This window comes from Sturnira hondurensis, unplaced genomic scaffold, assembly GCF_014824575.4.
Source record: "Sturnira hondurensis isolate 20B ecotype Veracruz unplaced genomic scaffold, ASM1482457v3 Scaffold0008196, whole genome shotgun sequence".
NCBI classification, from domain to species: Eukaryota; Metazoa; Chordata; class Mammalia; order Chiroptera; family Phyllostomidae; genus Sturnira; species Sturnira hondurensis.
In genome coordinates, this window is record NW_028080827.1 from 13120240 (window position 1) to 13264418 (window position 144179).

Here is a 144179-nt window from a genome sequence, read left to right on the forward strand (position 1 = left end):
GGCTTCTTAGTGGTCCAGTGCCTTTATCCTAGCTTTCTAAAGCAAAGTTTCTTGAAACTAATATATGATGAGATATACTAACTTCCTTCACTTGAAAGTATCAACATCACTTCTGTGTGGAAATACTTTTTCCTCATGATGTTTACTCCTTTTTTTGGCACAGTAAACATTATTTCAGAAATCCCCATAACCATATGACTAAGTAATAGTCTTCCTGTTATGTATATTAGGAAGCTGAAGCTCAGACAAGTTCTTTTCCCAGAAACTGATTACATTAGATGCCATGTTGGGTGGGGGACATTGCACGGGAAGGGCTTGAACAGGACCTGAAGGAGAGCTATGCTGTGGACAGAAATGGAGAAGTGCCACCCTCATTGATGCAGGAGGCAATAGTCTGCCTTGGTGGGGAAGAATTCCCGCAGCGTAGTGGGAGGTGGCGTCTGGGTAGGTGTTTTCATAATTTATTGTTTGATCAGGAGATGACTACTCATTCAGTTCTTTCTTTTTGAGAAAACTGATGGACATAAAATCTATTCATGTATTTGCTCAAGGCTGTTCAGTGTAACACCTTAGTTTGCCTTCAACTCTCAGCCAGGCCAAGCCCACGGCAGCTTAAACAAAGAGTTGTCTCAGAAACCTAGAAGACAAAACAAATAGAAAATTGCAATCTTTGAATAATCAGACAGAGTTTTCCTGATGGTTGATTTTTACTGCTTTAACACAAATGAAATTTAAGACAAGTAGTCAGCCTTGCCATAGCTTTGCAGTGTAGTTTGTGGTTGGGATGTGCGATGCCTCCTCAGCGTTCTTTGCAAGGCTGCTTTAACTCTTTAGGGTCTTTTTGGGTTCCAAAGAAACTTTAGGATTGTTTGTTCTATTTCTATAAAAAACACTGGAATTTCAACAGGGAGTACATTGAATCTGTAGATTGCTTTGGGTTGTTTGGTCACTTTAACAGTATTTACTCTTTCAGTCCATGAGCATGAAATAGCTTTTCCTTTATTTCTCTGTTATTTATTTATTTTTAAAAAAGATTTTATTTATTTATTTATTTTTAGAGGGGAAGGAGAGAGGGAGAGAAACATCAATGTATGGTTGCCTTTTGTGCATCCCCTGCTGGTAGTTAGCCTGCAAGGAACCGGTTTGCAACCCAGGCATGTGCCCTGACTGGGAATCGAACCGCGATCGTCTGGTTCGCAGGCCCGTATTTCTCTGTTATTTTTATCATCAAGATCTTATAGTCTTCAGTGTGCAGGTCTTTCACTTCCTTGGTTAAATTTATTTCTAGGTATTTAATTCTTTTTGACATAATTGTAAACAGTATGGTTTTTTTACATATTTTATTAAAAATTTAATTACAGCAGACATACAATATTATATTAGTTTCAGGTACACAACATAGTAATTAGATATTTATGTTACTTACAAAGTGATCATCCCAATAAGTGTAATACCCATCTGATAGTTTGTTAATAGTGTATAGAGATGTGTCAGACTTTTATATATTGATTTTGTATCCTGCAACTTTAATGAACTTATTTATTAGTCTAACAGTTTTGTTTGCTTGTTATTTTTTTGACGGCATGTTTTCCATATATTATATGATGTATCTGAAAATAGTGATAGTTTGATTTCTTTTCTAATTTGAATGCCTTTTATTTATTTTCTTGCTTAATTGCTTTGGCCAGGACTTCCAAATACTATGTTGAATGTAAGTTGTGAGAGTGAACATTCTGATCTTGTTCCTGATTTTAGAGAACAGGCTTTCAGCTTTTTACCATTGAGGAGGTTATTAGCTGTAACTTACCATATGTGGGCTTTATTATGTTGAGCTATGTTTTCCTCTCTACCCACTTTGTTGAGAGTTTTTATCATATATGAATGTTGGATTTTGAAAAATGCTTTTTAGGCATCAATTGAGATAATCATATGATTTTTAGTCTTCATTTTTGTTCATTTCTTAAAAGCAAAGGATTGTTTTATGTAATCACTGTACAATAATCAAAATCTGAAAATTAGCAGCTGATACAGTACCTAATTACATTCCTTATCCAATTGTCCCTATAATGTGCTTTATAGAGAAAAGAAATCCAAGATCATGCATAACATTTAGTTATTATTCTGTAATCATCTTTACTCTGGAAGTTTCTGAGTTTTCTTTAATATTGCATTTCATTTCTTAAAATTTTATTTTAGTTTTGATTTTTTAGAACAAGGGAAAGGGAGAGAGAAAGAGAGGGAGAGAAACATCACTGTGAAAGAGAAACCTTGCTTTTGAACTTGCAACCCAGCTGTGTTCTCTGACTGGTGTTTGAACTGGCAACCTTTAAGTTTGTGGGATGACACCTAACCCACTGAGCGACGAGGGCCAGGCTTAGAACAAGAATGGAGTCTTTTCTCATGCCTCAACCTTCATGTCACTAATTTTGCAGTTTGGTTAAAATGACTCCATTTTATATATTCCCTATCTTCACTCATTTTTCAGATAGATCCAACTCCTGGGAAGTTAGTTCATTGGATACACAAGAAAAAACAAACTAATAAGAAAACAAAATATACAATAGTAGCCAATATTAAAGTGAAAGAAAGTGCTGCATGGGGCCTTGCTGCTGAACAAAGCTCAGATTTGTGTCAGCTGAGCTTCAGCTTTCAGCCTCAAAGCCACGTAGAAAAGGGAAAATTATTCAGGGGCAACAGAAAGTCCATCAGAGACCTCTGGTCACCCCCAAAGTAGTCAATGTGGGGGACCAGAGGGTAGAGTGTTAAAGAGTTTTTTCGTTTTGTGCATCAGTATCATCAGCTTCCTGAAGAACTTCTACCAAAATGGATTGACTGTGGGGGTGACTAATTTAGGGATGTGTCTCTGGTCTTGGTTTTGATGCAGAGTAGAAGAGCATGTTTGGTTGATGCAGGGCCCACAGCTCCCTGTGGGACAATCACACATAGCTGTACCCGATCCAGACACACAGGAGGTTATTCCCGAGGGAACAGCGAGCCTTGTGCACTGGATAAAAGCCACTGTCAGGTCTGTTTACCCTGAGGAGGGAAACATGTTTGTCCCCTCCTATGAATGCCAAGTGGAACACCGCAGATAAAGCAGCTGACATGCTTTGTATGCAGGCTTTGTGGGACAGGACTGTAGTATGATGTTCACCTGTGGAACATGCCAGGTTATGGTAAACAGTGATTAAAGCCACCCCTGTTGCATGTAACTTTATTGCTACAAAATAGAAGTTAGAGAAGAGAACATATTTGCTATTTCAGCTTCCACTCCTTGGTCTTAGAGATGCTAATAAAAGCATTAGGTTAATTCACAAGAGAATGGGAAGAGGCAGAGGAGAGAGTTGAGAGGTTCTTCCCAACAAGGTGGAAAATTTTAAAAAGTTTAAGAAGTAAGAATAAAGCAAATATTGATAGAAACAAAAAAGAGGAAACAGCAATTGAGTCACAGGACTCATCCCAGCAGGGTGGATTAAGAAATGGGATTTTGCCTTGGCTGGTGAGGGTCAGTGGATTGAGCACTGGTCTGCAAACCAAAGGGTCACCAGTTTGATTCCCAATTACAGCACATGCCTGGGTTGTGGGCCAGGTCCCCAGTAGTGGGCACGAGAGAGGCAACCACATATTGATGTTTCTCTCCTTCTCATTCTCCTTCCATTCCCCTCTCTCTAAAAATAAATAAATAATATATTTAAAGAAAAAGAAATGGGCCATGGCTGGTGTATTGGATTGAGTGGATTGAGTGCGGGCCTGTGAAGCAAAGGGTCCCGGGTTCGATTCCCAGTCAGGGCACATGCCTGGGTTGCAGGCCAGGTTCCCAGTGGGGGATCCATGAGAGGCAACCACACATTGATGTTTCTCTCCCACTCCTTCTCCTTTCTGTCCCCTCTCTTTAAAAATAAATAAATGAAATATTTTTTAAAAAGAAAAAGAAATGGTATTTCACTCATGTGGAGTCTAACAAACAATCTGAACTAATAAGCAAAACAGAGACAGATTCATAGAGAGCAAGCTAACAGCTGGGGGCATGTGGATGGAGGAAATAAACAAAAAACAAAAAGAACTCATGGACAGGGACAACAATGTGGTGACCACAGGGGGAGAAGGGCAGTGGGTGGAGATGGAAGAGGAGGGTATACGTGTTACCTTCAATGTGGGCCTTTGGTTCAGCAACCTTAGTTCTTGAATTTGGCAAACAAAGAATTTAGAGCCAAGAACTCTAGCTTAAGAGGAAGCTTAGTTAGCACGCAAAATGCAAGTGCACTCAAAGAGAAGACATGAGTGGCTGGTCAGAAAGCTGTCTTGGACTTTTAGAAAAGAGTCACAGAGGCAGGAAAAGTGAGCCAGCTGGGCTGCAGGGACTCAGGAGACAAGTTACCAAGGCAAAAGAAGCGCCGGTGGGTAAAGAAAGCAAAGACACACACACCCTAGGGAAAAAGGCGGGGAAGGCTCAGGCATGCTGTAGAGCAGGGGTGTCAAACTCATTTTTCCCGGGGACCACACCAGCCTCGAAGTTGCCCTCAGAGGTTTCAGTGTGATTTCAACTCCTTAACAGTTAAGGAGCAGTTACATTTATACAGTCCTAAAATTATATTCAGTCCTTTGAAGGCAAATGCAAGGCTGATGTGGCCCCAGTGAAAATGAGTTTGACACCCCTGCTCTAGAGAGAGAGAGAGAAGAGAGGGGAGAGCGTGTGTGCACTGGGTCCTTTGCCTTACGGGTTTTTATCTGTTTTCTAAAGGCAGGCATTTTAGGACAGGTCTCAGGGGAGGATCTCAATAACCGCCTCACCAGCTTTCCAGGTGTGTCCTTTCACAGCCCTGGTCTCTGCTGATTGGTTGGCCCTAGGGTAAGATCCTGGAACATTGCTTCTGGTCCTGATGCCAGCCGTGGTGTTGCTTCATCTGGTTTTGCTGTTTTTTTTCTGGGCCTGGAGCTGAAACACAACTGAGATCTAGTTGTTATCTCTAGTTTGTGGTCAAAAACTCTGTGGTCAATAAACCCAAGGCTTTGTATTTTGGATTATTTGATGCTGATCAGAACTCCACTCTCCTGAGGGCTTAATACTTTAGGGAGTGGTCATGCAAGGGAGGAGGCTAGTTTGAATCAGCTGTCTGTTCAGGTTCCCCATTCTACTTGTCAAGGAATTTTCCTAGGTTCTTACTGTTCCGCCTCACAGAAACTTGTGTCTGGGAATAAAAACATCAAGTGGCCAGCCAGGCAGCCACGTTAAGACTAGGTGCGTGGTCAGAAGGAGTGCCAGATAAGCTGACCTCAGGAAGGTTGCCACACCTCCACTTTCTACTCAGAAACACAGAGAGGCAAACTGATTTCATCTCCCTTCTAACTGAGTGATTAAACTGCTAACTCTCACTTGCAGTTGAGCAAGGTCTGACTGCCATATGCCCTTCTAGGGTGGTGGTAGTCTGTCATCTTGCCTCGGCAGGTGCAACATTGTTACTAGGCAACACAGCTGGAAAAAGAAGTCACTGGACCCTGCGATGGAAAATACCCCAAGCCCACCTTTTCAAAAAGCCACCTTTGTCCTCAGCTTACAAAAGCAGAGCCAGCCCTTGAGGCAGTTCAGAGGACCTTCCATTCCTCTGTGCTGCCTCCATTGTGCTCCAGCACAAGCTTCATAAATCTGGGGATTTCTCTGGAGTTTCCTCTCGATTTCTATCTTGGGGAACCCAAGAACCCTAACACCCATAACAAAACCAAAACCTGTTGATTAAGCCATGATTGAGGCAATAGTTACTAGCACTAACATAAGAGCATTAACTCTTATGTTAATGCTAGTAAGGTAGAAGTTTGTAGACAAATTGGTATTATGTGAAATGGTTGCATCTGCTTTACCTGACTGTGTAGGGTGATTGAGGCTTTATCCGACTGGGGACCATTTCCCCCACCTAGTATTGTAAAACAGAAGGCAGGTAAATCTGCCCTGCAAACCATATTGCTTAGACTTGGTGAATGAGGACCAGTAAGAGTGCCTGAGCCCACACCGTATTGTATAGAAGTTGGAGGGCTGGTGGGGGAGAGCCTTCTTGCCATAGCCCTTTCCGGTGCACAGACTGGGGCTGATGGTGAGAGCCCGTGAGGACCTCCCAGAGACTCTATGGGGACTTTGGACTAGAGACTTCAACCATCTAATGGGGATGGCGGTGCCCAGAAGTGTTCCATAATAAAATGCAAATGGCTTATATGGGACCATGCTGCCCGGGGAAGGCAAGGAGGAGACACAGTGAGGCTCGGAGCCCCTTCTCCTAGCCTGACTCTGGAACTGCGTGAGGGTGCTGGGTCCTCCTGTCACTTGTACAGTGCCCTGTGTACAGCTTGTGGCTGACCCAACAAAATGTTGTTTGGTTTGTGGACGGCAGTTCCGAGGTGAATGGATGACCTCTTGTTTGGAAAGCTGCTGTATTAAGGCCATAGAGATGGAAAGATTCTGTCTGAGTAAGGAAGGAAAAAACAGGTCTGCTCATTTGGGCTGAAATACATGACCTTTTCCCTAAAGCACTGAAGAGTGGTAAAAAGCCCCTATGTTTCAGTTTTGACTGATTCATGGGCAGTGGCCACTGGCCTGCCTATATGGTCAGATGGGAGTGCAGTGGGAACCAGGCCTGTTAAAGGGATGCCCTTGTGGGGTATGGCCCTACGGGAAGCTAAGAGGTACCTCAAAATCGAATATGGTAATATTCGATTTTGGTAACATTCCACCAGAACTCCCTTACAGGTTTGGAAGGTGACTGGAATCAACAAGCAGATAACCCTTGTGTGCTCACTTGATGAGGGGCCACCTGGGTCCCTGCAGTGAGTGGACACGTGTGCACTGCAGCCAGGCAGGGATGGGCTTAGTTCAGACTCAGCCCTCTTGCCTCTTCAGGCACAAAATGCCAACAAGACCTGCTGTGTCTGCCTGCAAAAGAGACAGACTACAGATGGCTCTGTGGCAGATTCCCTGGGCGGGCGGCCCTGGAGGTAGCTGCAAGTGAGGCAGCGGCAGGGAGCCCTGGGGGACTCCCGGTGGGTCTCGGCAGCAGTGGCCACCGATTCTGGCCTGAGTTCTGCTCCCCTTGTGGTAGATGCAAGCACGCTGAGAATTGTGAAAGGACCCGGACAGGAGATATGGTGCCAGTGAGAATGACTGAGTGTGATTTCTTCAGACCAAGGAACGCACTTGATGACGCACAACGTCCAACAATGAGCAGAGAGATCTCCTCCTTGGAGCGGCAGTTTGAACAGAGAGCTGGAATGTGCAAATTAAACACTGGCCATCCAACATGGGGGAGATAAAAGACAGAGGGGCTGGCTTACACACCTTCATGGGTGTGTGCGCTCTCTCAGCACAAACACAGGGAGGAGACCGGAAAGGAATGCTCCCACTAGGCAGCGTTCTGTTTTTCTAGTTCATCTGGGGAAGAATGCTGGTTTCATTCTTTCCCACATAGCCTAAAGAAATTTTTTTTTTCTTACTTTGTCACTGGTCAAAGGACCAGGGCTGAAAGTACAAGGGCTATAACCAGGGATGATTCCTAGGCAAGAAACTAACTGCATTCTTTTTTAAACCTTTGTATCACAATTCCTAAGGGTTTAGTGAGACAGGATGTGCCTTCAACCCATCCAACAAAATTGGGATTATTGTGAATTCAGCTACATTGTCTGACAGGAAACAGAGCCCATCGGTTTGCACCTGTGGAATCTCACTCACCCAGTCCGAACAGGAATGGCCAGAGGGGGTGGCGCTTGCTGGCCCAGAGTTGCTGCCTGCCGTCTAGACCTGGCCACTGAGGAATCCAAAATCCTTTCCAAAGTGGGAAAGTTTGGATAGAAATAGAAAAAGAAAAATAGTAACTATGGGTAAAAGGATGAATCATGTGTTATGTAATGAGAAAAACGTAATATTAATTTGACATCTTGAAAAAAGGCTCAGAGCGAGAGAGTGATCGCGTCTGAAAGGGCACAGCCATGTGTTATTGCTGAGGCCATGCCTGCTCTTGGAGCCTGGCAGGTTGAATGGAAGCCTGCAAACCGGAGTGGCCTTGCCCTGGGAGATGATTTTGTAGATGACGAGGAACTGGACAGTTAGTGACTAAGATTCCAGGTACATGCCAGTACCTTTTGACTTTTGTGATTGTTTTGTTGCAAGGAATCTGTGCTCAAAGACCAGGGGGTGGGCTGCAATATTGTGACCTATAAGAAAGAAATATTTGGTCTTTGTCCACAATTCCTGGCTCGCAGCTCTTGGAATTCTTGGAATTTCCTAAGTGTGGAGAGTGAAAAAGGAGTCTTTTGTGATGTTAATGAGCTGACTTTTGGAAAGGACTTGTGGATCGGGCCAGGTTGCCAGTGGAAACAGCCCAGTGATTGGAGGGAACCTTTGGTCCCACTCACCTGATGCTCCAGGGAAGGGAGAGGAGGTTGGATCTCCAAAGGCAGGTTAATCAATCTTGAGTATGTAATGCAGTCTCCATAAGAACCCAGAGAATGGGCTTCCCGGTGTTGGTGAACTCCTGGGGATGTGTGGAGAGTGGTGCCCCTGGATCAGGCATGGAAGCTTGGGACTGCTTCCCCCTACCCTTCCCTACGCATCTCTTCCATCTGGCCGTTCCTGAGTCACATCTTCTTACAGTAAACCAGTGACCTAGTAAGTAACACATTTCTCTAGCCATTCCAGCAAACTAGTTGAACCCAAGAAGACTGTGGGAACCTGGGGTTTAGAGCCAGTCAGAAGTGCAGGTAAGAAAGACCCCTGGACTTGCAGTCGGCTTTCTGAGTTGGAGGGGGTCCTTGGAACCTCCAGTCTGTGGCCAGTTGGTAGGAAGCACAGGGAGCCTGGCCTTGCATCTGAAGTGCAGTGTGTTTGGGGAGAGGGGAGAAGGAGCAGTCTTGTAGGACTGGATCCTTTAACCCACACAATCTGGTGTTATTTTGAGGTAGATAGTATCAGAATTGAATTGAATTCTCAGGCATTGCTGCTGTTTGAAAATTGTTTTTTTTTTAAGATTTTATTTATTTATCTTTAGAGGGGAAGGAGAGAGGGAGAGAAATATCAATGTATGGTTGCCTTTTGTGTGTCCCTTGCTGGGAAATGGCCTGCAGGGAATTGGCCTGCAACCCAGGCATGTGCCCTGACTGGGAATTGAACCGAGATCCTCTGGTTCGCAGGCTTGTGCTCTGAAAATTGTTTGATGGTGTGACAAACCCTGCCTTCCACAATGGAATTTGGTCTGGGAACTCAAGTTACTTTTAAATGTTAAAAAGTAACAACATTTATTTTTGAAATGATAAAACAATGGCCTGGCTGGTGTGGCTCAGTGGATTGTACTCCAGCCTGCGAGCCGAAAGGCCACTGGTTTGATTCCTAGTCAGGGTATATGCTGGGGTCACAGACTGGGTCCCCAGTTGCGAGCATCTGTGAGGCAAATGATTGATGTATCTCTCACACATTGATGTTTCTCTCTCTCTCCTTCTCCCTTCCCTTGTCTCTAAAAGTAAATACATAAAATCTTTAAAAAAAGAAAACTACAATGAAAAACTTATTAAAATATGTCACAGAAGACATGCTGTGGATTATCATAAATTGTCTTCTCATACTAGAAACACTTATTTTGGAGCTTAGCCTTTATATGTTCCTCTAATTTGTGGCTAAAATCAACCAGATCTGTGAGCACCCTGATCACCAGTATTTTGAACTATGCATCTGAGAGGTTCACTGTTTCTTTTTCGCTTAGAGTTATTGGCCCTGGGGCTTTGAGTTCTTCTTGAGCCATATTTTGGTCTGTTTGCACCAGTTATGTATGAGGAGCAGAGCCCTAGGTGTTCACCAGGGCGGGGCAACTCAGTCACTGGGTTGTGACGCTGTATGTGGGGGTGGGGTCAAAGGAAAGCATTGGCGGTCCCCTCTGCTGCCTCCCGCCACCGCTTCGGCCTGCACGGTCTGTCCCACTGCGCTCGAATGTGCGACCGTGGTCAGCCCAAAGCCTCTGGGTTTGCTGCTGGGGCCTGTGTGGTCCATCTCACTGCTCACTCCTCTGCTGGTTCATCTGCACGCAAATGTGTGACCACAGCCAGCCTGCCACCCTGAGCCCTCACTGGGTCTGCCTGATGCGGGGCTGTCTGGGTGCCTGGGGTCGCGGGATCTTTCCTGCCCAACCCTGCTCCGCTGCTGGCTCCGCCCCTCTTACCCGTCTGGTTGAATGGTTGGTTGTTATTGGACTTCTGTATAGTTCAATTTTCTGTTCTTTGGCTGCTTCTTTGTTCACCAAACCTTTGTTGTATTCAAACTTGGTTGTGGGAGAAGGCACAGTGTTTCCACCTACGCCTCCATCTTGGCGGAAGTCCCCTAAGATATCTTTTTAAAAAAATAAAAAGTATATAATGCATAGGAGTTTTAGATCAATCATAAAATTGAGACAAAAAGGGGAAACTGAAAACCAGGAGTCGTCACACCCCTGAGTACTGTGGTTGTTTCATTGCCTTTCCTTTTCAGACTTCCCCCTGAAATGTGTTCCTAAATAAGGAAAAGCCGGCATTGGTGGTGGGGAGAAAGGGCAGGTGAGCCCCTGGGCGTCCTCTGCAGGCTTTTGGGTAGCTTCTCTTCACTGCCCTGAGACATGAGCCTTTCTTGTACCTGCGACTCTTAATGTCCCGGAATCAGGAAATAGCTTCTGTGTGAGTTACAAATTTGTGGGTGGTGCTCATGTCAGAGACCTGAAAAAGCAGTGGCCAAATAGGATAGAAATGTATTTCTGCCTCAAAAAGATGGAGCCCAGGAGCAGACTGTCCGGGACTGGTGAAGTGGCTCCACGGTGTTACTCGTCTTTTATTTCTTGACTCTCATTCTCAGTGCTGCTTCCAGGTCCTAGATTGTGCCGGAGCTCCAGCTATTACATCTGCATTCATGAGAACGAACGGAAGAACGAAGGAAAGCCCTGGCTGGTGTGGCTCAGTGGATTGAGCAACAGTTGTTACAAGGAATGAATGCACAGTATGCTGCCTTGTTACATTCCGTTTAGAAGTCTGCTTCCTAATGATGCAATAATCACTTTATTAACAGGCCTCCAGATCCTTTGTGAGTTTCCCAAAAGAAATTATCCCCTTAAGTGTTGCTTGGATTTCAATTGGCTTCAACTCTGTGACATTGTATTTTAGTGCATAGCTTATACCTTAGGGAGCCTCTCTATGCATTTATTGTGGTAAATATTAGTGAGCTATATAGTTCCAAGACTCCAGGACTTAGAGGACCCTCCCTGGAATGCTGAAGAAGCTGTTGTTTCAGGAAACATTCATGGTGACTACCACCTCCGAGCTCTCATCCGGCTGTGGGATGGACATAAAGCTGAGTCAGGGATGGTCTTTGCCCCCATGATACCACAGTGAGGACAAGGACATGTGAGGGGGCACAAAACACATGGCTGTTCTTGCCCCCTCCCTCTGCAGAGCCAGTTGCATTATTTCATCTGAGAAGATCATTGTCTTGCCTACTTTCAGAATTTTCCTTTTTAATAATTCCTTATTACAGCGACTTAGTGATTATTGAGGTCTGTGGGGTTTCCTTCTCGAATATCTGCTCTTTTACTCCAGTGTGTCCAAGGGGAGGGAGAGCACAGGGTGCACAGAGCCAGCGGAGCTTGAAGGAGGGAGTGAAGAGTGCCTCTGCCTGCCAGGAAAGTACAGCTGAGCGCGAGCTTCCTTGTACACCCCAGACAGGAAACACACTTGGTCACACGGGATCATTTAACCACTTCTCATAGCCCCATCTTTGCTCAGAGCCCAATGACATGGAACATTAAAAAAGGTTAGGGCTCAAAGGACCCCCACTCCCGCCTTCCTCTTCAGTCCTGCAAACTCCAGCTCAGCCCATCTAGTAACACTACCCTTGTTTGTGCATTCTTAATCTATTTTCACTTCTTGTCTCTTTGAGTCATGGTCTGTTCTCTGGTCCCTATACGATGTTGGGGGCCGCGTAAACAGTTGTTGTAGGAAGAAGGCAACACTGTCTCCGTCATTACATTACGCCACTGTCTTCAGAGGAAGGTCACCCTCTTGGACTGGGTTTATGTTTCGCTGGCAGCCGCCTACTCGGCTCTGCCAGCAGGGGGCGCTGGAGGGAGAGGGTGAAGCCGGAGGCGGGAGGCGGGGCTTCCGTTTGATTCCTCTCTACCTCCTGCCTCTGCGTCACCATGCCTACGCTTTGGAGTGTGGTTCGCTTTGGAGTGTGGTTCGTTTCAGGTGGCTGCATTGAGCCCAGTTTAGGGCAAAAGTCAACGCAGACACCAGCCACCCATAAGAGGTCTGGATCCTAGCCTAGGGGGCCTTCCGCTGAGCTCAGAGCACTCAGTGGTAACTAAGTAGTGTGTCCATCACAGATCTTAGTTTCAGCTTGCTGGCACCTGTCTTCCCAAACTCTAAGTTTAGTAATTCACATTTTTCTTTATTCCTGTAGGGTAGGGGTGGTAGTTGCTTTCAGCAATCACTGCTTCCCTAGTTATTCAGTATTGTCTACCTCTTTCCACCTCACACACCTTTTCAATTATTTACTTATCAACTGTATATCTAGTTAAGTTCTTTATATTAAATTTGCTCTTTCAAATATTTGACCAGGATGCTGCACGTTTGGAGGGGTGGGGTGGGGGTGAGGGAGGGAGGCAAACTGACCAACAATGCCGGTGGCTTTGGAGAAGGCCTTTTCCACCCTCTATTGTCAAGACCAGCCCAAGGGGCTCTCATGGAAGTCTAGCTGCTCATAATGTTACTCATTCTTCAGACTGCGGGGACCCCCAGGCTCACAGGTATTACTAAGGGAGGTCCACAGTCTGGAGCCCTGTGGACACCTCTACAACGTACAGATTATCAACAGTCCCGGAAAGACAGGCAGATGGATTTTTTGTAGTAGTTGCCATTTGAAGAACAAAGTCTGGTTTTCGTGGACTGTTAAAAAAATAAACAAAAGAAACAATTCTGTATTTTTATTGCTTCACTCTTGTCATTCAGGGAACATAAGAGGGGTGACACTTGGACCCCCGGCCGGCTGAAGGCAGGGTGCACACCCGTGTGTCTGTGATTCTTTGTGAAGGGGGCCAGGGGGGAAAGCTTTCAGGTTCTTCCGTGAGCATGGAGAGGTTTTTATGAATTGTTTTATGGCAGGAGAGCATCAGCATAAACTGGGCTGTCCTGCTTGAAAGAGCTGCTTGCCTTCTCAGATCGGGGAGGTTGTACTACCCCGATCACCTCCCCGAATGACTCATTCTCGAGAATATGTTCCTGAATAGTGTATCTGGGCTTGTTCTCCTACCTGAGAGCAGGAAGCTGAAAGGTGAGTGATAAAGCCACTTGCTGCTCTCTGCTTCACAGAAATTAAGGAGGAGCCTGAGACAGTTTCTTGGACGCCCCACGACTATCAGAAACTACATTTTGGAGGAGCTAAAAGAAGACCAAGGGATATGGGGTTTACATATGCTTCCATGGAACCCAAACAATCTTCCCTTGGAAATAGAAACAGACTGTGGCAAGACATCTACCCAAACTAGGAAAGACGCTATTGAAGGTGAGGATTTTCTTAATTTTTCATTTTTTTCTTCCTCTTGGATTCCTATAAAATATTACTGAAGTGGATACAAATCTTAGAGAATGCAGAAAGGAAGATAATCATTGCTGGGTGTGTCACAGGTTTCTCTCTCTCTCCTTTTAGGGATTTCTACCTACAGTATCTGGTATGCTTTGATGGTATTGGGCACCCTGTATTGTTCTGAAAGTTAGCTGTGGTTTGGTTGAACGAGCGGTAGGCTTATAGGGAAAAAACAAGGGGGGAGGAAGAGTGAAGGGTCCCAGATTTGCTTCTTACAACATGTGATATTTGGCAAGTTATTTAGCTCCCGTTTTCCTATGTATAAATGTCCTAATAGAGCCATATTTTAGGTATATTGTGAAGATTAAGTGGGAAAATGTAAAGAAATATTTCTGGTTCATAGGAAACACTCATTTAATATTGTATATGCATAGCTCCGTGTGTGTCTTATGTAAACGTACTTTAAATTTGGATAGACTAAGGGTTATGTATATGAATGATTAAATGCATTTTGGGATTATATCTACTCTTTAAGAATATTTTTAAGAAAGGGTGGTTAGATTTATGCTTTTCCAATGAACATGTGAAAAACATTCTAATATATAAATTGCCAAATAAGCACAAGAAATGTGCTTATTCTTTTAAAAGGACTTTTGAATTTCTAGAACCAAAACTGAGAGTCTGGATTGCATGGATAATGTTTCTGGATCAATCAGAATTTCTACCCCTAGATAAGAATAGCTCTTATTCTTATTCTTATTCTTATTCTAGTTCGAAACAGGGCGGTAAAGGGTGGGGAAAAGAATGTGGCATGAAGGGTGGGAACTTGGTCTTATTAATTCCACTTTTACGGTAGCAGATGCTTAGTTCTGCTTCCTTTTGTCTCTCCTGGGCTGGAGGTGGAGCGAGGTCCTAAATGCAGCATGATCATATAATTGTAGGGTCAGAGTATAGACCTCTGTCAGCAAGCCAAGTGGGAAGTTCCTAGGCAGGCAGGTCTCAATTGAGGGTATCTGTCTAGAGAAGAAAATTTTTTTTTGCCATTAGTTTGGAGTTGGATTTGATGTTCCTGGGAACACATTCAGGTTAGTGTGTAACTGAAGGCATTTTGTTCTGTCCAAGGATTCCATCTGCCTCCTCCTTCCCTGTGCCCAAACTCTACTGACCTCCCATGCCGAGAAGATGGTTCGGTGGAAGAAGAAATGCTGCGGGCAGCGTTACCTGTGGGCCCTGGGCTGCTATTTGCTGCTGGCCATTGTTGCTCTGAAACTTTCTCTCAGATTGAAATGTGACTTTGATTCCCTGGATCTGGAGTCCAGGGACTTTCAAAGCAGGCACTGCAGGGATGTCTTGTACAGGTCCCTGAGGTTGCCAGCAAAGAGGTCCATCAATTGTTCTAGAATCATCCGAGGGGACAAGGAAGCAGTGATTGAGGCCCTCCTGGATAAGCTGGAGGTCAAGAACAAACGGGAGCCTCTCACAGACAGCGACTACCTCAACATGACCAGAGACTGTGAGCACTTTAAGGCCGACAGGAAGTTCATACAGCACCCACTCAGCAGAGAAGAGTTAGACTTCCCTATTGCATACTCTATGGTGGTCCATGAGAAGATCGAAAACTTTGAAAGGCTGCTGAGAGCTGTGTATGCCCCTCAGAACATATATTGTGTTCACGTGGATGAGAAATCCCCAGAAACTTTCAGAGAGGCGGTCAAGTCAATTATTTCATGCTTCACAAATGTCTTCCTGGCCAGTAAGTCGGTCCGGGTGGTTTATGCCTCCTGGTCCAGGGTGCAGGCTGACCTGAACTGTATGGAAGACTTGCTTCAGAGCTCAGTGCCATGGAAATACTTCCTAAACACGTGCGGAACAGACTTTCCTATCAAGACCAATGCCGAGATGGTCCTGGCCCTCAAGATGTTGAATGGGAAGAACAGTATGGAGTCAGAGGTACCTACTGAGACCAAACAATCTCGCTGGAAATATCACTATGAGGTGGGCGACACAATATACATGACCAGCAAGTTGAAGGACCCTCCCCCTTATAATTTACCTATGTTCACGGGGAATGCCTACATTGTGGCTTCTCGAGGCTTTGTCCAGCAGGTCTTAGAGAACCCCAAGTCCCAACAACTGATCGAATGGGCAAAAGATACCTACAGCCCTGACGAGCACCTCTGGGCCACCCTGCAGCGTGCTCCGTGGATGCCTGGCTCCGTGCCCTACCACCCCAAGTTTCACATGTCAGACATGGCTTCCATCGCCAGGCTGGTGAAGTGGCAGGGCCACGAGGGAGACGTCGGTATGGGGGCACCTTATCCACCTTGCTCAGGCACCCACCAGCGGTCTGTCTGCATTTATGGGGCTGGGGACCTTCACTGGATTCTTCAGAACCATCACCTGTTGGCCAACAAATTTGACCCAAAGGTGGACGATAATGTTCTTCAGTGCTTGGAAGAATACTTACGTTTTAAGGCCATCTACAGGACTGAACTTTGAGATGTGCTGAGACTGTTGCTGCCTGTGGGGCAAGAGCATGTGCAGACAGGCCCAGAGTGTGCTGGGACAGTGCGGGGTGGGAGCCAGGGACCCATGGCATCCCCGGGGGGGGGGAGGGGCTGCAACTGGAGTGTGGGTACGTGGATCTGCTGCGTCGCAAAGGCCTGCCCCGGATGGACACTGACTCACCTCATCCCACTGCCAAAGCCCCTCCACTGACCTTCTGCCAGAGTGCGCATGCGAGCCAGTTATTTGGGAGGGTCAGGGAGGCAAGTATATGGCATGGCCCCTGGATTTTAGCTGAATGCTCAGTGTCCTGCTTTTCCATTCTGTGGAGATACCTTCCTAATGGTAGTGGGGATTGGGGGGGGGGCGGAGTTTGATGGAAAGAGGGCCTTCTCTTTTGTACCATGAATTTTAAAATAAATAGGTCCTGATTCGAAGCCACACCTCTTTTTTTTTGTTTGATAAGCCAGAAATAAGACAAAAGTGTGAGACTTTTTTCATTACTGTTGGTGCTGTTTAAACCCCTGAGAGCTGGCAGGAGACCCCCCCTTGTTCCATAATGGTCATGGCAGGCGGGGTAAGCAGCAAACTGAGAAGGGTGAAGAGCAGCAGAGCTGATGCCGTCGTCACCAGAGCCCTTCTCATGCCGTGCCCATTGCCGGGTCTGGGACTCTTCTGTGTGGGAGAGGGCAGGGTGACTTAACCAATCTGCCCACTGAATCCACGTGCAGAAATGAACAGCCCTAATTTTGCCAGCTTCACAGCCAAACCCTAATGTTCCATAACAAAGCTAATAACTATTTCAGGGAAGGTCACCATATAATTTTTTTGTCCAAACTGGAACACATTTTAAGGGGAGGGGGGTGCATGGCTGCACTATTAAACTTACGTTGGAAAAGGAGAATAAACTAGGACTGTACAGCTGCCCCAGGAGGTCTGGTTATTTCACACTCAGGCCTCAGTTTGGGTGGTGTGAATGAGGTTCCCATTGACAGCCATGATATGGTGGTTTCCTCATTTCTGATTATGGCTCGGTCAAATTTTGCTCTCATAACCAACTTAGTATGTAACTTATGCAACGACTTACACACAACTACTGTGCTCTGAGCAGTTGTACCTGTGTCTGACATGGTGCATTTTCTATTTATAAGCTAGTGACTGCTTTTTATGAGGCTGTATTCCTTTGGTAATGGGCATCGCCACCACCAACCTGCTTGCATCCTAACGTTGAGTCCTCTTCCCCGCACTCCCGGCCCCACCACGGAGATGACTGATGAGCAGTCAGGCTCAGCAGGGCCCCCGGGAGGCCTGGTCCCAGCCGTGGGGATCACAGGCTTCTCACTGCTGCTGTGGCAAGTGGGCAGAAAAGCTTTTGCAGAAGACACCTATTCTGAGAAAAGAACTCAGCTCTTTGGCCTCACAGTCAACTTCCTCTGCAAGTTTTCATGTGAAATAAATTATAATTTCTTATATAAATAAACTGTGAACTTGTTACTTTAGGGGAATACGTTGCTGAAATTTTCCAAGCATTGACATTTTTTTCTAGAAATACATTTATGTGAATAGGAAGTGCTCTTTATTGAATAAGGTCTTCATACCAAGAAGGGTCAAATTTTGTCCCAGCTGGGGTGACTCACAGAATTGAGTGCCATCCTGCAAACCAAAGTGTTGCTGGTTCGATTCCCAGTCAGGGCACACGCCTGGGTTGTGGGCCGGATTCCCAGTAGTGGGTGCATGGGAGGCAATCACACATGGATGTTTCTCCCCCTCTCCTTCTCCCTCTCTTCCCCCCTCTCTCTCTTCACTCACACAGACACACACACACACACACACACACAAAGAAGGGTCAAATTTCTGCCTCATTGTGTAGTTTACTTTAGAAATCATATGATTAAACCAACACACTAAATCGGCCCTGAGTCACATTTGTTTCTTTAACCTTTGTCTGGAAAGGAAAAATTGTGTAAATGAATCGAGCAATTATTCTCATATTACCTGTCAGGGTTTGAATTCCCTGTTTAGTTTTGCTTTGTGGGCTATTGGTAAGCATTGTTTTAATAACTATATTTTGATGTACACTCTGCCCATTATAATCTTTGTTCTCTTGAGGGAACTTTTTTTTTAAGCAAGGAAGAAAAGGGAGTTGATAATCTTGTTTGGGAACAGAAGACATAACATATTTGGGGAGATCACATATTTGCAGTAAAAATAGAAAGAGCCATTAAATCCATTGTCAAAGGGTTTTTCAGGCAGGCAAGGGGGATTTCCAAATGTATGAACGTACAGGGATGTGCAGGGAACTGAATGCAGCTCCTTGTGAGGTGGGCTGGTGAAGAGGAGCCTGGGAGGCGACCGGATGGCAGAAAACCGGGTGTTTGATGCTGTCAAGGAGTTTGAATTTTATCTGTAAGCAGTGAGGGTCTGTATAAGATATCTATAGTTAAACAGATTTTATTTATTGATTTTAGAGAGGAAGGGAGAGGGAGAGAGAGAGAGAAACACACATGAATTTTGTTCTACTTTTTACACACTCATCAGTTGCTTCTTGTATGTGTCTGACTGGGGATCAAACCTACAACCTCGGGGTATCAGGACAATGCTCTAACCAACTGAGCCACCCAGCCAGGACTTTAGAAGATATTTTTAAAAGAAACCTTCAATATACAAATCTTCAGTCAACCAAAGGTAGAGAGAATGAAACTTTGTGCCCACCACCCAGCTTCAGTTATCAGGTGCTGCCCAATCTTGTTTTAGCTCTACTCTCACTAACTTTCCAAACCAAACCAGGCTATTTTGAAGTAAATCCCAAATGTCATATTATTGCATTCATTAATTCTGTGGTATCTTTCAACTAAGAGAGGTAATGAAATTTTATAGACACAACTAACTAAATCACATCTAAAATGGTACCAGTAATTCCTTAGTCATATGACAAAGAAGTTTTTTTAAAAAATATTTTATTTATTTATCTTTAGAGGGGAAGGGAAGGAGAGAGGGAGAGAAACATCAATGTACGGTTGCCTCCCATGCATCCCCCGCTGGGACCTGGCCTGCAACCCAGGCATGTGCCCTGACTGGGAATCGAACCGCGATCCTGTGGTTCGCAGGCCTGTGCTCAATCCACTGAGCTACACCAGCCAGGGTGACAAAGGAGTTTTACATTTCCCTCCCTGTGTCATGTCACAACTGTTCTGATTTAGTTATCTGAATCAGGACCTCCTGGGTTGATAGCCCTCTCAGAGTTCTGTTGATTATAGAGCCGCCACCGTTTTTGTTCTGTCAATTTATTTGTTGAGTAAGTGAGGTCTCTTTCCTCGACAGTGTCCCATGTTTGGGGTTGACAGGGTCCCAGTAGCACCATCTAAGTCAGTCCTTTGTCCCCGGTATTTCTTGTAAACTGTTCCGTAGATTTAGAAGCTTGATCAGGCTCGGGTTAGAGTTTTGTCCAGAATAGTTAGTATTTTATACTGTAGCACATCAGGAGGTGCACGGGGCTGCTTTCACCTTTAGTGAATGCTGCTGTGAATATGGGCGCACACAGACTTCTTCAAGTCTCTGCTATCAGTTCTTTCGGCTATATTCCAGAAACGGAATTGCTGAATCCTGCGGTAGGCTTTTTTAAATTTGTATTCCCACCAGCAGTGTACAAGGCTTCACTTCTCTCTGCACCCTCACCAACACTTACTTCTTTTCATAACAGCCATTCTAACCTGCTTCTTTATGTCATCTTTGGAAAAATGTTCAGACCCTCTGTCCGTATTTTTGTTTTTACTATTGAGTGGTACATACACATATGCTATGTAAGAGTTCTTTATATTTTGTATTACCGACCTCTTTTCAGATGCCTCCCAAGTAGCCCCCCCCCATTCCGTGGGCTGCCTTTGCTGTGCAGCTTTTCAGTTGGATGTAGTCTCACTTGTTTGGTTTTGCTTTGGTCGTCAAATTGAAAAATCATTGCTAAATCCGATGCGAGGGAGCTTACCCCATTTCCTTCGGGAGTTTCACGGTGTCAGGCCCGTGTTCGAGCCTTTAATCTGAGCTGAGGTAACTTTGTGTGTGGTGTGAGGCAGTGATGCTTTCACCCAGCCACGGCATGTCCGGTTTTCCCAGCACCGTTTTTTGAAGACTATCCTTCCCCCATTACATACTCTTGGCCTCTGTGTCATAAATTTGTCATAAATGGACCATGTATGTGTGGTCTGTGTTCTGTTCCATTAACCTATGTGTCTATCTTTATGTCAGTACAGTAAGGTTTCGATTACTATAGCTTTGTACATAGTTTGAACTTAGGAAATATGATGCCTCTGCTTTGTGCCTTCTTTTCTGAGTGCCTTGGCTATCTGGGGTCTTTTGTGGTTCACCTTGGGGCAGAACACAGAGCATGTTTCAGTCCTCAGTTCAGTCAAAGGGTCAGGGCTGTCCACACACCTCCAGAAATGGAAAAAACCCCCAGTTCTCTGCCCAGGGCCAAAAGAACCAGTTCTGAAGCCAGTTTCTCTTGTAACAGAACTTCAGGAAGTACACAATCGAAATAAGAGGACATTCAAAAGAAAATACTGTTGATAATCTTTCTGCAAAACACTCTTGATTACCTTTGCTGCATGTTGCCAAGTTCCTGTACCTCTTATGAGGTGAAACGCCTTGCTCCGACATGCAGGCAAAGCCTGCCTACCTCGGCGCTAGGAAAGGAAAAGGTTACTATGGCACATACAAATCAGCTGGGTGAACGTCCACCAGATTAGAGCGTGGTTTTAGAATGGACCCAAAAGGCAGGGGCTGCAAACCTTCTGTTTGCACTTTCACTTACCACCCATTTTATTAAGTCCAAATTTCATAACTGTGCTACAAAGTGCTTCCCCAGTTGAAATGTGTATATTTAAATATAGTTTTTAAACCTCAAAATTTTACTATTGGTAGCAGTTGACTTGTAAGTGATGGCAGCACACTTTATGACACTGTGACTTATGTTGGCCAAGAAACAAAAAGAGCTGAAGGTAGCTCACAGTAAACATGCCTAACAACATCCAGCCTGATACTAGACCCCCAAAGGCTATTTTTTTGCCCACTATTTGGGTATTAAAATAGCACTTAGTAATGTGTGTGGGAAGGACAGAAGCCCAACTTTTGCTTTAGTCCTGACAGTACACAAATCATGGATTTTCTCCTCTACACTCACAGGCAAGTAAGCTCCTCATCGCTGGGGCAGAGCCTGTGGCGGGCGGGAGAGCACAACCTGGTGTGAGCTCCTGCCGTCTCTCCTCTGTATCTCTCGTGCGTACTCAGTACCACGAGTGCCACTGTGGGAAGCTTACAACAGCAACACCACAACGCAGGTGTCAGCTGTAGGATGTGTTTACAAGTCATCCGAGCTGACGGGAGAAAATGTCAGGCCATGACTTCTGCGCTGCCCCCAGCAAAAAGCAGAGGTGGGGATGGCTGCCAGCCTAGGTCTGAGAGCTGGTGTGCCCTGATGGAATGCAGGGTAAACCCTAACAGTTTGTTACGTACCAGGTTTCTGGATGAGCACCGGAGTGAGTACTGGAACCAACCCCAATTCTTCTGCCCTTCGTTGTGCTTTTGCGTGTAGATAGTTCCTTTGTATGAGGTCAGCAGGAGGAAGATTCAAAACTTCAAAACTGGGTTTAAGTTCTGAACCAGGGGTGGGATTCTGATTCCGAAAGGGGAAGGCATGAGAAATGAAGGAGGCTGCAGAGCCAAAGACAAAGGAGAAACTCAGATCTGACTTAGGTCAAGCCAGGCAACAAGAAATTCCTCACCCAGGGTCAGCATGTTTCCTCCCCAGTTAAAAGATCGTGTACAGAATTTTAAATTCCCAAACAGGTATACCACTCCAGCCCTGTGTACGATTTCAGTGACTGCTAACAGGAAAAAAGTTTAAGTCCAACTTACTCCTTAAGAAAAACTTCTACAACCACTGTAACTTCAGAATCAACATACCTGTCTCCTAACCATGATGATAAAGTTCCAAAGTAAAAGACCTTGATTTTTGACTAATTGCAATTAAGAGAATCCTAATTATGTAACCGTTTGTAATTTGTAATTTAGGCAAACTTTCAATCACTAAATCTGTAAAAAGCTCTTTCAGGGTTGTTGTGAGGGTTATCTGGGAGAACACTTGTAAGACATACAGCCTTCGTCTCACCCAAATAAAGCAATGTCGGCTCTTACCGTAGTCTCATTTCTGTGCTAAGTGGATCATATTTGGACAGATTGTTTAAAAATAACTACTATATAACATGCTTCTGCAACTGAAAAAGGGAAACTGTATCTAATATAAAAACTTTTTAATAGGTTTATGAAAAGCTGTTTTGTGGAAGACTGCCGCCAGCTCCATTACTGCACGGCAGGATTCGGAAAGCGACTTCTGTCCCTGTGGCAGCCTCAGTGCACGGAGGGCTGGCAGAGCTGGGTCTCACAACAGGACGGGCAGTCAGGAGCCTCCTCTAGGTGGTAAACAGGGCCAGGTCCTTGTTAAGCACAGTGGTCTCAATTCACCTGCCAAGTCCCAGTTGCTCAGCTACCTTGTGCCTGGCGTTCTCCCTCCGATACTTCAGAAATGCCACGTTCTTCATTATATACTGAGATTGACAAACAAGGGCAGCTTTCCCCTTCAAGTACACAAGATAATGGCACACAGTAAGCCTTTTTATTAAAAGTCTGATAACTGACAAAATGTAGATGACTTAAAAACGTATAAAACTCCGTCAGTAACGGCCAGTTCTGGATATAATTTAAATGATGTGTGGGGACTATTTTATGTTTGAAAATAGTTTTTATTATTTTGTTTTGGCTATGGAAGCTATCTAAAGATTGTCTTTTCCTAATTCACTTGTAGTAACTGTTTTTTACACTGATGGTTACCTGGTTTTGTACTTTTATTTTTTTAAAGATATTTATTTTTAGAGGGAGGGGTAAGGAGGGAGAAAGGGAGAGAAACATCGATTGGCTGCCTCTCCCAGGCCCCCAACTGGGGACCTGGCCCCCAGCCCAGGCCAGTGCCCTGGCTGGAAGTCGAACCAGTGACCCTCTGGTTTGTGGGCAGGTGCTCAATCCATTGAGCCACACCAGCCAGGGCAGTTTTGTATTTTTAAAAAAGGGATTCTCTAAGTAAAATGCCAATCCAGAATGTGGTTTTACTCTTGTTGATGCTTTTATAATGTTACAATCGACAAAACTAACCTGACTTTACGGAAATGAATGCATTTTCTAATTTTCTTTGCAAGAAACATGATGCTCTTTCAAAATACTTATATATTTTCATATTGCTAGCTTAATAGCTCTACCAGTTATTACCCACATTGAGTTTTTTAAGATTTATTTATCTTTAGAGGGGAAGGGAAGGAGAGAGGGAGAGAAATATCAGTGTACGGTTGCCTCTCATGCGTCCCCCGCTGGGACCTGGCCTGCAACCTAGGCATGTAACCCAGGCATGTACCCTGACTGGGAATCGAACCGCAATCTTTTGGTTCTCAGGCCCACGCTCAATCCACTGAGTCACACCAGCCAGGGCCATATTGAGTTTTAAAACAAGTTTATTAGAAGAATGCTATTAGGAAGGCAATGATGTTTGATTTGTCATTAAAAAAAAGTTCTGTTTCTTCATGTTGTATAATCAAGCTGATGTAAGAGGCTACAGAGTTATAACCTTCTTTCTACTGGATTCTCTGGTAGTACAGCACAGTGTAGTCATTTCTGTAATGCTAGAATAAATAAAAAGTCTCTTCTAGGCTTCTCTTTAAAAAGTGATGAACGGTAACAGAAGACGACATACGAAAAACCATTGTGCTATTCATTCTGTAGTATTGGAGCCAGTATCTAGGAAACAGGAGAAAAAGAGTAAATTCAAGGAGAAATTTTATTTTATATTAATTTTAATAACATCTTAAAACAGGATCTAATGGTGGTGGTGGTGGTGGTGGTGGTGGTGTGAGGGGTGGGGAAGAAGACCGAAGCTGATCATGGAAACACCTTGAGGACTTTCCTCTTAAGGCAGAGGTCAAAACACAATGCTTAGTTCTCCGTGTTATGCTAGAGAAAAATCAAGTTATGCTACATTTGGTTTACATGATTGCTAACAACCTTATTTTTTTTCAGATTCTCTACTGTCCCCAAATTTTACACCACAAAGGCCATAATATATAATCAGAAGAGAATTGTACTTAATTCCTGGTGAGAAACAGATCAAAATTCTAGCCACTATCACTTTTTCTCTGCTATTCTATCAGGACTTTATTTCAGAAAGCTGACTTTTAGGAAAAATGCACTATTTCACAGTAGCTCCACATATATCTGATTCTGAGGAATGGTATTTTCTTAATTACTTAACCACTTATGTTTTAATTTTGGAAAAACTCTGTAAGATTGTATTCTTTTCTGCTGACACAGTGCATGGTACACAATCTAAGCTTCTCTGGAATACTCAACAATTGTTTCTTTGAAGATTACTACAGTGTGTTGTAAGTAGGGCAAGCTCCCGGGAAGCCCAGCAACAGGTAAGGCTGTTCTACTTTTTATCCACGAAAGTTTGAAAAAACAGATAACCTGTATCTCTAAGACCACCAGAAAGGAGCTCCTGTAAGTAAACCACATGTTTGGACTCTGACATTATTAAGTTTACTCAGCGGCCTTCTTGGCTGACTTTCTGGTTCTCAGCAATGTTTCCAGTGGTTTAAAATGACCCTCTACTAGTTTGTTTCCAGTGGTTTAAAATGACCCTCTACTAGTTTATCTGTGCTGTACAATATGGCAGCTGCTGGTAGCCACAGGGCAGCTATTCAAATTAATTCAAGTTAACTAATAAAATTCGATAAAAATTAAAGCATTACATTTGTTGGTTGCCCTAACACACTTCAAATGCTTACTAGCCTTACGTGGCTACTAGAAATTGCAGATGACAAACATTTCCCTCAGTACAAAAGTTTTACTGAACAGTACTGGCCTATATCATTAACTCACTTTGATAGGTCTAGGAGTTAAAGCCCAGAAATTAATGCCCAATCTAATAAAAACTCAAAAACCTAAAGGTTATAAAGATGCTATTGGCCTACATTATTAAAAAATATGAACAAAAGTATGCATTATTTGAACTATAGACATGTTACTTTGTGACTCAGTAAGTATAAAGTAACATTGTTCTTTGTTACACTGACCCCCTACCCCACCCCCACAATCAAACATGTTTGGTGACTATATTAAAAAGTCATATGCTTTTAAGATTCTTAGAAGGATCAGCTAACTGTCTGAAAGGTACAAGTCATTGTAACATTGTTGGTTTCAGAGGCTTTCTGACACCTGGAAGAGACTTTTCTTAAAAAGGGCTGAAGGTATAATTTCATGTAGCCATTAAAAAACAGGCTGAGGGGAAGAGTTCACAACATGTTTGATAATGGTGTATTTGCAAATGTGTATACATACATATATGTATCACTATAAAAATGACTAGGTTATATAATAAACCTTAAGATTTATTAATATTAATAATAAATCTTAAGATAACATAACATATGGATAACATATCTTTCATTTGAAAGATTTCATATATAACAATCTTAAGATTTATTATATATGTTATAAATTAAGAGTGATATGTTATCTTCAGATGTTGTTACAAAGGCTTTTCTTCTGTGTGCTTTTGTTGTCTCTACATTTTTTTTCAGTGATTACTTCTTTCCAAACCCGAAGTATACAGAAAACCCCCAACCCCGTAACCTGAGAAATGGAGGGCATTACTTTCTATGTTTCTCTTTCCCTTGCTTTTCAAAACTCCCCTCCCGGGACAGCGATAGTCTTCTCTATTTAATTTCAGGAACAGCTGCTTTAAGCACAAATGGGTCAGAGTACAAAAGAAAAGTTAAATATACGTTCAAAACAGAATTAGCAAAAAGGAACAGATCATGGAACAGAAAGCAGAGATGTGTGGTTTTGAAACATTTGAGGACCTGAACAAGTTCCTCGGTCTGTTGTGGAAAATACACCTGCACAGAGGCCATACTGGATTACAGGAATGGATACCCACTATCACAACTTTTTAAATATAAAATGTGTAGGTACTCAGCAACAGAGAAACCACAGGATAAATTGTCAAAACCAAACATTTCCTTAAAGAAAAAGGAGGCTGTGAAAAAGCCTGGAAACACCTCAAATTTGCAGCTAAAATCCACCCCCCGCCCCCACACAACTTCAACCCAAAAGCAGTCTACGTGTCAGAGGCCTGCCTGGGATCTGGAACTCAGAACCCGGCTGAGTCTGCGGCTCCACTGCCCTGGCTGTGCCCGATCTGCTCAGGCTCCAGCTGAGACACAAGCCAGAGGTCCCTCTGGGAGCGGATCACTGACCGTTCTCCACCTTCATTTCAGATGAAGGTTTTCTACAAACGCATAAAAACAAGATTTCAGTAACTCTGCTTTCACGGTAATCAGATGAACACTTACTTTTGCCATCACAGGCTACAATTTTCACTTTATCCACTTTAATAAGTTCTGTCACCTCTCTGAATTCAACATCATTCAATACGAAAGTCCACACGTTATCGCAGAATCTGTATGTATTTAGAGAGCCCTTTAAAACAAAATATTTAGACATAATATGAAAAGTGTCATTTTCCCTTACATTTTTCTCCAAAGCAATTTGAGACTCAGCCACCAAGTACATAATTCTTAAAATAGTAGGATTATTTGTTCCTTATTTTAAGATTTTCCTTAATTTTCATCGTAACAATTAAAAAAAAACTCTAGATAAATATGCTGGGAGAAGAGTTAAGTTTTTAGTTAGCAGACTATTTTTAGCACTGCAAGAGTCAAAAACTGCTTACCTGAAATCTGAGGAGAGCTGAATGGAAACTTGATTTTTTATTTCTTACTGCCCCCATGTGGTGAAATTATGAAAGTTTACTTGAATTTTTATGTAAACACTCTTTACAAAAAAATGTACTGTTGTGTACATGAATTCTCTGCAATAGTACAAAGCAGGCATCTCCTGAGACATTAATTTTAAGCCCGTGATTTAGCTCAGGTGGATTACTGTATTAGCCGCTAAGAATACACTACTGTTGTCCTGTGTGACCAGCATTCTTCTCACTAAAGGTTTTTTTGAGCAGCAGTTTGAAAACCATAACCTTATGGATTACTGTCACTTTAAAACCTGCAGATCATATTTCAGGTGTTTGAAATCTCAGTAATTCCTCAGGGAAGATAGCCAAACATACATAGACTGATCTGTGAAACAATGGAATATAAAAACCTAAAATAAACTCTAGATGTCACATGAAGTGGACATACTTAGTATCAAGGTACTTGTTAAAAGTATGATTTCATTATTACATATAAAACATTTTCCAAAATTTGACCGAGCCATGTCTTCCTTTCACGACTAATAACCATGCAAGGGCCTGGGGAACACAGCTGTAACACCCACTGGTGCAGGCCTCTCCGCTGAGGATGACGCACTTACCCTGAAGTTGACTCTGTTTCTGACCCTCTGAGCCAGTGCCGAATTTATAGCCTTATCAAACTGAAGAAGAACTTGAAGGGCAAGTTGGGGAGTGATCTGTTGAGACTAAGGAAAAGTGAAGGTCATAAATCAGCAAAGTACTAAAGACAAAATAAAAACACAAATTACAAAACATTTCACTGAGGCTAACTAGAGCCTCTAAACTAGCATCCCTTTGCCATTTTCCTTTGCCATAAATGACAATTAAGAAGCAAAGCATGATTTTGCTTGCATTATCTTGATACAACCTAACTGTGACAAGAAAACATGCAGTGATGTTACAATGCCTTGACAAAACTTGGACTATCATTCTTTTGCAGCATCTGGAATGAGGCATTCGTTAAATTAAAGAAACCGAGTTTCCTTTTTTTAAAATAAAGATTTTATTTATTTATCTTTGGAGGGGAGGGGAAGAGAAGGAAAGAGGGGGAGAAATATCAGTGTGTGGTTGCCTCTTGTGTGTCCCCTGCTGGGAACTGGCCTGCAACCCAGGCATGTGCCCTGACTGGGAATTGAACCTCGATTGTGTGGTTCGCAGGCCTGTGCTCAATCCACTGAGCTACACCAGCCAGGGCACCAAGTTTCTTTTAAATAAAAAACACAGGACCAATGATATATATATATATAATTTATTATTTATTTTTAGAGAGAGGGAAAGGGAGGGAGAAAATCATTCATCAATTGCCTCTCATATGTGCCCCAACTGGGGACTGAACCTGCAACCTAGGCACGTGTCACTCTCCGACTGCGAATCACTTTGTAGGACAATGCCCAACTCACTGATCCACAGTGGTCAGAAAGAACCAATAATATATTTTAAAAAGATCTAATAAATCTTACTGAAGCTCACTAAATAGATAAAAACAAGTGGAAATAATGTTCTTAGATGAGAGGTTCCTATAAAAATTCTCATAAAGGTGACATATAAATTCAAAATTCTAATTTAAATCTCAAAAGACTATTAAATTGTTCAGATTTATCTTAAAGCTACACAGAGCCCTGGCTGGACAGCCCGGCTGGTTGGAGGGTCATCCCCCACACCAACAGGTTGTGGGTTCAGGGCCATGCCTGGGTTGCAGTTTGATCCCTGGTTGGGGTGCACGTGGGAGGCAGCCAATTAATGTTTCTCTCTCTCTCCCCCCACCTTTCTTTTAATCATTGGGCACATCCTTGGATGAGGATTAAAAGAAAGAAAGAAAAAAAAACCCCACACAGAATATGTCTTTCTTATACACATGAGCAGCAGACCAATACTCTAATCTTTAACAAAAATCTTCAAAAATTCAGATGTGTCCACTGACTTCACTCAGTCAGCGTTCCATTTTATGCCCCATTGTTAGGATGGCATAGATGCACAGGAATTGGATATTATTAACCTCAATATGGATTTACTGGGCCAAACAGTCCAGGCCTCTAAGTCTAAAATAGTCATTTAACCTCTTTGTCTCAAATAAGGGATAGAAGAAGATTACAGATCCCTTTAAATTCAAATGTTGTTTTAGTCTGTTACCTGTATGAGCTCATCGAGGCTTTCCTGAAGACTGTTTCCCAAAGTGGTGTTTCTGTACAACTGATATGCCATGGCTTAGAGGGAGAAACTGTTTTCCTTATTCAGTCTTGCATTGATGTCCTAGAAATTTAATATAAAAAGTATTAAAAAAAGGAAACATTATAAATCATGTATGTAAAGTCTACTTTATATATTCTAATGTATACTATCAACTATTAGTGATTGCAAATTACTGTATTAATAATTTTAGAATTAGAAGGGTTAAAACTTTTTAAATTATGTATTCTCTGACATAGGCATTTGTACTCTTTAATATGAAGTATGAATATTATAATTATTAAAATGTACATCTGTACCATTTCTTTCAGAAGTCTGCCTTGTGACCTAGCCTAGAAGTCACCACGTGCTGTTCCTGTCTACTTACTGTCAAGTCGTGGGTTCGGATAACCTTCCACCAAAACCTGCATGCCTTCCCCTTCAGTTTCCTGTTCTCTTAGATCTGATATTTAAAGAGCACTTACAAAGGAGATACAAAACTGAGAGGTGGTGGTGGGAGGTAGATAAATATACCTCCTGACCCTAAAAATTACCCTAGGCAGGGTAACAGACATATACAAAAGTTAAACTGAAAACAGTAAGAACTGTGATAGAGGTAACTGTGTACTATGGAGGACTGTGGACTAAACGAGCTGGTTCACAAAAGCTTGAAGAATCAGACTAGTCTTTAGCCAAGCAAAGGAGGAAAGTCATCCCAGGATAAGAATAGAATGATTAAAGCCACAGAAGGATGAAATAATAGTTTGTGAAGAGAACTATGTAAGCTGCTCTGTATTATTAGGGTGTAGGTATGAACAGGGAGTGGTAGGAGATGAGTTCAAAAGCAACGGTGTGGACAGATCTGTTCTATCAGGAGAGCTGCAGGGTTTTACGGTGCATGTGATGAGAGCGACCAAAGCATTCTAGGCAGGAAAGCTCAGCCAAATTGGCAGTCGCGTGACAAACATACTTGAGTGCAAGATTCGAAAGAGAAGAGGACTCCCAGAGAATGGCAGTAGTACAGATTCAACAAATATTCATTGAGGTTCCATGGCCTGTCAGGTAAAGATCCCGCACCTCTTGGTGTATTTTCAGTTAAGAAACGGACAGGAGGAGATAGAATCGAGGAGTAACCATCAGGCGAACCTCAGCAAAGAGGGTCTGTTATCAGCCTTCACATTACACACTTTATGAACATTTCACACACTAGATCATTTCTGCCTTCTTGAAGCCTTTTGGTTTTTTGGACTTCATAGTCAGCTCTCTCCTCCCACTTCACCAGACACCACTACCATGCATTTTTCCTTTCCTTTTGCTGGGTCCTCCTCAGCAACTTAACTTCTGCCTATCTTAAGGCTTCTTCTGCCTCTTCTATATGCTTTACTCCTAGTTACCTAAACCAGGCTTATGGCTTTAAATGCTGACTGTCTGCTGATGACTCTCAAATTTATTTCCAGTCCGGACTTTTCCCTTGTTGTTGCCACATACAATAAAATTGCCTATGTGAGACTGGATGAAATGATCAAGTTGGTGGCTTTAATTAAATCTGTCAAAACCAAATTCCTGATTCTACCTCTCCAAACACCTCCTGCCCTCAGTGTGACCACGTCAGTAAACAGTACATCTAGTCTTCCAGTAAGACAGCTCCAAAATCTTAACTTCTCACTCTGCATCCAATCTGTCAGCCAATCCTTCCAGCATTTCCTTCTAAATATAGCCAGAACCAGACGAATATCCCTGCCAGCCCCATAACCTTGTTCTTCTTTGCAGCAAAACTTGTAAGAGTCGTCTGTATTTTCTCTCATTTCTTTTCTCCCATTTGCTCTTAAATTCACCCCTCACAGGCTTTTGCCCCCAGACTCAAATGAAAGAGAAGAGGGACACCAATGGCATTGCTAAAGCTGATCCCCATCTCGGTCGGCCTGCACCAGACTTAAGCATTTGACACAGAGATTATTCCCTTCTTTGATAAAGGATCTTGGCCTGACTCCTGGGAATCCATCCTTTTTGGTCTGTTCGTTCTCGTAAGCTCACTGGTTCATCCTTCTCAATATTGTTTGTTGGTTGATTCTCTTCTCCTTGAACTCAGTGTCAGAAGACACCATCATTGGTTATCTGCTGCTTTCTGTCTACGCACATTCCTTAGTGGAAAGTCAGTCTCATGGCTTTAAGTTCTACTGCTGATGATCCCCAAATTCACATACTAGCACACATCTCTCCCCTGAATTTACTCCTGGATCCGACTGCCTACTCAACACCTCTCCTTGTCTTTCCTGTCTCAGGTGCTATAACTCCGTACTTCTATGGGTTCAGGCAAAAACCTCTGAAGTACCTTATCCTCCTCCCCCAAACTTACCTGCACATCCACTTCCTAGCCAATCCTGTAAACTCTACCTTCAAAATGCATCCAAACATCTCTCACAGTTTCCACTGTTACCACCCTGGCCTGTGCCATTATCAGCTATCATTTAAAAAAAGTGATTTTTACTTATTTTTAGAGAGAGGAGAGGGGATGGAGAAACATTGATTGATTGTCTCTCACACATGCCCCAACCAGGGCCCTGGCCCCGATACCCAGACACGTGCCCTGACTGGGAATTGAACCAGGGACCTTCCACTTAGTGGGACGACGCCTAACCAACTGAGTCACACTGATCAGGGCCATTATCAGCTGTCATTTGGATTACTGAAATAGCTTCCTAACTCGTTCCCCTGCTTCCAGGATTGCCCCTACACTTGAATCCCAGACTCAGCAGCCAGGTGATATATCTTTTTAAAAGATTTTATTTATTTATTTTAGAGAGGGAATGGGAGGGAGAGAGGTAGAGAAACATCAGTGTGTAGTTGCCTCTCATGGTCCCCTACTGGGGACCTGGCCCACGACCGAGGCACATGCCCTGACTGGGAATGGAATGGGTGACCTTTTGGTTTGCAGGCTGGCATTCAATCCACTGAGCCACACTAGCCAGGGCAAAGACTTAGGTCGGTTTTTAAAAAAGATTTTATTTATTTATCTTTAGAAAGGAAGAGAAGGAGAGAAATACCAATGTATGGTTGCCTGTCATGAATCCCCTGCTGGGAACTGGCCTGCAACCCAGGCATGTGCCCTGACTGGGAATTGAACCTCAGGCCCGAGCTCAATCCACTGAGCTACACCAGCCAGGGCTAGGTCAGTTTTTAAAAAAAAAAAAGATTTTACTTATTTATTCTTAGATAGAGGGAAGGGAGGAGAAAGAATGGGAAACATTGATCAGTTGCCTCTCTCAAGTGCCCTGACTGAAAATTGAACCTGTGACCCTTTGCTTTGTGGGACAACACCCAACCAACTGACCTACACTGGTCAGGGCTGTTTCTTAAAACACAGGTTAGATCATACCTCTTCTCTGCTCAAAACCTCCAATGGCTTCCATTTCACTAGTCCTTACAATAATATGGCCACCTATTAGTTCTCCCTGTTCTTGCCCTTCTCCAGATCCTCTGGCTTCCTTGCACTTAGACCATGACAGACATGTTCCACCCTTTGTAGAGGCTGTTCTTTCTACCTGGAGCACTGATCCCCTAGATGTCCCTCGTAATTCCTTCAAGCATAGCATGTATTTAGGGAGGCAACTGTCATATTTAAAAAACAACTCCCACCCCCACTCTGGAACTTCCCAGCCCCCCACTCCTGCCATGTTTTTTGATGGCACCATCCCCTTCAAATATATGCAATTTACTTATGTTTACTGTGTGTATCCTCCAAAAGAATATAAATTCCCTCAGGGCAGGGACCTTTGTCTATTTTGTTCACTGAAGTAAACTAGGCATCTAGAACAGCGACTTTCAACCAGGGTGCTACATGCAATAGCTGACTATTTAGTTAGGGGCAGTCTTTTCCCTTAGAGTGTCAAATAAAAAAATGACAAGAGCCAACACAACAGTAGCCGTCTGGTGTGAATGAATAAAAATTACACCTATTTTTTTGGTGTGCCGCAGAATTTTAGTAATCTGTCACAAGATGAAAAAGGCTGAAAATTGCTACCACAGACCAATAAAATGGAATAGAGAGCTCAGTAATAAACCCACATCTATATGGCCAGTTAATGTATGACACGAAAGAAAATAATTGAGTTGGCCAAAAAGTTCATTTGTTTTTTTCTGTAAGATGGCTCTAGTAGCGCCCAGTTGTCTTTAACTTCATTAGGAACAGTTTTGTTAGGACTGTATTGTTACAGATGTCATAGCAGCATGCATTAAAAATTAGCAAAATTGGCTAAATTTTGTGTAGCCATTTGAATATTGAAGATGGAAGAAAATAGGCAACATTTTCAGCATTCTTTATTATTTCAAGAAATGCAAAAATGCAACTGAAACACACACACACACAGGATTTGTACAGCATATGGAGAAGGTGCTGTGACTGATCGAATGTGTCAAAAGTGGTCTGTGAAGTTTTGTGCGGGACATTTCTTGCAGAATGATGCTCCTCAGTCTGACAGACCAGCTGACATGGATGATGATCAAATCAAGACACTAACTGAGAACAATCAGCATTATACTACTTGGGAGACAGCTGACATACTCAAAATATCCAAATCAATAAAGTTATTGGTGAAAATTAAAAATGTATTTTTCATTTTATGGAAATAACCAAATGGAGTTTTTGGCCAACCCAAGGCAATGGTGTAAAGACAATCTCTTCAATAAATGATGTTGAGAAAACTAAACAGATACATACAGAAGCATGAAACTGGATCACTATCTCATACCACATACAAGAATAAACTCACAATGAATTAAAGACTTAAATGTAAGACCTGAAAACATAAAACTCATAGAAGAAAACATAGGCAGTAAAGTCTTTGACATCACTCTTAACAGTATTTATTTTGGATGTGTCTCATTGTCAAGAGAAACAAAAGAATAAACTAATGGAACTACATCAACCTAAAGATTTTTTGCACAGCAAAGGAAACCATCTACAAAATGAAAAGACAACCAATGAAGGGGAGAAAATACTTGCCAATGATATATCAAAAAAGGGGTTAATTAATATCCCCCAAATATAAGAAACTCGTGCAACTTAACACCCCCAAACCAAACAATCCAACTAAAAAAAAAGGGCAGAGGACCTGAATAGATGTTTCTCCAAAGAGGACATGCAGGTAGACAACATCACGGACTATCACGGAAATACAAATTAAAACCACAATGAGGTATCATCTCGCACCTGTCAGAATGGCTATCATCAATAAATCAACAAACAAGTGTTGACAATGATGTGGAGAAAAGGGAATTCTCATGTACTAGCAAATTCTCGACCCTAGTAAATCGGTGCAGCCACTATGAAAAAGAGTATGGAGGTTCCTCAAAAAAATTAAATAGAAATACCATATGACCCAGCAATTCCACTTCTGGGTGCTTATTTAAAGAAACCCAAAACACCAATTTAAAAAGATTTATGCACTCTATGTTCACTTCAGCATTATTTATAATAGCCAAGATATGGAAACAACCTAAGTGTTCACTGATAGGTAAACGGTAAAGAAAATGTGGCACGCACATACAATGGAATATCATTCAGCCATAAAATAGAATGAAATCTTGCCACTTATGACAACATGATGGGCCTATAGGTATTATGCTAAGTGAAATAAGAGAAAAACACAGCATGTTTTCACTTATGTGTGAAATCCAATAAACATAATAAATGAACAAACAAAACAGAAACAGACTCATACAGAAGGCAGTGTTGTCAGATGGGAGGCAGGTTAGAGGACTGGGTGAGAAAAGTGAGAGGATGAAGATGTACACACTGCCAGTCACAAACACGGGGAGGTGTAAAGAACAGCATGGAGAATACAGTGAATAAGATTGTAATATCCACATACGGTGTCATATGGGTACCAGACTTATTGGGGTGACCAGCTTGTAAGTTACAAAAAATGTCTAACTGCTCTGTTGTAGAGCTGAAACTAATATACTACTGTCTATCAGCTGTAACTGAAAGAAAATTATAAAAGCAACCTTAAAGAAGAAGAGCTGGAGGCATCAAGCTTCCTGATCTATATTATAAATATATTATCATCAAAATGGTATGGTATTGGCATAAAAAGACATTATGGCATATTTCTAGTCACAAAAACATCACCACACTTCTAAATAAAGACCCAAAACATTTCTAAAATTAAACACTGAAATAAATGTGAGCCACACAGACATTTAAGAAAGAGTACTAAAAATAAGTAAGGTCATTATTTTCTAACCTGCTCACTCCGAGGAGTCATGGGTGGATAGAGCCTACCCCAGAAGCTTGGGGTGTGAGGTAGGAACCAACCCTGGACAGGCCTTGTGTCTGTTGTAGGGTGCACTCACGCGTACTCACACTCTGATGGGACAATGCAGACACATCCATTCACCTCACATGCACATCTCTGGGGTGTGAGAGGAAACCAGGGCACTTGGGGAAACCCATGCAGACATGGGAAGAACATGTAAAGCATACACACAGTGACCCTACCCCAGAATCATTTTTTCTCATCAACATTATAACCAAACGATGTTATCTGAGGCCCTGCAGTATACTCAATGGAATACTTATTATGCTGCCATAAAACAAAAATACATCCTTGTCATTTGTGACAACGTGGATGGACCTTGAGGGCATTACGCTAAGTGAAATAAGTCAGAGACTAATATTATATATTACTTACATGTGGAATCTAAAAAACAAAACAGGGTGCACACATATAGAACAGACTGGTGGTTGGGTAGGGGGACAAGGGGTGGTGTCAAAAGGTACAAACTTCTACTTATAAAATAGGTCCTGATGATATAACATGTACAGTGATTTTCAACCTTTTTCATGTCATGGCATACAAACAAAATTCTGCAGCACACCAAAAAATATATTTCTTGCTCATCTAACAAAAAAGTAGGTATACTTTTGATTCATTCACACTGGATAGCTACTGTTATCTTTTTCTTTGACAATCTAAGGGAAAAGAAGTCAGTATCCCTGACTAAATAAGTACTGCCTGTTTCTGTTTTTTTTTTTTATAAATATTTTATTTATTTTTAGAGAGGAGGGAAGAGAAGGAAAAAGAGAAGGAGAGAAATATTATGTGTGAGAGAGACATTGATCAGCTGCCTCTCACGCGCCCCCAACCCGGGACCTGGCCCCCAACCCAGGCATGTGCCAGGGCCAGAAATCAAACCTGCCACCTTTTGGTTCACCGGCGGGCACTCAATCCACCGAGCCACACCGGCCAGAACCGCATACAACCGCATAGTTAACAACCGCATAGTTGTTAACACTGTATTGCATATTTGAAAGTTGCTAAGAGTCGTTCTTAAGTCATCACACACTGTGGTGGGGATCATTTCACAATATATATTGTACCATATCGAATCATTATGTTGAAGCCAATATAATTTTATGTCCATTATATCTCAAAATCAGTAAAAATATAGCTGTTATTTAGACGTTTTTGTCTAAAAACGTCTAAAATTATTAGAGCAATAATTTTAGATCCTTAAAAACTCCTTGTGCAATGTTCAGATTTTTTAGATGCGTTACCAGCCACATAAATTAAGTACAGTTTCATTTTGCAGCTTAGAAAATTAAATCGGAAGGCTCCTCATTTGGAAGAAACTCAAAGTCCTAGTCCTTGGCCAAACCATCCAGTTAAATTCATTCTTCGGTCGTAGTTCGCATGAAGTTGGAAGGCGGACTTCAAGCGAAGCAGCACAACAATGAGACACTTAAGGAATAAGCTTCCCCAATATTCGGCATCCTCCTCCCCGTAACCCTGGATGCTTTAAGAAAATCACCTGGCTAAAACTCGGCGCGGTGCTGAGCGCAGGCCCTCCCCCTAGGAGGACGTTTCAGCAGGCACCCGATAGAGAACAAACCTTCCACAAAGAACACAGCCGTCTCCCGTCGCCTTCCTTCCGTTCCCTAGCCTACCCGGGTACCGGCCGCGGGGCCATTCCAGGACTTAAGTCGGTAAAGGCTCGACCCTCGGCCCCGGGAGGTAAGGGCCTCGCCCTCCACGCAGCCCTCGGAAAAGACCCAAACGACCGCGGCCCAGCAATGGGAACCGGGGCAGGGAGCGCGGATCCGGCTCAACCGGTACCTGTGGGGAAGGCGCTTCCCGCCGCGGAGTAGACAGAAGCAGCACGGCGAGGAGCCCAGCAGAAGGTGCCTACTTCCCTCACCACCTCGCCGGCAGCCGCAGAAACCACAGAACCTGGCCAACGACCCGGAAGTATTCGCAGAACCCGGAAATGGCGTCACAGCCGAGCGCAGGGAAAGGCCTTCCACCACCTGCACCCGCAGAGGACTCGTTTTGCCGTGGTGTGGTTGTGGGGAAAGCAGGGGTGTGGGGCCGCAGCTTTCAAGCCCTAGACTTGCGGGCTGGTAATTTCCGAGTAATTCACTAGGTTTATTAAGTCGTTCGTAAGGGAACTGTAATCTCCACTGTAAGAAGCAGGATTAGGGAATGCAAGACAGTCACATTTTATGACTGAGGTGCGTTGAGGGTTAATATGTTGAAGATCTTGCAGTGCTCAATTGAAGCCAAATTCCGAAGAGTATAGCAAGTATTTACCATTCAAAATAGGGCTGCAGTTCATTTCGCCCAGCAAGCTTTTAGTGCATGATTCATTAAGAATTTTAATTTGTGAGAACTTTAATATTTGCTCCTAACACAATACTAAATATTTTCATATTTCAAGTTTACACAATCCCAAAAGCTATCCTGTGTATTATAACAGCAGCAGTAATGTGCCCAGCTGTTTGTCATTACGTGACTGAAGCGCGATTAAGGAGTAGATGCAAAACAAGTGCTACCTCTGAGAAGGTTTTGTAAAAGCTAAACAGCTTCCCATTTGTGCCATGTTTTCAGCTACTTATCGAACTGCTTTCATCATTGGGTTCCCCACTAACTAAAATAATTCTCAACTATGTAACATAAAGCTTGATTTTACTTAAGACAATGTTTAATGGGGAAACACTTTGTAAAACATGATTGTCTAATCACTATGCTGCACACCTAAGATTATAGCAAGTATTTAAAGAAATTCTTTTTCACTATAGAATCCCACTTGAGATGCATCTTATCGTTATTTATAAAAGATCTTCCTGGTTGGTGTTACTCAGTGGATTGAATGCCAGCCTGCCAATCAAAAGGTCGCTGGTTTGATTCCCAGTCAGAGCACATGCCTGGGTTGTGGGCCAGGGACCCAATAGGGGGTGTGTGAGAGGCAACCACACATTGATGTTTCTCTCCCTCTCCCTAAAAATACATAATATCTTTTTAAAAAAAGGCTTAAAGAATTTTAATAAAATCTGGGAATTTATTTAAAAAACAAAAACAAGATGTTAAAATTAAAAGGTGAACTCTTCACTCCTCTGCCAGATTATAAACAGAGAATCAAGAGTTAAGATCTATATTTGAAAGACAAGGTAACTCAGTGCAAAAACTCAGTAGCATAATGGAAGAAAAAAATGTGATAAAATGAGACAAAAACAAACTTTACAATGAATTTATTTAAATTCATTAACGTTGCAAAAATATGATGTGCAACAGATCAGGACACAAGTTACTGTGTTCCTAACAAGTCAAAGGAAAATAAAATATTACATGTAGTAAATCAAGACCAACTCTAGGATTTCTTACAGGGACCACATAAACATCTTGCATACACACTCATCAGAACTGAATTTCTCACACTGTAAAATAAAAGCACTAAATGAGGCAACAGCATCTCAATAGTAGTAATGATCACAGTACATTAATTTTGTCTAATGGCAACATATGAACCAATAGTAAGAAAATATTTGAATTTTTGAAATATTTATCAAAGTGTGATAGTATCGAACAAACTCAGAATTGTGTTCTATTTGAACATTGCCCCAAGGGCTGTGCAAGTCAATGGCCGTGAATACCATCAATATTTACTAGCTAGGTGTATGTAAAGAAACAAACCATTTAAGGGACATAATTTTAGAAAGCCTGTATACAAAAAGTGCAGTGGTATACCTAGTTAGTATTATTTTCTAAGTTCCTCCTTAGCCACACTGAATATGGAAACAAAATTTCGAAACTGCAAATGTCTTCTTATATAGTCTTATTAAGACAGAATCAGAAGCAAACAGCTTACTTAATATAATTCTTTATTAATCTGAAAGCATTAAACCTTGATTTTCATCTGGTGTTTGATCTGTTAAGTGCTTAATGTGAACTTTTCATAGCTTTTTATAGTTCTCAAAATATAAAAAGTAGATCTATCATATACAGTTACAACAAAGTAACAGTTCTGTTCAAATGTTAGTGTCGGTCCTTACTGTTCACCACATCATCTTATTTCAGTTACCACTTAGAACTTTAAAGGAAAGTTACACCAGGGCCTCACCATTGGTCTGATTCTAATTCGCTCAGAATCCTGGGACAGGAAGAAAGGAGTGAAAAGCTCTGTGGGTTAATTCTTCTGAACTAAGAACACTGAGTAGATATCTCCCACTTCCCTAACCTGCTGACTTTCCTATGCAAGTTTAAATTCTTTAAATTCAAGTTTAAGTCACTCTCTCACAGTGACTTAAATTACACAATTCCTGTTTTCTATGACAAGATAAATTCTAACAGAATACTTGGCCTAACGTGTAAGAATATTAATTCCTCTACCCATCCCATCCTTCTGAGATTTGTGATTCATTTTGCAAAATTCTAAATATGACAGGAAAAACATAGGTGTGAAAATACAATGGGGTAGAAATCTCTATTTTTAGCCTAACCCCTCTGCCCCTCTGATTGAGCAATGTTAGCAATTTTTCACACATAACACAGGAAAAGGAAAGATGAAGCCGTTGTCACATTATATACAATCTTGCCTACCAGTCTCATCAGAAAACTGGCCTGTTCTACTTGATATATACTAATGCTAATTTATCTATCAACTGAAAAAAATCTAAAAAGCTACTTCTTGCATTACACACTTTCAGATTCCCTGAGCACTCACATAAAAACAGCCAAACAGTACTGCTATACAGTCATTTACAAAGTCTCTATCAGAAACCAGATCCCTTACCTTTTTAAATTCTGGAATTGCAGTTGAAGAAATTCTAGCTGCTAAAATACACTTGCAAATCAGCAAATTTCAGTATTCAGTTACTAAATAGTGATGTCTATTTTTGGAAGACTACATTAATATTTACCAACGCTGAAGTATGAAAAAACCTAGTCCTAAACTTTAATTTGTGCACTATAATTGCCATCTGTTCAAGCTTGCTTCCACGTGAAGAGACAAAGAGCAGAGGAGAATATGAATTCTCATTATAGGTATTATCAGCCTTTCCCCCCTTCATATATTCTGCATGTAGCCTGTAGGTTTCCCTGCTGGATACAAGAAATGGTACCAACAGCTCCCACGCACAGTATTTAATGTAGCAGGGGCACATTTAATGGCATCTTAGATAACAGCTAACTCTTTACCCCTCTAGTTTTCTCAGTTCCTTGTTTTGTTATCTTCCTTTCCAACTACCTGCTACTCGCTACTTTAGAGTCATATTTCTTTATTATCTGCACCCCCGACCCAGCCCCATTACAGACTATTAAGCTTAAACTAGGGGGTCAATTTAGCATCTTTCCTTGGTGCTCCTTAGGAACATGTATAACCAAGCACAACACAAATAACTTTATTTGAGAAAGTACTGACTAAAAAGAGGCACACAGAGCCCAAGTATAACAAACAAAAGTGAAAGGTGCATCAAATTAAACCAGTTAAGTTAAATTGATGACCCCAGCAGAAAGATAATGGAAATACATGTATTTTGACCTCAATCTGTAGTGGAAAATTAAAATCGAATGGTATCAGGGGAAATGTCACAGAACTACAAATAACAAACTAAATAAATGCTTTCTTCTACCCTACTAGTTATGACCTTAAATCTTGTAACTATGTAACATTCACTACGGGGCACGTCCCTATAGCAGGTTCCGTTAAGGTGTAGGTTAGAGCAGGTACCCTGTGAGTCTTCCGTTACATCCACTGGTAGCACTGTTCCCTCTGCATTTTAATGTTCTAATGGAAGAGAGACTAATTCTACTACTAAAAAAATTTAGAAAAACCTGCCATTTTTTGAAACAAGTTGTATCTGTAGTTAGGAACAATGCTTGCAAAAGGAAAAGTAAATAAACACACAAAGTGCTGAAATCGAAGAACTGGGTACTTGATGTGGAGCAAAACCACCCATTTAATAAAGCTTAGCTAACGGAGCAAGATGAAGACTTAGATAAAACGCTACTTAAAGTGCACCACAAATACAGACTCTAATTACGATTAAATTCTTATTTAATTCACTCATTCACATCCCTCATATGGTGAGGTTGGAAGGGATGCCTAAGTTATTGTTAATTTACTGTTTCAGTACACAGTGTTTCTAACGTTTGAGCAAGCAACAGCGGTTTGGAATTTATTCACTATGACACCAGTTCAGGATCTGCGTACAGCTGGACCCAAGTGAAGTCAGGAGGGGCTGAGGAGCATCTCATCCTCAGCCCCTGGACTTAAGTCAGGACTTAAGTCAGCATGCCAAGTTTATGATTGAAGAAGACAGAAAGTAAAGAAAAATTCTCTTATATAGCAGAAACTTTACACTAAAAATGGCAATGCTAAAAGCCACATGTGTCTTCTTCAGTCCAGGATAGAATAAATCTTAAAAGCTTAGCTCTCATTCACTTTAATTTTGCTCTTCCAGGACACTCTTTTGTAAACTACCTTATAAGAAGGGCTGGAATGTGGTGTAACTGTCAAATAGCAGGGTACAAAGTTTACCAAATGTGTATGAGTCACACAAGTATATGACATAATATTGGACCAATCTGTTCTCTTAGGATGATTGTGTAGGTAAATTTATTTGTTTGGGGGCATAAGTACGATTTATTTCAATGTAGAGTTGAGGTACTTATTAAATTAAACAAGGAGTTTATATGCTGTATCAAATGTGTCACCCAAAATAGTACATTACAATGATGCTCTAAGATCTAGAAAATAACGCACCATATCTGACTAGGTCAAACACCTATCAAGTTCAAATAACTGATAGGCGAGTATTTTGGTAAAGTGCCCATATTGAGAGCACTTAATAAAGCAGCTCCTGTTTTCTACAGAAAAGTGATGACAGTGAACAACTCAACCCATTCCCCAAATGGTACAATGCACTCACATAACTTCAGGGGAGTGATACCCTGGACACAGCTTATTTCACATTAGTGAACAAATCAAAGATTTTTTATAAAGGTTTGACTTTTGGCCAGAGGATAAAATGTCCCACATATACATATATTCTTATATACCTTAATTCTTAGCCTCTTAAATTCTCTAGTTCTACAACTGGCTTTTTAACCTTAAGTTAAAAAAAAAGTGTGCAATGCACTTTTATTTGTGCTTCTGAATTAAGGAAAAATATATTGTAAGTGATAAAAAAAAGGCTAGGATGATACTAGCCTACTTAGATTATGTACATGACCTTTGGCTTTTCATGACAACCAGTTGAACTGTCCCTCACCTTATGAGACACTTTGATTTTTAAGTTAGCCAGGAAATGTAGATAACCATTTACAAAATACAAAAACTCCAACAAGCACTTTACAAAATCATACTCTTATTTACCTGTACATTCTTCTACAAGACAGGTATACATAAAAAATATTGCTCAGAACGTAAAAATATATATTATCTCTTTCCTTTACCAATTAGGCATATAAATATTTTACTGAAGATGCATTGTTCAATAAACAAATGCAAAAACCGCTTTATATAAAGTGTGGTTCTCTGCTTTTAGCAATACAAAATATAAAATGATTATAATACAATTAGCTAGTAAGAGCTAAATTCAAGAGATTTGCAAACCAATACAGCAGTGAACAATCCCTTATACAAAAGTCCACTGAGAAAAAGTCAAGTCAATTTTTTAACAGGTTACATAAAAATCATTGCCAATAAATGCATTATAAATGCAGAAAAGAGCATTGCTTCATCAGTACATTCTTCAGTCTTGTTTGGGCTAGATGCCAATCTTACTGTTCACTTTTTGGTTCATCTTGTTTTCCATTAAGCTCTTGATCAACTCTGTTTAATGAAAAATAATACAGATAATCAAACACTAGCAACTGAATAATTTTCTTCTTAAAAGTAATGATTATTTTTAGCATAGAACATTATTCTGTTAAAAACGAAGCTGTGCCAAGAAGCAGACATAGTAAAAAGGTTACCAAACACTTCCCAAACAAGGAAAGATAATTTTTAAAGTCAAGAGGACACTGACAAGAAATGTAACTGTTGCTTCTTTAAAAACTATAAAACACATACAAGTGCACATAAACTTTAAAGTGTAAATCACAGTGGGCATACTGAAACGGCGCACTGTAGCACAGCTGGGGCACGGGTCTAACTGTGAGAGAGTGGCAAGAAAAAGTTCTCTCAAAAATGATTTTGTTAAGTGATACAGTAAAATGCCCCTTGCAGTCCTGTGCCAGGTAATGATGTCAACAATGGACTTCATATACCATGACGGCCCCACAAGATTACAATGGAGCTAAAATTCCTATCACCTAGTGACAATGTCACAGCGCAGTGCGGTACAGTAACGTCCTAGGCCTTCACATTCACTCACGACTCACACTGATTCACTCAGAGCAGCTTCCATCTTCCAAGCTCCAGTCACAGTAAGTGTCCTATAAGGTGTATCATTTTTATCTTTTACAACATATTTTCATTGTAACTTTTCTGTTTAGATTAAACAAACATTTACCACTGTTACAACTTCCTATAGTATGTATAGTATCAGTACAGCTATATGCTGTACAGGTTTACAGCCTAGGAGTAACAGGCTGTACCACACTGCCCAGGTATGTACAGGCTGTACCATCCAGATTTGTGTAAGTGCACTCTTCAGGTGTTCGCACAATGATGCAACAGCCTAGCCACACATTTCTCAGAACTTATCCCATCAATAAGTGATGCATGACTGTACTTCCAACATTCAGTTTTATACTCCCTTCTCATGAGTACTTATCACAGAGATGTCACCTTAAGTAAGCTTCCCCACATGTAGCCTGTTAACTTTGGGTTATGAAAAACATACCCCCTTACTTTTAAAACTTGAATGTTATCATTTTCAAGCTAACAAGGATTTATTATTTTTTAAGGCTAAACTTTGTACAAAAACTAAGAAGTTTTTGCTTGAAAGATATATGTAATGATTCTAATTAAGGTTAAACAAAAGAAAAAAGATAAAAAAATAATAATAGTGGTAGGTTTCAAACAATACATTTATATAAAAAGTATAGTTCTACTTTTTTCCTGATACCTAAATTAAGAGTTAATGCTAAAAACTTTGCAAAAAAGGCAGAGTACAGCAGATTTCATTAACAAAAAGCAATTCATTTTGAAATCCATGAAGCAGCTGGCTTCAAAATATTCTACAATTACAGATATTTTTAATTTCAGCCACTTTTCTGGCAAATGCACACCAATGCCTAGAAAGGAATGAGAAATTAGCAAGATCTAGAAATCACTGTCCATGTCTCTGTTAAAATGTTTGTTAAGTTGTAAAGGGTCACACAGAAAGATAAAGCTATTAGTTTCTCACCTGGTCAACTGAATTCTTGCTCATCAAAAGAGACAAAATATGTCCAAAGTTAAGAATGTTCCAATTCCAGTTATTTATAATTGGTTCCTTAAGAATGGTCAAAATGATAACTACATATAAATCGGTCACCCTACCTCTTAGGAAAGATTGTATTAAACTATAATGCTTATTTAATTGTCAATATTTTAAAAGTCCGTTAACAAGTTAGATTCAAATCCTACGCTTTAAAAAATTACTATGTAAAATGTAACTGTTTTATATCCTTGCCTTTCATCTTCTATGCCAAAGTATTAATAGATAATAGTGTTATGCTCAAAGCAGAATTATTCAAAATTAAATATAAGATGGAAAGCAGAGTGTTTAACTATTAAATGGTACACTGAACTTTTAGGAATTTTGTCACATGTAGAATTTGACTGGTTAGCAGGCCATTTAAGCGTACAGGAAATCAATGTTGGTTAGCCAAAGAATATGGGCATTTTAAATATAACCATCAACCCCAGGGAAATAAAATAATTTCTTTAAAAAGCGCACAAATAGTTGAAAAGCACAAGTTATGGATTTTAAAAATATGGCAAAAAAGACGAAGTCTTAAAAGTAATTAATTTTTTAAATAGTATTCTTAGTAATTTCTCTGTTTTACCATCAGTATTTATACCAAAAAGGAGGGGGGGTGGACTGTGGCCTTTGATTCCTAATTGGCATCATATGCAGTGTTGAAACAGAGTAAATCCAAGCCGCGTCCAGCATTGGGTACTTTGGATTCACTCTGCACTTGGGTTCTGGGGTATATTTATATTTAGAAATGCCATTGTCTTTGTCTACAAGCTAACCAACCGGTAGGAAGAGTTAGTCTGTGCAGTGCAAATGGACTAGTCTAGATGCAACCCAGTCAAGGTGTGCATATACCTTTTTTGTTTCTTTTTTAACTTTTCTTCTTCATACCTTGGTAGGGAAGAGTTATTTCAGTAAATACACATGTTATCAACACAATAATACTAAAAATGCACTGAAATGAAATTATTTAAGTTTGCAGGCAAAAAAACTAAAAGTATTTCATAGAGTAACGCAGAAAATCAAAACTGACTTAAAAAATCTGGCTTTGATACATTAAGCAGACTAAAATCTCAGAATAACCACCCCTCTAAAAAAAAAACAAAACCCAAAACAAAAAAAACCTTTTTACATTATAGCACCACGATACTCAAGTATTTATGTTAAAAGCCTCTATAAAGCCCTTTTAAAATTTAGATAGAAGGGAATTTGGTAAACAGAGTAAATTCCCGTCAGTTGAAAGTTTTAAGGCTGTGCTGATCTAAATAATATTTTATTTTTCTAGTAATATTATTTAGTGTCGTGATAAGCTTTTAATCAAATTACTCCAATTACTCAAATTAGGAGAGCAGCATGTTCAAGTCTGGAGAATGTTCTTTAGCACTGACCAATCAGGAAATCATCTCTTAGACTGTAACCAGTCTTTACAAATATAAATTAAGTCACAACCAGAAATAATTATTCCTATTTCTTCAACTGACTAGAGAAAACTTATGGGGAAGGTGCTAGAAAATGGCTTTTTCTCCTTTTCCTTTGTTATAAAAACAAGAGAAGTTACAAAGAATAATATATGAAGTAAGAAAAAATGAGTATTAAAAATATTTACCCCCTGCAATCAAAATATAAAGACCCAATGAAATTAAAGAAATAAGACAAAACATACTGTTTTATGCACTCTGGTATGCCAACATATTCCATGGGGACAAGTTCCGCTAGTTCTGCCAAATTAAAGACGTATCTAATTTTTTGGCTGAATTTTGAGCTATGGAAGAAAATAAAAATAATTACCTCAATATTTCTGACCAACAGAACTGATAAGAAATTCATACAAGGAGTCTGTGTTTCTGCTTTTTCATAAAGTCAGTGGCATTCAGAAAATTACCTAATAAATGGTCTTGTAACAGCCAGAAGTGTTCTGATAAACCAGGAGGGATGTACAATAATTAGAGATTTTAGGTTTTTCCGTAACCTAGAGTTGAAAAAGGAAGAAAATTTTAAAAAGCTCTAGAAATCCTAACGCTAAAGGTTAATACATTAATGAGTACATGGAACTTTATATAAAAATTACTTGAAAATCCCTCACCCAAGAGTTCTCATTTAGATGTGATCTTCCTTCAAAGATAAAAAACAAAACTCTTGAATTCTGATGTTCCCTCCTACTGCTATGAAACGAACTTTACTTCACTTGGCTAAATTTATGTATAGTCTTTTGTTAAAATGTCTCCTAACATACGTTCACTTGTCTTTAGGACTCTGTCAACTGTTTACATTTTTCAGGACTGAGAGGAAACTGGTATTAATTTTTTCAACACCATGAAAGTTGGCAGTGGAAATCACCATAGTAACAGGCAGCATAAATTAGATCTTGTGCATTCTTACAAAATCTAAAATTTTTATTAAAAATTAAAGGCATTATTTCAGACAACTTAAAATGACCAAATAACTGTTTTATCACAGATATTTCACACTCAAACTGATTGTTAAGAAGTTTGTTTTTTTTTTAAATCACAAGAACTAGCTCATGTCATGGTTAGGTATGAAGAGAAACCTATTAAGGGTCTGAATGGATTAAACTAGTTTGAATTAATTATGGTCAAATCAAACCAATGAGAGGATCAAAGTTCCTTACATTAGCATGGATGACTAACACCCAGGAGAATGCATTTCTAGAACTCATTCCAAAGAAGGATTACAGCTAGACAAGCACCTTAACATAAAATATGTTAACATTATAAATTAGGCAAAACTCAGAATGTAATAAAATAGAAAAGGTACTAAATTCTCCATCCTTTCCCAAAATTTAAATTATAGGAAAATATTCAATCTGTATAAATAAGGAAAAATAAAGTTCTATTACCAAAACTAATTTCTTTTATAACATTCTAAAATACTGACTTGAGAAAACAGAAACTTTCTATGAAATTAATAAATGTAATACAGAAAGTGTGTACATGATACCTTTTAAGTGGCAACAGAAAATAATGTACAATAATAAGGCCATTATATAAATTGTTCAGACTATAGCTTTCAACTTGTACTTCAGTACCTTCTATCAATTTGCTGATAGCATTTCCTGAGCCATCCCAGACTGGGCATTTTTCTCCGAGTTGTTGCACCATTTAAATAAACGATCATGTAGTTTTCTGCTACTAACAGCTCCAAAGTGCCAATAACATACCTAAAAAAACAAAAGAAAACAAATTAAAGCCTTAAATATAGTTTTGCAGAACCAAACTAGGTTATTCAAATTACAGTTCCCTTCTCTCCCCTTCAATGAAAAATTTAACACTTAATTAGTTGGTATAATGATTATTTTAAAAGAGTTCTTACCATTTACTTATAAAACTAATTATATTGAGGCAACATGGTTATCTTTTACAAATACATGTTGAAATGTTTATGCATGAAATAACATGATATCTGGGATTTGCTTCACAATTATAGTGGGGGAAGTATAAATTGTAGATAACTGATGATTGGTAATTGTGGAAGTAGGTGATTGGTACACAGATTCAATATGCTGTTCTCCACCTGTGTATGTCTGAAATTTTCCAAAACAAACTTTAAAAAAATCGCACTAACTTGAGGAATAGAGTGACTTTGTGGAAATACAATAGAACTTGAGTCAGCTTAGTTACATTTGTTTTTTTGGGGAGATAAATGTAATTTAGCTGTATAATTATGAGAATTAAAAAGTCATTTCTTTATACTCAATGTGTACTGTGTTCTCAAATGTAAAAAAGTTAAAACAGATAATCTGCAATATCCCTTCCAGTTTTAAAATAACATTTTTTTCTGCTGAGTTAGGAAATAGATAAGTTTCATAATGTCAAAGAATAAGTACTTAAAAAGAACCAGAAATGGGATACTTATAATTTTTACCCAGCTAACCTTCACTTCCTCAAACTGGGCATCTAATTAACTCAGAATTCTGTCCAAACATTTCTGTGAAGATATACATACTTAAAGAGATTGTCCATCAGGTATCTATAGTTAGGTTGGCCACTTTCAGGCATAAAACAGACAGCAAACACAACAATGGCATTTAATCCATCCCCATAATATCCTGAAAAGAAACCAAAGATAAAATCACAAGTATGATTTTACTCTGAAGATTTTTCAGAGGACATCTGTTAAGGACATGGTTCTTAAGAGTAATGCGGTTTACTTTCCACAAACTTCTGGATCTAAAAGTATTTTTTTGAAAGATCTGTAAATTCCCTCTTGTCAAAAAGACAACATTAAAATTTGAAGAGAAAAGGGTAGGCATAAAAATCAGAAACCCACTTAACGAGCACAATCAGGAAGCCAGACTTATTTGAGTAAGTAGACAAATACAGTGATGTAATGCAAGCAGATACGACACAACATTATCTGCCATAAAACATTCTTATGCAACTTAAGTCAAAGAGGGTACTTTCAAAAGAGTTTTACATTCTACATTGCTCCGCATGTGGTAGATTTTAGGGTATTAATACCCAAGAAAAGAATGTACCTCTGACATAATTCTAAGAAAAGCAGTGCTAAAAATGTGTATTTTTCAATTGTAATCTACATATTAAGATGTACCCAGTAACAAGTTTTGTTTTACCTTTCATTTCTATTGCTTACAAACATGCACTGAAAAGGTTTGAACATTCCAAGTACATTAGAATCTTAACTACTTTTCTTGATCCCTTAGTCACGAAACATATTTTGATAAATTCAACAGGATATGATGGCACTAGTTATTTTCCTGTAAGAAAAAGTAAGTATTATTTCTGAAAAATACTGTGTTTAAACCATGAAGTACATCTCAAAAGCTGTTTCCTATGATCTAGCTGAATTAATACATCTGTGGATTCCTGACCCAGACTATCCTTTAGTTTGCATCTGAATAAGATTAAATTAGGCAGAATAATATAACTGCAAACATTCAAGTGATTTGCTTTCAGATGAATGAAGACCACAGAAATAAGCAGGGGGGTAAATTTGGCAGAGAGTAAGTTAAATGCAAATAATTTTATGTGAAACAAACCATTCAGCTTAACCCAGGTGGACCCCTGCCAGAAACAGGAAGATTTCAGGTAATGTGACAAGCTCTACAGAGTGAGTTGCATTTTGGCTACCACTAATTTTCTGGCTCTATTTACACAAAGCCGAGGTAAATAAGCTTCTATATATAGCAATCCACACTGTCGGAAGTTATAATTGCATCTCACAGCTTTTCCTGACTTGTGCATTTCTTAAGAAAAGGGATAAAGCCTTGGTTCTCTACTTTGTGGTAAAGATGAAATATTTGTTCAGGGCATTAAGGTAAATTAAGAGCCATCATTTAAAAAACCAGGTTTTACTTTTATCCACAAGATTGCTGTTCAAGAGTGTTCATGGTAGTTTTAACCGTGATAGCTCAAACTAGAACAACTCACATGTCCACCAAAAGAAGAATGGATAAGCAAATTGTGGGTTACTCATGCAATGGAAAACCACAAAGCAGGAAAAAGGAATGAATTATGGATGCATATAACTACATGGATGAACCTGAAAACCATTATGCTGAGCAAAAGTAGACCAAAGAATATACACCACATGACTCCAATGACATGAATTTGAAAATAGGCAAAACTAATCATGGGGTACACATGAGAACAGTCGTTACTGGAGAGGCGGTCCCTGGGAGGGGGTACAGAGAATTTTCTGGAGCAGTGACGATGCTCTGCCTGTCCAGGGATGTAGGCTATACATGGTTACACATGGGTATTTGTCAAAACTCGTTGAACAGTACATTTAAGATTAGAACATTTGTAAGTGAAATAAAAAGTCAGAAAGAAAAAAGACAAATATGGTATCACTTATATGTGGAATCCAAAAAAGTCAAACCCACAGAAACAAAAACAGATAGAACGGTGGTTACTACAGGCTGAAGGAAAAGGGGTGATGTGCCAAAGAGTACAAACCTGCAGTCAGAAGATGAATATTTGGGGGAGATCTAATATACGGCATGTTGACAACAGTTAATAATTTTGAATTATGTATTTGAAAGTTGCTAAGAAAGTAGGTTCTTTTAAATTTTTTTTTACTCCTCACTCCTCACATATTGATGTGACAGAGAAACACTGACCGATCGGTTTCCTCTTGTACACGCTCAGACCAGGGACCAAACCTGAAATCTAGGCATGTGCTCAGACCGGGAATCAAACCTACAACTACTTGGCCCACAGGACGACACTTCAGCCAACTGAGCCATACTGGCCAGGGCAAGAAAGTAGATTTTAAATGTTCTCATCACAAAAAAAAAAAATGGTGACTATGTGATCTCATGCAGGTGAGGTAAGGCTATGATACAAATCACTCTATAGTATTTAAGTGTACCATTTCAACATGCTGTATATATCTTCAAACTTATAATACAATGTTACATGTCAATTATATCTCAGTGAAGCTGGAAAAAATGGGCAAATGCTACAAAAATGGATTAAAACATTTCACTGCATACAAATTAGAAATGGCTAAAATAGGGGAGAAAGTCTCAGTTTTGGAGGGCAGTGTCAAGGGACAGGGTGGGAGGGAGAGTTTTCACTGCATATTCTTAGACCTTTTAAACTTACTATGTGTGTGCATTAATGATTTTAAATGCTGGTTTTTATCATTTTACTTCAAACCTGTTATGTTTCTAAAATGGCACAGTAAGTGTTTACTATGATTTCAAAATTACGTAATTTCTCAAGGGAGAGCTTCTTCGAGAACTGAGGTTTCTGATATTGCATTAAAAAATCTTAACAATCTTTACTAATCCCTACCTCCATGACTGATAACCTTTTTATAGGGTTCAATCGCCTTCATATCAACTCTGTGGTCCTGTTCTCCAATTCTGAACATCCGCCAGCGCCGTCCATCTTCTTTTTCCTCTGCTGCTGTGTATTCGGTAATCGAGCCTTTTCTAATCACTTCAGTAGTTTTAGGTTTTGGAAGATCATCTACCAAAATAAAAAGTTTTGAATCCCAAATGGTTATTTATACCACAAAAATAAAATTACATGTTAACCACTTTGCTATCTAATTACAATGTTTGGAGAATGTTTCATTACACTTCCTGTGGAATTTAAAATCTTTTTTCCATAACAGAAGGAAAGGCTTGCTCTTGGTATGAAGTCATTTTATATTTGAAAATCGTAATTCTTTAACTTTTTTTGTATTGCCTAATTCAGAAAGCACCTAATCACAGTTTAAAGTATATCCATAAGTTCAGGAAAGATAATTCATACAGCCACCAAAATCTTAGCACAACGATTTTGGCCTAAAACGCCTTTCCCATTCAGTTTATTTTTTATTTTATTTTATCTATTTATTTATTTTAAATATTTTGTTTATTTATCTTTAGAGGGGAAGGGAAGGAGAGAAACATCAATGCATGGTTGCCTCTCACGAGTGCCCTGCTGGGGACTGGCCCGCAACCCAGGCATGCGCCCCTACCGGGAATTGAACCGCGATCGTGTGGTTTGCAGGCCCGCGCTCAATCCACTGAGCTACACCAGCCAGGGCTCCCATTCAGTTTATAGTAAGACTGTCCTTGACAGTTGTCAGCACTGCAGGTTACTTAGTTATCTAGGAGACAATCATTTTTTGTTGTTGTTGAGCACATAAATCATTCCCCAAACATATGATACCAGTAGAAAGTGGTTAACTAGTCAATAATTATTTCTCATTTGATCAATTTTTAAGCATAAATTTATTGATAATATTTTGAAGTATACATGCAAAAGTGTATTTTAAATTGATGTTAGCCAAAGCATAGGCACTGATGATTAAGTGTAATTTATATTTCAAGATTGCGTATTAGCTGATTTTTAATGATGTAATGATTTTCAAAATTTTAGCATCATAGTCCTTACCAAAAGATGGGGGGAGGGGGGACCTACTGCATGTTAGTTGTTTGTTTCCAAGATAAAGCTGTTAACGGAAAATATCCTTCCAGGAAATGACTACAGCAGCATTAAAGAAAGAGACAAAACACACAGGCAGAAAACTTTCAGTATCTTTATAAAATATTGCTTATTACTGGACTGCTTATTGAACCAGTAAAATAGGGAAGAAAAAAGGAACAAAAGATACAGCATATCAAGGATCTTAACTCTTCACTGCAGATAACAGTACTTAGCACTAAACAGTGCTTTGAAGTTAAAAATCCCTTTAAAGATGGAATATATATATATATAAAAATTAACAATACAAAGACACCATAAACAACTAATTAAAGAAAGCACGCGAAGCAAAACACATGCAAATTCTTTTGGATTCCCAGTAACAAATGATGCGTTATGGAAAGTCGGGGGCTAGAGTACACAGGGATTCAAGCTGGTTGTTCACAGAGTGGAGCACTATCAGGCAAACCTAGCTAGGAAATCACCCTAAAAACTCCCTTTAGAACTCCCACTCTGCCAATCCTTAAGCACTCTTAGCACAGATCTTCAAAGCTTTTTTTTTTGCTGATGAATTGAACATAAGAATATGCCATAATTATCAAGCAACATTTTGATATTGAAAATAAAAAAGCACAACTTTACAGTGTTGGTCAATTAAGAAAAAAAATAAAGCCACTGGTGTAATTTACTACAAATAATTTGAAAGCCATGACAATACTTGGTGTTATCAGATTTTCAGAATTTAGTAAACAATTCATGAACTTTATAAAGAATAATACCATATCTCAACAAAATCCTTTAATCATTACTTTTAATTGGTTTCATGATCAAACCTTAAGTTTTTAAAATTACCCTACTATGAGAGTGCCATTACAAAAATATGTGTGTATAGAAAGACAAACATTCATTAACGAAGGTCAGACAAAAGCAACAGAACATTTACCTTCCCACTCAAACTCATTGCTGTTCTCCGACGGTGTGTCTAAGCCATCTAAGTCGATCTCTGCACTTTCATCCAAGTCATCTGACAGCACAGAGCCGTCACTAGGGTCCAGGGTCAGGCTAATGTCTGGAGCCATTAGTTTCTTTTTTACTTTATTTCCATTAACTTCTAGTGGGCCTGGAATGCGTAAACCAAGTGAAACATGTATTAGAAGGAATGCTTAAATGCCCACTCCATCCTTAGGAAAAACAACATTAATTGAACACAATCCCAAAGCACTAATTTGCAACTCTGGATTCTGATCACCACTGCTTCTACATCATGGCAAGATAATGTCCTTCAGCAAGGATATGTCTTTTTACACAGAGGAAGATCACCCAGCCACCTCTGACCACTAAAAATGATCTCTTATCCCTACAGTGCAGAAAATTCCCAAATCCTCCAAAGTATTACAAAATATCCGCCCCCCCCCCTCAACATTTGACTTATCCTTTGGCTCCCTGTGATGGTACAACAGCTGAGTATTATTTTTTAAAATTGACCATAAAATGTGTTAAAAAATAGTACAAAGTCTATCATTTTACTGAAACTAAAGCGTCAAGTACTTACCAGGCTGGCTCTCTGGTCCAGTTACAGCTAATATATCTGCTTCAATACTATCATCTTCTGGTAAAGGTCTGGAAGGCACAGACACACTTTTTAATCAATAAATTACATAAAAATTTTTTTGAAGTTCTAAGTTCTATTAAAAATAGCTAATAGAAACAATATGTGGAAGACTGAATAAAGCAGTGTTTCTTAACCTTTAGTATTTTATAAACTGCTTTTCCTTATGTAACTGCCCTTAAATACAACTATAAAACAAATAAACCTATAAAACAAACAGAAATTAGATGCATGAATTTAATGTGATACATGATACAATGTATGAGGAAGCTAAACTGTTACTCACAATGTGACTATGGTAATGATAGCCACAATTCTTCTGAGTATGAATATTTCCATTATTACTATTATCAAGTACTCGGCAATGACCCACCACCCCCATCAGTCCTTTGCAACTGCGAAGAGACCCTACTGTGCACAGATGGTTCTCTGACCGTGATGAGATGGTAACATCACTGAAATATAAGGTCTGCTAACTATCATGCTGTATGTCTTAAACTCAGAGTGATGTATGTCAATTATTTCTCAATAAAATTGGGGGGAAATCTGCCTTTGCTCTTTTTCTATCAACCCAACTGGTGCCAATATAACTGTAAATAAAAATGCCAATCTGTCAAGATAGCTGGCCAGATGATCTAGGAAATCCTTGCTTATTTATGTACGAAGTTTTTTCTTAACAGCAGAAAAGTAAGCCCAATAGTCACTTAATAGGAGACACCACAACATAGAAATTTTGGTTTGTTCTAAATCTGTTTTCATTGAAAAGCTCTGCTCACACTGGAAAATCTTCGTCTTGCCATTCTTCCTTAAGTTCCACACCTTCCATCCTCAGTGTGGACTCAATGTCAACTGCCAGCTCCTGATAATCCAGAGAGCCAACGTCCTGCGGAGAGAGAAAAAATTAAGTTAACAACTTATTTTTCATTTTGCGTGTGATTTAAAATGGGGGCAGGGGCAAGGAATAAAAGTAAATAACTACATTCTCTACTCTAGATCCACACATTTTCTGTGGACAGAGGTTGATTCTAGAAACTGAGCACTAGGAAACAGTGGTCAGCATTTATAGTGGTCAGCATTTATGGTCTCATGATTCAGCAGAGCCAAGTGGTGTGCTGTCATTTGTACTTCCTTTCCGACAGTTTCAATAACCACAATTCCTGAGCCACTGTCTAGTAACTGACTGTCCAGTAAATGAATTATGCTACATTTTGATTTGCTTCATACCTATACCAAGTTTTTCTCATCTATACTTCAGCGTAAGTATTCACAAACTGAACTTAGTGAATACTTTTGTTCATGCAACTACATGTTTTAACTTAAGCCATAAATTTTAGTTTTAGTTTTCCAAAGAAGAATGTGGGTTCGAAGATCCTCCTTTTACAAAGTGAGGAACTTGAATACTGTTTTGGTTGATGGAATAAGAAATAGAGATTTAAATACGGAATAAAAAATAGAGATTTAAACATATTATTTAAGAAGGCACAAAGATCAACTGGTTAACAGTGCAATAAAAATTGACAACTTTAGGGGGCAAGAGGTATAAATTAGTATTTAGTTCACTTACATTAGAGTAAGTCAATAGACGTCTAAAGTTACTTATTTAAAAAAGCAGTAAAACATATAGTATTTAGTATTTAATTGAGAAAGCAACACGAGATATCACTAGAAGTATTAAAAACAAAGTTAAAAGTAGTTTACACCAGTAGAAGAAAGAGCACGGGATGGGGAGAATAACTGATTCTTTTCATAGTAAATCTCTCCAAACTACTTGATTTAACACCACGTATAAATAACTTTAAAAATACTTATCATATAAAACAAATGGTATGAGCCATGCACATTCACTTAAACAAGTCTTCTAAAATAAAGACATAGTTGCTTTATCTGCTATGTCATTATAATACACAAAAGATGCACAAAGTTGTACAGAAAACACATCACGTTCTAGAACAACAACATTATGGTGCACTGGGAATTCTCTAAAGTGTCAGACTTTACACTATGAACTGTATTAATGTCTCTGCCAGGAGTGGATGGCTCTCTTCCCAGTTTGAATTTCTATTTATGCTCAAGGGAAGGCTTCAAACATCCTCAAAAGCTTTAAATTTTTGAGGACTCAATTGTTAATATGGAAAAATGGTAAATTCTGTCTTTCTCTCAGCAACAAATTTGCTTCAAAAAGTTATTTATATATAGGAGAAAAGCACTTTTAATTCTCTGGTAAAACAGTGAGCCATGCAATTTTGAAAAATTAACTAAAACACACTTAAAATACAATAATCTTGATATATTTCACAGCGTCTCTGTTTCTATTATATAGCCTACGCTTTAAAGTAATTAGCATACATCTTCAATGATCACTTCATAGGTTGTTCTGATAGCAACTCTTCCTTGCTATAGAGAGGAAAATACACAAAAAGGGATACCTATGTTAACACGCAGAATTTAACATGTTAAATTCTTCTACTTAAAATTCAGTACTAGTAAACAAAGAAACCCCAAATTATGGCCCCCAAACCCAAACATTCAATACTTATTACTCTAATTATGCTCATGTGAGATGGAAACATTGTTACTAAAGGATGAAAACTGAGTTCCAAAATTTTAATTTACTACACTTTTCAATGTCTTCTTTTTTAATATTTATTGAATTTGATACTCTAAAGTGAACTAATATATTTCCCTAAATTCAATAATCAGAAAGTTTCTATTATATTGTCTCTTTTTACTGGATGTTAAGAAAATATCAGGATGTTCTGGGTACCTTTTTAAAATATCCCACATACTCAGAAAAATATTTAATATTTCAAAGACGAAAGCAGTAACTCAAAGTTGCTACCACTATATTCCTGACACCCAGCACAGTGTCTGGTGAAGAACAAGCCTGTAAATATTAGCAAAATGTGTACATATTTAATTGTAAGATATGACACTGGATAGGAAGCCTATGTTTTGCTCAACCTCTTAGGCTTATTTTTCAATTTTTAAAAAATTAAATTTATGGGGGTGACACTGGCTTAACAAGATCATATGTTTCAAGTATACATTTCTATGATACATAATCTGTATACTGCACTGTGTGCCCACCAGCCAAAGTCAAATCATTTCCATCACCATATATTTGGTCCCTTTTACCCTAAATTACCCCCTTCCCTCTGGTAACCACCATACTGTTGTCTGTGTTCATGAGTTTCAATTTTATATCCTACATGCATGAAATCATATGATTTTTTAGCTTTTTCTTAGTGACTTATTTTGTTCAGTATAATATTCTCAAGGTCCATCCACACTGTCGCAAATGACAGTATTTTATCTTTTCTTATGGCTGGGCAGTATTCCCTAGTACGTATGCACAACATCATTTTTATCCAATCCTCTATCAAAGGCGCTTTGTCTCCATGTCTTGGCTACTTTGACTAATGCTGCACTGAACACAGGGGTGCATATAATTTTGTTAAGAAATGTTTTTTTGAATTTTGGGGGTTACATACCCAAAAGAAGGATTATTGTGTCTTATGGTAACTCTATTCTTAATTTTTTTAGGAACCGCCATACTGTTTTTCGTATTGACTGTACCAGTTTGCATTTCTACCAGCAGTGAATGAGGGTTCCCTTTTCCCCACAACCCCTCCAACAACTGTTATTGTCTTGCTGATAACAGCCATTCTATCAGGCGCGAGGTGGTATCTCACTGTAGTTTTGACCTGCATTTCCTTAACAGTAGTGAAGTTGAGCATCTTTTCTTATCTGTGGCCATTTGTATGTCTTCTTGGGAGAAATGTCTATTCGGCCCATTCATTCAATGTTTACTTTAATATCATAAAAGTAATGTTAACACATTACTTTAACACACCACAGTGCATAAACATGGATATTTAGTTTGGGGGTAATTAAATAAGCTACTTAGGACTCCCGGCCAAGATGGAGGCATAGGCAGATACACTTTGCCTCCTTGCACAACCAAAAGGACAACAGTAAATTCGCAAACAAATAATATCCAGGACTGCCAGAAAATCGAACTGTATGGAAGCTCATCCAGACTGGTAGGAAGGTCAGAGATGGGCAGCTGGGGCAGAAAGTACTCAGGGTGAGGTGGTGGCTAAAGGACTGGGGCGGCGAAGCAGCAAATGGTGGATCAGGCAGTCCCACATTTGTGTTCAGATAAGCGGGAGGAACAACCGGGGAGTGAGACAGACCATGCAACCCAGAGTTCCAGCCTAAGGAAATAAAGCCTCAAAACTTCTGGCTGTAAACACCTGTGGGGGTTGCGGCTGTGGGAGAAACTCCCAGCCTCACAGCAGAGTTCATTGGAGAGACCCACAGAGCCCTAGGATGTACACAAGCCCATCCACCCAGGAATCAGCACCAGAAGGGCCCAATTTGCTTGTGGGTAGCTAGGGAAGTGACTGAGAGCCAGCCAAATGCCAAGCAAGCAGCAATGTTCCCTCTCTGACCACACCCCCACATATAGCATCATAATGTAGCCAAGTGGGTTGCCCTGCCCTGGCAAATACTTAAGGCTCTGCCCCTTACTATGTAACAGGTATACTGAGACAAAACGATATGGCCCAAATGAAAGAATAGATCAAAGCTCCCAAAATAGAACTAAGTGATAAAGGAATAGTCAATCTATCAGATACAGAGCTCAAAACATCCTATAATCAGGATGCTCACAGAAATGGCTGAGTATGGTCACAAAATAAAGGAAGAAGTGAAAGCTATGCAAAGTGAAATAAAGAAAAATGTACAGGAAACCAACAGTGATGGGAAGGAAACTGGGACTCAGATCAACAGCCTGGACCAGAAGAAAGAAATAAACATTCAACCAGAACAGAATGAAGAAACAAGAATTCAAAAAAATGAGGAGAGGCTTAGGAACCTTCAGCACACCTTTAAATGTTCCAACATCTGAATCATAGGGGTGTCAGAACGGGAAGAGGAAGAGCAAGAAGTGAAAACTTATTTGAAAAACTAATGGAGAACTTCCCCAATCTAGTGAATGAAACAGACTTCCAGGAAGCTCAGAGAGTCCCAAAAAATTTGGACTCAAGGAAGCACACACCAAGGCACATTGTAACTAAATTACTCAAGATGAAAAATAAGGGGAGAATCTTAAAAGCAGCAAGAGAAAAGGAGACAGTTACCTATATAGTAGTTCCCATAAGACTATCAGTTGATTTCACAAAACAAACCTTGCAGGCTAAGAAGGGGCTGGAAAGAAGTATTCAGAGTCATGAAAGGCAAGGACCTACATCCAAAATTACTCTATACAGCATACCTATCACTTAGAATGGAGGGGCAGATAAAGTGCTTCCCAGATAAGGTCAAGTTAAAGGAGTTTATCACCACCAAGACCTTATTATATGAAATGTTAAAAGGGACTTATCTAAGGAAAAATGATAAAAAATGTGAACAGTAAAATGAACAAACTCACAACTATCAACAACTGAACCTAAAAAATAAAAACAAACTAAGTAAACAACTAGAACAGCAACAGAACCACAGAAATGGAGATCACATAGAGGGTTATCAGCAAGGGGTGGGGGGGGGGGGAAGAGCAGAATGGGGGAAAAGATACAGGGGGAAAAAAAGCATTAATGGTAGGTACAAAATGGACAGGGGGAAGTTAAGGATAGTATGGGAAACAGAGAAGCCAAAGAACTTAAATGTATGAGCCATGGACATGAATTAAGGTGGGTGCATGCTGGTAGGAGGTGGGGTACAGAGTGGAGGGGAAAAAAATAAATGGGACAACTGTAATAGCATAATCAATAAAATCTATGAAAGAAAGATCCCACCAGCCAGTTAAACAAAACCTAGAAGTAAAGATAAAGATAAGAGTCACCATTTCATCACAAACTTTCAAAGAAAAGTACACTAGGTAGATAAAAACAGTTGAAACAATACAGAGAGTACTGTTCTTGGAAGCACTTTATCATTAGCTGCTCTAAGAATAGGAAACAAACAGGAAACAGGAAAGAAAGAAGCAATATAAGCACAAGCACTTTGAAGGAAACCAGGATATTGCTGACTTACATGTTAACTATGGATGTTTCCCATTTTTTTTGTTCGTAGACTTTGTAAATCAAAATGAGGAAATAACACTTTAATATCGTCTTTGTTAAAATAACCTGATTTTTCAACAGACTTGTGGTGGTTGTGGCACATCACTACTTATGTCAGTTATGAATGGAGGTCACGGAGATAAATGCAAAATACTTGTTCATTTTAGTGAAGTTAAAAATCAGGGAGATAATGGATTTCCTCCTGACACAGCTTCACAACAAAGGGATTTCCCCATGCAGCTTAGCAATATAAAGCAAAAATTAAATATTGACCATTATGGAGCTTAACAATGCTGTTGGCATAGGTGCCAGTAACCACATCTATGCCAAAAACAATTAGAGTTGGCAGAAGGAAATGCCCAGGCAAGCTTTTCACTTCCCCATTTAAGTGAAAGGGATTCATCCTAAATATTGTTTGCTTTCTTCTAGGAGGTTGGCAACACTGTCAGCACTACAGAAAAATAATTTAGATCATCTCATGTCTTTACAAAGATCACTAAGCACCCCTGGAAAAATGCTACATGCTTTCAGGTCATTGCTTCCTTGAAAACAAGGACACAATGTCACTTCATACCTGTCAGAGTAGCTATCATTAAAAAGACAAGAAACAACAAGTACTGGAGAGGATGCAGAGAAAAAAAGAACCCTTGCACACTATTGGCACGAATGAAAAGTGGTGCAGCCACCGTGGAAAACAGTATAAAAGTTCCTTAAAAACTTTTTTTAAAAGGAAGATCTTCCCATTTGCAACAACGTGGATGGATTATGTGGGCATTATGCTAAGTGAAATAGATGGAGAAAGATGAATGACCTCATGTACCTGTGGAATCTAAAAAGCAACAAAAATATCCCCCCAAAACAAAAAAATCAAAACTGAGCTCACAGATACAGAGAATATACTGGTGATTGCCAAAGGTGAGGCAGGGGGTGGGGATGGGGTAGTGGGCAAAATGAATGAAGGGGGTCAAAAAGCACAAACTTTGATTATAAAATAAGTCCTGGGGATATAATATACAGCATGGTAAGTTTAAATAATAATAATACTGTGTCATATATTTGTAAGTTGCTAAGAGAGATCTTAAAAGTTCTCATCATAAGAAAAAAGTTATTATTAACTGCGTGGTGATAGATATTAACTAGACTTAATTGTGGTCATCATTTCACAATGTATACAAATATCAAATCATGTGGTACATTTGAAACTAATGTTTTACGTCAATTATACATCCATTGAAGCAAAGAATGGAATGATATACTCTATTAGAAATGTTAACATAAAATTGAAGAAAATTTACAATGGTACTGACTTTTCTGAAAATCATCAAGATAAAGCAAAGGATAATATATCACACCTATAAAACGCACATTTATTAAATTATTGATAAGCAGACCACACTGGACATGCTGAGACCTCTAAAATGATTAAAGCCTAATAACTAATCTCTAACACTTTGTTGTAGTTACACTTATTATAACTTTGGAATATTATTATCATCATATTATACTAGTATTCTGCTTTATAGGATATAAACTTCGCAAGATATTTTTCAGTCTACTGCCAGCCAAAATTAATTTATCAGATTTGGCTTAATATACTACTTCCTTTCTTGGATGCCTTCCTTGCTCACTGCTCCTTCTACCAGCATTACTCCAGATGGAATGAATAGAATTGCATTCCTAACGAGTGCTTTTCACAATTACTAACCACATGCACATTCATCATTTCATATGTTGCAACCAATAATCTTGTCTGGTATAAAACACTGGTGTTATTATCCTCTTTTATCTTATATACGAGGCAAATGAAACTACATCCTGATACCCAGACCTAGACATTTCCAATGCAGCACAGTGTCTCCAATTCACTGGCAACTTTATACAGACTAAGCCGGTAATGCCAGATTTGGTTACACTTAGCTTCTAAAGTGCTGTAATGCCTAGTGACTTATGATGGTCTAGTTCAAGTACCATGTTTGCAGAAGTGGACCTGTAATACTTCCTGTCTAAACCCCAACAATATTAGGCTGCAACAGAGAAGATTATGCAGACTAAGAATCAGAGTTTAGAGAAAACGAAAAATAACATGAAATAAGAAGGCATATAAGATCATTAAGAAAACAGTATGCAGCCCTGGCTGGTGTAGCTCAGTGGATTGAGCGCGGGCCTGCAAACCACACGATCGTGGTTCGATTCCCAGTCAGGGCACATGCCTGGGTTGCAGGCCAGTTCCCAGCAGGGGACTCATGAGAGGCAACCATACATTTCTATTTCTCTCCTTCTCTCCTTCCCTTCCCCTCTAAAAATAAATAAATAAAATTTAAAAAAAAAGAAAAGAAAATAGTATGCAGGTAACTACATTGGGTAATTTCAGTTTTAATTTTGAGGAATCTTATCACTTACAAATTGCAGAATTAAAGAATATCAGAGAAAGAATATGTTTAATTAAGAAAATTAAGCATTAGGAGAAATAGAGATACTAATAAAGAAAGCTGAGAACGAAAAAGCAACACTATAATGCAATCACACACGACTACCTAGATGAACACGACAAAAGCTGGACTCTCAAAGAACACCTGGGACAGACAAGGGAAGTTTCAGAGTAACGTAATAGAACCAAATAAAGTTTTTATTTAACATGAGCTGATTTGGTAGATCTCCAGTGGCATCAGATGCAACCAGAAAACCGAAACCATTTTTTGCTAGGTATTTAAGCACAAGATAATGTCTGAACTCACGCAGGAACCCGGCTTTTCACACAGGAAGGTCTATTAAAGCCTTGATTACAAATGCCGCTCTCGTGTTTGTTCTCCGAGGTTTGGAGGCACACTAGAAGACTAAGTGTCTTTGTTCTGCACTGGGACGGACGCTGGGCATAAACAGGGGACCAACATGTCTGTCACCGCAGCCAGACCGGGGTGTGTGCAAGAGGGCACAGAAGGTTCCATCCGGAACACAACCACCACAAACGGAAAAGCAGGTGGTGGGGTCAAGGATGGCAATTGCAAACAGGAGCCGAGCCAAGGGCGGGGGCCTACGCTGGGCGGGGATCCGGGAAGAGCCTCTGGGGCAAGTTCTACGGCGCCCCCTACAAAGGATAACGCTCCCGGCTGCCTCTCTCTGGCTCTCCCGGGGCCCGCGCCCCTCAGACGACTGTCCCTAGGCTTGTTCTCAGGTGGGACCCGCCGTGCCGGGATTCCCGGGCCTCACTCACCCCGGAGGAAGCCTTGGCCCCCTCGTCTTCTTCGCCCCGCCAGGCCGGCGACGTGGAGCTGACGGCCAGGTCGCAGAAGGTAGCGCCGAGCGGAGCCCGCTCGCCTCGGAGGACAGTGGAAACCCAGGCCCAAGTACCCCGGTCAAGGCTGCAGCTGTAGCAGCGGCGGCACAGCTGACCCGGATGCAAAGATCTGCCCCGGCGGAAATGACTACATCCCGACCTTCTGAAGGCGGGGCAGCTGGCGGAGGCGTGGCGTTTACTTGAAACCCCGGAGTCCCTCTCTTCGCCCTCTCGGCCTCGGCGAACTACCGCCTGCGCATGCGCCGCGGGGAAGGCCTAGCTCCTTCCGGAAGTGGCTGGTAGGGCCGCCGGCTCCTGTTGGCAGCTTTGGCTGCGGGTGCGTTGTCCACCTGCGGTGGGACGCAGCCTAGCGTTTCAAACAGCTATTTATACGTTCTTTATGTTGGCATTTATTGCTGCAGTAATTGTATATTACGACATGGATAGAATTAAGGGAGGGAAAACTGTCTGAGGCCTCATTATGGGGAACTAGACCTCTGAAAAATTCAGTTTGGTCAACTCGAGGGCGAACAGCTTTACAACAGTAAAGAAAATTCTCAAACTACGTAGGAAGCGATCAATTTATTTTTAAATTGCAACATTACTTTTACTATTTACTATTTTACTATTTTTGTTTTTTCTATTTATTTTTTATTTTTACTATTTTACTATTTACTAGTTTTTTAAATTTTCATTTAATTGTGGGCCATGCTTTGGTAACATAAAAATATGGCAGATATTTTTTTTCATTAGAGCCAGTAGCCATCAATTACCTGTAAAATTTCCATAAGGGTTGCTAAATTCTTATGCTCAACTTCTGTAACTATTCTTGAAGTAGACCAAGTAACAAACAGTTCTCTGAAGGGCTCAGGTTTGTGGATCATCCTTTGAGTAGCAATCGTGCCCTACAGCTTCAAGGAAATAAGATTAATTTGGAGAACATCGTAGTCCCTCTCAGAAATGTTACTAAACTGAAAAGGGCAAAAATTTAAATCATTGATCCAAAGTGCAGCTTCCCGGTATACATTGTTTAACATTTACCCACGACTGGTAAGTTAAACTCTCCGTGTCACATTGATAAAGTGGGGGAAAAATTATACCGTTTTGCATATACACAACTGTAAACCTACTTTTGCCCACCTTGTATATTAGAACAGTACTTGGAACATTGTAGTCATATACACGTTAGGTACTATTATCCATCTCCTATTCTAGAAATTTTGTTAAATGGCTGGCAGAGAAAACAAAACTGTTCAGTTTTAACTAAACTACTTTTTGGGCCATGCTCTTGTTATATTATCTACATTTACAGATTTTTCATCATTCCATATTTTGCTTATTTCAGTCCTGCAATGAATAGTATTCTCCACGGGGGGAGGGGGGGCAGAGAATTACTTGAAATTATACACAGTGCTTTTGCAGTCTTTATCTTTCATTTCAGTAATTTTATTGTTTAATAAGCTCGATCAATGTTCATGTTGGTTTTGAGTAAGGCATTCTACCCTTTGTCTTCTTATACCCAACTCGTGAATTATCTGTACTTATAATTGAAACGTTAGAAACTACAGGTAAAGCAAAAAAAGGTAGTCAGTATTAATACACTTATGTATACCCTTTCAGATTTTTGTGTATGTATATATTTACATAAATAGCACATATATTTTTATAAAATTTAAATAATTTATATGAAATAGCTATTAATCTAATTTTTTTATTTCAAAATATATCATGAATTCTTTTGGGGGCCATATAAAATTCAGCAACATTATTTTTAGTATGGATAATTTATGTACGAACAATTCCTTATTGAACATTTAGGTTGCTCCTAAATGACACTTTGTAGAATGTTTAGAAAGTCAGGAAAATAGGACTAACATTTTCAAACAATAAACTACTTAACATTTCGAAACAATGTACTCAGTATATTTTCTTTTGACTTTTAGGTTGAAATACCTCTAAACAATGGGTCCAATTGTTAGTCTAAAAAAGTATAAAAAAGATATTTTCCTTGTGTTTCAAGATTTGGGGACAATCTTTAGTGTATTTTTATAATCACTTGTTTTTTCCATGTACCTCCTTGAATAGGCAGGTATTTAGATTCTTAAAAATTTGTAAAATAAACCTTGGCTGGCTGGCTCAGTTGGTTAGAACACCATCCTGTACACCAAAGGGTTACGGATTCAATGTCAGTACGCATACTTCCGGAGGCAACCGGTCAGTTTCTCTGTCACATCAATGTTTCTCTCTCGCTCTTTCCTCTCTCTCTCAAATGAATAAACATATTTTGGGGTAAGGATTAAAAAATTAGACAATAATTCAAAGGGAAAAGCTATGACTTCCATACCCTAAGTAAAAGGTATCATTTGGAAAGTGATAGATTTATTAGTAGTTCAGAGCCACCATCAACCTTATCATTTGTGGTTCTGACTTTGGTATTATTGTGTGTATAGGCCCCACTTACTCTAACACAGAAGTAGTCATAGTTTTTTGTAATTTCATCTTTTAAAAATATGACCATTAAATCCAGTTGGAATTGTGGATATATGCTTATTGCCATATTTTTAGGACTATAAGATGCACTGGACCATTAGACATGCCTAGGTTTTAGAGGAAGAAAAGAAGAAAAAAATTTTGAAGCAAAAGTATGGTAAAATATTTCATAACCTGTGATTCCACTCCACCGCTGCCTCCCCCCCACCCCGGCCCCCCAGTGAGCCAGGTAAGCTACATTCAGACCATAAAATGCATCCCCATTTCCCTCCAAAATTTGGAGAAAAAAGTGCATCTTATAGTCTAAAAAATACGGTATGTGAGGTAGGGAATCTGATTTTACTAAACTGAGGCACTAATATTTATTAAATAATCTTGAACTCTGCTAGGTCTCAATCACATGAATGTTTACCTTCAGAGTTGTTATCTTAGGTTATCCAATTCAAGTAACTTTTCACAAACCTTTTGACAAACCTTTGTATCTATTCACAAGCCATCATTGGACCAATCTTGATTGAACAGTATTTGTGACTCAATACTGTTGGGCTCTGAGGGTACAGATAAAAAAGATACAATGTCTACCACCAGGGAGCTCACTGACTTATCAGAGAGAGGGGCAAATGAAGACAGTGAACAATCTGGTGGGTTGAGGTGACCTGCTACTTCCAAGGTGAAGATAAATAGGTAACCAAAGACATTGGGGGGGTGGGAGGTGGGATCTGTAAAAGAAGGTTTTCAGAAGGAGGCGATCTGTGCTTAGAAACAGGAGGAGGAGCTCTGGAGCAGAGGCAAGGGTATCTGCAAATGCACAGTCTGCCAGGACCCGCATGTTTTCATCACAACTGGAGCACAGCAGTGGGAGGATGGATGGGTGTGCAAGGCCAGTAGCAAAAATAAGTAGCCAAGGCCAGATTAAAAAGGGATTTTTTTATGCTAAGGATTTACTTAGAATCAATATAATGAGAAACATGGAAAAGCCATCAATTATAACTTTATAATTACACTCCAAAAGCAGAAATTGAAATATGTCCTGAAGATGACAGAATCATTAGGATAAGTCTAAGAGAAATATTTTGAGAGGAACCACACTCATTTGAATATATGCTTTGGTATGTGTGTCAAAATCATCCATGGTACTTTGTCTTGTATACTTCATACTTTAAAACAAAAGTATTCAGCCCAAATAGACTTGAAGAGGTGCCGAGTCTATACCTGCTCCCCAGCTCCACCTCAGTCTTGGGCCAGAGGTAAGGTAAGAGATAACAAAGAAGACATTTAAGTCATCTTTAAGAAAGTGCTTGTATAAATTCAAGTTTCAGAAGGCATAATGTACATTAAACAGAATTCTTGAATGCCATTATACTCTCCACTGTATAATTTTGTAGACATTGTTACTCTTGCTTGTGTGCTTATAAATTCAGTGAAGTGTGGCACTTCACTCATAATTTTTGAAAAAATATGAAGTTTTTTTCACATGGGCTGAATATGTCTTTGGCTGGTTGAGCTTGAGGGCAAAACCAGATATGATTATATATTCATTTAATTATTCATAACTTGAGTCTGAAATGAATGTGTATATGTTTTTCACTTATTCATGTTATAAAATTCAAAATTAACCCAGAAGCAGTTTTCTCTTTGGAACGGTGACAAATTTTTTTCTACAGTGAACCAGTAAAAGAAGTTGTTAAAAAAAGAATTTGTGCCTCCCTACTTCAGAAAATCAGATTGAACTGCACAGGTGATATATTACACATCACCTTGTGTGATGCTTCCACATCCCATGTAGTATTGGGTTGGGCAGAAAGCTCCTTTGTTTTTTTTTTTTTTTTTTCTGTAAGATGGCTCCAGTAAGCACTTAGTTGTCTTTAACTTCATTTGAAATAATTTTGTTAGATTTATTGTGACAGCTGTCATAGCAGCGTGCATTTAAAGAAAACATCAAAATTGGTGAACTTTTGTGTAGCCATTTTATATTGAAGATGGAAGAAATAAGCAATGTTTTAGGGTATTATGCTTTATTATTTTGAGAAAGGTAAAAACGCGACTGAAACAGAAAAAAAGATTTGCGATGTGCATGGAGAAGGTGCTGTGATTGATGGACCATGTCAAAAGTGGTTTGTCAAAGTGGTCAAAATGGAGGCATAGGTAGGTATGCTTTGCTTCCTCACACAACCAAAAGAAGGATAACGACTACTTTAAAAACAAGAAACAAACAGAACTACCAAAATATCAAACTGTATGGAAGTCCAACAACCAAGGAGTTAAAGAAACATTCATCCAGAATGGGTGATTGATTGGTTGATTGATTGATGATTTTTACTAATGTTAATAATGCCTTTTAAATTTTGAGGGTGCTGGCTAAATAAAGGTGAGAATTGATCAATTAAGGTAAACTGTTCTGCAATCAATTATAGTTCCTGCATCTAGTTTAACTCAAAATTAAATATAACACTGCCATTCACCAATGCAATAACCATTTATTCTGCATAAATTTAGAATTAAAGTACAATCTTATTTGTTTTGAGAAAAGTGCATTTCAAAATACACAAACAATTGTTGGGTTAATTGGGAATTTCATTCTATTTAACAAAATGCTAACATTACTCACTGTGAGGCAAATGCATTTTTACTTAATACAAATCTAAAAATTAAAAAGGTGATATCATTTAATTCACTACTGAAATGGGCCAGGTGTTCTGCAAATTTATTTCCAAGAATATTTAACTTCCTAAACATAACTACCTCAAAGAATCTAGGTGATTATATTTTAAAACATTGGAACTGTGTAAGTATGTAAAATGTACTAATTCAATTCTCTTAAATAAATTTCAGTAGAATCAAGGAGAAAATATTAATATTGTAACATTATTTTTTATTTACATTGTTTCCTTATGATACTTAAAGACAAACACTTTCTTCTAATGTAATTGCTAAAGCACCAAAATATACTTTACTAAGAAAAAGAACATTTCCAGTTTCAGGTATTTATGTAATGAGGAGAGACGAAATGACAAAAGTTTAGCATGAATTATCTTTAAAAGAAAATCTCTAAAATTCTAGATTTTAAAATTATTTTTATTTTAAAATAATTTTTAATTTTTAATTAAGGTTGACATACATTATGTTAATTTTAGCTATACAACCTGGAGATTAGATATTTATATAACTAATGAAGTGATCACCCTAAGTCTGATCACCCATCTGATACCATACATGGTTATTACAATATTATTAACTATATTCCCTATGCTGTACTTTATAGATTTTTGAAAGTGGCACTAATTCTTCAGTAGGTCACCCATTAATATAAGGAACTTTACATATACATATAAATATATATAATATATATACATATATAAATATATATAATACATATATATATATGTATGAATGATGCTATTCCATCTGACAATTTTACCTAAGTACTATTTACAAAACTTAAAAAAAATGTATCTAATACACCTTGTGTGTATAGTTTGGGGCATGAGAGAGTGAGGAGATCATTTGAATCAGTAAGATGACTAATGCCTGAAATTACATTATTAGTCTTTCCTTAATTTTATGACACTGATTCATGTATAAATGCAATTATGTTTCAGAGAAGAGTTTAAGACAAAGCTTATGCTAGAATGTAAAGCCGGGGACTGGACTGTGATTAGGAGAGACATTCTAGTCTTTATTCTACTACAGTCTCTGTGACCTTGGACAAGTTACATATCTTTGCCAGACCTGCAGTTTCACTGGCAGCAATTCATGAGGTACCAAAGACTCATTTTATCTAATTTAGCATTCTGTCTAAATCTGGTATTATCATTTTCTTTCCTTAAATTTTAGGGATTCACTGAAATATTGCCTGCATGTTTAAATACAAATATCTGAAAATTACACATCTTACATATTATCCATCTTTAAAAAAATGATATAAAAAAGCAGACAGTTGTGGCTCAGTTGGTTGAGCATCAGCCCACAAAGCAAAGAGTCACTGGTCTGATTCCTGGTCAGGACACAAGCCTGGGTGGGCTGCGGGCAGCTCCGCAGCTGGGGCATGTGTGAAAGGTGACGCACTGAGGTTTCTCTCACACATTGGTGTTTCTCTGCCTTTCTTTCTCCCTCCCTTCCTGCTCTCTAAAAATAAATACATAACATTTTTGTTAAAAAAAAGTAAATGTAAAAAAAGACAGTCCACATACACACATAAATCTATGCCAACACGTAATATGCAAAATGCATTCTCTAAGACTAGGAAATAGGGAATGGCAAATGCAAAACAGATGGCAGTCTCAGGCATTGCTCTAAGTTGATAGTTTCTGTTTAAGGGACATTCTGAAAATGAGGAGTTCCTTCGAAGCTTAGTTTATAAGCCTGCCTCTTCTTGTAGTACTTTTTGCTTTAGTTCTTTATCAGAACTGAAGGTATGGAGGACACATGCTGAAATGGAATTACTTGAGACTTGAGTTCTTTTTTCATTTTAATAACCTCTTTTGTGTTTTAACTATTAGAAACACCATCCTCCCCCTGGCTGGTGTAGCTCAGTGGATTGAGCATGGGCCTGCGAACCACATGATCGAGGTTTGATTCCCAGTCAGGGCACGTGCCTGGGTTGCAGGCCAGTTCCTGGTTCCCAGTTCCCAGCAGGGCATGAATGAGAAGCAACCATACATTGATGTTTCTCTCTCTCTCTCTCTCTCCTTCCCTTCCCCTCTAAGATAAATAAATAAAATCTTTAAAAAAAACACCATTCTCCAACAACCAATTTCTTCTCATTGCTATATATTATTAAAGTATTAATAAAAATGTATACTATATTTTTAGGTTCTTATAGGTAGGGTATAATATATTTTCTAATATCTAAGGAGCCTCCTAAATGTGATATATTTTTTAAAAAGTTAATAAATCTATTAAAAAGTAAGCTTCTCATTTCAATCTATTCTGGTAAAAAAAAAATCACCGGTTGTGATTTTCATCGCCCATTTGCCCCCACAACCTGATAAATTGGTTTGGTGTTTAATTTTTGATCTAGGAAGGAATAATTCATTTTTATCTTCATTTAATTTTAATAGTCAAGGAATAGTCTATAGAGAATGAATAAATTCAATCCTTCTGCAATTACTGTCAAATTAATTCATTCTGGATGTGGGTATGTAAAGAAATACAGACCGTCCCACACACTGACAGAAACCTTTATCAGGTTTAATGTTTTATGTAAATGGTCCTACTTGAAAGGAAGCTTGTCTTGTTTTCTCTCCTCCATTTCTGTCCTTGTTAATTGTTTGTTTTTAAACCTAAACTTTCAGTGTTTTCTGCGGACTGTAGCCTTCACTGGATCAACTGTGTGATTTGCCTTCTTTGGGCGGAGAAATACAGCTTTCTCCCTAATGAAGTTCACAACCACGTAGCTTCGGTGGGATGCTTCGGCGAGGATAATAGGGGCAGACCTTCTGACGGTGGTCTGGATGCGCCTCGCGCGCCATTGGCTTCCCGCAGCACGATCTATCTGTGTCACCCCAGACGACCGTCCTGAGCAGGAAATGTTGTCCTTCCTATGGGGAAGTCCAGACGCAAAAATTTACCAAGCTGCTCAGCATCCAAAACATTGAAAGTACCCTTTTCTTCTTTCTTTCCTTTAAAGACAACATTTGGGGTTATATGGTTGGTGTGCATTTAGATTTTGTAATTAACCATCTTAATATGTGAAGACTATAACCAACCATCTGATACACTTTTCTTAATTTCTAGGACAGCTATCAAAGCATATTGGCTATTACCAAACATGACTCATCAAGCTTTTTTAAAAAAAGACAATTTAGTTATCTCTTGTCAAGTCACTATTTAGTGTTCCTTTCTGTATTTGCTGTGATAAGCATTAAAGTCTGCATATTGGTTGATAAATCATTGTTTAAGAGTGTCTAAAAGGTTCAGTAAATGGTATGAAATTGCCATAGTGTAATAAATGGTTATTTGATAATGAATGAAATTGTTTGAAAATACTGTTAAAATGTCAAGTTTAAACATATACATCATTACTCAAAAGGAAGGCAAACATGGAAACCACAGTGACATCATAAATATACTGCAATAAACACATTTATTTATACCAGGCAAGTTGTAGGTATTTTGTATAGATGTGTACAAATTGATATATGGAGTTAATTTCAATCTGCAAAAGTAATTGCATTGGTTTAACTTATTTAACTCTCCTTACAATAATATTTATTGCAGAAAAAGAAGGTAAAGAAATAAATGATGATAAATAGATAAAGTATATAGGAAATGGGAATTGTTTTACACTTTAATTATACTGTCACATAAAATTATCACACAAATACACCACCCCGACAGCAGAAATACATTAAAACTCTATTATCCAATGCAGAAAACAGGCTTTTTAGCTTTTACTTAATTTGCACACTTAAAATAATTTTATTTTCTCTACCAGCATAAAATGTCAAGTGATGTCAAAAGCAAAGAGGGTAGGTTGGGAACAGAAATTGATTTCTGAAAGAACTGCTCTGCTTTGTACAATACTGTGAGGGTTGACATACACTCTTAGGGCAGCAAAAGCAGCCCCATCCCCTGTGATTGGTACATTGGAGAAAGGTAAACTCAAGAACTCACCGTAGAAAATAAAGTTAATTGACTTGTTAGATGTGTGCAGAACTCATAAGACATGGAAATAACTTAGAGCTGTACATCTTAAATGGCATCACATTTCCTTTTGGGATAAACAAATATACATGGCAAGGATTCATTGGTTTTACAAAACCCTCTTGATCATTTGCTTCCTGGTATCTACAGGGCCTACGCTAGATGCGGGGGCGGGGGACAGGGCGGGGGTGGGGGTGGGGGGGGGAGGGTGGCGTCATTCTGGCTCTGCCCTGAAAAGGCTAATCGTCTGACCAGGGAGAAGAGGTGTGTTCAGAAGCAGTAAGACTTTTATGTCAGGCCTGGTTATTTATTCATTGATCTATACATTGGATTATTTTGCTCTCAGTTTCTAACCTATACATTGGGACCAGAGTAGTGTCATAAAATCTTCCAGTAACATTCTTAAAACTTGGCATCAATTTTTATATCTGATAGCTAATCCTAAAAATTTTACAACACATTTAATAATAGATATACAAGTATCATAATCAGGTTATTAGGGCAAGAAAAATTTTATTGATTCTATAATGGAAAATACAAAATTTAGCTTTGGAGAATAAACATGGTAATTAAAATAAACTAGTCAAAGGGAAAAACTAATTCAAGGAATGGATGAGAACTGCAAATAATTATAGGAATGAAATGCAATAGGTTTAATGCAGTTAATAATACAAAGTGATTCTAAAGCATATTGTGCAATTTCTTTATAAGGGTCAAATATTTAACCATGATAATAAACCAACTTTTCAGATGATATTTAGTCTTTATGAAACAAAGCCATATTTCTTTCTGTTTCATTTTTCTCAATATCCATTCCAATGAAAGGTAAATGTGAACCTTTTACATTCTGAGTGTTAAATAAGATACTGTAAGTGCTCATAATACTTTATCATAACAAATTGGATTTATTCTTCTGATTTGTTATTAAATGCCTAATGGGGAAAATAAATGATGATGAACAACCAGAAGAAAGTTTTCCTGGACTTAATTGACCAGAAAAGGGCTTATTTGAAACTAATTATGCTGTTCTCTAAACTAAAGAAATATCTGATAATTTTCTGATCTTTGGTATTGGAAACATCTTCAATAGTATAGGTTTTACAGAGTCATGTTATAGTACTGTCTGATAATATATATGTATATATATTCATTTTATGTTTACAGGATGAGGCAAAAGTAGGTTTACAGTGGGTTGCTTGGAACACAGTACAATACTTAATAAATAACGATGGAAGAGTAAACTGTGTTTCGCACACTCACAACTGTAAACCTACGTTTGCCCCACCCTGTGTTTTGTGTAGGTCCTGCTATGTGCATGTCTCTCGGGTGGTAGCTTTTCTCTTAAGTAAAACAAACAAAGGGAGTGACAGAAATAAGTTTTACCAGCATTCAAATTGTTTAAACACTTTAAAATAATAAAATAAATACAGTCAAGTTTTAGTGTATTTGTATTTTAATTGCTGTTAGATTGTTTTAACAAGTCAAATATAATAATGTGATAAATATAAATATGATTTTAAAAAAAGATATTATTTATTTATTTTTAGAGAGTGGAAGGGAGGGAGAAAGGAAGAGAAACATCAGTGTGTGGTTGCCTCTCGTGCACCCCCACTGGGGACCTGGCCTGCAACCCAGGCATGTGCTCTGACTGGGAATTGAACCAGTGACCCTTTGGTTCACAGGCCAGCACTCAATCCACTGAGCCACACCAGCCAGGGCCTATAAACATGATTCTTATCAGAGAGAACTATATATGATTTTTCTTAATAGCATGATATATGGTAAAGTGTTTTAAATCCTAAGGGTTTCTAAGCTCATTTTGTCTTCGACCGGTGAGTTCACTCATAAAAGAAAAGTAGACATTGAAATAGGTAAAATACAATAATCAAATAATTCAGATATGACAATGAAAAATGGAGATACTTAAAAAGAAAATTTAAAGTATCAGATATTGATGAGAGTAGAATCATAAAATATTATTCCTAGAATGGTTTTAATATTCCTATGAATTAAATAAATTGACTCACTTCTGAATGAATGTTAGGGTCTTCAAAATGATATGTATATACTGAAAATATGATCTTTTTTATTGGCTATTACTATATAAAAGGTCATAAGTAATGCCAGCCATTATTAGAATTTAGGACACATCATTTATTATGCTTCAGAATGGCCTGCTATATACAATCGTTATTTAAGGAAATTTTGAACGTGGGATGTCTTATAGTTAATGTTTAATGTATTGGAAAATTATTAATTTTAAATCTAAATTCTTCTGTTCTCAAAGGGAGTGCTGTTTAATCATTTAAAAAATTTATTCCCCTATCTTGAATTTGAGGATAAACTCAAGAAAGACAATACAGTAAAACAGAAATGCCTGCATCTCTCGTATGACACCATCATACTACCGTAGAACTCTCCTCTTTCATTTCTAATGCCCTCTCATTATGAATGTTTTCACCAAAACTAGTTTTATTGCTATTGCTCCTTCCTTTCCCACCAAGACACCACTTTCTCATTTGACATGTTTTCCTAAACTGTGTCATTGGGGGTGCCTGGGAAGTTTTGTGTTTGTGCATGAAATCGCAACAAGAGAATAGGGTAAACCCGTGTCCTTTTCCTCAAGGTTAATCTTAAGAGATGGGTCTTATACTAGTCCATTCCCTTGATCTACACAGAAATTATATTCAAGTCAGGCCAAGTCCTATGAATAGGAAATTACCAGCTGTCTCTGCAGTTTTTGTCACTGGAAGTACGAACGTGGCGATGCTGCCCCAGACCTGCCATTGGTGCTTGTGCAGGCCGGAGGCAGAGAACTCCCCATAACACGGAAAGCAGGGATGGAATTGCCTGGAGTCCTGTGTTTGGCTCTAAACTCTTTCAGGATCATCAGCGGATGCTGCTCCCCGGCACCAGACAGAGTAGAGGGTGGGTGGATGCTAAAAGTTGGTGCTGAAAACAGATTGGAAGCCCTGGTGCACGTGTGCGTGAGTGTGCTGTCTGGGCCTGGCAGGCCCCACTGGCGTTCAGATCTCTTCGTCATCCTGAGCATGCTGTTGAAATATTTTCTTCTCTTATTTCCCCATTCAGTACAATTATTGTTGTTAGATTTCTCCGTGTAAAAATACATTGTTTTAGTTCATTTAGTACAGATACATTTCTAGCAGAGGAAGGGGGTGAGAGGTGGGAGAAGAGAGGGTACTACACACTACATGCTGGCCCAGCCTTGAAGAGCTCTGGACTGACAACACATCTACCACACAGTGCTTGTTGGTATATTGTAGGTGTTTCTTAACTCAGGCTTGTCAAAGTACACTTCACCTGTATTAAAATTCACCCTGTCTAGATACATGGTTTCATGAATTTTGATAAGTGTGTACCGGCTTGTAACCATCACCACTAACAAGACATGGAATATTTCTCTTATCCTGAGAGGTTCCCTATTATCCATCCCCACCCCCAGCCCCTGGCAACCATTGATCTGCTCTTTGTCCCTGTGGTTTTGCCATTTCCATGCCATTATAGTTAATGTTTAACATATTGGAAATATTATTACTTTTAAATCCAAATTCTTCTATTCTCAAAAGGAGTGGTGTTTAATCATTTTAAAAATTGATAAGCTCAATTTTTAAGTTTGTCACATAAATGGAATCATATAGCATAAGACCATTTCTTTAGCTAAAATTTTATATTTCAACTATAGTTTACAGTCAATATTATTTTGTATTAGTTTCAGGGGTACTGCCTAGTGGTTAGACCACCAGCATGAAACCTTTTGAGTTTGTCTTTTTTCATTTAGCACAATACTTTTTGAGATTTGTCCATGTTGTGCATGTATCAAGTTTGTTCTGTTTTTTGCTGAGTGTTCCAGTGTATGGGTTTATCATAGTTCATCAATCAGTTGATGGGTATTTGGGTTGTTTCTATGTGTTGGTGATTTTGAATAAAGCTGCTATAACATGATTTAAGTACAGGAGGTATGTGTTTGTGTATGTCTTTATTTTGGGGGGGTAATACCTAAGAATGGAATTTCTGGGTTGTATGAAAAGTGGTTGTCTAACTTTATAAAAAACTGCCAAGATGTTTTTCAAAGTGGCTATACCGTTTTTCATTCCCCCCTGCAATGCATGGCAGTCCAGTCACTCTGCATCCTCGTCAGCACCTGCTATTGTCAGCTTGTTGTGATTTGAGCCAATCTAATAGGTATGTGGTGGAGTATGTTGTAATTTAACTGAATCATTTCACATTTACAACATTTGATTCCATGAGGGGATTCAGTGGAGTTTAAATAATTCTGTCTGGTAGGAGCTTGTCTTCCAGGTAAGAAGCTAATACAAACATACGCAAAAACCAAATGAAATATTTCAATAGTAGTCCAATACAGTAGCAGAAAAGATCAGAAGAAAGTTCATGACTGAGTTCTAACAAATTGTTCTGTGGACACCAAGTCTCAGGGACTACCTTTACCATCTCTTCCTAGTTTTTCTCCTGGTTTTCACTGTTAATATCTCAGTTCAGGCCTTTATCATCTCATCCTGGATTACTAGAGTAACTCCTAACTGGTTTTGTGTCCTCCATATTCTTTCTACTTCAATCAGTCCTAATCAATAGCCATTAAACCAATCTACCTAAAACAACTTTCTGTTGCTGCATCACAAATCACCACAAATTAGTAGCTTAAAACAAAGGGAAAAAAAGTAGATCTCTTCCTAAATGGGTGAGGTGGTTGTCCAAATCCAAGTGACTAAGGTGCACTGCAGGGCCAACTCCAGATGCGAAACAAGCAGTAAGAGGGAATCCGATCTCTGACATTAAGGTCAGAGACCAAAGGATAGACCCCTCTAACATTGACACCGGTCACCCTGGACTGGGGGCAATAAAGGTGTCCCTTGGTGTTGGTAGTTGATGACTGACTTAGTCTGGATCTAGCTTAAGCTTCCATTTCTGTATATTCATTGCCACCTGCTAGCCTGAGTCAGCTTGCAGCCCGTCCTCCTGGAGTGGGGCTGTCTCATTTCTGCCCTCTCATGTGACCCTCATGTAACCCTGTTACCTTGGCAGTTAGCTTTTGTATCCACGCCACCCAGAAGAAATCACAAAATAATCCAGACTCACAATCAAAGTGTCATTTAGGGTATATTTCTGTGCGTAGAAAGTGAAATCAAATGTTGAGGCAATTGTGAGAATTATTCAGGCAAAGTCATTTCTTCCTTCCATATATGGATATTTCATGAAAAAATTTTAGGCTCATCATTAACTAGCTCATTGCTTTAATTAACCACTTCATTATGTAAGTGTAGACACAGCTTTAAAATTATTTGTACTGTTCTTCCTGTGTGTAAATAACTGTGAAGAAAAAATATTAATTTATGAATGTAATTGTGTAGGTGATTGTTCCCTACTTACTCAGAACTAGCAATTAGTGCATGCAAATCACCTAAGACAAGTCTCTCTGACCCCATTCAGAGTACAGGAAGAGTTAATTTGCAAGAATGCCCATGTCTGGCTCATCTGATTCTCAAAAGTCACGTTCTTTCCTCTGGAAATCAGAATGGACCATATTTGTTGTGAGCTCTGTGATCCCTATTAATGCCCTTGCAAACACAGGAAATAAAATGCTAACAAATCATATCCATTACCTAATTATGTTTACCTAGACAGACAAAGTTGGGGGGAGAAGATTGGATCATATTTTTAAAAGGTGTCTCTCACTTGGAAAACAGAGATGGAATCTGTAGCCTAATTGTTCTTTATACAGAGCCTTTCTGTTCATTGGACCCAGGTTCAGAGATTTTTCTCCCCCAAATGATGTGTTGATTCCCAATTAAATCAGTTTGCCCTTCAGTGGAGGTAGTGTTAATAAAATTTTAAAGTTCCTGAGTTTTCACTGGGGTCAAAGTGGGAAAAATTCTGATGTGGATGTAATATCATTCCTTCAGCAACACAGATACCAACTAATACGGAGGAGTGAAACGGCCTTGGATGTCTTAATTGAGGAAGTTACTGAAATTAGTCACCCTCATTAAAATTATGATAAAAAATCATGAGTGTGGTTGCATAGCAGCAGTTGAGTTGCCTCAATCATTGGACAATAGTTGGATGTTTATTTTTAGGTAACCTATGTACAAATACACTGTCCTGAAGGTTTGTAAGATGCAGCTATTGGTCTCTGCAAATGGAGTTATCTCTCCTGGCCACTGTGATCACATATGCTCTTGACTCTGTGAGCTGTGGGAGGCCCTCCAATACCAGTCTCCCTAAGTTGAGGGCTACCTTGAAAAGGCATGGACTGGAGTGGCTAGGGCAGATGAAGGCAGGTCTCCAATCCATTTACTCACTAGTGAGTTATTTCAATTTTTATTCCCCGGCTTAGTGCAACTCCTTGGAACATCCACCAGAGGGAGCAAGGTTCACGTTTGGAGAAAAAAGCAAGTACCCTTGTATCACTACTCAGAGCAGCGATAGATGATACCTATAGATACTTATCGGAGGCTGATACCTACGTGCCAACCACGCCTTAGGCTCCCTGCTACCTTTGTCCCCCAGCCTCCCAGAGACTTCCCACGGGCACCTAATGTTATACGTTTCTCGTGATATTTTATCCCACAGGCATTTAGTGTCATCAGTTTCTTTAGAGCTAACTTATGCCCACATATGTCAATAAATGCATTCTTTCCTCACCCTTTTATGGATAGGTGATAGTATACACATGGTTCTACATTTAATGGTGTTATTGTAGAGACTTTTCCACATTAGTACAAAAAATCTTCCCCAGTTTTTATGATGTATTGTAATTGATTCAATCAGTACTTTATTGATGGACATATAAATTATTGAAGTATTATGTAATCACAAAAGTGCTACAGTGAATATGCCTATAAATATGTCATTCCTTTTTTAAACATTTTATTTATTTTTTATCTATCTATCTATCTATCTATTTATTTATATTTCAGAGAGGGGAAGGGAGGGAGAAAGAGAGGAAGAGAAACATCAATGTGTGGTTGCCTCTCATGCGCCCCCTACTGGGGACCTGGCCTGTGACCCAGGCATGTGCCCTGACTGGGAATCCAATCAGTGACCCTTTGGTTCTCAGACCAACACTCAATCCACTAAGCCACAACAGCCAGAAATATGTTACTTCTGAAGAGTGCAAGTGAACCTGTAGGATAAGTTCTGAGAACTGGAGTACCTGGGTCAAAGAGCATACACACTCATAAGTTACTTCCAACCACAGTGCCATTGCACAACAAGGAGGCTCAGACAAGACTCACTAAAGCACACACAGTCATTAAACACTGAAGCCAGGACTCAAACATAATTTGGGCTTTAAAAAAATCTCCACATCACTCTTTTACTGTCTAACAAGGTTTTCCCTCAATAATAACTAACAACTGGATATTTAATGTGTATCATGTGTGTGGTAAGTTGTTTGTAGAATACAAAGGAGTAAAGACATGATCATTCTCCTCAGGGAATTTACAATGGAGTAGTTTTAGTAAAATATTAAAAAGGAGGAAGTGGATGAAGCTATGAAATATATACACACCCCCACACCCATACATTCTCATTCTCTCCCTATATATATGTATACATATAATATATATATATATTTATGCATACATACACATATACTATATATCATATAAAGTAAATACAAAAATGTATATGCATACTTAAATACAAAACAAATTAAGGATTTGTATTTAGTGAAAGAATATGCACATTAAACTGGCTTTAAACATTTTAAAGCAATACAATGCTCTTGCAGAGGTAAGCATTGAGAAGAAAACAAACACCATCTCTAATTCTGTTACCTAGAGATAGTACTGTTAACTTTGTGGTCCACATCCTTACATTGTTTGTATTTACAAAATAAGCTCCCATTTTAAGTATTGCTTTATAATACATCTTTCTCTTACTCATATGGAATAACCATCTTCTCAGACCATTATATATTTTTCTTTAACATTTTCATAGCTCCAGGGTTTTCTACTATATGAACCGAACCACAACTACTGTCAGACAAGGTTGTTACTATGCCCCTCCCCTTTTAACTACGATAAACAATAATGTGACGGACATTTTTGGACTGGGCTTTTATCTTTTTGCCACCCATTATCTAGCGCTGCTCCCACCCCCTTTAGTATCTGGAACTCCCTTTTGGGGGGAATTCAACATTGTAGCTAGTCCCTCCCCCATCCCTGAGCACCGACACAAATTAAGGGGACCTGATTCACCCTGAACTCATTCCTTGGCACAGCCATGGAGGTGGTCAGCCAATCAGACACTTGCTCCCTGGACTTCAGATCCTGACCAGGTGGAGGCACAGAGGGAAAGTTGGAGGTCATGATCATTCTCCTGAGGGTGCTGGCAAAGGGCCAGACTGTGCCTGTGGGGTGACCTTGGTTCATCTGGCTCCCTTGTACTCTAGGTTTTAAGCACGATTCTCTAGCCTCACACTGATTAGGTGAGCCCCCAAGGTGTTTTCAATGTTTTCCCTCTTTGCCTCAGAGAGCCAGCATTGGCCTTGATCGCTTACAACTGAAACCCTCACAGGCATGATGGTAACGATAGGAATGATCTGTAACTTAGGCAGAGTTCACTTCTGGAGGGAGAGAAAAGAGGATCTTTTTAAATAACAAAATCCTCTCATGCTTTTTATATGATTGGGTCATGCATAAAGTGAGGTATATTCGAATAATTTTAAAATTGGCAACTTAGCAAGCTGTATGTTTTTCAAGAAAGCCCTTTTGCACTGTGAAGAGGTAATTGTCTATATAAAATTAGTTGCATCTAGCTTTAAGCAAAGTCAGTCTGTACAAATTCAGGTCTGTTATTCATATAAATAAGGGAAGGAAGAGGGACTCTTTGGAATAGTGAAATAAAAAACCTAGAGTTTGTGCCCATCAACTGTGAGACGTGTCACCTTGGATAAGTCACTTGACTTTGCAGAATCGCCTCTTGGTGTGTAAAACTGGGTCATTTCAATTCCTGCATCAAAACTTTAGGACACTTGAATATATGTGAAAGTACATTATAATCTGTAAGATGTTAATAACATTTATTTTATAATCACAGTAAATGAGAATTTCTGTTTTTTAAGAGTTTATTCATTGTTTTACACCAAACATACTTACATCAAATGTTAGCTTACATCAAACACACTGAGCATATTTGAGGTGAATCCATTTAGAAAAATTCAGTTTAGAATCCATTAATTACTAAAAGCCTATTCATTCCTCCCTCCCTCCACCCAGCTCTTCTTCCCTCTACCTTCCCTTCCTCTTCCTTCCTTCCTTCCTTCCTTCCTTCCTTCCTTCCTTCCTTCCTTCCTTCCTTCCTTCCTTCCTTCCTTCCATGTATGGTGACTATCAAGGCCATAAAAGTGAACACGAAGTGACAGTCACTTATAGTTCCTCAATTAAAACAACTTAACTCAATGTTTACTCCCAAAGCCTATACTGTGGGTTGAAAACTGAAAAATTTAACCAATTGCTTAGCTTCCACAGTGCCCTGCCTGGTGTCTTACAATCAGTCATCCAGATACAACTCGGGCTATTGAAGCCAGGCACCGGGGCTCTGCAGGTTGCTCTGTAGACAAACCACCAGGACGTGACATGTAAAGTAGTGCTCCTCGGAAGGGGTCAGCCTCGCAGGAGCAGACCCCCCCGCCGGAGAGAAGGGAGCATCTCCGGTCACCTCTTCATATTGGCTACCCAGGCTGTGTGACGGACAGGGGGGTCCCAGGGAGCACCATTCTAGGGATGACAAAATGGACAGCAGGGGGGTCAGGACCTGGGCTTTAGGTTCTGAAATCTGTAACGTTCTCCTGTGTGCTTTTCTTGTTATCCTTGCAGTGATTTATAGTCTGACACTTTTATGACCTGGCTATCGTTTCTTTCTGAGATGTCTCTTGAATCCATTTCATCCCCTTCTTGCTGTTGGTGTGACAGGCTGGGTTCTTGTCATGCCTTTCTCTGTTCTTATGCTGGTCTCCTGACTGGCCTTCCTGCCCCTTCCTCTCCTTCTTTCCACTTCCATTTTCTCATGGCTACAATGTCATGTTTTGCATGAGCTACAATTCTGTATTTATCAAGCACAGCATAGCACATCATTACTCATTTATTTGTTTATTGACTGTCTATCCTGTCCCTTGAACACAAGCAGGGACTTAGTATTTTAAAAAGAATTTATTTATTTATTTTTAGAGAGAAGGGAAGGGAGAAAGAGAGAGAGAAACATCAATATGCAAGAGAAACATCAATTGGTTGCCTCCCACATTGTCCCCCACCCGGGACCTGGACAGCAACCCAGGCCTGTGCCCTGACTAGGAATCGAACTGGTGACCTTTCAGTTTGTGGGAGGATGTCTAAGCCATTGAGTTACACCAGTCAGGGCAGGGACTTAGTTTTGTACACTGCTGCATCCCTATCTCCTAAAACAAAGCTTGGCACATAGCAAGTGCTCAGTAAACATTGAATGAATGAATGGATGAATAAATTTGTGTGAAATGATCATTTCTTTTTCCATCATCTATTAAAATCTTGCTTGTTCTTCAAGGCATAGCTAACCTTCCCTAATTGCTTCACAACCCCAAAACTTTTATTTGCATCATAGCACTTATCAAATTTTGCCTTGTATTAAATTATTTCTGTTACTTCAACAGTTTGTAATTAGCTCAAATGCAGACTCTGTGCTTTTCTCACTTCTGTTTTTCCTACAATGTCTAGCTCCTTAAAATTGGGAGTAATCAGTTAGCATTAAGCTGGTGAGTAATTTTAACTTCTTCAGCAGCTGATGCTTTAAGATCTAACTAAGTGGTCAAGTCCAGTGACCTGACTAATTTAAAATGGGAGAGATTTCGATCAACATGTATATTGAGCATTTGTATCACATGGTTAGAATCTGTGGGGGATGCAGAAGGCATACAAGGCATGCTGTTGGTCCTTAAGTGGCTTATTGCTTAATTAGGAATAGAAGACAATTCCCTTGACTATAGCACCAGAACACTTTAGGATAATTGTTAAAAATCTCTGTGCCCTACACAAGACCTCCTGAATCAGAATTTTTAAGGCTGAGAATCTGCATAATTAGGAAACTCCTCAGATAACTTATGTTCAGTAAGTCTTGAATTAACCATAGCTCCATTCCCCTTTCATTCCCAAGATTGTGCATTTGAGGGTGTCAAGTTGGCCGAGTGGCCTAAGGCACCAAGATGGTGTATTTGATGCCTAATTATAGATCCAGTCAACCCACAGTTCGTGGGAATAATAAGTATCAACATCCAATGACTTGGTATCAAATTACCTCTGCAACTCTGTTATCACATTCATTCACTCGTGAACATTTTTTTTTATAAATTTATTTATCTTTAGAGGGGTAGGGGAGAGGGAGAGAAACATCAATGTATGGTTGCCTTTTGTGCGTCCCCTGCTGGGAGTTGGCCTGCAGGGAACCAGCCTGCAACCCAGGCATGTGCCCTGACTGGGAATCGAACCGCGATCCTCTGGTTCGCAGGCTTGTGCTCAATCCACTGAGCTACGCCAGCCAGGGCCACTCGTGAACATTTATTTACAACTTGCTGGATTTTTTTTTGTATACTCTTGAGCCTTAGTCTTTATTTGTAGATTTCTACCTTGGTTCTGATTCTCAAATCCTCCTCTGTTAACCTCCTATTGGAGAAGTTTCTTTTCAAAATAAAGTCTTTTCTTAGTGTTCCCCCAACCCTGGCCCCCTGCCTCAGAGAATGGAGCCCTGCCCTGAGCCCTAGGCCAGTGGCTGGGGCCCACCCGTTTGTTGACAAAGTTCTCAGAGGCTGAATGCTTACCTGTCTAGTCTCTGGCTTTCACCTAGCCCAGATCTGGAGTGCCAGGTCTACAACCTCCCCATTGTCCTGGCTCCTTTTGAGTGAATGGACACAACCTTTGTGTGGATGTTAAGATATCCACACATTTGAAAGGTATATGAATAGTGGGGTTTTTCAATTATAAAGTGTTATACAAATGTTCATCATTACCATGAAAGGCTAGGGCTTCAGGTGTAAATGCGGGGTGATATCAGCACAGAGGCAATGGAATGTGCTATGTATGTTAAGGTTACTGAAAGCACAGGAGACTACTCACAAACCTCCTCCTCATAGTTGCAAAGTTAAATAGACACAGAGTCTCATAAATGCACCATATTCAAAAGCATATGAATTGCAACTGACAGGTTTACTTAATGTTTACTTGAAGCTATATTAAAAGTCCAAATCTTTTTTAAAAGGTAAAGATTACTGACTTCCAACCAAGATGGAGGCATAGGTAAACACCCTTTACCTCTGTGCACAACTAGAGCAAAAATTACAACTAGACTACAAAACAAATTTCACCCAGGGGTGACTTCAGATCCCAACCAGAAAAGCTGTATGGAAGACCGATAACCAAAGATTTAAAGAAGCCACATTCATGCAGACAAAGGGGAGGGGTGGAGATGCAGAGGCTTGGAGAAGCAAGGGGAGGGACGGAGAGGTGGTGGAACTGGTGGTCCCATATTCATGCTTGGTGGATAAAAACAGGGAGGGATATGCTGGGAGCAAGTGATCCCGACCCCAGACCAGACTACCTAGCCCAGGGTTCCAGTGCCAGGAAGGGAAGTTCCTATAACTTTTGCCTGCAAAAATCAGTGGGGATTAGGGCAGCAGAAGAAACTGCGGGATTCTCAAGACACTTCTCTTAAAGGGCCCACAACAGACTTAGGACTCACTTAGAACCACCTACTCTGGGATTCAGCACCAGGGCAACAGCTAGAAGGGCACAAGTGGCACTTGGGGAGAAAGCGAAGTGACTGGCAAAGGAGCAAGTCCCAGAGAGACAGCTTCCTCTCAGGCTATCTCCAGAGGCCAGGCAGCAGCATTGTTCCCTCTCTGAGCCCTCCCCAACACAGAGCCACAAAGACGTGAGATGGGTCGCCCTGCCCTGATGGACACCTAAGACTCAGCCCCCACATTTTACAGGTCTTCTCTTCTGCAATAGTCTGCACTACTAAGACAGGGTCCAAGCAGCTCTGCCCTAATACACAGAAACAAACATAGGGAGGCTGCAAAAATGAGGAGACAAAGAAACATGGCCCAAGTGAAAGAACAGAACAAAACTCTAGGGAAAGAACTAAATGAATGGAGATAAGCAACCTATCAGATGCAGAGTTCAAAACATTGGTTATCAAGACGCTCAAAGAAATTACTCGGTATGGCAACAACATAAAAAAGACCAAGCAGAAATAAAGGTTGTGTTAGGTGAGATAAATAAAAATCTACAGGGAACCAACAGTGGAGGAGATGAATCTGAGATTCAGATCAACAATTTGGAGCATAAGGAAGAAAAAAAGCATTCAAGCAGAACACCAAGAAGGAAAAAAAGAATAAAAAAAATGGGAATCAAATAAGGAGCCTCTGGGACATCTCCAAACATACCAACATCTGAATCATAGGGGTGCCAGAGGAAAAGAGGAGGACCAAGAAATTGAAAACTCATTTGAAAAAATCAGGAAAGAAAACTTTCCTAATTTGGTGAAAGAGATAGACATACAAGTCTAGGAAGCACAGAGAGTCCCAAACAAGTTGGGCCCAAAGAGGACCACACCAAGACACATTATAATTAAAATGCCAAAGGTTAAAGATAAAGAGAGAATCTTCAAAACAGCAAGAGAAAGGTAGAGCGTTACATACAAAGGAGTTCCCATAAGACTGTCCACCGATTTCTCAAAAGAAACTTTGCAGGCCAGAAGGGACTGGCAAGAAGTATTCAAAGTAATGAAAGGCAAGGACCTACAACCAATATTACTCTACCAAGCAAAGCTATCCTTTAGAATGGAAGGGAAGATATAGTTTTTTCCAGGCAAGGTAAAACTAAAGGAGTTCATCATCACCAGGCCATTACTATATGAAATGTTAAAGGGAACTATGTAAGAAAAAGATAAAAACTATGAACATTAAAATGGCAACAAATGCACAACTATTAACAACTGAATGTAAAAAACAAACTAAGCCAACAAGCAGAACAGGAACAGAATCATAGATATGGAGATCTTTGGAGGGTTATCAGCTGGAAGGGGGAAGAGGAAAAGGGGGAAAAGGTACAGGGGTTAAGAAGTACACATAGGTAGGCACAAAAGAGACAGGGGGATGTTGAGAACAGTACAGGAATTGGAGTAGCCCAAGAACTTATATACGTGACCCACGTACCCAATCTAAGGAACAGGACTGCTGGAGGGAATGAGGGTAAAGATGGAGGGGGGAAAAGGAGGAAATTGGGACAATTGTAATAGCATAATCAATAAATGTTTTTTAAAGTAAAGAATATACTCTGGCTGGTGTGGCTCAGTGGATTGAGTGCTGGCCTGCCCACTGGAACATCATAGGTTCAATTCCCAGTCAGCACATATGCCTGGGTTGCAGGCCAGGTCCCAGCTGAGGGTGTGCAAGAGACAACTGATCAATGTATCTCTCACACATCAGTGTTTCTCTCCCTCCCTCTAAAAATAAATAAGTAAAATCTTAAAGAAAAGAAAAAAGTAAAGATTACTATTATTAATTATTCTGACCATTAAATTGTCCCAGATTTGGCCACTGGGAATGACTACGAGCTTGCTACCCTGACCTTTTGACACACCCCCATTGTTCTCCGAGCACTGCCTTTCCTTTCTGGGACAGGATACTCCAGACCTATGAGGTACTTCCTCTTTCCTAGCCCTCGACTCAGGCATTTTTGCAAGGAGCCTGGTTCTTTTTTAATGGAGTGTTACATAGACAGCAACACCTAAGAAGTGGTGTGCTTACTGCTCCTGAGTGTTGTTGCTGCCCGGCACCCGTGGTGGGCGGAGATAGGAGGTACACACAGAGGCACAGACACAGGGAACACATGTGTTTAGGTTTATGCGTATCGAACCATGAGTACACACCAATACCTCCAACTCCAGTCCAACACTGCAGAGCTGATTCTGTCCTTCCTTTTTCCATATTTGTAATGAATGCTCCTCTCTAACAGTAAGAAACTGAGTTCTCTTAATTCATTTCTCAGTCTGCCTCTGTATTCCTATCTCCCAACCTCTGCTGGGTCACCCTTAACCTGGTTTTGAAAATATTTTACTAATATAGTATCTTTCCAAGTCATTAAATAATTATCTACAATACTGTTTTTAAAGGCTAAATATTATTCCACTGAATGTATACATGGACATTTATCTTGCTTCCAACTAATGCATGCTCTTTACCTAATCCATTGTTACTTACTATTCCTAAAAGTGAAGTTACTGCATGAAAGGCAAGTATATTTTTAAGGCTCTTAGTTGATAGCACCACATCTTGAGGTCAAGTAAGACTATATGAATTTAAATTCCACTTTTGTGGAATTTATAATCACTTTCATGGACTGAACTCAAACTGACCTTTGTACTAATTAAAAAAGTGGCAGTTACATTGTAAAATAAAAAATATGGAAAAAATATTTACTCAAGAGAGCAAATGGTTTTCAAACCCCTTACAACACACTCATCTGTTTTGTACTTAAGTTTCTGAATGTCAGCCTTGTTCAAAATAGCTTGCTGGGCACTGTAGGTGACATAGGTAGCATTATGTCACCTACAGTGACAATTCCTTTCTCAAGGAATATCAAAGAAATGGTTAAATTAGTGAATTAAAAATTCTTAGTTTATTCATCAAAGGAAGGCTCTCTAGGACCTCTGTTTGGTCGGACATCATTAAGGATTAATTTTCACTATTTAAAAAACTTAAAGGGCATTTTAAAAAGTCTATAATTGAGACTCATTTGAGAACATCTTCCTCTTTATATCCCATAGTACATTTTTCTTATTGAAACACCATATAGGACATTTTATTATTTGAAAACGACTATGCTTACAGGATGATTGTGAATTAAAATATTAAAAAGAGATTTTTTCTGATTCTAAGATGGCCTAGTCACTCGAGTAAAACAATTTGTTTTAGGAAATATGAACTTAGTGTGAACACATATTTTTGGGCCTACATGCAGACCTTGGCCTACTTCAGGTGGACTATGCTTAAAAATCCAGACAGCAGCCTACTGTAGCCTGTGCTGTGAAATGAGGGTGATGAATATACAGTCACTGGCTTTACTGGGTTGGGAACCCACTGCCCCCCAGCCACCAAGATCTGTGAGCAACGCCCTGCCCCTCAGAAAGTGGAAAACAAAGACCTCCTCTTGCTAAATTAAGAAAATGAGAACCTGTCCTATTATTCTTATTTTTATCCCCAACCAGTAGTCTCTACATTGTCACGTCTGAGGAAACCAGTCTAATACTCAAAGCAATGGGCCAGGGAGATGCAGCAAGCTCCATGCTCTACAGCAGCCCTCGCAAGGGCTGAGGTCACCGGCAAGTGGGCGGGTTTCCTTCAGCATACCGGCCACGGCGTGAGTATGAAGTCCCCGTGAGCTTACCACTCTTCTAAGACTCTTCTCCGTCAAACATTCTAGGAGTTTCTAATGAGAATTGTCTGTGAGTGGCTCTGGTAGGCACCCTGACTCAGAACCGTGAGCTCGTGGAATCTCTGTCTGGGGACAAGAGGGTCCATCCCTTCGCAAAAGCCTTCTCATGTCCCCAGTGAGCAGCACGGTGTCCTGTTTCTGCTGGGCCTCGTTTGTCATTCCCAAGGAAAGTCTCTCGCAGGTGGGCAGATTGTCTTTGAGGCACCTGATCACATTACCTGTTTTTCACGGGCTCTATACTGGAATCGTCATCCTCCCCTCATTCTTTGGGAAGCCTTGAGAGGTGTGGGGGCGACTTTCCTTGCAAGTCCCCCTGTGTGCCACAGATGAGAGTAAACATGACTGAGACATGATGTGATCTGCTTGGGGAGAAGAGGGGGTCAGTTTCCAAGAGGAAAAAGGCCTTGAGCAGTGGCCAGTTTCTCAGGGTAAAAAGGCGTTGAGCCCCTTCCTCCAACGGCTTTTATTGGGTTGTAATACACAGGAATACAGGCGACAAGGATCAAACAGTAGATAACATTTCAAAGAAATCTGAGGGCTTAATCTGAGTCAGTGTCTGTCAGGAAAGAGGGTTGTAGAACTTTGGGGAGACATACTCATTTCCTCTTGAACCCTTAACATATGAATGAAAGCACTCTCAGCAGAGCAGGTTTCACAGGTTTATCAGGAAGTCTTTGTGATGCCAGATTTTTCCCCAGGACACACTCTATCTAGCAAGGCAAGGAGCTGCACCTCTCCCCAACAGGTATTCATGTTTAAGGGGATTAGAGCCAGGAAGCGCTTCTCCCAGAGAACTTGGGTATTCCAGCTATGTTAAAGCTGGGGGTGAGAGTCCATTGCTCCCTCTTTGTTGCAGCCCCCCGAGTCCTTCCATGAAGGCCTCCCAAGTGGTCATGTCTGGCTTAGGTTGCCCCCCGCTATGAGGGGTCTTACCCGTCATTGACTTCTGACCAAGCTTTGGGGGCAGGGAGAGGAAACTGAGGCAGCATTTGCTACCAGAGACAGGCTTTGTCTCCTGCGTCTCACGTTCCAGAGGTCCTTAGCCACAGGGGGTAGAGTTACAATTCCTAAAACCAGGCAAAGCGGTCCACAACAGAGAAGACCCACTGTATTTCCTTGAGTGTCTGAAGGCAGACCTCCAGATTTGGCAGCCTTCCAGATCTCGCAGGCTTAGTGGGGTGGTGGTGGACTTCCCGTGTTCCGAGAGCCTGAAACTCAGGAGTGGGGTTCGAGCTCCACGTGGCATCCGTGGGGAAGGGTGCTGTGGTCGACTGCCAGTGTGTGCCAGGCTTGAGAGAGGTGGCTGCCCTGTGTCACAAACTTCCCATCTGTGACTTCGTGATCCCCGAATGGTGCTTCCAACCCCTTTTTGGACTAAGAATAGGTCACAAGTAATTCAGTGTAAGAGCCAGTGGCTCTTTAATTCCGTACCTGGTTCCCGCGTCACTGTGACCACACCAGGTAGCGCTGCGGTACGTCCAGTTCCCTGGAGAGCTCCTTCAACCAAGCTTGGTCTTCAAAGTTCAATCTTGGCGAACCTCTCAGATTGTACCTGAGCTTTCTTTTCTGCAGGTGGACTTCATACAGAGGAGGCCGGGAGTGGGCAGGAGAGGCTATCTACCCTCGGGTGATCTGCACCAGACAGTAACCGAGGAAAAATGTCCCATCACTGTCCATGGAATGAATATTCTATCAAAACAGCTCTCTCTTTCTCCAGTATTGAGATTAACTTTACCTGCTGAACATGGCAAAATTTATTTTGGTGGCCTATGACCACCATCTATCAGCGTCCGACCCCTATCTCTATACAACAATAAGCAGGATCTTAAGGCACTCTTAGGGGCTGTCTAGGAGATGTATATTTGCTGACATACAACCTGACTGAAGCCAAACACCATTACCCCTGTGACTGATTGGAGGGCGGCCATAACTGAACAGTTTTATTTCCCACCAGCAGCTGAGCTCCCTGGCCAGGCGAGCTGAGCTGACACGGCATTTCAAGTCCTGTTACCAGCTCAATGGTTCTCTTGTAAAAAAAGCACCTCTTCATTTAGCCTCTCCATCTTGATCATTGCTGATGGGCTATCAATAATTTCGAGCTGGTTGAGCAGTTGGTTGAAGGTTAAATAAATTCTGCCGGCTGTTTGCATGATTGTGCCTGAGTGGAAGGATTCCAATTTAAAGCAGTTTCCTCCCAAGTGCTTCTTAGAAATGTTTCTAGAGTCAAAAAGTTGAGAAATCCAGTTCTGAAGGCCCAAGTGCGCTGGAAATGGAAACAGTCAGGAGCCACGGGAACCCTGACAGGAACAGAAATGTTTCTTTTCTCTACTTCAGATTGTCCTCACAGTAATGTGGAACCCAAAGAACACACGGAATCAATTAGCATGGGAAATTCTAAATACCCTAAAGCACTATTTTAGATATTGGTATTTAAAATAAAATGAACCAAACTATGTTTTCAGAAATTTAGCCAGTAGCAGTAAGTACAGAAGGGCATAGCATGAGCTGCAGTCATATTGTATGTGTCACATTTTCAGCTGCGAGATAACACTTTTAAAGTACTTTATTTACATTCAAGAGATGATTCTCTTTTTTTTTACAATACAAATTGGCTTTGTTCTCCCCCACATTACAAAAATAATACACATATGGAATGTGACAAAGTACAGCTAAGCAAATAAAAAATAAAAATCAGGCATCAGACTTTACTGTTCTCAACCTTGGAATGTATATGCCTCTAGTTTTTTAAATGTACAACCTTGTATATATATATTTACATTTTACTAACGTGATTTTCCTGAATATAAAATGCTGTCGCTATTTTCTATATGGCCAGATAAAAAGCACATGTAGGTGGTTTAAGGATATGTTTGCAGCTTCTGTAAGTTATTTAAGGTGTTTATTAGGTGAGAGCTGATGCTGTCAGAGCCTCACAACAGGTTCTCCTTGAAGCTCTTTGCCTGCGTCTTTTCGACATCACCACATTTCTGAATCTGTGATTTTCTCACCCGTGACTGACAATAAAAGCGCATGTGTTTGCCTGGGTCATAACTGATTGATTTTGGATATGCTTATGCAAATTTCCGAAGAATTTGGAAAGTTATGATATTTTTAGCATTGCTTTCCAAATAAAAAACCTCCTGAAGTTTCTTTGGAGGTTTAGAGGGCACTTTTCTATATGCCTCACGTGGTTCTTACTCCTTGTGGGGTCACCGGGACCGTGGCCCCTGGTTTTACACTGAGTTCAGGGGGCTTTGCCCTACCCCTTCTGCTCTTCACTCAAGGCACCTCTATATGAACGTGAGCTGCAGCATTTCCAATTTTCTGGAAATTCTGGCACAGTGGAGTTCAGCAAGTGTGGTATTCCGTATTCACTTCCCCGGCTCTGTTTAGGCTGTATGCGGCCTCGCATGTGCGGTTACTGCCGTGGAGACAGACAAGGTTAGGCTCTCTAGAGGGAGTGAGGGCCACAGAAGGCACTGTCTTGGTTCCTATGGCTCTCCTCTGACTTGTGACTAACTCACCATGTTCTGCTGAGTAACGGGGAGGATAATAATAATAATGTAAAAACGGAAATGAATTTCAGTGATTTAAAGCATTGCCACTCTGCTGGGCAGCGGGACTGGTGTCACTTGGGAGCTTGGGAGACAGGGAAAAATCTCAGGAGCCCACCCAGACTTACTGACTCTGAATCTGCATTTTAACAAGAGTCCCTCTTCATTCGCATTTACATTATAGTTTGCAAGGCCCACAACTGTCTAGAAGGATGGATTTAAATGATGTAGTTAAAATGTTGAAGTTGGTTATTTGTAACTGGGCATATAAGTGCTGTAATGACACAAAGACACTGAAGTCATTTTGATTTCTTTCAAAATAGTCATCTCAAATACTGTACTAATTTTTTAACTGAACAAAGTAGCTGCAGTCTATTCCCTTAGCATGGCCACTGATATCGATGTCTTGTGAATTGGATTATGGTGCGAACGGATGCAGACAGGTGAATCAGATGACTTATCGGAGTGTCTTGAAGCTTTATAATACTAGTAGAAAAGTAGTGACAAGAAATTCTAGATGTACTCTGTGCCAGGCGCTGTTTTCAGTGTTTTATCAGAGGCAACTCACTTGATCCTCATAACAATCCATTAGGATGGATACCAGTACTGTACCATGTTACAGATGACAGAACCGCGACTGGAAGGGCTGAGTAATTCACCCAAGATTATCCGGAGACTGAGCAGCAGAGCTGGGACTCAAACTCAGGCTAACCAGCTCCAAAGCTCACTCTCCTGATCACTCCGCCTACAGCTATATAAAAACCCAACTCATTTGCATTTTATGTGAACTTGAAGTACACTAATTTGAAATCACGTAATGTAAAACTAGAAGTTGACTTTCTTCTTATGTACAAAATTTTAAAGAATGCAAATATTCTCAAATAGAAGAAAAATAGTGTCTAGGACCTGCTATTTTTCAGGTCATCTGGTTGAGTTGCAAACTGTTTTTGCTGCTGCCACATGGTGGTGTCACAGCAACTAGGGAGGAAATGCCAGCTTTGTGGGAATATCAGTCTTTTAAAAAATATGTATTTATTTTAATTTATATTTTATTTTTACAGAGAGGGGAAAGGAGGGAGAAAGAGAGGAAGAGAAACGTCAATGTATGGTTGCCTCTCACACCCCCCTAGCTGGGACCTAGCTGGGACCCAGGCATGTACCCTGACTAGGAATTGAACCAGCAACATTTCAGTTTGTGGTACAGCGCCCAATCTACTGAGTCACACCAGTCAGGGTGGGAAAATCAGTCTGGAATTATGCTAGCCGTTGGGGACAACCTTCAAAGGAAAAAGTAACCCCCATTATTTGATGGACTTACTGTTGGTTAGATGGTTCAGACTTTCTGGGTTGATTCAAAATGAAACTCTTCCGTTTCCTGTATCATCCTGACTGTGGTGTTGAGTTGTCACATTAATTTGAAAGTTTTCACAAAAGCAGTGCATTGGGAAGAAAGGGCTGGAAAATAGGGTAATTCAGTAGTAACTGGGTACTTTTTGCTTCTACCGCCATAGCTCAGCCAGACTTCGACTCTGCGGTACACAGATGGGGAACATGGCGCATCTGCACTCCCCTTTGGGAGAATTGGGCAAGTTGTTGCAAACTGGACAGCAGACTTACCAAACGCTTTTTGTTATGGTTGCTGTGAGATCCACATTGTTTATTTTATTGATATCTTATCTCACTCTAAAATGTTCTATATACATTTTAGTTAAAGAGAATTCAAATTAATTTTGCTTTGACACACACACACATGTATATTGAACACATCCTTTATGATACTGGAAATACTGTGCAGTGTTGTTAAACCACGTTGGGATATCACTAATACAGGAAACCTGCAGACCGCGAGGGAATGGTTTTCTGCTCAGACAGTTTATGACTATGAAGCCAATGTTCCTACTTCCTAAGCCAAAGAGACTTGTCTGAAGTTCTGTCGAGAAATAAAATCCAGACAATCTTTCTATTGCTAAGGTGATCATAAGATCACTGAAGTCATAAATTTACTGAACTAATAATCATTTTACTGTGAGTTCAAGGCAAAAGTGAATTCCCATAAGAAAACAAGTTATCTTGTGTCATTTTAAAACTGTCAGTTTATTCATGGGCCAGTCATTAATACATGTGCCAATATACTAGAAATATAGACCTCATAAAACTGGAGGTTATAGTACGTCATTAATTGAGACGGACAGCTTTGGCACGAATCAATTTTACAGACTCGTGTCAAAGTGTTCCAGAGTAGTTAGGAGGGCTTCTTTCAAAGAAGAACTCACAAAATTAAAAAAAAATTATTTATCCCGAAGTTTATGTAAGTATAAAATTATATATATATAATTATATATATATATTTATATACATATATATATATATATACATACTTAACTTTCCTGACTGAATCCCCACGATGAGCCTTGTGGACACCATTTCACACACTGTAAGTGGAAGGCGAACGTCCACAGTGGAGAATAAGTGGACGGTGGGTGCCACGCCCTCCTCCCTGACTCCCGGAAGAGCTTCAAGGCAGACAGCTGGTGGGATGGTACTAAAAGGGCAGCCCCGTTGTTGAGAGATGAGGGAGGAGTGGGAGGTGAGGTCAGCACCAACACTCACTGAGGACTTACACCATGAGCTGCACACTAGGCCCAGGGCCCGAGACAAAACACTTAGCCGAATGATTTTGAGCACAAATGACAAATGCTGGAGACAGACTGCATGGCATTTCCTGCCTCTGCCACTTACAATGTGTGCTGTGTGACCTATGATAGATTAATTAACTTCTCTGTGCCTCAGTTCCCTCATACATGAAACAGGGAGAATATTAATATCTACCTCAGAGGGTTGTTGTGAGAATTAAATGAGTTGGTTTGCATAAAAATGCTTAGAATAGTATTTGGTACAATTTATTTATTGAAGAAAACAAGTTTTCTTCAGTATTCTCCAATTGCCTTAAAGCCTGCAAGGAAGTCCACCTCCTGACTCTACGTGTGTGAGGCTCGAGACTACAGGTGAACTTCGGTCAACCTTGCTGCCTACTGGATTGCATTCCAGCTCCTTGGCCACGTACACAGACATTTTACAACCTCTGCCTTCTAGTCCTCCAGTTCCCGACCCTTATCTCCAGGAAGCCCCTACATTCTGGATACACAAAACTAGTTGGTCTTCCCCAAATCTGGCAAGCTTCATGCCCCGCAACTTTCCTTGCGCTGGTCCTTCTTCATGAAATGCCCATGCCTCTCTGTCTAGTTGAGGCCTATCTCAAATGCTTCCTCCCCTAAAAAGCCTCCCTGACCCTTCTCTCTGCCTGTCCCTCCTCTCCTAGCATCACCCCCTCCCAATGATGAATATTCACTCTCACATCCAGCCTCTCATTGAAATGAGTATGTCGTTACATTAAATACCACCTTAGTACCTGTCTAATAGCATTAAATAGCGTTCCTTGAGGTCATCTGTTTCCCCAAACGTCTGGTAAATAAATATCTGTCCTAGGCAGATTGTTGGTAATGCCTTCCGATGTGGTATTACCTTTCAAAGCAGCCTCACCTTCATCTTCAACTATTTCCATCCTGGGCTTTGATCTCCTGGAGAACCTTGGTTTTCTCCTTGAGTCTCTGTCTGGGATGACCCGAATTTGCTCAGGCACCCAAGGCTGGAGCCAGCTCACCCAACTCTGTCATGATAATTAGGAGTGGGCGGGGCTTGAGCTTGCCCTGGATCACGCCCTATCCCTCCTGGCCTGGCACCTGTGGGCAGTGCCCAGACCTCTGCCCTCTGAGCTTCTGCAAGCACTGATCATTTGAAGAGGGCTGCCTGCCTATTGCACACTTCATTTCTCTGGACACTAAAATAATAAGTATAGCAAATATATGATTGATGTATTTTGGATTTGAACAGTATACTTAAGACATGTATTTAAATACAGAATATGAGAGCTGCTCTCGACACCTATATTACTCACTACGTATAACTCTTTGTCTTTGGGAAAGGGAAAGACAGCTCTTCGCAGGGGCTGGGGAAGTTGTCCTTCATCACAGCTGTGTTGAGTTAGTGATTAAACAAGTGCTAGAATTATAGTGGGCTTGCCTCTCTTTCAGATTGCTAACTGGTTGCACTTGTGTTGCATGGTTTGGCGATATATGTTCTGGTGATATATGTTTTGGTAACAATTTTTTTTCATATTTGAAAGGTTTTTCTAGGGGGATCTTGCTAGTTGCTAGAATTCTAGTTCTTAAAGGAGATCTCTCCTCACTTTTCTATTTCTCTCCCTCTGCCTGTCATGAAACATGATATTGTGCAGTGCGGGCATGGAAATGTAAAGTGCCTCTAGTGATGGGTGGGCGTTTTTTAAATCTCTGTAACATTTTAAGAAAATTTTCATTTGAGGATATGGTTTTATTGATTTTAGGGAGTGGGGAAGGGAGAGAGGGAGAGAGGGAAACATCGATGTGAGAGAGAAACATCTATTGGTTGCCTCCTGGGTGTACCTTGACCAGAGACTGGACCCTCAAACTAGGTATGTGCCCTGACTGGGTATCAAATCTGCAACTCTTTGTGTGTGTGTGCGCGTGTGTGCGTATGGGACCGCGCTCTAACTAACTGAGCCACCCAGCCAGGGCATGAATCTCTGTAACATTTTGAATCGAATCAGCTGTCTTCAATCAGCAGAGACCCTGAGTAGCAAAATAAAGAAAATTATTAGAAGACATTTCTTAGACATGGAGACAGAAACTAATGAAGTACTGTGGGTAGTCAAAGAGTTTTGAACTCACAAGTAATGATTACTTTTTTGGAAGGTGAGTAAATGAGGGGCTGATATGTTTTGATCATTTATTAATAATCAAAATTAGTGCTTCTAATTTTGCTTCTCCCATTTTCTATTATTGCAAGTGAAATCCAGGACAGGAGACATCCTTATGAACAGCAAGAAAAATTGAAGGCATCTCCATGATTGTCTGCATGGAACATGATGACGCCCGGCACAGAGTTTTAGGGGAGGGGGTGTGTGAGTCAACCCAGGGTGTCCGTCCCGGGGAATGGGTCGACATGCTATCCCACCTTAAAGCGCTGAGGCCAGGGCTCAACGTCTCCGGTTCCAAACGACTTTTTGTCTCGGGGCACATCCAACATGAACCTGATTAGATATACTGTGTTTGTTTTAAATCAGAGAGACAAGGTGGGCTTCCAAAGAATTCTGTGGTCTTTGCCATCCCTGGAGAAGAGAGATAGAAATTGGAATCTTCCAGTTGGGTCCTGTGGCCTCTCTTCACCCTGTTTCGTAGTCTGCCCAAGTAATGCTGCCTGAAGCTATAAAACGGCTTTGTTGTGGGAGGATGTTGGTATTGCAACTAGTTTCCTTTTAAATCTTATTTTATTTAACATAATTTTTCGAGTTGTGGGAGTTTTGTCAGGCGCACTTTTTCACACAAGTCTCTGAGGGAGTGTTATTTCTTCCATTTCATATGCAAGGAAAGCAAATCTTGAAGTGGTTATGTGGCTCTGGGGGGGAGAGTGAGGATTTGAACCTTTGTCTGTCTGTCCTCTGAAGCCCAGGTTCCTTCTGCCACACCAGGAGCTCGCAAACTACGCCTCCCGTGTCACGTGCATTCATTAGCGTGACACCCATGGGCACTTCTGTGCTCTAATGGCAAAACTGAGTGGTGGAGAAGCCAACACGCGGCCTGCCACCCTGAAATATTGCCGATCTTGCCCTTTACAGAGAAAGTTGGATGATTCTTGGGAGTCCACCATTTCTAAAGAGCTGTAATCTGTGCATTTCTAAATAATGTATTGAAACAAGAAACTAGTGGGGTTTTCTGTCATCTGAAATTGTTTCTTTTTTAAAGTTTCAGTATTGGTGTGAACTCTGTAAAAATTTTGAACACTAGAAGGTAACAAGGAAGAAAACAGTGGTCACTTAAATCCTGCTACCCAGAGGTATCGTAATGATGGCTATCCTTCACACTTTTTCTTTGCTTATATGTGTATGTGTAATTGTTGTCAAAGATGAAACATGATGTATCCTGATTGGTTATTTAATTTTTTCATGGAGTATATTTTGAACATTTTCCCATGCCAACAAATATACATTCATATCATTATTTTAATGGCTGCATAGCATTTGATTTTATGAGTTCACCATAATTCATACAGCTGGTGAGTAATTGTTTATTTGCAGAAAGGAAGAGAAACTCAACAAATTGCTTACTGCTAGAATAAGTTATGACTAAAGAACACTATCCAAAATTATCAAGATTCCTTAATTAAAGTAAAATCTAGAGGTTTATTTGTAATTTACTTTAGTGTTGGGCTCATCAGAATGCAGAAAAGTCTTGAGAAACATGTGGTATTTCATCCCAGACCCCAGGATCTGTGAGGGCGCTTTGACTCCCACCACGATCCGCACCAGCGTGAGCATTTCGTATCCTAGACCAGCACTGCTGACGGATCGCTGGTTCCATGCCTGAATGTTTTACTTCCCTTGTGATATTAAAAGGGAGGCAAGCATGCTGTTTGATAACATGGCATAATTAGATTGTTATACAAAATAATAGCGACATCTACCTAGTGTATTGGCCTGGAATGTAAAATGGTACATATTGTAAAATAGGGGGATGCTAGAGACTGTTAAATACAAACCCTTCATTTTATAAATGAGAAAATGAAGCTCAGAGAGCTGATGTTTAGAACTGTACTCTTTTCAAATCCTCACCCAAGGACCTGTTTCTGTTGACTTTCAGGAAGAGAGTGAAAGAGAACATCGATGTAAGAGAGATACATCAATCGGCTGCCTCCGACATGCGCTCCTCAACTGGGGATCAAACCTGCCAAGCAGGCGCGTGCCCTGACCAGGAACCAAACCCACAGCCCTTCTGTGCGCAGAACAAGACTCCAACTGAGTCGCACGGCCAGACCTAGAAAGAACAGCACTCTTTTCACGATTAAGTGTTTTTTTGTGAAGGTTTAAAAATAGTTCTAATTTTTGAATGCACTCTTACTGGGAGCGGCAATCTATAGCACAGGTAAAAGGAGAGGTGCTCCAGCTGAAACAGGGTAAAGGCACCTCCTTGGCCTTCTCTTGTCCCCAGATGTGGCTCCCTGGATTCAGCACCACCTGCACTGTACCCTGATACTTGCCGGCATCTTGAACCCTAAATTGGATTCATTTCGTGAGCTCCTTTGTGCTTTCCTTCTCTCCTTTTCACTATGTTAAAAAGAGTTTTCTATCTGGAGGGCGTTTGAATGAGTTATTTTCTCCCTGGTAGTCAACCACCTCCAGTGAGGAAGGGAGGGGTAACGCAGGGAGTTAATGCATAAAGGCATTTGTTTCATGCAGACTGAGTCTTAAAGGTCAGAAAAAAGTTTCTTTCCTTTGATTTTGTTTTCATTTCAGAGCAGTGTTCTGGTGCTGAATATTATGTTATTAATGGTCAAATATATTTGATGAAATATTCATTTTTGCTATTCAATGGCACTTTGCCACAGGAGTGATCACAGAGTGAGCAGATGAGAAAAAATTTACTGTAATTTTAAGGACATTTTTATTTCAACATTTTATGAAAGGGGAAGCATTCTATTACCTAATCCAGTGGCATAAATAAGAATTATTAAAACCCATCTAGATTATTACTTTATTGATGTTTTTCACCTGTACATTCTATAATATACAATGTTTGTCTTGGAATGACAATACCTAGCAGCACAAAAAGAAAACTGAAAACCAGATGTTCTCTAAGAGAAAAGCAAGGCCATTATGTAAACAGCAGCCGGGTCTCATCCAGAATATGTCCCATAAATATCACACCATCAAATAAGAAATGTAAATTATTGTACATATGCTATAATTGAAAATTGTATTATACATTAGTGGAGTTGCTCATTTATCTCAGCACAATCATTCCCATATAATCTCATTTTGGAAAGTTGCGTGCAATTCAGGGGCGGGGGCTCTGGGAGTCTCAGTCATGGGCGTCTGTGTGGGCTGATCTCAGCAAGGCCCGAGCGTCCATTTTTGTTGTTCTTCAGGCATGCCTTTCTGATCTCTAGAATTACCTTTCGCTGAACTCACCAGCCCAGTCTCTTAGCTGGGTAGAAGACATGAGATGAGCCAGCGTTCACGACCCTGTTTCTAAATTTGGTTCAAAGACAACATTCAACCCGTGGAGCCATCTAAATGTTTTCTGGGCTTTCTCACCCCTCTCTGGCCTCTCTGTGGTTGCTTACCCTCATTCGTTTGTTCAAATATATTTTATTCAAGAAATACATACTTAGTCTCTTCCGTGGCTGGGCTTTGTGCTCCGAACTGATGCAATGGGGCTGAAGCAGCCTCCCCGCCTTCAGGGTGCTGTCCGTCGTTCGGTGGGGCTAGTTAGTCATCGGACAGTCACACCAGCGGATGTGTGATTTCAAGTTGCGGTGGATGCAGAAAAGGAAAAAGAGAGGGTGCTATGAGAGCATGGAACAGGTCTAGTTTGTGGGGAGCAGGTGCCAGGAGTGAGTATGGGTGGGGAAGGAACAGATACCGGGGGACACTACACATGGAGGCGGGGGAGAAGGAGCTGGAGCTGTTAAAGAGAAACCCATAGGCCCCAAATGGCATCACTCGTGCTAAAAGCCCGTGATGCCAAACCTAGATTTGATTGCAGTTTCGATCTCTCCTAGAAATGTAATCGTAACCAGTCTGAAATTTTATGGCCAAGCAACAGTGAGGTACTTTGTCACAGGACCCTCTCCATCATGCTATTTCCAAAGAAGAGGTAATCTTTCCCTCCCCCGCCCCCCCAAAAGATGTTCACCCAAATCGATTCTTTCTTTTGTGAATAGCTCCCTTGCTCCGCCCTTCTTCCTATGAAAGCCTTCCATTTTGTATACTGCCCACCGCCTTGGCGGCTCTTTCAGTTGCTAGGTGGGAGCTGCCTGATTCATGAATTGCTTGATAAAGCCAATGAAATCTTCACTGGTTGAATTTTGCTTTTTAACAGAGCATAAGAAACACTGAAATGAGGTTGGTGTAGCTGCAGTCAGTGACTAAGGGTGAGAGGTTGCCAGACAAGGCTGGGAAGTGGTGAGGTGAGGAGGAGCTATAGCCTAAAAAACCTCACAGGCCGGGTTAAGGGTTTTGGACTGTAGTGGAAATGCAATTGGAAACCACTGAACGTTTCTTCAGGTTGCAGTGTGTGGGCCAGTGAGGTGGACGGGATATACAACCTGGTTTGCATTTATAAAGATCCCCTGGGTTACAAATAACGGGCAGAGCCGGGGCACCAAGTTGGAGGCTACTGCCATAGGGGAGATAGTAGCAGCCCAGGAAAAGACTGATGTCGAAGGGAACGGAGAGAAGAGAATGGATTTGAGAAGTGTAAGAGTTAAAATCAGCAGGGCCGGGGATGGTGGGGATGGATTGGGTGTTGCAGGGGCTGGGGGTGCAGTGAGGGAGAGGCAGGAACAGGGATGCCTCCGAGGTGTGTGGCTTGAGTATCTAAATGCATGGCATTGCTGACCCTCGAGTCAGGGAGCAGGAAGGAGGACCCGCAGCCTCTCTGTGTCTCCATACAGCCCTCCTCTGCCGTACTCACTGCCATAAACAAATGATAAGTTGTGGACCAGAGCTCTTGCCCATAACGATGACAAATGAAGGGGTTGAATCTACTTCCCAGCAGTGTCTGAGAGAGCACCATGAATTCCCTTTCTAAATTTATCAATATAAAGTGTGTTAATGGATATTAATACTAGGGCACGGTAAATATGAATTCAGTTGTATTTGAATCTATCACCAGCTGCCAGGAGAGCTTCACTATCATTCTCTTAGATTTTCAATGGACAAATTATGAAGGCTTGAAAAAATTTCCTCTTTGCAGTGCCTCGATTCTGCATTCTGATGACAGAGAGTGTATTTCTGAACCATTGTGAACAATAATAATTGTAATACATTTTAATTTATGGACAATCCATGCCTGAAGGTCTCTCAGCATTTAAACAGAAAGCAACTAAGAGAGTAACTTATAATTAAATAAGGCAATATGCCCAAATAAATAAATCCCAGAGTCGGTCCATAAATAAACACCTGTACCCAGGATTCAACATTAAAGAAATGCTATATATGAAACTGGCAAAGATGAAAAAGATGACTCAAAGTTATCCTTCTCACTTGAAGTATCCTGTAGTCACAGCTAAGTACAGGTTAAGGCCCAGACCCTTGCAGATTTCCATACATTATTGTTCTATGTAGCTGGCCCCTACCTGATTGAAGCCTGCCTGCCATCTTTTGCTAGCCACGCCAAGAGAAGCACCGCTAAGACAGCACCATCTGACCCTGCAGCAAGACACCGGCCTTGGAACCAGGTTCCAGCAATCAGCTCCATCAGCGGGAGGCTTCAGTTTACAGGGGACACCTGAGAAAACACCTGTGTGTAGCCTTTCCCTTTTTGCTGCTGTGGTTGGTGACACAGGTGCCCAGCTGCCGGTGCAGTAAAGGGAATGAGGGACTTACCCAAGAGGTTTCAAGGGTAAGTTTCTGGGGCAGACGTGTCATAGGGGCGGAGAGGGAGCATCCTCCGCAGTCAGGAAGGCAGCGGCAGTGGTGAGCCCTCACCTGGCCAGGTGTGTCAGGTGACCGAGGCCTCTGCTGGCCCACAATGCTTTCACAGCAACTCTCTACACTACCACTGGGGGTCCTTCACCACCCCTCTCTAATGGATACCTGCGTTACCTCCACTAGCTTCAACGACCAGTCACCTTTGACCGTAGCATTTGCTTCATCCCTATCTCCATATATGTCTGTATTTTTATTGTATTCTTATTTTTTTTGCTATACCACCTGACAGTTGTCCACCTGAAGTTGACATTTTACTCCTAAATATTTCAGAGTGCATCTCCTAAGCATAAGTATAATCTTCCACAAAACCACAATACTGTTGTGAAACCTAAGAAAATTAATATTAATTTCATAATACTCTTGGAATGTAGTTTTTATTTAAGTACCTCCAGTCTGAGAATATCTATTATAACTATTTTTTCCACAACAGGATCTAATATAGGACTGATATTGGGGTGAATCAATTTGGGGTGAACATCTTTTGGGGGGTGGGGGAGGGAAAGATGGCCTCTTCTTTGGAAATCTAATATAGGACTAATATAGGGCTGACACAGTTTTTTTCCACAACAGGATCTAATATGGGACTGATAATTTGGGGTTATCTCTTTTTAGTCTGGTTTATTCTAGAGTTCTTATAATTATGAAAAATTATAATTATAAAATTTACATTTTATAATTATAAATTATAATGATAATTTAATAATCATACAATTTTCATAATTATGAAAAATTTATCATGGCATTCATTTTTTGAAGGGTAAAACAGTTGTCTCCTAGGCTTTCCTACATTCCCAATTAGTCTAACAGTTTCTTCTCTGTGGCATTTCATTTATTCCTCTCCCTTCTTGTATTCTCTGTAAACCTTAAATAGGGCTAGAGCCCTGATTAGACTCAAGTTCACATTTTTTTGGCAAGTGTATTTCGTAGGCGGGGCTGTGTGTGTTACGCACTGATAAACTGTTCCACTAGATTTGATCACTTAATTAGCATAACCACTGCCAGATCCAACCGTGGTAAATATTGGGTTGGCCAAAATGTTCACGTGGTTTTCTCCATAAAATGAAAGCCACATCTTTCATTTTCAAAATGAAACTTCATTGATTTGGATATTTTGAGTGTGTTGGCTATCTACTGAGTGGTATAATGTTGGTTGATCTCAATTAATATCTTGATTCAATCACTATCAACTTCAACTGCTCTGCCTGACTGTGGAGCATCATCCAGTGAGAAATGTCCAGCACGCAACTTTGAAAACCACTGTTGACACATTCAATCAGTCACAGCACCTTTTCCATACACTGCATGAATCTTTTCTTGTGTTTCAGTTGTGTTTTTACCTTTCTTAAAATAATAAAACATAGTATGCTGAAAATGTCACTTATTTTCTTCCATCTTCAATGTTAAAATGGCTATAAAAAGTTCACCAATTTTCTCCTGGCTGGTGTGGCTCAGTAAATTGAGCACTGGACTGTGAGCCAAAGGGTTGCTGGTTCGATTCCCAGTCCAGGCACATGCCTGGGTTTTGGGCCGGATCCCCAGTAGGGGGCGTGCGAGAGGCAACCACACATTGATGTTTCTCTCCCTCTCTTTCTCCCCCATTCCCTTCTCTCTAAAAATAAATAAATATTTTAAAAATTCACCAATTTTTATGTTTTTTTAAAAATGCATGCTGATATGAGAGCTGTCACAATACAATCTAATAAAATTGTTTCAAATGAAGTTAAGGACAACTAAGTGCTTACTAGGGCCATCTTACAGGAAAACACACAAACTTTTTGGCCAACCCAATATGTGGCTTTTCCCTTTTGCAAGTAATCTTATAGTAAGTCATCTATGCTTTAATAATCTGCTGTGAATACTCTGTTCTTCAAAAACATTTTTGCCTTCTGATTTTAGTATCCGGTGGTGATTTTTGCCTGACAATATCATCTTAAAAAACTTGGTTTCTCCTTTATCAGCCAAAATTAATCTCTGTGGCTTGTAACTAAGAACTCTTAGTAAGCCACCTCCTATTAGTAAGAAACAGCATGGGATCGGCAGACACGAGAGCTAGTATTGGCTCATTCACTGGCTGTGTCACTTTGAGTGCGTACTTGGTGCTGTGTGTGGCTCTGACAGAGCCAATCCCAGTGTACTGTCCTGAATTTAGCTGACCTTTTAGGTCTCTCCACTGAGTTCCGTGACGTCCTGTTTATGGCCTCCTTTTGCTCTGCCCCATTTTCTCAGTCAGGGAGTGGTGGGGCAGTGGGAAGGGGGAAGGGTAAGGGAGTTGCAGTGCACCCCACGCAAGGGTGGCCCAGACAGGCCTCACGGATCTGATCGCTCCCGTTCTCCTGCACAGGCTGCCTCATGGATTCAAAGAACTACACAATGCAAGCCTTCTACTCGGGGAACTCACAACCTGGTGGACTACTGTGGGTGGTAGCTTTTGTTGGATGCCTCCATGCGGATGTCTCACTTCTAGCTCAACCCTGTTCTTCTCCTCTTGTGAGCTCCTTGCTCCTTGGGAGAAATGAAGCACCATTACACAGTGGACACATTCCATGTTACTGTGTGGATGAAAATAAATACCACTCCTTTACAGGTATAATCGTTTGCTGGTATAATCACTCAGAAACTTACACCTTTGTGGACCTCAAAAAGCAATGCTTTCATGCGGTGAAACAACATACAGCAGAAGAAATTGAGACACCATGAAGTCAACTCAGTTGCCCAGGTTTCTAGTTAGTGGCAGAGGTTGAAGCAAGTTTCCAATGACTGGATCATTTCTGGTCATCCTAACTCAGTTCTGTGAGATGTCATCACCCGGTTTGAACCGGTTTGAAGAAGCACACAGCAGGAACAGCCCATTTAGACCTTGGAATCTCTACACAGAATGTTGCCCACAGGAAGCACTTCTTACACTGTAGCCACCTTTCACCCTGAGCCGTCGCCCCCTAGCTGCACCACGAAATGGCAGAGCCTCCAGGCTCACTGGGCTGGGTGCAGGTGACCCCAAAGGTCCTGTGCCTGATTGCCAATTCCCGTAGATGGGCTCAGTTTTTAGTGTAATTGATGTGTCATAGGCTTCATCCTGTGATTTGTTGTGGCCTTGCTGATTAACAGGGGCTGACAGAGTCCAGTGCGCTTCTGCGGTTCTCTCTGGCGGGAATGTTTGTTCAGCAAACAAGAAGGAAGCAGGGAAAGACGACTCGTGGTGTGTCGCTCCTCCCCCGTGGGCACCACAAAATCAGCCAGGGCTGGATTCACCTGGAGGGCCTCGATGATGTGGGTTCCGTTACATCTGGTTCCTGCAGTTCCCTGGGGAACTTATAGCGGCCTCCTTCAGTTTTATAAGTAACTGGAGGCTTACCAGAATTTATGAAAATTTACAAACTAGCTCTTAGGAGAAAAAAAACAAAATAAAATATAATACAGCCTGTTGGCCAAATAAGTCCATGGTAATCAAGGAACAGTTTCTCTGGAGGTGTGGACAAATGGGGAAGGGGCAGGGGTGAGCCCGTGGTGATGGAAAGGTTTTAGGTCTTAATCTGGGCAGTTGTTACCTGAGTATATAAACATTCGTGTGTGTGTGTTTATCACAATGCATTGAGATGTACGCTTAAGATTTATGAACTTTATTCCACATATGTTATCATTGTATAAGAAATATAATTATTTCTTTTTAAGATATAGCTTGTTGTAGGGAAAAGAATACTGCCTTCAAGGCTACCTTCTCACTGTTCACGTATTGGCTGTCTTCACTCCCATGAGGACTTCGGTGGACACACGCAGGCCGACCCCTCTGCTCTCCCTCCAGTGACCTGTTTGACTTTCTTCACTGCACTTGTCATCACCCGGGTGTAGCTTATTCATTAACGTACTTGTCAGCTGTCTCTTACCACTAGAAGGTAAGTCCTGTGCTGGCAGTGGTTCTAATGGTCTTGATTCCTGTGGAATCCCCCGTGGGAAGTATGTGTGGTTGTCTGGCTGACTGAGGTGGAAACACCAAGGCTGATGATGTTGGGACTCCATAACAGGGATGTCCAGCCCGCAGCCCACAGGCCACGTGCCCTCCAGGATGGCCATGAATATGGCCTAACACACAATCATAAATTGACTTAAAACATCACGCAGTTTTTTGGTGATTACGTGTTGTAATGTATTTAGTGTGTGGCCCAGAGATGCCAAGAGGTTGGACACCCCTGCTGCAGGATGGGTGCTGTCGAAAGAAGGTCAGGAGATCAAATGAGGCTTGTGGTAAAGACACAGAACTGTGGCCAAAGCTGCATTCAAGTTCACCAGGTCACGTTTCACCATACATGCCAGAAAGCAAAGGCACAGTCAAACCAGGCATGAGTGGTCATCGGGCCAGACACATGGGCGATTCAGATGTTCTGGGCTGGCCATGCACACCCTAGCCAACAGGTGGGCATTCGGGCATATTGGCCTGGCATTTTGAACCTCCTTCCGAGGTTAGAATAGAGTGGACATTCCCAACCAGGGCAGTTTCGCTTCCCAGGGGATTTCTGGCAACATCTGGAGACACTGGTAGTTGTCGCAATTATGCTGCAGAGCACCCCTGGCGTCTGGTGGGCAGAGGCCAGAGGTGCTGCTGGACATCCTACACTGTGCAGGACAGACACCCCCCAACAAAGAAGTATCCAAAATATCAATAGCACCCAGGCTGAGTCCCTGAAATAGAGGACAGGGCAGACCCTACCTGAAGTGGGGAGACATCGGGATCACTGCTTTGGAAATGTGCAAATACTGTGCTCTTCCATTGTAGGCGGCAAATGGCACGGATTTTCCAGAGGGGGGGAGACATTCTAGCCATGAGCATTCTATCCTTGTTCTATTCTATGAAATATTTGACTTTATGGTATCCCTTTCTCCACAAGAGCAGGCTGCCCAGCACTTACGCATGTTTTACAGTGGCATTCTGGAATTTAAAAGATAAAACTAGTGTGAGTTTTTCTTGCTGGATGAGCTCCTAGCTGCTGGCAGCTCTGTCTGACAACCAGGCATTCTTGGGCGCCAGGCCAATTTCTTTAATGAATCTCTCTAATTTAATTCATATTTCCCTACCTCTCTATTACGTACCACCCAGGCTCATTGAGCCTGATATTTGAACCAAACACATTTAATGACTGTCCCTTCATTAAACATTACAAGCTCTTTAAGGCCTTGGCAGACAGGTGCCCCGTGCAATAACCTAGCACCCCAGCAAAGTCAACAGCCGGTGCCAAGTTCATTCCTCCGCTCCTTGTCTTCCAGCTGGGGCTGGAGCCTCGTGGGTGAGACAGGCTTTATCACTGGGGAAGCATAAGTTTTCCAGGCCAATGGATGCTGCGCTCTGGCTGTATCTCATGCCTTGACACTAGATGTCAGCGAAGGGTAATTGTTGTCTCAATTTAGAGGCCAGCTCAGGTAGCTGCAGGCACCTTCGGTTCGTGTTTTATAGCAAAGGTGAAGTATGGCTCCGTTCCCACCACGCACATATATTACAATAAAAGGAGATATCGGTGCCTAGTGTTTTTAAAGGCTACTCATAAAAGATGAATAACGAGGCAGCTTAAAGCTAAAAGACAGCTGCCAAGCTCAATGGCCATGATGGATGCCGAACACCCAGTGTGGAGAAACCCGTTCCTCCGAGACCACCATCCAAAAAATTAATTACTACAATTCAGCATCTTTAAATGTGCCACTTAATATACTGCTACCATAATTAAATTTCCAGCCCTGTGACCTTGAGACCATTTCCTGAGATAATAAATGAGACCAAGGTTTAATTGATGCGGTTGCAAGTAGAAACTGTCCAAGGATGCAAAGAACCTCACCCTGTGAGCCAGGGTTGGGGGTGGGGCTGGGGTGCCGAGGTGGAGCGGAGCTCTGCCACCGGCTGTGCTCGTCCTTCTGTGACAAGGTGGCCTTTAGGTGAGATTATACCTAAACTCTCTGTGTCTGCCCGCAGGACAGTACAGGGAGGTGGGAGCAGCCCTGAATGGGGAGCAAGGAGGCGACTGTTCTGGTCAGAGCTGTGTTGCTAAAATTTCGTTCGACCTCAGAGGAGTCACTTCTCCTTGGGCACTGGAGGCCATTTGCTGTAGAAAGAAAGGCTAGGCAATGTGCTCTCCGCCGTTCTCTCCAGCCCTTGTGTCCTAGAGTTTTTAAAGCTGTGTGAGAGAAACAGGTTAGCTGCCCCTTTCTCTCCCAGCAACGGCACCTCCCCCTCCCCCAGCTATCCTTTTGCTAAGCAGGTTACTCTGTCAACTACCGGAGGTTATGAGTGGTGATCAGGGGTGCAGGGTCACTGGGGCTTGCTAGTGTCTTCCCCTGTAGAATGTCACTGTCAGAACAGCCAGGTTCCTTGGAGGGCTACGAACACCTGCCCTGCCCTTGCCCAGCTAACTTAAGGCACACTTAGTTCCCTGTCAAGTCAAAGGTCTTTGCAAAGAATCTGGCTGAAGTGAAAGCAAAAAGTAGGTTTGAGGAGTGGGTCACAAGCAGTCAGAACTGCAAGTGAAAAGAAGGGTGGGCGATGGAAAAAGATGGCCTGGGGTAGAGGGTACCACATTCTGTTTCAGTTTAAACCTATGGAACATCAGCCGGGCTCTGAGGACTGTGCTAGGGGCTGGTCCTTGTTCTCCATATGCTCACAGCATTTTAGGGTAATGCAAAGAAGTGATTTCACAAGAGTGTCATAGAAAAATAATAATACTAGTATGCATAAGGTGTTGCTGGTCTGGGTGTTGGGTGCCTCACTTCCAGCAGCCTTTCAGAACACCTGTCAGTTTCCTGGTCTCCGCAGCAGTGCCCTCCCCCCAGGATAGACCCGTGTGGAAGCCCTGGAAACTACAGGCCTGGATTCACCATAGCCCAAGCAAGGTTATGTTCATTTCCTAAATCAATGGTGACTGAATCCCTCAACCTATCTGCCTGCTTCTACACACACTGCTTATGTCTAAGACAGTGGGTCTCAACGGGGAATGGTTTTGTATCCAAAGGACATATGTGGCAGGATTTTAAGCAGCACATTTAAAAATGCTTGGCAATATCTGGGGACATTTTGATGACCACAGCTAGGGTGGGGGTAACTACTGGCATCTAGTGAGGAGAGGCCAGGGATGCTGCTAAACACCTCACAATGCACAGGCCAGCCGCACTTATGGAGAGCCTAGTCAAAGGTAGTTGACCTACTATCAACTCAACGAGCTGAAGAGCAACAAAAACAATCCTACATCTGCTGTGATTTTGGTCTTAGTACATCAAATAACCATTCTCACTGATTTAAAAAAAAGTAGTGAACTACTGTGGTGTGGGTTGGTGGAGGCACAGCACAAGGTGTTATCAGCTGGTTACAGCAGGCATTGACTATTACCAGGATCCTGAGCCTCACACCAAGCAGGGGTCATGGACAATATACAGCCAAGCAGTCACCAGAGGGGGTGGGGATAATGATGAAAGATTTCTTGGGGAAGAAAATTGACCCCAGGAGTGAACCCTGAAGCACCCTGACACCTAGAGGTCATATAGAAGGACACAAAGAAGATGGCAAGGACACCTGAGGGGAGATCAGAAGAGTAGTCAGAGAACTGAGAGGAGTATCCCAGGCAGAAAGTGGAGCAAGTGTTTTGATGATGTCTATTCAGGTTGAGAAGTCAAACCAAATGACATTATATCATTGGATTTTAGTGTTGAGATCGCTGAAGACCCTGAAAAGAGCTTTTCCCAAGGAGTAGAGGGGGAAGAAGTGACTTGAGGTGGTTCAGAGGAGAAAAAAAAAGAAAGAAAACAGAAGGCATAGACTCTCTTTTGAGGAATTTTGCTATAAAGGGGAACAGAGAAATTGACTGTAACTACAAGTTCTAAGACCAAATGCATGAGTTTGTTTGCTTTTAGGTGGGAGATACTGTAATAGGCTGGCACACTGAGTATGCCACTAAAGAAAAAAAATTTAGTGGTGGGAATGATCCACTAAAGAGAAAAATGCTAGTGATGCAAAAGTAAAAGGGAACACTGTGGTTGCACAATATTTTTGATTTGGTGAGACAAGATGGGGTCTAGAGCACAAAGAATGGGCTTGGCCTAAGATGGAAGCATGGAAAATTCATCCAGAGTGTGTTAGCCATCTATGGCTGTGTAACAAATGTCCCCCCAATTCAATAGCTTAAAACAACAACAAAACCCATGTTTACTATCTCACACAATTTCTACTGGTCAGGAGTTTAACAGCATCTAAGTTGGCTGGTTCTGGTTCAAGGTCTCTCATAAGATTGTAATTGAGCTGTTCATCAAGGCCCCAGTCAGGCGAAGGTTTGAATGGGGGCTGCAGACTTGCTTCCAAGAAGGCTCCTTTGTGTGAATGGCGAGCTCATGCCAGCCGGTGGCAGGAAGCCTCAGTTCCTCACCAGATGGACCTCTCTGTAGGGCTGTGTGAATACACTCACAACATGGCAGTTTCCCCCAAACAAGTGATTCAAGAAAGAATGAGGCAGAGGCCTCAAAGATTTTATAATCTAGTCTCATAAGTCACATCCCCTCAGTGTCTCCACATTCTATTAGTTAGAAATGAGTCATTATGTCCTAGTAAAGGGGAGGAGATTTAGGTTCCACTTTTTGAAAATTCTCTGAATGTCAAAGAGTTTTTGGATATATTTTTAAACCACCACATATAGTAATGGGAAGGAAGTCAGCGGATGTGGGCACAGGTGCCGGCAGGCGGGTGGTGGTGATGGGAATCAGTGGGCGTTAGTCTCTGAGTACGCCTCTGTGTTTACTGAAATAGGAAGCCCTGTTACCAGCCCAGAGTGGGCATGGGGAGAAGGTCTTGGAAGTTCGAAGAACTCTCCTTGAACTAGTTTGTTTCTTCTGGAACTTTGTCTCTGCCTGGACACATACCTACCAGGGACTACTCCCTTTTTCTTTTCCATTGATTTGCCTCTCATAGTTAGGCGACCCCCTTTTTGAAAAAAAATTCACATTTTTTTCAATTACAGTTTACATTCAACACATAATTATTATGACATTACTGACTACATTCACTATGTTGTACTTTACATCCTTGTGAGTATTTTCTAACTGCCAATCTGTACTTCTCAATCTCTTCACCTTTTTCACCCAGGCCCCCAAGGCCCCTGCCCTCTGGCAACTGTCATTCTGTTCTCTGTGTCTCATAGTTAACATACTCTTCAAGTTGATTTAAACTACATTTTCTGCTTCTCTAAAGAGTTCTAGACCTTGCTAAGTTCATGTATCTGATGTTGATTTTTGCAAGCCAATGTAGCAGTTCTTGCTTAGTAGAAATTTCCGTATATCTCCATAAAACCTATTTATGTGTGGTCATTCTTTCCCCAGTCAGGAGTAATGTACACACATGTTGGGAAGAGGGCTAGCTCCCTCCAAAGGCAGTGCGGGCTTGTGAGTGCTTGGTGCCCAAGGAAAGGAGCCCCACGGAACTAGTTGGAGTAACTGGCCTTTGCTGTTTACTGGCAGCGGCTGCTACTTTTCTAGAGCAGTGGTCATTTGCCAGGCATTTTACCTTCATTAGCTTGTTTAACCCTGATATTAATCCTATTAATATAGGATATTAATCCTATTTTGCAGGTGAGGAATCTGAGGCATGGAAAATTCAAGTTACCCACAGGGCCCAAACTCAAAACTCAGTCCCAACCCTCCTTTGAAGATTTAAGGGGAGACTTTGAACGTGTATCAAGGTAGGCATGAAGCTTCCCACTCCCTCACTTCAACATACTGTCTCCCTTCCACATTTGGTTTTAAAAAACCCAAACAAACTATCATAACATTCTCTGCAGTAGAAAAGACAAATGAACAAGCAATCAGCACTTGCCTTGATTGATGCTCAGTTTTCTCTTTTGCATCCTCATTGCCTTTCTCACAGGGGCAATCATCAAAACTAGTTCCAAAGTTGTGAGATATAATATGAGTGCCCTCTGAAAATTGAAGGGAAAGGAAGAACAGAGCATAAATCCTACCTCTGAGACATACATTAGATTCAACAGTTGTTTACTGATCTCTAGCCCATGCCAGATAGATACAGAATTTTTAAAAACCTGCTGGGGTTGGATGGAGATAGTCATATACCTAAACCAGGACATGATGAAAACCAGTGTTTATATCTTGTGAGTTTCTCATCACCCTACATCATCTCTCTTGTGCATATAATTCTATAGGCAACTTTGTTTAAAGCAAGATTTCTCTTCAAACAGGAAGAATTTGTAAATAAGAAAATATAGAAAATTTGGTTCCAAATTATTTGCTAGTATTATTTACACTTTGACCATATTTACTTTTCTTTAATAACTACGGGTGAGATGTAGAAAGATGAAGGATGCCAACCACAAAATACTTCCTTCTCCATTACCTTAATAAATAAAACTATTAAGGAAAACTTATGTAAGTAAAAGATTATAAAGGTGTCTTATCAAAGAATCAAACTCATCTTCACTAAGGTATCTTATTGTTTTATGGTCACACTTGTTAAACCTTGGGAGCTGGTTCTCTGTCTTTTTTTGTTTGTTTGTTTGAAATGGTTGTTATTTACCTGTAGGATTTTTATTTCTTAAAATATATTTTATTGATTATACTATTCCAGTATTCCCTTATCTGCTCCTGCTTTATTCATCTCTGCCCTGTACCCCACCCACCCACTCGAATCTCCCCCCTCGCCCCTTAGTTCATGGCCCTGGGTTGTACATACAAGTTGTTTGGCTTCTCTATTTCCTATACTATTCTTAACTTCCCCCTGTCTATTTTGTACTGACCGTTTTTGCTTCTCATTCCCTGTACCTTTTTCCCCATTCTCTCTTCTCCCCCGCCTCCTGCTGCTAACCCTCCATGTGATCTCCATTTCTGTGATTCTGTTCCTGTTCTAGTTGTCTGCTTAGTTTAGTTTAGTTTAGTTTTTTTTTAAGGTTTGGTTTCTGATAGTTATGTATGTTGCTATTTTACTGTTCACATTTTGATCATCTTTTTTCTAGATAAGTCCCTTTAATATTTCATATAATAAAGGTTTGGTGATGATGAACTCTTTTAACTTGAGTTAAAAGCACTTTATTTTCTAAATGAAGTTAGAAGCCCTTCCATTCTAAATGACAGCTTTGATGAACAGAGTAATCTTGGAAGTAGGTCCTTGCCTTTCATGACTTTGAATACTTTTTTCCAGCCTCTTCTTGCCTGTAAGGTCTCTTTAGAAATCAGCCAATAGTCTTATGGGAACTCCCTTGTAGGTAACTGTCTCCTTTTCTCTTGCTCATTTTAAGATTCTATCCTTAATCTTTGGTATTGTAATTAATGTAATCTTTAATCTTGGGTAATGCAATTATGATGTGCTTTGGTGTGTTCCTTCTTGGGTCCAACTTCTTTGGGACTCTCTGAGCTTCCTGGACTTCCTGTAAGTCTATTTCCTTTGCCACATTGGGGAAGTTCTCTTTCATTATGTCTTCAAATAAGTTTTCAATTTCTTGCTCTTCCTCTTCTCCTTCTGGCACCCCTATGATTTGGATGTTGGAATATTTACAGTTGTCCTTGAGATTCCTAAGCCTCTCCTCATTTTTAAAAATTCTTGTTTCTTCATTCTGTTCTGATTGAATGTTTATTTCTTCCTTCCAGTCCGGGACATTGATTTGAGTCCCAGTTTCCTTCCCATCACTGTTAGTTCCTTGTACATTTTCCTTTATTTCACTTTTCATAGCCTTCACTTTTTCCTCTATTTTGCAATCATGCTCAACCATTTCTGTGAGCATCTTGATTATCAGTGCTTTGAACTCTGCATATGATAGGTTGGCTATCTGTTCATTGCTTAGTTCTATTTTTGGAGCTTTCATCTGTTCTTTCATTAGGGCCATTTGTTTTTGGTCTCAGCATAGCTGTTATGTTATAAGGGGTGGAGCCTTAGGTATTCACTGGGCAGGGCAACCCACATTGCTGCATTGTGGAGTTGTTTGTGGGGGAGGGGATCTGAGAGGGGACAAGCTCTCCTCTGGCTTTCAGCCACTGCCTCTGCTACCTATAAGCAAATTGGGCCCTTGTAGTGCTGATTTTGGGGTGGGTGGGTTTGTGTACATTCTAGGACCATGCAGGTCTCTCCAAGGAACTCTTCCATGAGGCTGGGAGTCTCTCTTGCCACTGCCACCTTACATATTTTTACAGCCAGAGGTTTTGAGGCTTTATTTCCCCATGCTGGAGCCCTGGGTTATGTGGTCTGTCTCCCTCCCCAGTTGTTCTTCTTTGTTTATCTGCATACAAATGTGGGACTACCCGGCCCTCTAGCTGCCGCCTTGCCACCTGTCTTCTCCACCCCACCTGCCCATCTCCATCCCTCCCACCTGTCCAAATGACTGTTTCTTCTGTAATTCCTTGGTTGTTGGACTTACATACAATTCAATTTTCTGGCAGTTCTGGTTGTTTTTCTATTTTTGGATTTGTTGTTGTGGTCCTTCTTCTGATTGTGTGAAGAGGCAAAATGTATCTGCCTACACTGCCATTTTGGCTAGAAGTCATGGTTCTGTAAGCCTTAAACTCCATGCCTCCCACAATAAAATAAACAAAAACCTGAGCAATCCTGTTACTACATTTAACAAAATATATCCTGAAATAAGCAGGAACGATGGTGAGAAAGGAAGTTACTAATGCTGCTTCCAAACTCTGAGTCTTCTTGTCAAGCACAACATGAATGGATAAGGGCAGGGAAAAGCTGAGCAGGATGTCTGTAGAAGTTCATTAAGGAAAGGCCCAAACCCAAATGTCTTGAGTTAGTCTGCCTTTAAATTTAATTCTATTCTTTAAAGGTTTTATTTATTTATTTTTAAAGAGAGGGGGAGTGAGAGAGAAAGGAAGAGAAATGTCATTGTGTAATTGGTTGCCTCTTGCATGTCCCCAACTGGGGACCTGGCCCACAACCCAGGCATATGCCCTGACTGGGAGTCAAACTGGCAACCTTTTAGTTTGCACGCTGGTGCTCAATCGACTGAGCCACATCAGCCAGGGATGACTTTTAAATTTTATGTTGTTTTATTATAGAATCCGAACAGTTAAACATAGATAACCAGAAAAAGCCCTTGAGGATTTAAATACATGGCTGTAGTGACATTGAACAACCTCTAGAAACATATTCGTATTCCCATCTGCTGCTCAGGTAGCCTGTGCTGTCAGCATAAACCCCAAGATGGCATTCTTGCCTTATTTTTCTAAATAACTCCTTTGGTTCGAAAACAAAACAAAACCCTCTGAAAACCTCACAGGGTTGGGTGACTCGATTTGGGGGGTGGGGAGAAGGAGAAAGGTAACATTCTTTCTATCCCTCAGTGATCAGTGCTCTCTGGGTGAGTGGCAAAGGCAGTTGCCTACTGGCTATGATTTTTGGTAAGCTCTAGCAAAAGGTCCTTGCTCACAACCATCTCTGCCTGCTGGTCAGCTGCACTGCATGCATGGGGATGTGGAGGTCCTCTTTCTATGTATTATCTATCCTATACCCGAAGTTATAGGAGTGCCCTCTTTGGCATCTTGGAGCAGGAGCACAGTGAGGCATTATCAGCCACAGATATGAAAACTGGGTGTGTTATCTGCTCAGCAGGATGTGAAGGAAGAGGGCATAGAAAAAGGAAACTTTGGCTGAACCAGAGATTGAGGGGAAATAATCATTGCTAACATTTTAAATCCATTTTGTAGTTTAGAGCCTCTGTTCACCTATTATTTTAATCTTCCCAACCATCCTGTGTGATGTAGCACTTTAGGGAGACCCTTGAAATTTTCTAACATTGTGTGCGACAACACAAAGTGACCAGATCATTGGGATGATGTTGGAAAGAGTTGGAATGAAAGTCACCTTTCTCAGACTTGTGTGTGGCCCCTCCCTCTTAGGCAGCTGCTTCCTATTGATATTTATTTCCTTTCTCCTTTTTTCTCCTAACATTTAAACATACTCAAACTTCTGCCATCACTTGCTCTGTTGTTAAATCCAATGTACATGTTTAAATCTCAATTCTCTTGCTCTCTCAGCAGAAATTGACACTACTGATCCCCTCTTTCTTAAAAACACGTCCACCTTCATTCTGAGATACATGCTACACTTTCCCAGTTTTCCTCCTAGCCCCTGGTTGTCTCATTTCAAGTGTCCCATGAGGGCTGATTTGCCTCCACCCACTCTTCACATGGAGAATTTCCTCCTGCTTCTCTCCTAGTTTTTCTGCCATTTTTTTTTTTTGCGCCTTACCTAACTTCATCCATCTCATTGCTCTAATTACCAGTGACTTGCAAATTTAAATCTCTAGACCAGACTTCTTCTCTGAGGTCCAAACCTGTACAATCACCTATTCAACATCTATACTTGTCTATCTCAAAGGTGCCTCAAATTCAGCATGTCCAACACCCAGACTCAAACCAGGTTCTCTCATGTGCTCTAACTCGTGGAACAGTGCCAACATACACAATAGATAAAGAAGATGGAGTACATATTACTTGGCTGTAAAAAATGAAATCTTACTTTTTGTGACCACATAGTATTATGTCTTCAACAGGGCATTATGTTAAGTGAAGGAAGTATGACAAAGACAGATACCATATGATTTCACTAACATATGGAATCTAAAAAACAAAATAAACAAAACAGAGACAGACTTATAGACACAGAGAACAAACTGAGGGTTGCCAGATGGGAGAGGGGTTGGGAGGCTGGGTAAAAAAGGTGAAAGAATTAAGAAGTACTAGTCAGTAGTTACAAAATAGTTACAGGAATATAGTCAATAATATTATAATAACTGTGTGTAGTGTCAGGTGGGAATAAGACTCATCAGGGGGATCACCTTGTAAGTTATATAAATGTCTAACTACTGTGCTATACACCTGAAACTTATGCAATATTGAATGCCCACTGCCATTAAAAAATAAAATTTAAAGATCATCACATAAAAACAAACACCCCCTGCCATAAAAACCAACCAAATGGTGTTTAAGCCAGAGCCCTCAGTCTTGCCCTTGACCCTTTTCACTTCCTCCTCCTTCCTAGCCAATGCATCACCAGGTCTCCTCAATGAAATCTAACTGTCTCTCAGGTTGTCCACTTGTTATTTTTGTCATGCTGCTACACTGAGTCTAAGCCACTACTGCCCCTTCTTCAGATTTCTACTATTCTCCCTATACCATCGTGGCTTATTAATCTCCTTAATAAAGTTAGAGCAATTTTTTTCAGAACATGAAGCTGATTATGTTCATCACTTGTTTAAAATATGTCACTGGCTCTCTATTCCCCTTGTGATGAGGACCAACATCCTTAGCATGTGTACAAGGTCTCAAACCTTTGTATCTATCAGATCTCATGAGGATCAAGGGTCATCTCAGGGAAGGCGTCTCCGATCGCCTCCTCTCTCCCACTCTAAATCCAGTTCCTTTGGTGTCATCCACTTTCAAGGAGTGATTACCACCCTTCAGAGTGCTTATCTAAGTTTGTCCCCATGCAATCCTTGACACTGTTATTTGATTAATGGGTAACTTTTCCCATGATATTCCAGGTGTGGTTTCTGCTCACCCTTTTAATACTAACTACACACACAGGGCCTGACCTACAGTAGGTGCTCAGCACATATTTGATGAAAGACTGAATAAAGGGAGAGAAATAGCAAGATCAACACAATCTATTTCACAATTTTACCAAGTTCAAACAATACTATAGATTTTTAGGGAGAGCTAATATATATTTTATACTTCAGGGACTTTAAAAAGGAATGTCCAGTTTGGTTACTTTTTAATATCATCAAACAAGTCCCATAGTTTTGTTTTTCCTTCATTAACAAGCTTTTTTCTTTCTTTAAAAAATTTAGTTGTTTTTAAATGTGAAAAAAAACCCACCTTCAAAATAGGTATTTATCCATTGGAACCCATATTTCTCTTAAGGAGGCCTCCAGTTATATTCCTTGAGTTAACAAGTTGGGTTTTTGTTATTAGAAAAAGGAGAAAATCCTTTGTTGAAGGGGGTGAATTTCCTCACTCAAATTGGAGGGGAGCCGATTCAACGCCAGCTGCTGAAAGGATTCACAAAAATTTCCTTATTAAAATTTGACCCAGCTCAAGTTGACATGGAACTGTGGGTGATTTTCACTTATGATTGCACTGCTAGCTACTATTGGATAATAGCGTTCTCTGTACTGTTCTAGCCATGAGGAAAGAGAGAAGAGAATACATTCATTGCTTCCTTCAAATGGTTTGCTTTGCTCAGTATGTTGTTTAAAAATTATCCTATTCACCTATTTCTAATATGATCATTCCTTTTCAAGATTTGAAAATGTTCTAAAACTACAAACCAGGTAAATTCTAAACATCTATCCAAATATAAGGTAATATTATTACAAATGTATAAAAAGGTAACTATTAGAGAGTGGATCAAGAAGGAAACTGAAGGATGGTAGGAAAACAGTCAAGTTAAATGGGGCCAAAGTATTTGAGACCCCTCTCCTCTAAGAAAAGTGTTATGATAATCAAATTAAAATGTTGTAATGATAGAAAAATACAAAACATTCTATAGGTTTTCCTTAGGGCCAATCTGACAAAAAGTTTATAGAATAAAGAAGCTGTCTTGGCTGGTGTGCCTCTGCTGGTTGGAGCTTTATACTGTAACGGAAAGGTTGCAGGTTTGATTTCCTGTCAGGGGGTGTATGGGAGGCAACCAATCAGTGCTTCTCCCATCCAAGTTCTAACCAGGCCCAACCCCACTTAGTTTCTGAGGTCAGACAAGATCAGATGCATTCAGGTTGGTATGGCTGTAGACCCAATCAATTCTTCTTTCTCTCATTGATGTTTCTCTCTCTCCTTTTGTCTCTTTCTAAAAAAAAAAAGCAATGAAAAAATGTCCTTGAATGAGGATTAAAAATAAATAAATTAGCCCTGGCTTGTGTGGCTGAGTGGATTGAGTGCTGGCCTGTGAACCAAAGGGTTGCCTGTTGACTCCCACTCAGGGCACATGCCTGGGCTGCTGGCCAGGTCCCCAGTAGGGGGTGCGTGAGAGGCAACCACACATTGATGTTTCCCTCCCTCTCCCTTTCCTTTCCCCTCTCTCTAAAAATAAGTAAATAAAATCTTTGAAAAAAAATAAATCTGAGATCTTTACAAGGGCATTAGTTTTTTTTAAAAAGAAGCTAAAATTGGTAAGTATATTCTTTACATTAAATCAAATAATTGCTGACTCTAATACTTGCAGATAAAAAAGGGCATGGTTTCTCTGAAAACAAATTTGTAGTTAATAAAATATGACATTTCAGTGAACTGTAATTTTTATTACAAATTTATACATTGTGTTTTCTCTAAAAGTATTTTACAGTTGTGTTTATACACACCTGCTTACTGAAAACACGTCATTTAATGTAGTCAAGCTACTTATTAGTAGCTGGATGTTTTAAGAATTTACCATTTTGGTGAAATTAAACAACATATTGGAGGGTTATTTCTTAAACAAATCTGTTTTGGTAGATGTTCTCCTGATCTCTTTTACAGCCCTGAAATATGCAGAAAAATTAATTACTATAAACATAGAAACTGATGGTGGATAATTAATTTACTTGCCACTCTAACATAGAATATTTACCCTTTGGAATGTTATCCTTGATTAGCAATCTCTAATCTAGAAATTTAGAAAAAGTTTCTAAGATTTATTTAGAAAATCAACAAATTTACTTTTCTTTGTTAAATACTGGACAACTCTAACTTCTGATTCATTTTCAAGACAAGTGAAGACAAATACAAAATCTTAGAGATGTAGTTGAAAGGTAGAGTTTTTTCTTTACCCTAGTTTATCATCTCTGGGATAAACAAGTTATTTTACATATGCTGCTAAAAATAATTGATAGTTTAAGCTTCTGTGTGTTATACTTGTTAAAATATTTGCATTCAAAAGCAAAGTCAGAAATGTAGCTCAGGCTATATGTATATCTTTCCTAAGGAACATAAGATATAAATAGCATTTTCAATTAAAATTGTTTTTGAAATTACAAATTTAAAGACACAGACCTGCATTTTTTTAAAAAGAAGATACTCTCCTTCAAGCTTTTTCACGCAGTGTGTGTGCGTGCGGTGCTCTGTGGTAGGATACAAAGGTAAGGATGCGAGCCTGTCCCGAAGAAGCCTGGAGTCTAGAAAGGGGATGCTGACTACAACCGAGCAATTGCAATGCACTGGAAGGAGTGCTGCAATTGTGGTCATTACTAGGATTCCGAGAGCAAGCAGCAAAAGCTCTGTGCTGGTGATTAGTGGTATTCAGTGAGATTCTTGGTCTTCTTCTTGGCACAAGGTAGGATTTCACTTCTTCCCCTCTTTAAATTTAGTCACGACTTTATTTGGCCAATGAAATATGAGTGGAAATGACACAAGTCATATCTAGGTGGAAAGCTCTGCTCCTTCATGGTGACTGGCAGTCTGTTGGGCTTGGACACCGAGAGGATGACATGGAGCTGAGCTCCCCATGAACCTCTGTGGACACAGTGAACATCACAAATAAATCTCCATTTTTCTTTAAACCACTGAGATTTGGAGGATGCTTGTATTATAGCACAAACTAATGTATACAGATCGCTACACACTTACTCCAGACTTGGAGAATTAGGAAAGTTTCCCAGGGTAGCAAGGCTAAGGGGGGACCTGAAGGATGAATAAGAGGAGTTGCCCAGGTAAAGATAGAAGCAAACAGTGTTCCAGAGGTAAGAATCCATGCCAAGGCTTGGAGCAGGATGAGCATTCATTATGTTTGGGAAGGAGTGTTTTTCATTTGTATTTTAATTTATCTTTTAATTAAATTTATCGGGGTGACAATGGTCAATAAAATTATATAGGTTTTAGGTACATAATTCTACAATACCTCATCTGCATATTGTGTGGTGTGTTCACTGCCCCAAGACAAGTCTCCCACCATCACCATTTATCCCCCCCCTGACCCACTTCTACCTACTCCCAGACTCACCAGACTAGACAAGATTCCCAGGTACCTGGAGGGACCCAAGGCCGCTCATAAGATCCCCACACTTCCTCATCTTTTTTTCTCTTTCCTTTCCGTGAACAAAAATAACTTGTCTTCCCAGGGTTAGGAGTTTCATGAGAAAATAACAGATATCTGTCAAATTCCAATAAAGGCCATCGCACTATATGGACAAGACTATTAACTTTTTGGCTGTTTCATCAAGCACACAATCTTGGCCCAATAAAATCGCTCAGTGTGGTCATTGTCATGGTCCACCAACTGGCTGCTGGTTTAACTCTGCTGTTAGAGCAGGTGGATGAGCCAGGCCTTGAGAGGGAAGCAGATTCTCCACTGTGCCAAGCCTGTCTTCACACACACACACACACCCTCTGAGCTCTGCTCCTGATGAAGCCCTGCAAGGGAGTGGCTTGTGAGCCTTTCCTTCCATCGTGGGTGTGGTTTGTGCACCAAAGGCTCTGCCCAGGATCTTGTTACAAACGCAGACTTGTTGGTTCCACCTGAGACCTACTGAGTTGATCTGCAATTTTTACCAAGAGTACATGCTCTTGAAAGTTTGTGAGGCAGTGCACTAGAAAGTCTAAATAATGCCTGGCATCAGGTGCCGATGGGAGCTGTTCTTTAGGACTTACTGGGAAAAAATCCTCAAGCTTCTTCAGCAAAATCCTTAAACTGGACAAGATACGCAATGAAGCAAGCACTGGCCTCTCTGCTCTATCACGTGTGTGCACTGAAGACACTACAGTGTAACATTCAAGTGTAATAAAGATATTATTCACTTTCTAACAAAGAGCCTTTAGATTTCTAGAGTTGCATGAAGTCATATAGCTATGCATTGCTAAAATGTAACATAACCTTCCTTTTCTGTAACTATTGGTTTTGGCTGGTAGAAATCATGCATACAGTCATCTTTCAGAGAAATTAGCATGCCTTAAGGAGAACTTTAGGTTGAAGGAAGGCATTTCAGTCAAATGATAGTGAAATTGATATGATCAAAATGAAATATGCGGCATATTTATCTAATCAGCTAGAGCTGCAATCTCTAACCATAGTCATTTACAGCTCAATCAGCTCGTCTAGTCATTATCAGCTAATGATACAATGAGTGATTACCCCGACACTGAGATAAGTGAGTTCATGAAATTCAGCGCTTTTATTATAAAGTGTGACAGGTAGGACTAAACATAAGGTCTTTGAAGGCAGTTAGTGCCGGTCCTACCTCACACAAATACCATAGGAAACAATGGAACTACACAGTTCCAAGACAAGGTCCAGGCCTTTGGGAAAGTAATTTAGTGACTTGTATCAAGAATGTTCACACCTTTGCACCACGTCAGTTTTTTTTTTTTAGTTTGAAATATCAAACTAAAAAGATATCAAACTTTCAAACATTGCAACTGCAGTACAAAGAACTTTTCCTATAGCGTTTGAAAGTAAGTCACTGAGATGACATGCTTATCATCCTAGAATATTGTAGAGAGAATGTTCTATTTCCTTCTATGTAAGGAAAATGCAGTCATCAAAGTTAGGAAATTGCCATTGCTACATTGCTATCACCTTGTCCTCACACCCTATTCAAGTTTCATCAACTGTCTGAACAACGTTTTCACAGTGAAAGGGTCCAGTGCAGAGTGACAATGTTGCTTTGGTTGCCTTGGCCCGTTAGTCCCCTTCGATACGGAATGTTTCCTCCTTCTTCCCTTGGTCAGATCACTTTTGGAGATTACACACCAGTTGTTTTTGTTTCAATATTTTTTTTATTTTTCATTTTCAGTGAACATAAAATATTTGTTTCAGGTGTATAATACAGAGGTTAGACATTATATAACTTACCAAGGGATCACCCTGATAAATACTTGACATGGTTATTGATATTATTGACTATATTCCCTATGCTGTACTTCATATCCCCACGACTATTCTGTAACTACCCATTTGTACTTCTTAATCCCTTTACCTTTTCCATTTAGTCCCCCAACCACTCTCCCTGCTGGGAACCACCAGTTCTGCTTGTTTATTTTGTTCTTTAGATTCCACGTATCAGTGAGATCATATGGTACTTGTTTTTCTTTGACTGACTTACTTTACTGCACATAACATCCTCTAGGTCCATTCATGCTGTGACAAGTGGTAAGATTTCATTCTTTTTTCACACTGTGTACATATAGTGTGTGTATAGTGTATACACACACATGCAAACTATATATATACTAGTTGTTTTGTAGGTGGTGCCTTGGTTTAGATTAGTCTGATATTACCTTAAGATTTGATTCTGATCTAATACGACTTTGGTAAGAATACCACAGAAGTGATGGTGTGTTCTTTTCACTGAATCCTGTTATGTGGTACGATTTTGATTAGGCTCATTACTGGTTATATGAAGTTTGATCACATCACTGAGGTTTCTCCACTGCAAAGTTATCCTTTTTCCCCTCTGTCATTAGTAACTCTTTAGGTAAGGAGTTACTTTGAGATGATATAAACATCCCACATATCACCAAACTTTCAATTTATTTAGTTTATTTAGATTAGCATGAATTTATGTATTTCTATTTTATTTGATGAGTTTAAATCTGTTTCCTCATTATTTACTTTGCTGATAAAATTACCCAAGATTTCACCAGTGGAAAGTTCTTCGGTCTGGTCCTTGTGTCGTCTGGACACGCCCCCACCATTCATTGAGCGCTTCCTTTCTGGCAGAGGGGGTTTCGGGCTCATCTTGTACTTTTCCTGAACCAGCACTGGCATCTTCTATTTTTCCAAGGAGGTTTGCTTCCTTCTAGTGGAGAGTGACATTTAGGAACCAAAACCTGGGAGCTAGGCGTGTTCATTGCTCACTGATAGTGGGGGTTGTGATCCCCAGGCCTTCTCAGTAGACAGAGCCAGAGAATGAGTATCGACATCCATATCTAGTATCTATAGGTATCAAAGGCTGTGTAGAAGTACTTACATCTCTAGAGTAAATCATGAGTATAAATGGAGACTTTCAGTTTGAATCTGATACCACATGATTCGTTGTAGTTTCCTTTTTTAGTAACTCGCTTTTTGACAATGAGACATCAGACTCCTATCAGTATAGGAGTATAGACTATTAGTATAGGAGTATAGGAGTATTAATATAGGAGTACACTAATATGCCTATTAGTATAGACATCAGACTCCTATTAGTTGTTAGTATAGTCACTTATTTGACACACATATGTATAGAGTGTATATCTTCAGTTCTACAATTCTAGTCACTGATTAATAGAAAAACAGAAACACAAAAACACACAGGTCCAGATATCCTAGGACTGCTCACTCTCCTGGTGAGCAATTTTTAATTGATTCAAGCTCAAAATAGACAGACAGACAACCAAAAAAAGACTAACAACCTAGACTATCTGTTTTCCCACTCAATAGAGAATAGAGCTCTACGGTGCATTAATTCATTTACTTATATTACCAAATCATCAGACCGTAACACCTAATTCCACTAATTAGCGCTGCCATCATAACTTAATCTTTCACACGTGAACCAGAATCAAAAACAAAATGCAAAATTAGAGGAGAGGGAAGGAAAAAACACTACCCAAAACACTCACAGGGAAGTTCGAGTTCTACTGCTGCTTGAGATTTATTTGTGGAAGCAAGAAGAGATGTACCTGGTCTTAAGTCACCCCTCCCCTCCGCCTCCTCGCTCCTCCCAAGAGGTGTGCCTCTCTGACAATGCAGCTTACCCCGCTGTGTCAGGGTATTTTGGTGGACGACCTCCCAACTGTTAAAGGATAATTAAAAAAGGAAAGTCATGACTCCTATATAAATACAATCTGAGCATGTGTCAAAGATTTTCATTACTTTATTAATGAGGGAACCGGTAAGATATAATAGCCAGTTTCTATAATGGCTTTTAGAAGAGAAAAAGGAAAGAGAAGGGAAAGGAGAAGAAGACATAAGAGAAAGAAGAAGAGCTTGCTACATACAGCAATTTTACCTCTGAGACTTAGTCCAAAGGAAAAAAAATTAAATTAAGGATGTAGTTTTACGTTTATTTCAGCATTATACTTAATAGATGAAAATCAGAAGCAGCCCGATTACCTATAGAGAAGGAGTTATTAAATAGTGATTAGTACATAGATTATTAGGCAGCCACTAAAAATTTGGTTGTGCACCTCTTAGTTAAGAGGACAGTTTGAGCACACATGATGAATCTGCCGTAGAGCCAGAGCTAAGGGCAAGAGGATGCTATGCTTTCAGCCGCCACATATTCTAGCTTACCTGGGACAGTCCCAGTGTACCCTTGTCTTGTATTTATAGATCTCTCTTGTTTTTGCTTTCAAAAGTGTCTCAGTTTAGATGATAAGTGATGTAGTATCTTTAGCTATCATTGGCTGGCCTGGAGGTGAAGGGGTCAAATTTCCATCTCAGTAATTTCTCTGGGAAACATCCTAAGAGAGTCAACCACGAATAACGGGAGTCTTTCTGTAGTGTTTACATTCAAGGTCAGAACGGTGGCTGGCACATTATGAGCACTCAAAAATGTTAGCTATTATCATTGTCATTATTATGTTTGATGTGACTAAATAAGCTGAGCAAATACACAGCACTGTTGTGACTGACTCTTTATGAGTGCAACCTTGGACTTGGGGTGCTGCCTCAAGTACTCTGGGCTGCCATAACTACAATGTAGACAAAACCCACAGGCACAGAGGTGAAGCTCCCTGCTGTCACTACTCCTGCTAGAGCTTGTTCATTATTTTCCATTGGCTTCCAGACATAAGAAAACCATAGCAGATTCAAACATTTTCTTTTTTCATTCACTTGGGCGAAAATGTTTGGATAGAGATTTCAACAATTTCAGACTCATCTGACTCATGAAAGAAGACCAGCACATGCCCTGTGAAAAAATCATTGAAAAGACAGAGCAGTTCAAGAGAAGAGGATAAATCTTAGCAATGAAATGGTCTTTTCTTACTGAAGCAATAGGATAGAACTGTAGAAGAATTCAAATTCTTATCATGATTCAGGATGCCATAAAGTTAGAGAAGACATGGATATAGCACTTGCAGAAAATAGAACATCATGAATGATGTTATAGAGATCAAAAATAGGAGTGCTAAATTAAAAACAAAAAAATGAAGGCAGCAAACTACAGACTCTTGTGGGAAATATATAGCTACAGTTGTTTTCCCCTGACTTAGAAATTTATGAGAATAGAAGAGATGGGTTTTGATGAGGGATACCAAAAATTGCAAATATGCATACTAGGACTTCTACAATGAGAAGACAGAGCAGACAGAAGACAAATAATAATCAAAAGTAAAATAGAAAACAGCCCTGGGTGTGGCTCAGTGGATTGAGCATGGGCCTGTGAACCAAGCGATCAGGGTTCGATTGCCAGTTGGAGCGCATGCCTGGGTTGCAGGCAGGGAATGCATGAGAGGCAACTATACATTGATGTTTCTCTCCCTCTCTCCTTCCCTTCCCCCTCTAAAAACAAATGAAAAAATAAAATCTTTTTAAAAAAGTATAATAGAAAACAACTGCCATCAGCTGATAAAAACTTATCAGGTGTGGCTTAGTTGGCTGGAGCTTCGTCCCCAAACTGAAAGGTTGCTTGTTCCATTCCTGGTCAGGGCACATACCTGGATTGCAGGCTCTAGGCCTGGCTGGGCACCTACAATCCCCAGTCTGGGTGTGCACAAGAGGCAACCAATCAATGTTTCCTTTTCACATTGATATTTCTGTCTCTCCCTTCCTCTCTCTCTCTAAAAGAAATGAAAAATGTGTCCAGAGGTGAGGATGAAAAACCAAAAACAAACAAAGAAAAAGATCTTGAGTATTCAGAGCAAAAGGGCTAACGGAGTGGCTGGCAATTTAATGAGTAAGCTCCCTCGTAGGTAGGTTTTATTTGTTATGTTTTTGAAAAAAAGCTCCTATAAATATTTACAAAGTAAAACAAATGGTCAAATTTGTTTACTGCAACACTAAATTTGATAAAATAATGGAGCAATAGCTCCCAAGGGGTTGAATGAAAAGGGTTGTGACCCAAGAATGTTGTCTTCATTGTAAAAGCCTCAGAAAGAACCAGAAACGTGTTTTGAACCTACCAATAATGTATCTCTCTTTAAAAAGTAAAAACATTTTTTAAAATATATTTTATTAATTATGCTATTACAATTGTTCTATTTCCCCCTTTCATTCCCCTCTACCCTGCCCACCTCCTCCCACCCACATTCCCTTTCTTTAGTTCATGTCCATATGTCATAAGTTCTTTAGCTTCTACATTTCCCACACTATTCTTGCCCTCCCCCTGTCTATTTTCTACCTACCATCTATGCTACTTATTCTCTGTACCTTTTCCCCCACTCTCCCCCTCCCACTCCCCTGTTAATAACTCTCCATGTGATCTCCATTTCTGTGGTTCTGTTCCTGTTCTAGTTGTTTGCTTAGTTTGGTTTTGTTTATGTTTTAGGTGTGGCTGTTAATAATTGTGAGTATGCTGAATTTTTACTGTTCATATTGTTCATTTTTTTATCTTCTTTTTCTTAGATAAGTCCCTTTAACATTTCATATAATAAGGGCTTGGTGATGATGAACTCCTTGAATTCGACCTTATCTGAGAAGCTCTTTATCTGCCCTTCCATTCTAAATGAAAGCTTTGCTGGATAAAGCAATCTTGGCTGTAGGTCTTTGGATTTCATGACTTGGAATACTTCTTTCCAGCTCCTTCTTGCCTGTAAGGTCTCTTTTGAGAAATCAGCTGACAGTCTGATGGGAACTCCTTTGTAGGTGACTGTCCCCTTATCTATTACTGCTTCTAGAATTCTCTCCTTTATTTTAATCATGGGTAATGTAATTATGATGTGCCTTGGTGTGTTCCTCTTTGGGACCAACTTCTTTGGGACTCTCTGAGCTTCCTGGACTTCCTGGCAGTCTATTTCCTTTGCCAGATTGGGGAAGTTCTCCTTTTTCATTTGTTCAAATAAGTTTTCCCCTTGTTGCTCTTCCTCTTCCCCTTCTGGTACCTCTATAATTCAGATGTTGGAACGTTTCAAGATGTCCTGGAGGTCCCTAAGCCTCTCCTCATTTTTTGAATTCTTGTTTCTTCATTCTTTTGTGTTTGGTTGTTTCTTTCTGCCTTCTGGTCCACTCCATTGATTCGAATCCCCGTTTCCTTCCCATCACTATTGGTTCCCTGTGCGTTTTGCTTCATTTCACTTAGTGTAGCCTTCATTTTTTTCATCTAATTTGTGACCAAATTCTACCAATTCTGTGAGCATCCTGATCACCAGGGCTTTGAACTGTGCATGTGATAGGTTGGCTATCTCTTTGTTGCTTAAAAGTATTGGCTCTGGGGTTTTGATTTGTTCTTGCATTTGAGCCTTTTTTTTTGTCTAGTCAGCCTGTTATGTAGTGAGGGGTTGAGCCTTAGGTGTTCACCTGGGTGGGTGACCCAGTTGCTGGGTTGTGACGCTGTGGGGATGGGGTCTGAGAGGGAACAATGGCACTTGTCCTGCTCTTTCTTGGATTTCAGCCCCCTCTGTCGCTTCCCACAAGCAAATTGGGCCCTTCTGGTGCTGGTTCCCAGGTGGGTGGGCTTGTGTATGTTCTAGGACTCTGTGGGTCTCTCCAACAAACTCCCCATGAAGTTGGGATTTTCTCCCAGAACCTCAACCCCCACAGGTGTTTTCAATCAGTGGTTTTAGGCTTTATTTTCTGGTGCCGGGGCCCTGGGTTTCACGGTCTGTCTTGCTGCCCATTTTCACCTGGTTTATCTGCACACGAATGTGTGACCATGGTCAGCCAGCTGCCTTACTCCCTCACTGGTCTGCTCATTTTCTCCCTGCACCAGGTCTGCTAGCTGCCTTTCCCTGCCGTGACCTCTCTCTGACAGCTGCCGACTCCACCCCTCTTACCAGTCTGGATGACTGGTTGTTGGAGTCCTGTACAGTTCAATTTTCTGTCTCTTGGTTGTTTTTTTGTACCTAAATTTTTGTTGTCTTTAATTTTGGTTGTGTGAGGAGGCACAGTGTGTCCACCTACACCTCCATCTTGGCCAGAAGTAAAAAAGTAAAAATATTTTGATTAAATAAGTGAGTCAAAATAAAGAGCTCAAGAATAGATAAGATGAAATATAGAAGAAAGGGTAGGATAGTAGAAACAATGCAAATGTTAGAAAGCATTCTTTAGAGGCACCACAATATAAAAGTAGTAATAAGAACCTAGGTCTAAAATCTCTGATCAGCCCTGACTGGTGTGGTTCAGTGGAATGGGCATCCTCCTGTGAACAACAAGGTTGTTGGTTTAATTCCCAGGCAGGGTCGGGGCCAGGTCCCCAGGTGGGGGTTTGTGAGAGGCAAACGTTTCTCTCCCTGTCTTTCTCCTGCTTCCCTTCTCTCTAAAAATAAAAGTAAATAAAATTTTTAAAAATAAAATAAAAATTAAAATGCAATCATACCAAGAAAAGAAGCAAGATGGCCCTGACTGGGGTAGCTCAGTGGTTTGGGGTTGTCTTGTAAACTGAAAGGTTGCTGGTTTGATTCTGGTCCATGTCTGGGTTTCTCCTGTTTGGGGGTGTGCAAAAAGCAACTGATCAATGTTTCTCTTGTATAACACCAGTGTTTCTCTCCCTTTCGTCTCCTCTCTCTAAAAAATAAATAAATAAAATCTTAAAAAAAAGAAGATGGAAAGAAAGGAAGTGAAATTATGGTAAATCACAAGTTGGTTTTTTTCATTTTAATCCTCATTGAGGACATGCTTACTGATTTTAGAAAGAGGGGAAGCGGGGGCTGGGGAAGAGATAGAGAGAAATGTTGATGTGAGAGAGAAACATCAATTGGTTGCCTCTCTGATGCGCCCTGACTGGGAACTGAACCTACAACCCAGGCATGTGCCCTGACTTTGGGGGGGTGTCGAACCTGTGACATTCTGGTTTACAAGATGACACTCTAACTAGCTGAGTCACACTGGCCAGGGTTCACAAGTTGTATAAGAAAACGTTAACAGCCCTGGCTGGCGTAGCTCAGTGGATTGAGCGTGGGCCTGCGAACCAGAGTATCACAGTTCGATTCCCAGTCAGGGCACATGCCTGGGTTGCAGGCCAGTTCCCAGCAAGGGACTCATGAGAGGCAACCATACATTGATATTTCTCTCCTTCTCTCCTTCCCTTCCCCTCTAAAGATAAATAAATAAAAATAAAAAAAAAGAAAATGTTAACAGATATTTTAATGATTGATCTTGGTAAAGAAGCAGGCTCAAACAATTTTAAAACATTTAAAAACATCATTACAGAAACAAACATACACAGGAAAGCCACTATTATAAAAAGAAACATCAAGGAAAATGAAAAAAACCCCAAAAGACAAAGATAAGACGGTAGAAGCAAACTTGGCCACATTAGCTGAGGCCCCAGTGAGTGTGCCGGGGAGAACAGGTGGCAGATGTCTGCACACTATAGCACGGGCTGCATGCATGGTGTTGACATTAATGTGTTCTTCCTGAAAACCTCAAAACATTTCCCATTAAGTGAATAAAGTCTAAATACCAATGTAATCTATGCTTTTGCAAATTAGCCACAAACCATCTAATTTCTCGCCAATTACTTGATATTTTTGTCTACCTCTAAATTTTACTGATCTAAAAAAAACAAAAACTGATCAAAGGCTGCAGAAACTCTAACCCCCGTAGCACACATTAAATTGGTCCGCTCTGTGTCCTGTGCTGACAAATCATTATACTCTAGGACCTGACGACCCACGAGTAACTCAGTTAAATGCACGAAGGTAGCAGCAATGTTTTAAAGTTGTTTGCACTTGACTTCATTTCTTTAAAACACCAGGCAACCTGCTCAGTCCCCTACAATCTACCTAAATCTAATAAACAGAAATGTCTCTTCTTCTATACTCCAGAGCAGACATGAGGGCCACCATCCCCTCGGGGCAGTCACATGAAATGAGTATAAACACCTTTGTAAAACAAACCTCTTTCTTATAATCAGGTTCTTCTCACATCAGGCTTCCCCTCGTGTTGGGAAGATCCTGCATTTATGCGGAATTGTCCTCCTTACCTGTCCCACTCCTTCCTCCACCTCAGCACATAACAGGCCCTGGTTCTCTAGACCCTTATCAATTAAGTTAAGGAGAGCTTGATAATAGTGAGGGGCTTGATATTGGATGCTGAATCCTGCCCAAAGAGAAGCAATTGGAACCCCCGATGTCTCTTAGACCGTGGAACTGACAGTTTGAGGAGACAATGGAAATATAATGTTCTGGCCAAACGTAACGTCCTCAAATTTGGCACTTAGGAAAATTCATTCCTGTCTTGAGAAGTTACCTCTTCAAATTGTCTAAATGTTACTGTTTACAAAAGATTGTGAATCCCTCAACAGTAAGGGTGATTTCAGGCATTCCTGCTGTACATGCCTGGCATAGAATTGACGATGAATACATTGTGAGGATTAAAGGAAACCGTTAAGGGAAAAGTACTCAGCACATTGCTTGGCACACAGTGAGTGCCCATTAAGCACTATTCATTTAGGTATGCATGTATGTGCTGATTTGTGCCTCCCCCCACCCCTGACGGTTCTAGAGAGGATTTCAGGCACCTTATGAAAATTAACACGAAGAGACTAATTATGATACAATCTATGATTCTGGGCTCTAGAATAAAAATATGGAAAATATTCTTTCTGTATTTTCCCCACATCTTAACATTTGGCACCACCAGGTTCTGCCCATAAATACATCTTGCCAGGCATTTTCACCTTAAGTTAATACATCTGTTTCTACAAGTCTGGTCCTCAGAGGAGCAATCTGCACACTACGTAACTGCTCCATTGAGTCTGACTGTCCCTGGGGTTTAGGTCCTGAGGGGCAATTGACAACAGCGTGGAGTATGCAGAAGCAGTAAAGGCTAAAAGATCCCCCAAAGGATACCTGTGTCCAACAGACAGCATGTGCCTTGACAGATAGGATGTAAATATCAAGACAATGCAAGCAGCTTCACAGAGAACCAAATTGGGAGTAGAAAGCATTAGAGCCAGAGAACTTCCTAATGGTCCCTTGAGATGGAGGGGATGAGACAATCAGCCAGCCCTTAACATGACAAGCCTATTCTCTAATTCAGCCATAAGTAAAGGGCCCCAAAGCATGAGCATGGTGGCAGGTAGATTCAGGTGCCTTTGGTCCCCCAGACACCTGCATTCCAGGAGAGGAATCTCAGGCACAGAGCAGCTTCCCAGGCCCTTTGCTATTTCTCCACTGTTTAGTGCTTAGTATTTGACCACTGTTTCTCAATTGTTTAATTGAGATCAGGTTCCAACTTTGAATGAGAATTTATTTGAAGATTCAGTTGTAGCAGAATAAGAAATGTACACAGAAAGTCACTTTTCAACTTGCTTTAGGGTGTTATGTGGGGTCCACTCCCAGCTGCACGTGGCTTGGGGAAGCTCACCCTCTAATGGGGCTCCTTTCAGGTTTCTCAACACCTTGGATCTGTTCCAAAATACTCAGAAAGAGGAGGATGTTTCCCCTCATTGCTCTTGTCCTGCCACAGCGTAAACCTCTTCCCCAAACTACTACAACTTGAAGCATCCATCCCCTTCAGGTCAGACTCCATGCCCAACCACGCGGCTTTGATTCCTTTGATTATTCTAAAACCTCCACAATTTAGCTGGCTATTTCCCAAAGTCAGGGTAATGTAGTTCTATCCATGATTGTCTTATTCAACTCCTCAACTTTGAAATAGTTCCTGCTTAATATTTCATAATCATGTATGCTTAACAGTGAACAGAGCTTGTATAAGCAGCCCATCCTGGGCCCTTTACAATGGTCCTGGGAGGCAGGCCTTGTCTCCCTCCGTTTACAAACCAGAAGACTGAGGGTTGGGGCATTGAAGGCACTTGTGCTGCTTGCATGGGTCACCTGGGATTTCCATTTCACTGCAGTTGACTCCCTACTGCCTGGTGAGGAAACGTCAATAATTCTTTCTCTTATTTTGTCACGATAGAAGTACCACATACTTATTAGAATAAATAACTGAAGTATATTGAGTAGAAGGTAAAATTTCTTGTTTATCTCCTCCTCTCTCTGCCTCCAAGCTCATTTCTCCTCTTTAGAGGTTAATTCTGTTAATAGTTGGGGATCCATCCACTCTTACCTTTTTCTATCCATTTAGCAATGTAGATGACACAGATAACATTAAAAAATATGTGAATAGATTCTATTATATAAATACATGTGTTCATACCATTTGCTTCTTTCACTTTAGTTGCAAAACTTTCCTTGACATGTTGGTTGGATTCACTTTTTAAAAAAGTGATCTATAAGTATTCTACAATATAGCTAGCTATGCATGACTTCTTTAATCATTTTCTAACTCATGAGTAATTAGGTTGTTTCCAGTGTTTTGACACACAAAAAGTACTTTACGAACAGCCTTGAATCCATATTATGGTGCCAGGGGCGCATGGGATGACTTGATCAGAGAGGATGCATGTTTTATTAATATTTCATAGATACTACCAAACTCTTTCCCAATATATATGCCAGCGTGTTGCAGATGAGATTCTTTATTCCACCAACCCTTGCAACAGAAAATATCATCAACCCTTCAACATTTTGTCATTATTATGGGCAAAGAAAGCGAACTCGTTGTTCTAATGCCGTCTTCAAATCTCAGGGCCTTTGATACATCCTGCCCGGAGCATGCTCCTGGAAGAGACAGCATGGAGAGAGTGGGCACTGTGCTGCTGGTGCCAGGCTTTCTATGCAGGAAGCTCCCGGTCAAGCTGGGTCGGGGTGGTGGCTAGGAGATGACCCTGAAGATATGTTCTCATGGAAAGCCAGTTTCCTCTTTATATTGCCTGTTGTGTGAGTTGGCTTTGGGGATATTGGTGAAGACTAAGGAATGGTTGAAACCTTCCCCAGTTTCTTCCTTTCTCCCAGATTATGCTTTCGTGGAAGGTGTGGGAAAAGGGCTGCAACCACTCAGAGCAAAACAGGGGAAGTCTTGGCGGGCAGAAGATATTAACGCATCCTTCTCCATTTATGCCGCAGCAGCGTCCACTTCTTGGGCAAAAGAATTTAAGACCGAGTTGACAGAGAAAAACCCATGCATTTTGTTTTCCCTTTCACTGAAATGCTTCCTGGCCTGGCAGCCTGGAAGTAGCTGATGCCTGAGTAGTTTCATACCAATTAACTGTCAGGGTTACGATTTTGCACATATAGAAAAAACTGAACTATTTATCCCAGTTCAGGCTGGTGGACATTACAGTTCCTGAAAGGGACTTTGGAGCTTGATGTGCCATTAACTACATGTAGTTCGTGGCAGGATAACCACTGGCTGACTTCATTATCAGTCTGAGAAATTACCATTGAAACAAATGATTTGAGGAGAATCAGAAAGAGGAGAGGAAGGATTTTCCTTACTGTGAAATCAAAAGACTTCCCAAGTACTTCTTCTTTTAATCCGCAACACAAACTTCATTCTAATTACACCGCCAGCAATGGACGAACAGTGTGAGACCTACTGTGAAATGAATATTACTAATGAAAAAACAATTTCAGCATATCTGTCTTTTAAAAATTCAGTATCTTAATGTGATCCATGACTTTGTCACCTTTTGTACTGCTTTCTGTTTGATTATAATTTTATCTATTAATCATGTTAATCCAATAGACTCTGCCTTAATCAAATGTGAGTCAATTACCCAGTGCTTCAAATTATATTTTTTAATGAAAGACATTTTTTAAAATTGAATGCCAATTAGGGCCAAGCCAAACTTGTTCGTAAAGTTTGGGTTATCACAGAACAGTATGAGCCCTCGACTACACCTGTATTTCCGGCGCCTTCTGGTGAGGGCGTGCTGTGGGCTTGCAGAGACAGCCATTAACCTCCTCCATGTAATTCCCGGTTTGCCACCTGTGAAATGAGGATAATGATACTTCTGGCTAAGGAAATGATTTTACGACTCTTAGTTGAAAAATGCAGTTTGAATACCAAAATTCTTTAAAAGCCTTATGTAATTTCGCTCTTAATTGTCTTAGCAGAAATGATTTTGTTTTTCCCGAGCACCAAACTGCTTTTCAACATTGTTCGAGATCTACATGTAAATCCATTGAACGAGAGGCTGGACTGAGAAGGGTCTCTCCAGAGGAAGGATTCTTTGTCACAGACATTTATGGACAGAGTGATGTGGAATTTTTAGCCACAGGTCACCTGAAATGAAGTCCACGTGGTCTTCTGGAGCTCTGTGCTGGGAAAGCTTGTAATGCTGCTTCTTAGTTCTGCAGAACAGAGCCCCGCGCTCCAGGAAGGAGGCCTGTGACAGAGGCAGGAAGTGGGGTGGTGGTCTCAGCAGGGAGAAGTAGCTGAAAGTTTAAGGGGTTCCTCAATAGGCTTCTAGGGCCCTTTTTGCTCCACTGGTGTACAAAATAGCACATGCATGTGCACATTTCTTGTAAACGGGAATCTATCATTATTATTAATTTTCAGTAAGATTCTAAATGGAGTCTACAAACCACTGCTTTAGGATCAAATGGACTTTGAGGTCAGGGGCCCAAACCCTGAGCTGGGGCTGATGCTGGAGGATCATCTCCACCTGTTCAATGGGAGAGACTAGAAATTTCATCAGCCTGCAAGTGTTTCTGCCTCTGTTCTGCAAAGCTGGCTGCCATTACACCACCTGAAATTGGGGATCTGGACGCCTCGGAAGGAGGGCTCTTTCACAGTTGTTGAAGTTTAGGGAGGTAATGATAGCTATTTCATTTCCTTTCTCCTCTGCTCCAAGTGCCCTCCTCCTCTGGTATTTAGTTCGGTTGTGCAGTTGAAATCACATTACAGGCTGATCCAGCTGAGTGCATTCTGCAGAGAAATGACAAGTGGCCTAGTGGCAAAAAGCTCTCTTAATGGCAGGTGGCAGCATGGTGTACTTGTGCTTCTTGACAGACAGCTAAAGACACACTGTCAGTTTCTAGATTCTGTGTCACCATGGGTCCAAGGAAAATCATTTGTATTAATTATCACCCAAGAGGGGCTACCTGGGTCCAGAGCTTTTGTTCCATCAAGTGGCCTGGGCAGCTGGCTGGGTAAACTGAGATATTATGACCCTTCTGCTAATAAGCACTCATGACCATTCCACTGAGATGGAATCCCCCCATTTCCAAGGGGTTCAATGCCACTTGGAGCCAACCAATACTCTACAGGAGTAACTATTTCTGAGTTGGAATGCTGCCATTAAGTGTTGTTGGGCAGAACTTCTCATTTGCATATGATTAGAATGAAGACCTTTTGCACTCTGACCTGTGTGATACCTGAGAATCTCCTTTGGTGTGGATGCTGCTGCAGGGATGCAGGGTTACTCACACCCACTGGGCAGCATGGAGCTCAATGGGTGGCAAATGCCTGGTGTTCTCTGATGCCCTACTGGTCATCTTGTTGACTGTCTGAATTCTGAATTCTCATCTCTCCCACTCTAGCTCCCAGCAAGGGTGTCAAAGAACATCTTGTGAGATAGAAAAAGAAAGGCCTTGCCACGCTTGAGCTAGATAAAACTTTCTCCTTGAAAATTTATAAGTTTCTCTGATAGATCTTTAGGCATGGAATTATTAAGTCAGATAAACTGAATATTTTGAGGCTTATGACTGCCCAATTGGTTTCAAATTATTGTATTAATTTTGCAGAATTGTCTTTTAGGTACTTTGTCTGTTTGCCTATAATGATTGTATTTTCTTCTCATCTATTTGTGTGAACTCTACCCACTAAAGATGACAGCTCTCTACAACGTTTGCCCCAGATATTTTCCTACGGCAATCAGGAAGTTTTTTGACTTAGAGAACATTTTATTTTTATGAAATCATATCTGCCTTTTTTTGTGACTTCCTTGGTCATTTTATTTCAATAAATATATTAAGTATGTATGAAGTATTAGGCACTGGTGGGGGGTTTATACGTAAAGAACACACAAGCCCTCCAAGAGCTTGCAGTCTATATGAGGATAGGACAACATAAAAACTTCAATACATTGAGTAGGGAGGAACTTCTGCTTCTGGCATTATGGCTAACTAGGTCCTCAAAGGAACCCTTTGAGTGCAGAGGAGTGTGTGGAATTAAACCTTAGAAAGGACACACTCTTGGATATATTGCTAGTTTTGTAAGAGGTAGAGGACGTTGTTAAATAACCCTGTCTTTCTTATAGAAAAAGCAACAAAAGTGTGAGGTGGGGTTGGATGAAGCCACAAGAGCAAAGAGGAGCGTGGCTACCCCAACTTGGCCCATCATATGTGACTGTCTAGCTTGGGGCAAGCAGGGATGGGAGTGCTAGCTTGTTCCACTGTTAGACCAGGGCAAGAGAGGCCCCTGCATTGGCCCATGCTTTAGCGAAGACCCTCATGTCATAAATACACACAATACACACATATTAAAGACACAAGCTCAGCATTGGCACAGGCTGTGGTACCCACACAATCACTCACACGACTAACTCTACTAAGACCCCAGTAAAACAAATGTGTGCATCTAAACAAGGGGCGATAAAGTCTAGAGGTGGTGGGGTTTGGGTTTTTCAAGATGGATACTGCTTCAGAAGGTAGGGGCAATTTGAGGGTAGGAACCCGAAAGATAAACCAATCAACTAGTGAAATCCTTTCCTTCAGAGTAAATGCTATGTGCATTGTCACACAGTGAAGTATTGCACAGTGGTCTCAAGTATCCTTTTATTTTTCCTTCTCTTTGTGTCTAATTTGTGGTCTGGAGGCACTCACACATTTTCACAATATTTGCAACATGTGCACATGACTGCAAAGAAAATTTTCCAACCTAAACAATTTATTTTGCTCTTACAATCGCAGGTCTGCAGGTTTAATAGGCTGTATGTGAAGTGTGATACCACTTGATTCTTTACATTGGAAACTAGAGAGATATTGAGTACTAGAATTACAAATAATTTTATATAATACAAAAATATAATATTTAAAAATAATTTAAATTAAGTTAGATAGTTTCAATTCCTTGAAATAAACTGAATTAAGTATACCCTTTTAATAAGCAAATATTTACATGTATACTTTGAATGCGATGGTAATTTATTTTTGATCTTTTAGATATTAATGCTAACAGAAAACAAATTATGTAAACATCTTGACTGCAGGATAACAAGTGATTTTCTGAAATAAAGGCAGGCAAAATAAGTTTTATAAAACAGTATGTAATAATTTGGAATTAATGTCAGTCCTTACCTAATTTGTCAGCCAGACTTTACCAAGCTGTCAAAGGGACACCCAGGCAGGTGCAATAGTAATCAACTCCAGTTGTTTCTAGTATTTTGACAACTTTCAGACATGTAAAGACAATAGTTTTCATAAAATTGTCTAATTAGTATGCGAAGAGGTATTTTTCAAATTAGGCGATTGAACACATTTTATGCTTGTTTGATTTGTAATTTTTAAGCACTCAGACATGAACCTGTAGACATGCTACTCTCACTTCTGCCCCAGCCCCCACACAGGTTGGGGGAAGCACCTACATTTTCAAGGGGGTTGAAGAGGCCTGGTTGGTGACATCCCCTGGGTCAAAGATAATATTATGTATATTTAAAAATGTCTATTCCATGAGTTGTAAAAATTATACAATCTAAACTTTCAGTAGGAGTCATAAAAGTGGTATTTTATAGGCTCAATTGCTTACATTACAAAAGAATAAAAGATGAAAGTTAATAAATGGTGTTCTCTGACAAAGTTTTAAGTGATGCAGAATAAACTAAAAAAAATGTATACAGAAGGAGATAATAAAGATCAAAACAGTAACAAATTGAAAAAAATGACAGAATAGAAGAGCCAAAAGGTTCTTGTTTTAAAAGACTAAGCAAATAGAGACAATTTTGGTAACATTGATCAAGAACATAAAATAGAAATGAGTACTATAAAGGAGAAAGTGGAAACAAATATACATATAGCCAAAATTTAAAAATATAACTAAGAAATTACTATGAACAATTTTATGTCAATTGATTTAAGGTGATGGACAAATTCCTGGGAAAATAGAACTTAGCAAAACTGACTCAATAAGAAACAGAAAGCTTGAATTATCCATTAATTATAAATCAGAACAGTGTCTTTAGACCTTTCCATAAAGAAAACACCAGTTGAGTTCTAATAGACCAATCTGATATTGAACAAAGTTCTCTAGAAAAATATAGAAAGAGTAAGCAATTTCTAAACTCATTTTATAAGGCCTGTAAATCTCTATAGCCAAACCAGACAAGGACACATTGAGAGTGGAAGATGATGATATGTTTATAGAATTTCAAATCTAGACATTTTCTTTTTCTTCAAGAGACTTGACATATAGTCACTTCAGTATTTAAAAAATTGTCTGTTCAATTTAAATTTTTAACTTGAATTCATCCAGAATTTATTGGCATGTGATGTGAAGTGAATGAACACACATTTTCTAAATAGCTAACCTACAATTCTTTCACTATCTAGTAAATGATCTTTTTTTTGCAAAAGTGAAGATTTTATTACTAGAAATTTTTCTCACTAGGAATTTTTATTAACACATGCTGACTCAGTTACTTGGGTTTCACTGAGAAAAACAGATTCTGATGCTGCCATAAAAAAAGATAAGAGAAGCGATCACTCAATTTAAGTTAAATTTATTTTAAAATTAGCAGACTTTATTTAAAGAGCTTGTGTCAATAACTTACTATCCACCTATCCTTTTAATTATCACAGTGTCACTTTAATTGCCTTGGACAATTAAAAGAGTTAGTATTATTTTGAGTTTTTTATGTTACAGTAGATTATTTCACATTAAATGTTAAATACCTATCAGTTTTCATTTCCTCTTAATAAATTCCCACATTCATCAACCTTAAATATTATCGAATTCTCTAACACACACACACACACACACACACAGAAGGAGAAAGGCAGAGAGGGAGGGAGAGAGGAAGAGAGGGGAGGGAAGGAGCCTGAGCAAACTGTTTCAGGCATTTGCAGAAAAATTATTCAGGCAGCTGGTGTCTCACTGGTTTGGGGTTCTGATTGATGACGGACAACATAATAAATAATCTATTTACTAACTCCTAACAACTAAATAATGCCCTTGTTTTTCACCATAACTGTATTGCCAATATCATATTGACAAAGTGTCACAGGGCTGGAACTAAACTGACCTCATGTCACCATTTTTCTTTCTACAGCATCAACGAAGACCCCAGAAAAGACCCCTTATTTCTCTGATTAATGGAAGGCTCTAGGGTTACCCGTGAACTTGGTTGTATTTATTTATTCACATTTAATTCACTGGCAAGGGGTGGATGGATGGAACTCACTTGGTAATAGAAAACAAAGTCATTTTTTTCCTTGTCTCCCACACTGTCTACGTAAACGACTGCTCTCATACTGCAGGGTGCTGCCTGGTGCAGGCAGCTTCTGCTCTCCATGGGCGGCAGCACACGGAATCTTCCCAGGACCGAACACAGTCTAGTTGTATAAATATGTGTCAGTTTGGCTTGGAGACCTCGGAACCCACAAAGTAGACGGTGGCAGGAAATAACCTTCTATAACTCTGAATAGAGTAACCACTTTTAATCTCTCCTGGCTTATGCCTTCCAAAAATAATCGTTCAATACCAGTAGAAGAATTCTTTCGTCTATGGTTAGGCTATGCGGTGGCCGGTGATCCCCTCCATCGCGACTCCTTCAGGTCAAGTCCCATCATGTGTGACGCCGCTCAAGCCTGTGATATAATCGGTGTCTGGATTCCAGGCAGAGGGGCTTTCCAAACCCCAGCTCCGACTGTGTTCTTCTCCTATCGGAAAACTCTCAGGGCCCCGGTAACTAACAGGAAAAGCCTAAATTTCTCAACACTGTAAAATGTTCTTTGCCTTTGACTTGTTCAATCTGCTCTCCTTTTTTCCTCTTGACGAACTCTGTCTTTTAAAACTCATCTCAGACACCACATTCCTAGCGAAGTCATCCGCCTCCCCAGCATGTGGAGACATGGCTTGTTTGGTGTGCCATCCCTGAGGAGGTAACGTTAGTGCTGCTCTCGCCACACCGCGTGTTTCCACGTGTCTCACCACTCCTGCGTCTCCGTCCTCCAGTCCCCACAGCCCCTTCCTCTGGAAACCCAAGAACTCCCAGTGCTTTGCCCCAGAGTTCCATGTGTTTTGGTGCACAAAACATTCTGTCTTACGTCTCTGATTTGTTTATATCTTCAGTCTTGTCTCCCAATGATATCATAATTTCTTTGGGTTTGAGTTTCTATCACACATTTAACCGGGCAAGTTCTTGGGCTCAGAACAGTCATTCATTAAGAGTCTGAAGGTGATCAGAAATTTAACTTTAAAAAGTGTGTGTGTGTGAGAGAGAAAGAGAGATTTCCATTTATTCATCAATGTGTGCTCCTTAGAAATACTACACACATCTTTTTTGCAGATTGCACTGCAGCAGAAAAATAATTCATAAGAACGACAAGCTCTTCAAAGCACTGTGGAAATAATCACTTATCAACCAGCTCAACTACATTTCTTCCTACTGATTAAGATTAATCTGGGCCTTTGTATGAACAAAAATTTGGCTGCTGGGGTGGGATTTTATAGTTGTATCACTATAAATTTATATCCAACATATAAAAGTTGTCAATGTATATAATTAACTGCCAAAATATCCCACAGCTGTACCTGCCAAGTGAATTAACTAAGCAATACAGTGAGTTTTAATTAGCCATTTCAGGGCCTGTAGAATTAGGTGGAGGAAGCTGGGTGATCATTTTATGTTAAGAAAAAACTCAACTTTTAGTTTTACGTGAAATTCTAAACACCTACATGTGTATGTATTTGCCTATGAAATCTTCCTCCCTCCCTCCCTCTCTTCCTCCTTTCTCTTCTCCATTTCTTTTTGTAGCTTTGCCATTTTTAACAGAAACCTTCTAGATAAGAGTACTTGTCAGAGAGAGATTGCTAACTCTCCTGATGTCTAGTACTTAGAAAATCAACATTTCTCAAATTTTCAAAAATGTTTTGAAAATAGTCATTAGAAAAATCTCTCAGATATCTGTGATATTTCTTTTAATTATATTAAAGGCAACTGTGTTCAAATAGTTTTGCTCAGCACAACTGTGCTGTGGAAGCAATTGGTTGTAGTTTTTAGATGATGCTTAACTCAAAAAGTTGTTTATATATATTTTGAAATCTTTGAGCACAGCTGATCTAGTCACAATCATCTTGTGCCTTCCCTGACACACACATTGACTGCACTAATAAATCAACCAAACACTACATACTTGGCTGTGACTAAGCTGCATTTACATTTAGAAGTGATAGAAGATTCAGTTATTTGATTGCATAGTGTGTGGCCATGAAGCATCAGAATAAATTATGGAAGAGGCAGTTCATTTCAAAAGAGTGAAGCTCTTTGTCATTTTAACTGATGGCTATGTGATGTACTCTCAAATAGTAATTGGCTTGATACCAAGTTACTGGTCATCTGAACACTGAGTAAGTTGAAAATAAAGTGTGTAAGATAGCAAAGAGTATCAGACCATTTTCCAACTCTCATTCTGAAATCCTTTTGGGGTTCAATTATCTCCCTGGAGCACATATATTGATGAAATAAAATGAGAAATGACCATATCTCCTCTTTTTGTGTCGTGGAATTATTCTAAGACATTTTGAAAAGATTACCTCAAGTATATGAAGAAACACAAATCTCTCTCTGATTTCGTCTCATTAAAAAAAATCAGGAGTAAAGTGTTTTGATTACGAAAGTTCTGTGACTTGGCAGCTTCTTA

At 40.3% G+C, this 144179-nt stretch overlaps 3 protein-coding genes across 6 annotated transcripts; 1 reads left to right on the forward strand and 2 right to left on the reverse strand.

Annotated features, from left to right (window-relative positions):
• Positions 1 to 336: 336 nt before the first annotated feature.
• GCNT3 (glucosaminyl (N-acetyl) transferase 3, mucin type) lies at positions 337 to 16512 on the forward strand. Its single transcript, XM_037054012.1, has 3 exons — positions 337 to 444; positions 13357 to 13549; positions 14693 to 16512. The coding sequence occupies exon 3, from the start codon at positions 14753 to 14755 to the stop codon at positions 16067 to 16069; it is 1317 nt and encodes a 438-aa protein (XP_036909907.1). The 5' UTR covers positions 337 to 444; positions 13357 to 13549; positions 14693 to 14752; the 3' UTR covers positions 16070 to 16512.
• Positions 16513 to 23610: 7098 nt separating this feature from the next.
• Positions 23611 to 37385, reverse strand: GTF2A2 (general transcription factor IIA subunit 2). 2 transcript variants are annotated; one of them, XM_037054013.1, is made up of 5 exons: positions 37247 to 37385; positions 29094 to 29213; positions 27545 to 27649; positions 26527 to 26653; positions 23611 to 23911 (listed from the first exon to the last, which is right to left on the reverse strand). In XM_037054013.1, exons 2-5 carry the CDS (start codon positions 29163 to 29165, stop codon positions 23886 to 23888), a joined length of 330 nt encoding a protein of 109 aa, XP_036909908.1. In that variant the 5' UTR covers positions 29166 to 29213; positions 37247 to 37385; the 3' UTR covers positions 23611 to 23885. The 2 variants fall into 2 exon arrangements, with proteins under 2 accessions (XP_036909908.1, XP_036909909.1); XM_037054014.1 differs by lacking the exon at positions 37247 to 37385 and adding an exon at positions 29518 to 31565.
• A 1258-nt stretch (positions 37386 to 38643) lies between these two features.
• On the reverse strand, positions 38644 to 63800 carry BNIP2 (BCL2 interacting protein 2). 3 transcript variants are annotated; one of them, XM_037054016.1, is made up of 11 exons: positions 63604 to 63800; positions 55104 to 55210; positions 54271 to 54338; positions 53662 to 53838; positions 51597 to 51773; positions 48781 to 48883; positions 47864 to 47995; positions 46700 to 46786; positions 46481 to 46579; positions 45673 to 45708; positions 38644 to 43241 (listed from the first exon to the last, which is right to left on the reverse strand). In XM_037054016.1, exons 2-11 carry the CDS (start codon positions 55151 to 55153, stop codon positions 43190 to 43192), a joined length of 981 nt encoding a protein of 326 aa, XP_036909911.1. In that variant the 5' UTR covers positions 55154 to 55210; positions 63604 to 63800; the 3' UTR covers positions 38644 to 43189. The 3 variants fall into 3 exon arrangements, with proteins under 3 accessions (XP_036909911.1, XP_036909912.1, XP_036909913.1); XM_037054017.1 differs by lacking the exon at positions 45673 to 45708; XM_037054018.1 differs by lacking the exons at positions 45673 to 45708; positions 46481 to 46579.
• Positions 63801 to 144179: the final 80379 nt, after the last annotated feature.

Coding starts and splice junctions, on each gene's coding strand:
- GCNT3 (XM_037054012.1), top strand. CDS start 14,753: ATGGTTCGGTGGAAGAAGAAATGCTGCGGGCAGCGTTACCTGTGGGCC.
- GTF2A2 (XM_037054013.1), bottom strand. CDS start 29,165: ATGGCATATCAGTTGTACAGAAACACCACTTTGGGAAACAGTCTTCAG. Junction 27,650..29,093: donor GCCTCGATGAGCTCATACAG/GTAACAGACTAA, acceptor ACTTTTCCTTAG/TCTCAACAGATCACTCCCCA. Junction 23,912..26,526: donor TGTAGCCTGTGATGGCAAAA/GTAAGTGTTCAT, acceptor CCTGTTTCCTAG/ATACTGGCTCCAATACTACA.
- BNIP2 (XM_037054016.1), bottom strand. CDS start 55,153: ATGGAAGGTGTGGAACTTAAGGAAGAATGGCAAGACGAAGATTTTCCA. Junction 46,580..46,699: donor GTTACAAGACCATTTATTAG/GTAATTTTCTGA, acceptor TTTCTTCCATAG/CTCAAAATTCAGCCAAAAAA. Junction 45,709..46,480: donor ATACCAGAGTGCATAAAACA/GTATGTTTTGTC, acceptor TTCCCTACCAAG/GTATGAAGAAGAAAAGTTAA.